This window comes from Macaca thibetana, chromosome 5 (genome assembly GCF_024542745.1).
Source record: "Macaca thibetana thibetana isolate TM-01 chromosome 5, ASM2454274v1, whole genome shotgun sequence".
Lineage (NCBI taxonomy): Eukaryota > Metazoa > Chordata > Mammalia > Primates > Cercopithecidae > Macaca > Macaca thibetana.
In genome coordinates, this window is record NC_065582.1 from 51,306,009 (window position 1) to 51,450,187 (window position 144,179).

The 144,179-nt window shown below is 35.9% G+C and overlaps 1 protein-coding gene across 1 annotated transcript; it reads left to right on the top strand.

The window, feature by feature from the left end:
* The first annotated feature begins 20,069 nt into the window (after positions 1-20,069).
* SLC7A11 (solute carrier family 7 member 11) lies at positions 20,070-100,488 on the top strand. The gene is made up of 12 exons (XM_050790236.1): positions 20,070-21,359; positions 26,296-26,422; positions 30,432-30,547; positions 39,503-39,628; positions 43,676-43,775; positions 48,805-48,849; positions 78,809-78,932; positions 81,071-81,174; positions 81,985-82,081; positions 83,585-83,734; positions 85,322-85,499; positions 92,630-100,488. Exons 1-12 carry the CDS (start codon positions 21,083-21,085, stop codon positions 92,689-92,691), a joined length of 1,506 nt encoding a protein of 501 aa, XP_050646193.1. The 5' UTR covers positions 20,070-21,082; the 3' UTR covers positions 92,692-100,488.
* The last annotated feature ends 43,691 nt before the right edge of the window (positions 100,489-144,179 follow it).

A 144,179-nucleotide genomic window follows, 5' to 3' on the forward strand; every position in this document is an offset into this window, starting at 1 on the left:
AGATAAATATACAACTCCGAGTAGTTGCTATTTGAGGGTGTGAAATGATTGGAGGCGGTGTACAGTGGGTGAAGAGGTGAGGAAAATCAAAGGCATAAGCAAGAAGCAAAGGCAGAGTAGTGATGTAAACTTCAGCAAAAGTAACATTTCAGTGCCAATGGTGGCTGGCAGAAATTTAAGTGCCACCACTTCTCACTCTAAATCTGTAGCAAATATGAGAAGTGAGATTTGACAGCTTTATTTAAAATGTCTTCAATACTGTGGAGTGCTTATTGCATCCAGGAGCTGATTTTTGCATTACAATATAAACTGCATTTAGAAAAGAGTTCAGAGGATATCCCATGATATCAGTTTTAAATTGTGCATTTATGTGTATTGTTAGACAAAGGAGATAAGAAGAAACAGGAGGAGGGAGGTAAAGAAGAGAAGAGGAAGAAAAAAGGAAAAGGAAGACGGGAAAAAGATGTGGCAAAGTTCTCTTCATGTGGACAGCATGAACTTTCTGCTACTGCCCCTCTTTCCTCCTCCCTTCCTTTTTAAACTCTCTTCTTTTCTTCATCTTCTATTTCCCTTCTAAAATGGTTTGGATTTATGTCCTCACCCAAATCTCATGTTGAATTGGAGGAGGGGCCTGGTGAGAGGTGATTGGATCATGGGGATGGATTTTTCCCATGCTGTTCTCACAAGAGTGAGTGACTTCTCATGAGATTCGATGGTTGAAAAGTGTGTGGCACATTCCCCCTTTGCACTCTCTCTCTTCTGTCACCATGTGAAGAAGGTCCTTGCTTCCCCTTTGCCTTCTGTCATGATTATAAGTTTCCTGAGGTCTCCCCGTCATGCTTCCTGTTAAGATTGCAGCACTGTAAGTCAATGAAGCCTCTTTCCTGCATCAATTACCCAGTCTCAGGTAGTTATATATAGCAGTGTGAAAACAGACTAATATACCTTCTTTTATTCCTCCCTTCTTTTCTTCCGTCCTGCTCTCATTGTCTTCCTGGCAATGAAAGAGAACAGATTGCAGTAGAAATGGTATATAACAATTTTGGAGAAAGGCAGCTTTTAATCAGCAACACCTGCATTCTCTTTGGTTTTACTAACATCATGCAGGAAATTAATTGTGAATGAGTGTTCATATGAGTCTCCGAATCTTCAGTGGGATGAAGTATATTTACCTAAATATGGAGGGCAAGTGTAGGCTTCTTAGTGAAGAGCTCGTCAGATGTGGGAGAAAAGTGGGTAAGAATGAGGAAAGGGCTTAATAAAGTTTTTAGAAATACAGCATTGGTTTTCAGAGAAAAGCTGTATGGGGCAACTGAGGCAAAATAATAAGCAATTGGTGGAAACTGGGAGTGTTCTTATCCTTTCTCAAGGACACCAACCCTGCCTTTCAGACCATTTCCCTGTTATTTAGACTCCTATAGATCTTCTTGTTGGCTCTTATTACAATTGAAATCAGTTTATTAGTTGTGTCTTCTCTACTACATTGTAAATTTTATGATGTCAGGGACTGTAAATTGCTTATACAGTGATAGGCACTTACATACTCTTATTAGTATTATTAACCTCTATATATCCCCACCTAGTATAATGCCTGGAGCATGGTAGTCATTAAATGTTTGCCTAAAGAAGGAATAAAATGACAGATGCAGAGGGGAGACACTTAAACTAAAGAGGTCAATGAACTGACCCAGCTTATCCAAAGTGAACATTCTCACCTAAGGGCTAATTGTCAATCAGGTATATGTGACTTTGTATATCATTTATATGCGACTTTGTATATCATTTATATGCCTCCTAAGGATGTTCAAGTGTAAGGAGCATTTGCTTACTAAAATTAAGTCAAATATTTATTAACATAAACAGATTTTTAAAACAATCTGATTTTAGGAAAATTATTTTGCATTTTTTAAAACTTTAGAATTTATTTAGCGTTCTTTGTGACAACTTATGGTGAGTTAGTCATTGTAATAGACATTGTTTTAGTGAATTCTGGCCCTGAATTTCATGTTGAGATTTTCATATAACTCATAATTGAATTTAACTAGATTTGAACTAATTGCTTATTCTTGTTTAATAGATTAAAATGCATGGATTTGTTTATGTTATGGACTAAGATTCTTGCCCCCTCCCCAACTTCAATAACATTTTTGTTTTATTTGAACTATTTCCTGTGGCAAATTCCTTTAATAATCACTTTCCCCACTGCAAAGTGTGAAGTACAAGGCCTCTAACAAATTATTCAAGTGAATGTTGACGTAAATTACACTGTAGATAGGCTGTCATTAGTGATGACGGGTGTGTCCTTTTCAGAGATTATGATTTCCTGCTTCTTAAAAGAACAGGGAGTGGAAACCCAAGTGGAGACTTGCTTGTGGTTACATTTTGATGACTCAGTATCATGACTGAAATCAAGGACCACATTTTTTTGATAGGTTGAATTTTTGAAATGGAAACAGCATCATAATTATGGTATTTCAGATGTTCATATGACCTACATTTATACAAGTATTTACAATTTTATTACTTTGCTTCTATATATTTTCTCTGGTGTTTACACATTTCTTTAAAAGAGACATACTACAAAAATTAAATATTTTAATTGACTTTATTTAAGGTGTTTTGAAATTGCTTATTTGTGAATGATTTTAGTTTGTCTAGGTTTACTATAACCTCAACTATCTGTTAGAAAAGAGCACTTTCAGCATTCTCTGATAACTGATAAAAATTTATATTACAGAAGGCTAAGTACTCTTCCCAAAATCTCTTTCCTTTTTCATGTTGGAATTTAGGCTTTAGCTGAGTGAAATAATTACGGGCAAGACTGGACACATCAGACCATTCCAAGGATTCCGATGATTCTCTTGTGCTGTGGAACTGATGGTGTTCTCTGGCATTTAAGGTAGTTTGAGATGGCATACTATTTTGTTGCATAATTCAATAGAATTTAATTCAATTCAATTTTATTGATGAAATAATTAAAACCTACAGAAAAAAAGAAAATAATGTAACACACGATGCGCGATTTAGGTTTAACAGATGCTATTTTGCCATGTTTCTTGAGTTCACAGCTTATTTTTACTTTAAAGAAATAATACATTAAATATCCCAGCAAAGCTTTATCGCTGGAACCCTCCCTTCTCTTGCCTCATAGGTAAACTACTCGCTATTCAGGAATTGGTAATAACCTAATGTTCTTTTACTAAGTATTGAATGAATTCATAAACAATATGCAAAATTGTATTGTGTACTTTTAAACTTTACTTAAATAGTATCATACCCTGTGTATCTGATTGCAGTTTGCTTTTCTCACTTAACTTGATGGTTTTAAGTTGTTAATACATGCAAATTTAGTACATACAGTTTACCAGTAGGAATATATCACAGTTTGTTCATTTCTCTGTGATGTTTCTGCATTTTTGCTGTGATAAATAATACTGCAATGAAGGATCCTTGTGCTTGTCTCCATTGAGCACTTGTAAAGAAATTTATTTAATGTAGATATATGGAAGTGTAATTCCTAACTCATAAGGCAAGTGCGACTTTAGATATTCTAAATATCTAGATAATAGATAATATTCTAAGTATTCTAGATATTTCTAAATTGCTCCCTAAAGTCATTGTATAAATTTACATTTGAAGGTCAATATTTAGGTTTCCTTTCCCCATATCCTCACCAACATGTGGATGTTAATCATCCTAAATATTTTTGTCAACTGAAGACAGGTGAAACCTTAACTTTTCTTTCCCCGTGTAAAGTAGTTGGTTAAGATTTGTTACGATAAGAACAGAAGATATAATTACTTCTTTTTCTTTTCTGTAAGACCTCTGGCATGAGGAATGACATTCATTACATTCCTAGGTTCATGACACAACATTATTAGTCCAGGCATGGCCACATTTTTACTTATCTGTTTGTTTATAAACAATGCCATGGACACCCATGACCTCTCAAACCCCTCTCCCTTTCCATCGCTCAGTCCTAAAGTTTAGTTTGCCTTTTAGGAATTTGTGTGTGTGTGTGTGTGTGTATGTGTGGGGTTTGCATTTGCTTGTTGCTAAACTTTATAAAGAGAGTATCATATTGAATTGCTTTGGGGGTTTTATTATGTTAAGATTTTCCCACGTTTTTGCATGCAGTTGTAGTTTCTTCTTTTTCATGCTCCATTGTGTGAATAAAACACAATTCATTTAACATTCTCCAGTCAAAGACAATTTGGGATGTTTGTAATTTTTTGCTTTTTGATTATTCTTGTCAACATCTCTTGGTGCGCATGGATAAAGTTTTTGCTTAGTTAAATTGCTATGAGTAGAATTGGTGGGTTTGGGGTATACAAATTTCTACTATACTGGTCTTTGAAATGTTTTGTAAGATCACCTGTAAACTCATCCAGATCTTGTATTAATTCTGTGTAAGATTTTAGCAACACTTCAATTTCTTTGATAGTGCCATTCAGATGTTCTATGTTCTCACAAGTTAGTTTTCTCAGGTTAACATTTAACAGAAATATGTTCATTTCACCTATGTTTTCAATCTAATTTGAACAAAGTTATTGATAATATTTGCTAGTTCTCTTTATAATTTCAGTTGTATCATTAGTACTGTCTCCTTTGTCATTCATAATATTATATTTGCATTTTCTGTCTCTTTTTATTCATCAGTATTACCAGAAGTTTGCTTTTATTTCCCTACTCTTAAAATAGCTAGAATTTGTTGAATTTTTCTATTTTATCTTCACCTATTTTGTTATCTTAATTATCTTCTTTACTTAACTTTCTTTGGGCCTATTGCTTGCTCTTAATCTTTTATGTTGGATAGTTACTCTTTAATTTTTAGTCTTTCTTCTTTTCTAATGGGAGCAGTAAAGGCTGTAAATCCCCCTCTCAATGTGGCCTAAGGTATTCCTCACACATTTAGATATACTATTATTATTGTTATTCACCTCTAAGAATTGTAACATTTCTTACCATTTATTTTACTTTTAGACCAATGAGTTTTAATGGGGATTTTGATTTTCCTGTTTCTAACTTCTAACTTAATTGTGTTGCAGTCAAAGAACATGAATTGTATAATAGGTCTTATCTGAAGTATTTTGAGATTTCTTAAATGTCATAGGATGTAGTCAACTGTGATAACTCTTCCATATGTGTTTGAGAGGAATATGTTTTTTTCCACCAGTGTTTTCTTTGATGAGACTATATTAGCCTGGGAACGTGCAAGGGAACAGATGAGGAGCTATGTTGATATCTAGGTATAATGCCGTATAACTTGTAATTGAATTGTGGATTGTACAGTTTTGAGATTGATGAGGTAAACCTAACTCAGATGAGACACTGGCATATGCCAGATTTGCTTAGATGTAGATTGCTTTCAGATCTAGAAAGAGAATGTCACGGCAACAGAAAGCCTCAGCTTTCTTGTATGTTATGGTCCGCAAGTGGTGAAAGGGAAACACCATCAGTGCTGAAGAATGTAACTAAGATCTCTGTGGTATACCTTGACTACACTTGCTTTCTTCTCTCTGTGCTTTGTGTAAGTAAACACAACTTGATTTCCACAAGCAGTGCCAGTCAATATTTATTATAGACAAATGTCAACAAAGTGGTTGTGTACCTGACACACAATTTTTTTAATGCTGCTTCACCAGCCGGAATTCTCCACGGCCAGTGGCACCTCTGCCCAGGTTTTGTCAGGGCCACTGGGCCCTGGCATCTGGACAAGAGGGAGACAGTGGCACCCCAAAACTCAGAGATGCCAGCAACCGTGGATCCCAAGGGTTGTTACAGCTTTTGCTCAGGGAGTCCTGAGTTCTGAGCCCCAAGGAAGTGTTACGGCTCTCTTTCTTCCTGCTGCCTGCAACTTGGTGAAGGTGGGTATGTCACACATCTCGTTTGGTCCCAACGCCTGGAGCTCAATGAACGGGGGTGTGTGGTGCCCAGTGGTTTTTTTCACTCCTGTAGCTTGATTAGCAGGAGTGTGTGTAAACAGCACCTTTTACACCTGCTCTTCCACGGGTTCTGGGTTCTTGTCTCATGACCAAGAGGAATGAGGTATGGTGGACATCAGAGGGCGAGCAAGGCAGAGAAGAATTTTATTGAGTGACAGAAAAGCTCTCAACAACAAGAGGGGACCCAAAGTGGGTAGCCCTCTGTAATGATGAGTCCACAATTTTTATGGGCTCAGAATGGGGAAGCGCATGCTAATTGGTCCACGGGCAGGCCTGGGAAAAGCAGCATTCAATTGGCTAAAAGTCATGGGGGAAGTTTTCACTCCAGTTGTGGACTCCACCCAGAACTGGCAGCTCAGGTTCTCAGGCTTCAAGCTGTCTTTGGTTTGAAGGTCAGTTTTCATCAGGAAACCTCTCCTGTCTGCCTAGGAATTCATCTGTCTCCTGTTGCTATCATACCTAAGGTCACTTTTTCATGTGTTCCGCCAATTAAATTGTCTCTTCTTTGAATAATCTGATTAAATCCTTTGTCCTTTGTATCTTGAATTGTTTGCTTTTCTTATACATTTCCACACATACACACACACACACACACACACACACACACACACACACACTCTGGACTTTACAACTTCCTCTTAGGTGCAAAACAAATATGGTCTCTTGGATATGGACTATTTCTATATTTATAGTAATTTTAATGTACAGAAAATTTTTAATTTAATGTCATACACTTACAAATACTTTATAGTTTCATTTTCTTTTTTCATTTTCACAATTCTTTAAATATTCTATTCAGAGAATACTACATGCCAGGTACTAGATCTAGGGGTAGAGCAGCAAACACAATAGACAAAGTGCCTATTCCCTTCTCAGCATTGATAATAATTGATATTAAAAAAAGTAAAACAGGGTTATGATATAGTGAATGGTAAGCATTAAGTGTGGAGGTTCATAGTTTATTTCTGATGGCCAAAAACAAGCCCTTTTGATTAGAGCAGAGAACTTGTTAGGTGAGGAAGGGAGCAACCCATGTAGATATTTGTCTTGTTTAAAATTTTTTAACTGCTCTGATGACATAGCGTTTACTCCTATACGTTCTTGTAAAATATTTTAAAAATTAGCTTTTCATATTCAGGTCTTTAATCTGTTTAAAATATTTTTGTGTATATTTTGAGGTAAGAATCTAATCTGAACTTTTTCTATGCAGAAAGCCAACTATTTTAACACCATGGATTACATAGGCCATTCTGTCTCCACTGTTTTGTAATGCTGCCTGTTGTACACCTTTGGCTTCATATGTAATTGAGCCTTTTAAAGTAAGCTTTGTATTCTGTTCTATTGGTCTACTTATTTGTTTCTGTACCGAGATCACTAGTTTAATTACTGTGTTTTTGCAGTAAGTCTTGATTTCCAGTTGACTCTTTCCTCCTCTTACTAGTTTTTATTTTCTAATTTGTACTGATTATTCTTGGCTTTTCATCTTAAAATATATATTTGAGTATGAACTTATCTAGTTTTATAAAAAATTTTAAAAATATTTTATTGTCACATGTCAATTCATTTAATGAGGATTGCTGTCCTCAAGCTATTGAGTTTTGTCTTCCAGGAAAGGGCATATATCTCTATGAATTTAAGTCTGCTTATAAATCCTTCAGTGAAGATTTTAATATTTTATAAAGTTTACATTTATTTCTAGGTAATCTACATTTTTCAACTTTTAATACTTTTTAAAGGATTTTTTTTTTTTTTTTGCTTTTGGAAATATAATTTTTTTGGTATAATGATCTGATATTCAGCAACCTTACAGGGCATCCTCATTATTTTAAATATATTTGTTGGTAGAGTCTCTTTGACTTTCTATTTAGACAATAAACTAAAGTGTGAATAACAAAAAAAAAGTGAATAACAAAAACTCTTTATATACTTTTTTTTACAATACTTAGCCATTTTATTTATTTTCTTTCTTGTCTGTTTTTGTTGGCTAAAATTTCTTTTTTTGTTGTTTTGTTTTGTTTTTTGGGTTTTTTTGAGACAGAGTCTTGCTCTGTCACCCAGGCTGGAGTGCAGTGGCGGGATCTTGGCTCACTGCAACCTCCACCTCCCATGTTCAAGCAGTTCTCCTGGCTCAGCCTCCTGAGTTCCTGGGATTACAAGAGTCTGCCACCATGCCCTGCTAATTTTTGTATTTTTAGTAGAGATGAGATTTTGCCATGTTGGCCAGGCTGGTCTTTAACTCCCGACCTCAGATGATTAGCCCACCTCAGCCTCTCAAACTGCAGAGATTACAGGCGTAAGCCACCACTCCTGGCCAATTTCTAATAAATTTCTAATAAAATGTTTAATAGCATATGTGAATATACATCTTATTATATATGCATATATAAAAATAATATACTATACATAAAATATATTAAATTTATCATTTTACCATCTTTTAGTTACATGATTGCACATTAAAGGATTTCAAAAATTGTAAATTCCATATTAGGTACATTCTAGTATATGAATTGTAAATTCTATACTTATACAAGAAAATTGCATATAAATAATACACAAAGGACTATGCTTATTTTCTATTGTTCAATTATCTTTCTATTCTAAGATATCATATTAGATTATTATGAATTTTTAAATACATTATTAAATATGATTTGCCAATATTTTAAGTATTTTTGTTGACACTTTAGCATCCATTTATATTTTAGGTAAGGCTGGACTTCCTTTTTCCATATTTTTACTGTGTTTTTCTATTATTTGATACCAAAATTATAATAGTGTAATAGAAAAGAATTGGGAGTTTTTCTGCTTTTACTACTTTGGTAATAGTTTGCAAAAGTTAGGAATTATGTGTCCTTTACCTGTTTGTGGATGTCTCCTATAAAATACCTGTCTACTTTTTGTTGGTTATTTTGTTAAATGTAGCTTTTAACTGTTGATTAAGTTCTAACTATTTAAAAATATATTCCAATTTTCTATTTATTTGTGAGTCATTTTGGTAGTATTGGTTTTTCTAGAAAATTGCTCTTTTAATCTGACTTTTAAAATAAATTGTTCTAAATTTGGGCCCTTTATTAAGGTTTTTAAACTTGTATTTTGTTACTAGTTATTTCCTGTATTTTTTTCTTAAGGTTTAGTCATGACTGCCTCTCTTTATCTTGAGCCATCTTGCCAAAAGCATGCTTAAATTTATTAGCTTTTCAGAAAAACAGTTGTCGCATTTGTTATTTCTCATCATTATGTTTAAATCTATTTCTGTTATGTTATCTACCTTTTCTCTACATTCTTGGCACTTGCCTCATTGTTTGTTACATTTTTGTGGTTATTAAAATCGGTATTCATTCACAAAGGTTAAAAACAGTGTTAAAAAGAAGTATAAACTAAAACTATTTGTCCTACTTTTACCCCCATCTGCTCAATTTCTATGCAGAGATTTTACACAGTTATCTTTATGCACACACACACAATTATTGCCCTTCTTTTGTTACTTAATATCAGATATGTTATATTTTAGAAATTTACCTATACCACTACATTGTGAGATTTAAATAAATTTTTAAAGCTGGTTAGTATTTCATTGTATATTTGGATAATTATTTAACTATTCCCTTTTGATGGATATTGATTTTTTTCCAAACTTTTGCTATCATAAACTCTGATGCAATGGTAATAGTTTACTGCATCTGACTTATCTTTACATATATTTTTGCTGAATCATCTGGCAACAAATTACATACACTATGACACCCATATATATTTTACATGCATCTCTGAAAGATAATGATATTCTCCTATGCAATCACAATTTTATTGTCATATCTAAGAAAATTAACAATAATTCCATATATAATTTAAAATACAATTCTTATTCATATTTTTTCAATTTTCCAAAATATATCACATATATGTAAAAACCTGGAGTTCAATCAAGTTTGACAAACTGCATTAGGTTGTTGCATCCCTTTAGTTATTTTGAATCTAGAACACTCTCGCTCCCTTTTTATTTTTTATTACACTGAGTTTTTGAAAATTCCAGACCAGGCCGGGCACAGAGGCTCACGCCTGCAGGCAGATCACCTGAGGTCAGGAGTTCGAGACTAGCCTGACCAACATGGCAAAACTCCATCTCTACTAAAAATACAAAAATTAGTTGGGCAGTGTGCCGGGCTCCTGTGATCCCAGCTACTTGGGAGGCAGAGGTTGAAGTGAGCAGAGATCATGCCAGTCTGGGTGACAGTGAGACTCTGTCTCAAACAGAAAGAAAGAAAGAAAAAAGAAAGAAAGAGAGAGAGAGAGGAAAATTCCAGGCCAACTGTGGCATACATTTTATCATATTCTGGATTTTTTGGATTGTTTTGTTTTCTTATCACTGGATTCAGGGTAAGCATTTTTGGCAAGAATTTTACATGAAGTATATTGTGTTATCAATATTGGTTATGTTAACTGGCATTATTGGTGATGTTAGGTTTGGTCATTTTATTAAGGCGGTGACAACCAGATCTCCCTTTTACAAAGGTACATTTTCCTGTGAAATTATAAGTGATCTTTGGATTAATAATTCAAAAGTATGTGAATATTTTCTATTTTAATAAGATTTCACTCAGTGGTTTCCACATTCATTATGATGCTTGTCTGAATCAATTATTGAATAGAATTGCAAAATCATTGATTTTCTAATTCTTTCATTCCTTTTACATTTATTAGCTGTGATTCTTAAAAGAACATCCCTTTTCTTTTCTCCCTTCTCTCTTCTCTCTTCTAATAAAACTACACTCATCATTTAAAAAAAAATGTATAATAATTCATTGCAATCATTATCTTTCTTAGTGCTCAAATTATTCCAAGTTTGGCCAGAATATGCTGCTTCAAGAAAGCTTCTCCTTTTGACCAACTCTATTTGTTAATGAGAACATTCTTGATTTTTGAAATTGCATTTCAATATGATTAAGATTGAGCATCTTTGCATATGTGTAAAAGCAATATGTATTTTTTTTACTGGGAAGAATTTATTAATATCCTTTGCTCATTTTCAGTTAGGTTGCTCATTGTTTTGTTATCAATTTGTATGAACTTTGTTAAATTTAAAAGGACTAGAACTTTGGCTTTGGTTTTAAATACATCACATTTTTGTGACATTATGATTGTATGTTTTGACTTTATGATTTTTTCTTTTTGCCAGAAAGATTTCAATAATTTATCTTGTTAAAATGATCTCTTTTTTGTTCGTGGCTTCTAGAGTTTGTATCAGTTAGATAAACCTTTTGCAGTCTAGATTCTAAAGGAATTCTACTATGTTTTCTTACAGGACTTTCTACCATGTTTTATTACAGGACTTTTGTGACTTTATTTTTACATTTATACCTTTGATCTATTATGATTTTATTTCTGTTGTATGGTATGAACAATTAATTCAACTTTATGTTTTTCTAACAGTTTAGGGTTTCCCACTTCATTTATTAAAAAATAATTTTAGCTTTTATTTTAGATTCGGGGGCACATGTGCATGTTTGTTACATGGGTAAATTATAGGTATATTATGATGCTGGTGTTTGGGATGATCCTATCACCCAGGTAGTAACCGTCACCGATAGTAGCCAATGGGTAGTTTTTCAGTCCCCACCTCCTCCATCTCTCTCCACTAAAGTAGTCCCCAGTACCTGTCGTTCCCATCTTTATGTCTATATGTACTCAGTGTTTAGCTTCCACTTATAAGTGAGAACATGTGGTATTTACTTTTCTGTTTCTGCATTAATTCGCTTAGGATAATGGCCTCCAGCTGCATCCATGTTTCTGCAAAGAACATGATTTTGTTCTTTTTTATACAGCTGCGTAGTAGTCCATGATGTATAACCAAGTCCCACATCATTTTTAAATAGTTGATATTTTTCCCTCTGGTTTGAGATGATACTTTTATCATTTGGTAAAATTCAAAATTTATTTGGGCCAATTTCTAGTCTTTAGATTCTGTTTTTAATGTACCTACACCACCAGGTTTTAACTACTGAACAATCGTAGTATATTTTGATGACCTTGTGTTTTCTCAATCTTTGTTTTTTAGTCATAAAAAGTTAACATTTTCATATAGTTGTAGAATTACTTTTCCTAGTTAAAAATGTTCCTGGCATTTTTATTTGTATTATGTTCCATTTATAAATTAACTTAAAAAATTGACAACTTATGTTATTAGTATTACTATCTAAAAACATGACATAGCTTTCTATCTGGTCAAGCTGTTTTTAAAAAATATACAATTTACAGGCCAGGCGCGGTGGCTCACACCTGTAATCCCAGCACTTTGGGAGGCCGAGGCAGGCGGATCACGAGGTCAGGAGATCGAGACCATCCTGGCTAACATAGTGAAACCCCATCTTTACTAAATATGCAAAAAATTAGCCGGGCATGGTGGCCGGCTCCTGTAGTCCCAGCTACTCAGGAGGCTGAGGCAGGAGAATGGCATGAACCTGGGAGGTGGAGCTTGCAGTGAGCCGAGATTGCGCCACTGCACTCCAGCCTGGGCGGCAGAGGGAGACTCCGTCTCAAAAAAAAAAAAAAAAAAATGACATATCTTTCTATCTGGTCAAGCTGTTTTTAAAAAATATACAATTTACAAATGTCTTGTTAATTTTATTTTTAGCTTTTAAATTCTTTGTTACTGTTGTAAATGGTATGATGTCTTTCATTATGTCATGTAACTTGTTTGTATATATAAAATGTACTGATTTGGAAACTTATTTATTTGTAACCATTACCTTAAAATAGTTTAATTCATTGTAGGAGAGATTTTTGTTGTTGTTGTTGTTGAATGTTTTATTTTTTTCCAGGTAATTAATCATGAAATAATGAGTTTTTGTGTTCTCTTTTTCGTTCTTCACGCTTTTTCTTGTCTAATTCTAGCAGTAGAAAATGCTAAATGATAGAGGTGACAATATCTTTGTCTTATCTCTAACTTTCAGAAGAGTACTGTAATATTCCCAAATACTAGAGGTTGCACAAAGCAGTTCATCCCTATTCAACCGTACCCTATCCCAGTTCATCCCAGGTGAAAGTCTTAGTAACTGCAATACAGCAGCCTGACAGGAGCTATACATACGCTGCTGGTCACTTGAGTTGGGCTCGTTACTGCCATTTGGCAGGTGAGTGAATACACTACAGATTTTTTTGAGTCTGCACTCTAGACTACGTTCCATATCAACTGTCTTAATTCGAGTTCTCTAGAAAAATACCACAAAATAAGGAAATGCTTCTATGATTACTGTGGAGGGAGTGCAGGAAGCAGAACACGGAAGAGAAAGACAAAGAAAGGTAAAATTTCGGGTAAAGTCCTGGCCTGATCCTGCAGATTGAGAAAACAACTCTAGAGGGCAAAATACACTTTAGAGATTGTCGCAACTCAAAGCAAGTGTGTTGGACTGTCATTTTCTCAAATCAAGGAGTGACTGGTTAACATCCCTTAACATTCCACAAGGGATGTAAACTCCCAGGCATCTCTCTGTCCCATGGGAAAAATAGCTCCGTCAATCTAAGTGCCATCCTCTCAGGAGAGTCGCAGGTACGACTTTTTAAGCAACAACAGAAGCTAAGGAACAAATGCCCAGAAATAAGATAAGTGTTATGAGAAAATCTCCATAGAACATCAACTATCACCTACAATTGATATTTTTTCCTATTGATTTAATATTGAGAGAAGTGTGTTGAATTTTCCAACATTTGCTTATCAAATTTTCTTTGTTATTTTATTGTATCTGCTTCACATATTTTGTGCTGTGTTCTTAGATGCAAAAAGATGTTTTATCTGTACAGTGACTCTCTCCATACATAATAGTTTTTGCCTTACAATGTTTTTGTTTTAACTCCTATCTTGTAGGAATAGCAAGCACTGAATATGCAAGGAGAGTTGCTAGTAAGAGAGAACATCAAAGTGGAAATAGTCAATTCCTGTATGTTCTCTTAAGCCAGAGTTAGCGAACTTTTTCTGTAAAGAGGCAAATTATAAAAATTTCTTATTTGGCCATTCAGTATCTTTTGCAGTTACTCAACTCTACTGTTGTAGTATGAAAGCAGCCATAGACAATATACAAATGAGTGGGCATGGCTATGTTCTAATAAAACTTTATTTATAAAACTTCCTGTCAGTGCCCATTGCACTGACTTTGTAATACCTTATTTGCAGTTAAGATAGTGCTAAACAAAGAGTTGGCAAACTACACAGGAGCTAAGAAAAAAATTTATGTTTTTAAAGGGCTGTAACATACACAGACACACACACACACACATACACACACACAGATACACAGAACATGGACAGAGACAATGTGTAGCCTTAAAGCCTAAAATATTTACTGCTTGGCCTTTTACAGGAAGTTGGCCAATGTCTACACTAAACTCACAAAAATGAGTTCTGCAGTTTTTCCTCCTTTTTTCACTTTCTGAAATAATTTCTCTAAGGAGGAGATTATTTATTTCATAAAAATTTGGTATACCTTACCTGTAAAACAAGTAGAATCCAGTTTTGTTTGGTTTTGTTTTTTGAGCCAGGAATATCCTTGATTAGCACCATAAGTAGTTGCCCTTCCATTCACTTTTTCTGTTTTTTCTAGTGACATAACAGAATCGATTCATTTTCCAGAAATATATCCATTTTATTCTGAGTGTCAAATTATTTTCCATGTAGTAGATCACTATACTCTTTTTATTATTTAAAAATTCTCTTTAGCTCTCTATTTTCTCTTTTTTTAAACTCACATTTAATGTATTTCCTAATTTTTTATTACTTACATTTGCCAAACCTGTATCTAAATTATTATTCTTTCTAAATAATTAGATTTTCCAATTGGGAATGTTTTCTATTCCCCTTTTGTTCTTAATTTTTTGATTTCCGTAATTATCTTTTTTTCTTATTTGACTATATTCTTTTTACTTAAATTTTTCTGTTGAATATTGAGCTCATTTTCTCTTTTATTTTCTGATGAATGTATCTTGAAGTTTTAAGTTTTCCTTTAAGTTTTCTTTAATCTACTCTAACGAATTTGAACTCAAGGTTTTCATTGTTATTCAGTTGTAAGTATTTTGTGAATTTTTTCTCAGGGCCATTTTCTAATTTAAAGATAAGTTGGTAGTATGATTTATTTTATTTTATTTTATTTTATTTTATTTTTGAGACAGAGTCTCCCTGTGTCACAATTTCAGCTCACTATAACCTCTGCCTTCCAGGCTCAAGCGATTCTCCTGCTTCAGCCTCATACTGGGATTATAGGCATGAGCCACTGCACCCAGCTGGTAGTATGATTTTTAATTTCCAGACATATAAGATTTATTTTATTAGTTTTATAACTATTAATTTCTAATTTTGTTGCATATTTATGTAGCAGGATGGGCGGCAGACAAAACTCCTCAGACACTGAGCTAAAGAAGGAAGGGGTTTATTCGGCCAGGGGCATCGGCAAGACTCCTGTCTCAAGAGCCGAGCTCCGGCCGGGCGCGGTGGCTCAAGCCTGTAATCCCAGCACTTTGGGAGGCCGAGACGGGCGGATCACGAGGTCAGGAGATCGAGACCATCCTGGCTAACACAGTGAAACCCCGTCTCTGCTAAAAAATACAAAAAACTAGCCGGGCGAGGTGGTGGGCGCCTGTAGTCCCAGCTACTCGGGAGGCTGAGGCAGGAGAATGGCGTTTGCAGTGAGCTGAGATCCGGCCACTGCACTCCAGCCTGGGCGACAGAGTAAGACTCCGTCTCCAAAAAAAAAAAAAAAAAAAAAAAAAAAAAAAAAAAGAGCCGAGCTCCCCGCAATTCCTGTCCCTTTTAAGGGCTCACAACTCTAAGGGGATGCATGTGAGAGGGTCATGATTGATTGAGCAAGCAGGGGGTACGTGACTGGGGGCTGCATGCACCAGTAGTTAGATTAGAACAAAACAAGATAGGGATTTTCACAATGCATTTCTATACAATGCCTGTAATCTATAGATAACAGAACCGATTAGCTCAGGGGTGGATCTTTAACTACCAGGCCCAGGGTGCGGCGCCGGGCTGTCTGCCTGTGGATTTCATTTCTGCCTTTTAGTTTTTACTTCTTCTTTCTTTGGAGGCACAAATTGGGCATAAGATGATATGAAGGGTGGTCTCCTTCCTTACTTATAGTAAGAGTGTGTAGTTTACATAATGTTGATTCTTTGGAATTTGCTGGGGTTTCATTTTTGTCTTTGATACGAATAGTTTTTGTTTCATATATACTTGAAAATAATTTTTATTTTGTATTTGGTGGATGGGAAATTCTCTATAAAGTAACTGTATTGAGTTGATCAATTATGCTCCCCAAATTTTCTACAGTTTTGCTTATTTGTCTGCTTGAGCAATCTGTTTCTGAAAGAACATCACAGATTTTCAACTATTGTGCTTTTTTTTTTTATAACTGAGTTATGACATAAATACAGAGAGGTATAACAATATAAATGTAGGCCAGGCGCAGTGGCTCATGCCTGTAATCCTAGCACTTTGGGAGGCCGTGGCCGGTGGATCAGTTGATGTCGGGAGTTCAAAACCAGCCTGGCCAACATGACAAAATCTCGTCTCTACTAAAAATACAAAAATTAGCTGGGCATGGTGGCCATGCCTGTAATCCCAGCTACCCGGGAGTCTGAGGAAGGAGAATCGCTTGAACCTGGCAGGCAGAGGTTGCAGTGAGCCGAGATTATATCACTGTACTCCAGCCTGGGCAACACAGTGAGTGAGACTCCGTTTCAAAAAAAAAATAATAAAATAAAGTAAAATAAAATAAAATAAATGTAAAGCTCAGTGAATTGTCAGAAAGTTAAAATATTCAGGTAATTACTACCCAGGTGATAAAATAGTACAATACCAAGACTCTAGAACTGTTTTGGTTCCCCCTCGCAATCACTAGAAATCTTATCTCCAAAGATAACCAGAGAGTTCTCAGAGTGTAGAATCATTTCACCTGTTTTTAAACTTTATATAAATTGAACCATGCAGTATATGCTTTTTTCTTCTGTCTTCTAACATTATGTGAGAATCACCCATATTGTTTTTTATATCACCATTGGTCGTCCTTTTTTTATAGCATTTCAGTATTTCACTGAATAAATACAATGATATATATATCTGTTATACTGTTAATGGACATTTGGTGATTTTGAAATGAATAAAGGTACTAGGAATGTTCTCATCCATGCTTTTTGACATATAGATGCCCTGCATTTTTATTGGGCATATTCCCAGGAGTGTTTTTTTTTGTTCAAAGGGTATGTGTCTGTTTAACTTTAAAAGATACCATCGAATAGCTTTCTATAATGGATGCACCAATTTGTGTCCTGCCAGCAGCAGTGTAAGAATTCTGGTTGCTCCACGCTGTCAGTACTCCTGGTATTGCTAGTCTGTGTCATGTGAGCCACTCTCAGTGGGAATTGATGGCTTATTGTGGTTTTGGTTTTAATTGCCCCAATAACTAACGCTGTTGAGCAGATTTTCACAAATGAATTGACTATTTTATTGAACATCTGTTCAAATTTCTTGGCCATTTTTTATTGGGTTGTCTGTCATTTTCCTATTGATTTATACAAACTTATTATTTATTCTGGATATGAGGGCTTTGCAAATTGGAAATATTTTGTCCCATTTTAAGATTCACTTTTATAATCAAATAGTATATTTTGATAAACTCAAATTCTTAATTTTAATATATTACACTATATTTTTCTCTTTTTTATATTAGGGTTTGTGAGTCCCTTTTAAGAAATCCCTGCTTACACAAAGTTTAGAAATATATTCTGCATTTTACTCTAGATCAGCACTGTCCATTAGAATTATAAAGTAAGCCACAACTTTGAACCACAGATATGATTTTAATTTTTAGTAGCCATAATAAAAAATAAAAAAGGCAAAACTAATATAAATAATACAAATTATTAATAACTTTTTTGTTATTTTTCTTTAAGACTTCAAATTCTAGTCAGATTTCAAGAGCTGATAACCACATGTGACTAATTACTATTATATCGGGCGACCCATTTCTAGAAACGTTCATGATGCGCCGTTCAAATTTAGCTCCATGATCCATGTGCAATTGACTTTTGATGTGTTATTAGGTAGCATACCTGGCAAGGAAACTAGGTAGCTTACAGAAGCAAATGAAGATCTTCAGGATCCCGAGCCAATCTGTGTCCTTTAGGAACTAAGATAGAGCATGATAGTACTCGGACTTTCTGAATATCTCTAATTTCTGCATATTCAATCTTATTCCATGAGGATATTTGCAACACGTCAAGGAACATGGCCACCGGGTTGTTCTCAGGTCACCTCTTTACAATCTCCAACAACAGATGAAAAAAGCTAATTCTAATTCTGTTTAGAAATAGCCAAGCTCAGGTAATATTCCAGTACTCTGCAGCCAGAACAATGGATTATTTTTGGCCAGGCCTAGATTATATACCTATATTTATAACCATGGGACAGAAATTATTACTAGAAAATGGTAGCTACCACTATACATTATGTCTATTTCTATTATGAGATGCTGTGAGGAAGCTAGGACTATTTCTTGTACACAGTAAGCAGTAAATAAGTTTTTGCGAATTGCACTAGGATAGTCCCATAATTTGACAGCTATGCTTAAAATAAGGCCTAATACAGGACGAAGAATATGTATTCATTTGCTTTGAACACATTTTTATGTTACACAAGTATTTGAGGACCATCCAAACTCTTAGTTTACAAGCTTAGAAATGGCGATTTTAAGAGTTCAAGAAAATTCAACATTTTCTTTATAAACTGCATTTTCTACAGATTTTGGGGTGCTTAGAAGAGGTACACTGCTGCCCTTAGTGGCAATGTGCAGCTTTGCAAACATTGTGAGTGGTGGCCTCTATCTTACATGAAAGTATAATCCTTTTGGTTTTTAGTCTAACATCAGCCATTTTTCTTCATAATTTTAAAAAAATACTGTGAGGAGGAAAATGTTATTTAATATTGAAAGAATAATCATCCTTTAGAATTCATTCAGCTTCCTATCTGAGTGGGGTCTTTGGCTCAACTTATTAGTTCAATTATTTATAACAAAATTCAAAATTAAAGTGTGACACTGTGTTAATTAGAGAAAGAAAGTTGCTGTTCCCTGTGATTCTTAGCGTCCTACTTTTACCTCATATGTCTTCAGAGCTAATATGTTTCTCTTATTGGGAAACAAAAGCCACTCCCCCTTAGGTACATTAATCAGGAAAATTGTGTGAGTTGAAAGGAGATGTAGGAGGAGGAAGAGAATTGGAAGGAAAAGAATCTCTATTTAGCTTCCTTCTTTAGGAGTTTTAGCAAGATTGCATGAGGAAAATGACCCATTTTTGTTTTTTGAAAGACATAACAAGTGAAAGAAAGTATTAAATAAAAACTTTAACTTGGTGTAGCCAAAGCCAATTATATAGAATTTAGATAGATAATTTAAAAAGGAGAAAATGTTGCCTCAATTATTTGGATGGCAAAGCATTGAGGTGGTGTCATTTTCTCAGGTGCCAACACAACAGAAAATGGTCTGACCTTTTCGATGCTACTTTCCTAATGGCAATTTCTTATTTCCTTCTTTGATCATCCTGACCATACTTGACTCCCTTCTTTCCCTGCCAACCTCTTGCACACAGGCTTTTTGTTTGTGGTTTTTGTTCAAAGGTTCAGAAGCATATTTAATGGTGCATATAAAGCTAGCTTCAGGGTAATGATAACATTCAATTCTTCCCACTGCATTCAAAACCACATGTAACTATAGCCAAAAATGATATCTAGGATTTCTTTTCTTTTCGTATTTATTTTTTCTTGACACTTGGTTGAGAAAGTTAGAAGGGTTTAAAAATGTTTTGCCTTTTTGACAATTACAAAGTAAATATTTTAATCTTAGCTTACATGTTTAATGCATTTTAAATTTATAATCATAATATAACAATAGTTTATATAATGTGGAAAAAGTCATACATAATATCATTACTTTCTGTAACTACTATTCTGTGTTTTCCTTTACAGTCTTTTGCTATATGCATATTTTTATGTAATTGTAATTGTGTAATTTTAAACTTAGAAAATTTTTTTGGTAATTCAAAGGAACAATATGTATCTTTTACATTAGTTAAAAAAAATCACCTTGTGCTAATGAGAATCAGAAAATGACTATTTTCTGGAGTCATGGTGAATTTTATATTTGTCACACTCAGATGTGATTTAAAATGTTGGTTTATTATGAGTAGTAAGAAATAATTTTATCTTTTAATGTTGAGGAAGGCTTACAGTTGTATGTATGTGACACAGTATAAAGTGTAGAATCTTTTTAATTTTGTAAATGTTAGATTTGACTGTATTGCCTTATAAGAAACTCAAAATAAAAAATAAAAATAAGCATTACACAAATTATGAAACTCAAACTGTGTTGTTATAAAAAATGCAGCTTTAGGATACATTCTACTCACAAAACAGTCATGTGTAAAATGTTTTTATACATGCATTAAAGAAAAAGAAACTCCTTAAAATGAAGTAACTATTTCCTGTTTCATTTTGTTTGAACAGCTTTTGTTGCTCACTACGAGTTGCTTTAAATCTCTGGGAAGGTCTGTTCCGAATTTACTACTTCTGGATTGGCCAAAGTCTCTTTAAAGTGTGTGCTTTGTTCTCTAAAAAGCTTAGGTCAGTTGAGCAACAAGCTCCTCCTGTTTTTTTTTTTTTTTTTTTGAAAAAAAAAAAGAGCTGAGTAATGCTGGAGCCTTCTCATGTGGCTGATGCAAACCTGGAGAATTTGCATCATCATTTAGCTGTAGTAAGTTGGTGTGACAGGCAGGCGCTTAAATACAAGCCCATGAGGAAGCTGAGCTGGTTTGTAATGATAGGGCGGCAGCAGCAGCAGCAGCGGTAGAACGAGGAGGTGGAGGACTGGGAGCACGATGCATACACAGGTGTTTCTGATTAGTAATTAGCCGCTGTGAAGGATAAAGCACACCTTTGGGTTTTTACCTGTGAACACTATAGGGCTGAGAAAGACAGTCTGAAAGCAAAGAAAGCAAAGAGGAAGACCTCGATCAGTAACACCAAGAGACACCAAAGTTGAAAGTTTTGTTTTCTTTCCCTCTGTTTTATTTTTCCCCCGTGTGCCCCTACTATGGTCAGAAAGCCTGTTGTGTCCACCATCTCCAAAGGAGGTTACCTGCAGGGAAATGTTAACAGGAGGCTGCCTTCCCTGGGCAACAAGGAGCCACCTGGGCAGGAGAAAGTGCAGCTGAAGAGGAAAGTCACTTTACTGAGGGGAATCTCCATTATCATTGGCACCATCATTGGAGCAGGAATCTTCATCTCTCCTAAGGGCGTGCTCCAGAACACAGGCAGCGTGGGCATGTCTCTGACCATCTGGACGGTGTGTGGGGTCCTGTCACTATTTGGTGAGTGCAACTTTTTCTCTGGGGGGGAGGGGGCGTGGCTGTGGGACTGGAAAGCTTGCTTTCTGGGAAAGCAAATGGTCATTTTTGAGGAGTGAATGGATGGCAAAGGCCACACCAAATTTTTAAAATTTTTGTTCAGGTACGTGAACTACCCAGACGCAGAATCCACTGTTGGTGTGATCTGGAACGCCCTCAAATTGTTTCCTACAGGCTGTACTTTCTTTTCCTGACTAAGACAGGCTATTTTCTGACTTTTCCCTGTGGGATGAGAGCAAAGACTAACTTTCATGACCCAGTAAAAAACATGCACACTTTCTGTGCCGGGCAGTTGTGCTTAGCTTGGGCACTCTGGCAGCTGGCATGTTGAATGAAACGCCTGTGAAGTGGAACCTGGCATGGCCTATTTAGACATAGAACGGAGTGTTCAGCAGAAGCCTTACTGACTTTTTATTAGCCTAACAAATGGGTGGCAGTCTTTTTAAAAATATTTTTTAAGTTCATATGCTTGTCACCTCTTAATATCCTTTCAAAAGTCCTTGGCATGAGAGAGAAATGTATGATGGCGCATAACTCAATCCCTATCATAACGGGGCATATTGCAATGGCCTGAGCAAATTTCAAATTACTTTTCAACCTTTCATCTCTTCTCAATACCCATACACTTTTGCAATATAAGTTTTAAAACTTCAGTTGGGTGTTAGTTTTCTGTGCTTGCCCAGATCTGTTTTTATCATTTATATTTCACTTGTTCTCCAGGGACACAGATAATTTGTCCACCTGTTCACTGAATTAATCCGAAGGGAACTGGTAGAAGTATAATTATGAATTTTTCTTCAAAATTTATGTCTCTTCTGTTGATTTGAGAATTAATAATAAAGAGATAAATAAATGCCCCTTATGAAATAGGCAAATTACTAGAGAGCTACCTGAGTTTGTTGTAAAGATGATAGAAACTGGTGAACTGTCAAACATTAAATTTGATTTATGCTATGAAGATTTGTTTACTCTTCTTGGGAAAGATTCTATACTTTAAAGTTGCTCTTTGTCTTAACTCTAGGACTAACACTAACAAGTACTAACACTAACTCTAGGACTAACTAACAAGTACTAACTCTTGTTCCCATGTGTACCAATCCATTCATTCTTTCCACTCAGGCCTTGTGATGTTTTAAATCATTGGTTTGACGCTCATCTAGATAACTCAAATTCCTTTTTTTTTTTTTTTTTTTTTTTTTTTTTGAGATGGAGCCTCGCTCTGTTGCTGAGGCTGGAGTGCAGTGGTGTGATCTCGGCTCACTGCAGCCTCCGTCTCCCAGGTTCAAGCAATTCTCCTGCCTCAGCCTCCTGAGTAGCTGGTACTAGAGGTGTGCGCCACCACGTTTGGCAAATTTTTTGTATTTTTGTAGAGATGGGGTTTCATTGTGTTAGCCAGGTTGGTCTCAATCTCCTGACCTCATGATCCATCTGCCTCAGTCTCCCAAAGTGCTGGAATTACAGGCATGAGCAGTGACACTGCTCCTGGTCCTCAAATTCCATTTTTAGGAAGAAGTTATTTATTTATTTTAAATAAAACTTGTTAAAACAAGGTCATAGTATAGAAAGATTTATAGAGGAATTATTTGGGGTTTTTAGAAAGAGTTTGTGGTATTATTTATATGACTAACTTGTGCTTTATTAAATAGTCAGTAACAATTGTGTATCATTATTTCCCAGTATTACTTCCCATCTTTATAAAATAATCTGGAGTAATACCATTACAAGAAACTCTAATAGTACCCTTAGCCCTATTAACTTTAAAATAGCTCTGGTGTATGCACTTGTAGATGAAGAGAAACCTAATTGTTGATCATCTTAAATGACTTTGTGCACCTCAGTCTTTAAATCTTCCTACAGCACTTTATATATTCAGAATAAATCAATATCTAACCAGAAAAACCACAACCAGTTTACTGGACTTTGCATACTTATGTGCATGCAGCTTCCACTATGGGATTCAATTTTTGCACATAATAAAAGATTATTCAGATGTAATAAAATAGATCAGTATGAGTATTGAACTAGTTAAAGTGATGTTGACTTGCACTATGAGAATATGCTTATGCATAAGTATTACATATCATCTTAAGCAGAAGCTCAAGAACAATAAAAAGAGAGAAACAGCTAAGGAGACTAGCTAACATTACACTTGAGCTGGTGTTCTTTGATTAATAATTGAAGGGAGTGTGCTTTTGTATTAATCTACTTATCTTTATTTGCATTGCATTTGTCACTTAAGTTACCAGAAGCTTCTGGACAGGAGTGCCTCTCTAACAGTAAGCAAAGCAAAATGTAAAGAAAAAATAATCCTTCTTTTTAAAAAGACTCTAGAACTCTGGGATCAACTGTAAAGAATCTGTACATTTGGTTTAATACATACATATAGTTTTTTTTTTTAAGTGAAGGGTCAATACATGGATTTTTACATCTTGTTTTGAACTTTTTTCATCTGGGCAAAATGGTTATGAAGCTTTAGACCTTTAAATGAAAATCATTCCCCCAGAACTCAGTGTAAACCTAGGGCAACCATCCTGGAGTTTCAGCAAAGCATACAGAGGTCTAGGTATTGATTCTCTGACAATAAATTCTGAGGTACTTAAGACTCTTTCCAATAACATTTTATATTGGATCCTTTTCTGGACAGCCTACCAACATGGCGAATGTTCCCCCATGGAGAGTGAGTTGCAACTCGTTATAATTAGTTATAGGTAGATGAAATATATAAGTGTTCCCCACATATCAGTCTGCAGACTAGTTACTACGGAATTATTTGTGCAAATTTTAAAATGATAGAGATTCTTGAATTTCTCTTGTGGACAATCTACACTCTCTTGATGAGAGTCTGTTTTTCATTTGAGTGTTTTCGAATTAAAAATTATTCCCAGACCAAGCATGGTGGCTCATGCCTATGATCTCAGCACTTTGGGAGGCTGAGGCAGACAGAACCCTTGAGCCCAGGAGTTCCAGACCAGCCTGGGCAACATGGCGAAACCCTGTCTCTACAAAAAATACACAAAAATTTAGCTGGGCATGGTGGTGCGAGATTGTGCCACTGCACTCTAGCCTAGGTGACAGAGCAATACCCTCTCTCAAAAAAAAAAAAAACCCAATTATTCCTAGGTGACTTTGATGTCATGACAAGTTTAGAAATCAGATATAAAATATGTAACACTAAGATTTCACTGAATATCCAAATTATATTTATGTTGGACAGTTCTGTCTAAATTATTATTAATCAGTAATACTTCTCTACACTTTTATTCTCAGATGTAGCTTGGAAAAAAGTCGTGTTCTTACATTTGAGCACTTGGCAGTACAGATAGAACTTTTCACATAATGACAGGATATATTTTTTATTTTCTTGTTAATTACTCAAATTAATAAGTATAGCTATATTTCATGTGATGCTTGCCATGTGTCAGGCCGTGTACTCTCCTAGGTACTCACTGCCACATCTATACACATAATTCCCTTATGAGGTAGAAACTGAGATCTCCATTTCACAGAGAGTGAAACTGAGGTTTTGTGGAATTGCATATTTGTCCAATTTTATGCGAATTGTATCGTTAAATATTAAAAATTTAGCTTATAGTTAATTCGATCTGAAGTACACAAATATAAATTATAGCACCTCATTTTAAAAAGTATATTCTGGGCTGGGTGCAGTGGCTCACGCCTGTAATACCAGCACTTTGGGAGGCCGAGGCGAGCAGATCACCTGAGGTCGGGAGTTTGAGACCAGCCCGGCCAACATGGAGAAACCTGGTCTCTACTAAAAATACAAAAAATTAGCCGGGTGTGCTGGCAGGCGCCTGTAATCCCAACTACTCGGGAGGCTGAGGCAGGAGAATAGCTTGAACCCTGGAGGCAGAGGTTGCAGTGAGCAGAGATCGTGCCACTGCACTCCAGTCTGGGGGAGAGAGTGAGACTCTGTCTCAAAAAAAAAAAAAAAAAAAAGTATATTCTCACTGGGCACAAGGGCTCAGCCTGTAATCCCAACATTTTGGGAGGCCGAGGTGGATGGATCTTCTGAGGTCAGGAGTTCAAGACCAGCCTGGCCAACGTGGTGAAACCCCATCTTTACTAAAAATTCAAAAATTAGCTGGGCGTGGTGGTGGCCACCTGTAATCCCAGCTACTCGGGACCTTGAAGCAGGAGAACTGCTTGAACCTGGGAGGCGGAGGTTGCAGTGAGCTGAGAGCGCCATTGCACTCTAGCCTGGGTGACGAGAAACTCTATCTCAAAAAAAAAAAAAGAACAAAAAACCCAGAGTGTACACTTCAAAAAACATTCAATATAGCCTTTTATAGAAACAGAAGGAGTCAGAATTCATTTTGTTGACAAAATATATCCTACAAATTAAATGAAGGATATGCAAGGCATAGAGTCCATAGTTTTCTAAAGAGTGGATACAGCTTATTTATTTCGATTTTCCACGGAAACATAATTTATTAAAAGGGTTCTCAAAAAATAATTCAAAAAAAAGTTAAAAGCTAACTCAAACATTTGGACTAACGCCTTGTCTCGGTGTGAGGTTGTGTTCTTCTAAAAATAGGTCAATATTATTGACATCTCTCTTTTCTTTTTCCCCTATTTCCAGGTTTTCATCTCAAAATTCTGGAACACATGATATTGTTGTAGACACGTGTCTTTGTCATTTCAAGTAAAATTATAGTGTTCAAATAGAGTGAACTAAATCTCAGCTGTGAGGATGTTAGAAGAGGAACTTGGCGGGTCTTAGCAATTAGATGACGGTTATTTGTCTTGAATAAGGATGCCATTCAGACCAAAGGAGATAGTTACATCTCAGGCAGCATATAAACATTATTGTATCCATTTTAATGCTAGGTGTCTTGAAAATGTGTTAAATTGGTACCATTTTGTGACAAATATTTCACAGGAGCCTTGTCTTATGCTGAATTGGGAACAAGTATAAAGAAATCCGGAGGTCATTACACGTATATTTTGGAAGTCTTTGGTCCATTACCAGCTTTTGTACGAGTCTGGGTGGAACTCCTCATAATACGGTAAGAACATAGTAGAAAGAATTAAGAAAAAATAAACCAATTCATTCTTATGAATCACCTTGATTATTTTTAACTGGTTAAACATATGCATGTCATGTGACTACGTGTAAACATGTCTACCTCAGGATATAAAGCTTGTGATAAAATACCTTTCTGGATTAAGATATTTTTAATGCAATTTTGTCACTGACAAGCAGTTCACCAGCAATGCCAAACTATTAAAAGTATCTACCTTTCTTTAACCCTCAGCTATCCTCTTTGACACTTCTAGGAGAAAGATGCTTACCTGAAAGCATATGAACATGAAAATTCACCTGGATACCTTTTGACCAACTAGACAAATTAAATATTATACTAGGAATTGGAATTTTCTCTTATTGTAGATTATATCACTAAGGCATTTAACTTTACTTAGTCATTGTGATGAAGACCCTTCTGTGCCTGACAACTTAATTGGTCACCAAGGCTTATACTTTATAAAAAACAGAGTTTGCATGACAGAGTCAAATGACTCATTTCCTTATGTTAAACAAATCAGGAACTACAGTTCCAAACGCCTTTTTTGATTTTATTGTTGTAACAATGTGTTTACATTCCTGCTTGTCTCAGTTTAAAATCAAACTGAATAGTGCCAAGTCACTCTGAATAGCAAATTTCCTTCAACTTTGTGGGAAGCTTATGATGTCATATGAGCATTTCAGAGTATCACAGTTTCTTAAGGCTAATTACTTCTATAAAATGTGATGTGGACATTCTGATTACAGAATTTAATGGATATTACTAGGGAAACTTGCTCTTATCAAACTTACCAAACATACATGATTGAGAGCTCATGTGAGCTTTTATGGCTAAGTGCCAATAAGTGCTAGTTAGTACTGACTTAACACTAATCATGAGTTTTACAGTGTTAGAAGTCTTTTTTTTTAACAGAAAAAATATCTTCAAAGTAGTATATACTTCATGAAGTCTTTTTCATTTTAAACAACTCTGCATTATTTAAAATTGTTATAATGATATAATAATAAGTATTTTTTCCCTTTTCTAAAATTCCTGTATCAGGAATGTACTTTCTGTTCCTTTTTGGTTATCTGAATCTTATCTGCTCTTCAAAGGTCATCTTAAATCCTATCTTTCTCATAATTAATTTCCAGTTTATTCTAATTTGTTATTTCTTTCATCTCTAAATTCTTCTGAAAATGCTATCTCTGCTTCACATTTGACATTGAACATGATACCTTCTATTCTTCCTTAATATTTTAGATGTCTATATTTTGTTTCCCTTTTAAAACTGCCAACCTTTCAAGCATATAAAGATACGATCTTTTTGTAACCTGTATAGCACTTAGGTCAGTGCCCTTTTTTCGGCATATATTAAATTATTTTTGAATAAGTAATTGAAAGTTTAAAGTTACAATATATTGTGTATAACATACTCAGCATTCAAATACATGTACTCCTTATTTAGACTGCTGACCTGTCAGGCTGGTGGGCTTTGGGGCTTAATACAGTTGGACTTGACTCCATCTTCAGCCATGTATTAGTGTGTAACTTTGGCTCATTGCTTGGCATTATGATGAACACGATCATTCCATATAAATGTAGCTTATATCTTATGGTAGCACAGATAAAATATACATCTATTAATTTATTTATTCCACAATCTGCCACTGAATGGTAAATGACAATAGAAAGAGATCTAAAGTGAAATCAGTCATGATTTCTGCTCCCAGGTAGCTGATAATCACTTATTACTTTAATTAAAAAGAAAAAAAAACTACTTTTCTCTGTGTGTGTGTGTGTGTGTGTGTGTGTGTGTGTGTGTGTGTGTGTCTGTGGACAGAGGAAAGTACCTTTGTATTCTAGAAGATTTAAAATATGCTTATGTATCTCTTTGTCATAACATACTGATTTTGCTGAGTTGGCCTTTTAAATATGTAGAATAACAAATATCATGAGGAGGGACAAGATATCTAAGTATTTAAACATTTCTCTTCTTTTACTAATACCCATAGTTCCTAAGTACTTCACATTAAAATTATACCTTTAGATTAAGTTTGTATTGCCAGAAATAATCTGTAAAACACAGATTTCAAGGAGAGAAATCTTACCTATCATTACACAGCAGGGGTCATTAAACCGAATTTGCGTGTTCACTCTATATTTAATATATATTGGGTTTCTACTATATGTTAGACACTGCGCTAAACACTGGAGATAAAATTGTGGTTAAGATAGATACGATTTTGTACCCTTAGAGCTCCGAGTCAAGTGGGAGGAAATCATTATCAGCTGAGAAATCACATAGGTAAATATAAAATTGCTACTGTGATAAGCACTGTGGAAGACAGGCCAAGGACTTCAGTATGAATATACTCCAAGAGATCTGGCCCAGTCAGAGGCTGGAGAAGCTTTCCCTGGCAAAGGAAAATTGAACCAAGATCTGAAGTTTATAGCATAGTCAATGAGTTGCAGAGGCTGCAGGCAGAGAAGATTCATATCCTTCTAGTAGGAGGAAGCTAACTGAAGAAATAAGGAGAGCTTAGACCAGATGGAGCCTTGAATGCAATGTGAAGGAGTTTTGCATTTCCTGAACATATTTTGAAAGCACTAAAATGACATGATCAGATCTTAAATTATACATCAAAAATTGTATAAATGATGGAGAATAGGATAAACAGTTTTGTTTGGGGAAGATGGGAGGGTGTCTAGGAAAAGAAGAAAATCAAAAACCTTATGCTGCTCTCCAGTATCAGCCAGCCAAAGTTGAGAACATGTAATGGTGGTTGGTTTTCTGATAATCTATGGATCAGGCATGAATGTTGGGTAACTACGAGAAGAAAGAGAAGCTAAAAAGGAAGTTTGACATAAGAAATTAGATAATTGCCGGGGGGCGCGGTGACTCATGGCTGTAATACCAGCACTTTGGGAGGCTGAGGCAGGTGGATCACCAGGTCAGGAGTTCAAGACCAGCCTGACCAATATGGTGAGACCCCGTCTGTACTAAAAATACAAAAAATTAGCCAGGCATGGTGGCTTGTGCCTGTAATCCCAGCTACTCAGGAGGCTGAGGCAGGAGAATTGCTTGAACATGGGAGGCGGAGGTTACAGTGAGCTGAGATCGTGCCACTACACTCCAGTCTAGGCAACAGAGTGAGACTCCATTTCAGAAAAAAAAAAAAAAAAGAAATTAGATAATTGCACAGACTTGCATGTTTATGGAAAAAATATGCATTCATATATACATACATCTAAAATGAAAAGGTCTGTGCAATTTTCTCATAAAAATATTTGAAGAATTAAAATAGAAGGATGTATTACCTATATTTCTATATACTTGAATTTATTTCATATTCTTGTCCCATTTATATTTACTTAATTGTATAAGATTATAATAAATATATTATTTTTAAATTTATACTTTATATCTGATTGTTACTATAGGAGTAAGAATAATCACTTGACTTTGAGTTTTTGTCTGTACAGAAAAAATAAGAGTAAAACAACATCAAGTATTTAGGCATGTATTTCCAGAGAATACGTAATACTAATTTTTTAGGTTGAGTATTGTGTTCATTCTTTAGACTATGCCTTGACACATTAGATCTGTACGGCATTAACTAATTCATAATATGGCTGAAGTTTATTTACTGACTTTTTGAGAAAGAAGATGGCTTCCTGTAAGCCTAGCTCTGTCGAGATCTTATGTAATAAGCCGGATTTTGAAGGAAAAGTCAAATATGGGAGAGCAGGGGAAAAGTTGGTAGTACTTACCCTTGTTCCCAAGAATATGTGAAGTTTAAAAACTAGCCACCAATGTTATAGGAAATATTTCATTTGGAATGTCTATGACAACCTAATCAAGTATGGAATTCTGAAAACTATACACTTTCATATTTAACATGTTGCATATGCTAAATACACTCAAGGTAGAACAATCTAATGAAATTAAATTTAATAAAAATGCTATTTTTCCCCCTGTGGTTAATCTAAATATATACATTTTTTTTAGCCCTGCAGCTACAGCTGTGATATCCCTGGCATTTGGACGCTACATTCTGGAGCCATTTTTTATTCAATGTGAAATCCCTGAACTTGCGATCAAGCTCATTACAGCTGTGGGCTTAAGTGAGTATTATAGCTATATATGTAAAAAAGGAAAAAAACAACACAAAAATGATTGAATACAAAGTGTCTTTAGACTTTTTGCATTGTAGGGTTGCCTCTCACGTCATGTTCTTCTTGCTTACAGTTCCAAATTTCTGCTGGAAGGATTTGGAGTGACATCCAGTATTGTATTCCACGCCAGTTTTGTATTTGGCCAATAGATATGATGGCTAATCTTTTTAAATAGTAAAAATCACCTTACTAGTAAAATATTAAGTCGGTTATACATGAACAAGACTTTTAAAGAGGAAACCCCAATTATTTTAGAGATTATTTAATTGGAAATTAGCTATATATTGAATTATATCTTATGTGTATTCGTGGAGTTACCTTTATGTAGTGGGTGTGTAAGTTGTGTTTATACATTTTGTAGTGTTAGCAGCTGTCACTCCCAGTGTTATAATGTTAGCTGCCTGTTGTTGGTCATGAAAAGAGTTTTCTTTCAAGATTGATTATTAATAGTGTTTTCCAACTAGATTTCTTTATGGTCTCCAAATTGAGAAGTTGTTCATCTTTTATCAATGGGCACAAATATTCATTGATTTAAAAAAGAAACAAAAAGAACATGAACAAAATTACATGAGTGATATGAAGCCATATATGACTCTAATTCCCCAAAAGATGCCAGGTACTAAATCCTTAAATATGGGAAAGGATAACTTAATTCTGGGTGCCATTTGAATCACTGTCTTAATCAATATGATCACATTTAACCAAGTTTTAGCTACTTATAAAGAGAAAGCTACACTAACTGAATTGCATAATCATGGAAGAATTTTTAGTTTGTATGGCTAAGATGTTTCAGTGGGATAATGCCTGAGATATTGCCTGTAATTTACTTATTGCCTGTAATTCATTTATTTTTTTAATTAAAATTTAAAAAATAGATTTAGTGGGTACAATGCAGTTGTGTTACATGGATATATTGTGTAGTGGTGGAGTCTGGGCTTTTAGTGTAACCATCACCCAAATAGTGTACATTGTAGAAATTAGGTAATTTTCATCCCTCATCCTCCTCCTACCCTCTCATCTCTCTGAGTCTCCAATGTCTATTATTTCACACTCTATGTCTATGTGTATACATTATTTAGCTCCCACTTATAAGTGAGAACATATGGTATTTGACTTTCTTTTTCTCTAATTCCACTTAAAATAGTGACTTCCAGTTCCATCCATGTTACTTGCAGCAAAGGCATTATTTTATTTAATTTATTAAGAACACAATAAAAATGGTAGCTATTTATACTTTTAGTAAAACATCATTTGAAGTTCCATGAGACTAGAGACCTATTCATTGCTGCATTTCCAGCCCCTCATTTAGCTCCTAGCATGTTGTTGGTGCTCAATAAGTATTTGTTGACTTGATTTTCTAAGAAGTCTAAGAATTTTTTTCTCCAGCAGAAAAGTCTATCGTCTGTTTACTTGTTAAACTTGGAGGATTAGACATCTTCGATATATTTCCAGGCAGTGGGAAAATGATAAAAATGCAATAGACTTTGCTTCGTATTATGTTCAGATCTAGCAGTCTAAGTTTTTGTGGGTTGAACCATTTTAGCATAGTGGTTGCAGTTTAGGCTTTGGAAGCAAACAACCTGGAACTGAAACTTGGTGTTACAATTCTTAGTGTTGTGAGCTTGTGCTAAGTTTTAAACCTGTTTAAGCCCCAATTTTATTTCACAGGAAAATGCCTGTGAAAAAATAATCTATTAATATCTTGAATGGGTGAAGGAAGATGAAACTAAGCCAGATTTTTTTGTTTAGGTCAGATTCTTTTTCATTATATTTTCTTTTTTCTTTCTTTAGCTTTTATTTTGAGTTCAGGGGTGCATGCGCAGTTTGTGACATAGGTAAACTCGTGTCATGGGGGTTTGTGGTACAGATTGTCTCGTCACCCAGGTTCTAAACCTAGCACCCAAGTTATTTTTTTCTGATTCTCTCCCTCCTTCCAAACACCCTCAAGTAGGCCCAGTGACTGTTGTTACCCTTTGTGTTCATGACTTGTCATCATTTAGCTCCATTTTGTACATGAAAACATGCAGCATTTGGTTTCTGTTCCTGTGTTAGTTTGCTAAGGATAATGACCTCTAGCTCCATCCATCTTCCTGCAAAAGACATGATCAAAGTCAGATTTTTAAGACCATTAACGGAGTGCCTTGTCTATAGAATGTTCTTGATAAGTCCACTGTTCCACTAAGGGATTGGACTAACAGCCATTGTTATATTCACCATTTTCTTGTTCCTCGAATGACTGAGGCAGAATCATATCACAAATATTATTTTTAAAAAAGAGAAAAGCAGGGGTGGCATTTTTGAGAGCTCTGTAAATTAATAATAATAGTTATCAATTAAAAGCCATAACCAGAAGACTAAGTAGATTGCATGTAAACATTTATAAATTCACAAACTTTACTCACTTTGGAGTTAAAATTACATTAATAATAATGCTACATTTATGTTTTTATAAGTCTAGATAACTCTCTTCTTGTTTATCCCAATTTAATTAAACATTTTAAAGGGAAAATTAGTATTTCAGCGAATTAAATGAAAACTGCTCAAACTAAACTTTAAAACAGTTCTAGGAAAGGATAACTATGTTGGGATTTACAAAACCTCTGTAGTAGACATTGGTGATGAAATAGTTAACAAGGAGCCTGAATAAATCTTAGATGAACCCAGACGTTTCCTTTATTTTTGCCATGAGTTATTACATTCATTTTTAAATTTTGATGTTCCTTTTGCAAGCTTGAAATTCTGAGAAAGAAATGCGTTTCCATAATCAGCAACAATTAAAAAGAAAACTGGATATCCTTATGACTCAGTGGTGGGTAATGTAAATCGATGCCCTAATTGGGAAAGTCAAACTGTCTTTAAGAAAAATTTAGCTTTAATGGAGCAACAGGGGGTGGAGATGGAGATAGAGAAGGAGGAATTTATCTAGGGGCAAATCTCTCACATCCTGCTTTCTTCAAAGTGAGTCTAGGTGATTTTCTACCTGTTAGGGGTGGAAGGTTACCAAGATGTAGAAAATAGAGTTTAATTGCATGAATTGCTCCCCTGTGAACCTTGGGGAAGGAAACAATTTGTGGTCATTTGAAATCTCTAGTTAAGCATAGAAAAAGGGCAAACCTGAAGGGTCTTGCTACATCATAGAAAAAAAGAATTTCAAATTTTGTGAAATGTTAGCCAACCATTTGAGAGATGATAATGGGATAAGGGTAGGGGGTTAAGTAAATACTAATTCACCCCCAATTTTTTAAGTACTGTATTTCATTTCTGTCAAATTTAATGAAGATAAAAAAGCTTTTGCTTATACAAATTTTATCCATTCCAGTAAACATGTCAAGTGCATAGAAGTTTAGATGGAAAATCTTATAGATTCACATTTGACTGCTCTCTTGTAGCCCAATATTGTAATTACTTTCTTTCTTTCTTTTTTTTTTTTCTCTCTTTTTTTTTTTTTTTTTTGAGACAGAATCTCCCTTTGTCGCCCAGGTTGGAGTGTAGTGGCATGATCTTGGCCCACTGCAAGCTCCTCCTCCCGGGTTCACACCATTCTCCTGCCTCAGCCTCTTGAGTAGCTGGGACCACAGGCGCCCGCCACCACGCCCGGCTAATTTTTTTGCATTTTTAGTAGAGACGGAGTTTCACCATGTTAGCCAGAATGGTCTCGATCTCCCGACCTCATGATCCGCCCGCCTTGGCCTCGCAAAATGCTAGGATTACAGGCGTGAGCCACCGCACCCGACCTGTAATTACTTTCTTCACCTTCTGTAGAAGTTCATGAATTTTCACTGCTTTTATAGATTCAATAAGCATTGAAGTGTGCTCAATATTTAAAGTATTTATCTGTTCTGTTTTCCTGAAATTGAACCCTTTATAATGATACACTTGAATGCCAGAATATTATGATAAAAATATTCTCTTTAAGATATGAGATCTAGTCCCAGATCCATCCCTAACACCATCAATTGTTGAATGCCAATTTCCTTGCTAGTTTATTTTATCTATACAAAATAAAGATGAGCTAAGAGCCCCATCCTAATTCTCAAACTTTTGAAAGTAATTGGGAGGAACAAACAAAATAACATTTGTGATTGTATTGTGAAAAAAGTTAGCCAGTTCTACAAATGTATTACTTTATATTCTTCTTGAAATCTATATTTTCCTGGCACCATTAAATTACATAAAAGAAAATCTAGGACTATTTCTGTGTTAACACTTCAAATATAGCATATGAAGTGGCTCTGTTTACATCTTTGAAGTCTGGCTATACCTACTTCTTTTCTACCATAAGTAAATTACCAGCACCACCAATTCTTAGGTAAATATACATAGTATTAAAATATACAAGTACTGCAGAACAACCATCATATACTTTCGGAGGATGACAAGTAAAATGTGGAAACAAAGGGTCCTGAAATCCCAGCTAACATAAAGATGAAATTTTGCAGAGAGAAAGAGCCATCGTGAGTTTAAAAGAACTAGGTACACTAATGGAATCATGTATGTCTTTTGAACTACTTCCTCATTGTTACCTGGGAACTAATTAAAAGTGTGGGCTCCAGAGTTAGATTACCTGGGCTCCAGACTCACCTTCACTGTTACTACCTATGCAAACATAAGCAAGTTAAATAATATCTTGAGTCTCAGCTGCTCATCTGAAAAATAAGGTCGATAAAATGACTATGTCATAGAGATATGAGGATTAAATAACATTATTCATGTAAAGTGTTTGTAGAATGTCTGCCATGAAATAATAGTTTATATTTATATATTGCTTAACATTTTTATTCCCAATAGTGAGATCCTAGATATAAACTGTCACTCTGCTTTTTAAAGTGTTTGTTGCTACATATCTTCTCTAAAATTAATGCATCCAGGAGACGAATGCTGATAAAAAGATAAAAGGAATCCAGGCAGCCATTACAAAACAGCAGTGAAACAACCCGCTTTATCTCAACATGTAACATACTTACACAGTATCCATATATTTTATCAGTTTAGCACAAAGTACTCAGAATTCAGAAGCCAAGAAGAACCTGAACCTGGGAGAAAACCCAATATATCTAGACTCTGTAATCTCACTCTTCAAAACCCAAAGATAGACTTGAATTACACAGTGCAGAGAGAACTACTTGCCAGTCCTTAAATCACAGCTTTAGTCCTTAACATTCCCCTAAACATCCTCTTCAAATATAGCTTCCTTCAAATATGTATTTCTTATCTCCAGGATTTATAGATATAGCTTCCATTGCCACATTTCAGTTCTTAGGAAACTGCATCATAAATAAGTAAATAAAAACTATATGTCCCTGTATTTTTATTCTGGTAAAATTTAAGGCGAGCACACAAAGAATGCCCAAACTGATATAATTATTTCCTCATGTGTGAAATTAGCAAATTGTTATTCAAAGGAAGTAAAACTAGGACCAGAGAACTGGCTCAGATTTCTTTCATTATGGCAGTTTGGGCAGGTAGTATTTTTTAAAACTACATATTATTTGTTTCAGAAACTCAGAAAGCTCTTGCGTTTAGTGAATCCCAAATCCCTTTCGATATTGTTGGATAAGCAACATATATAGACATAAATTTCACTGTAAAGACACATGATGAAACAGCAGTTATAGCCACTGGAGAAGCTTCATTGTGCCTCTCACTGGCTGCCTTGTTACTTGTTAAGCTGTGCCTTCAGGGCAGTACAGGTGCATCTCAGCTGGAATTTGGTGTACCAAATAATGAGGACAATGTCTGGATGCTCAGATAAAGCAGGGCTTTGAGAACTCTTTGAAAAAAATTCATCGTTTTTTTTTTCTTAAAAAATTTATTGAGGTATAATTGACATACAATAAGCCATACATGCTTTAAATGTACAGTTTGATAAAGTGTGATGTATGTATTCCCTTGTGAAACTATCACCACAATCAAGTACCCAGGAATGGGATTGCTGGATCATATGACAGATTTATTTTTAGTTATTTAAGGCACTTCCATACTGTTTTCTATAGTGGCTATAGTAATTTACATTCCCACCAGCAGTATACTAGCATCTTAATGAGAATTTTTGTTAAGCTATCTGAGAGGAAAGCAGGATGAGATGATCAATTCATAGTATCTGTTGAATTATGTCTTCCATTTGCCTGAGAAAACTTTACAAAGTGTTTTATAAAATCCCAAATACCCAGGGTTTTTTTTTTTTTTTTAAATATTTCAATAGGCATTAGGTACTTATACTCTTTATGAAAGTAACAAAACCTCTTTCTTATTTTCAAACATATAGATGGCTAGTTGTTCCAAAAATAAGAATGCCTCACTCTCTCTCCTTCCTTCCTCCTTGCCTGACTCTTTTTCTTTTTATCTTTCTCCTTTCCTCTCCTTTCTTTTTCTCTCTTTCTCTCTATATAACAGTTCTTTTCTACTGCGGAAAGAACTTTCATAAATACAGACTGCTTTGGGTTTTAGGAGCCCTATTTGAAAGAAAACACTGCCCTTTTGTTGCTGGTGGCCACATGAGACAGTTTTTTCACTTTTACACCAACGTTGAATCTCCTTAATTAAAACAATAGTCATTATTGTATAATGACTCATCGTACAGTCATTTGCATAGAAAAGGAAAGGAACCACTGGATGATGGAGTGGGGAGCAGAGTTACACTAACATTTTCCATATATAAGTGCCTTATGTTGGGGAGACATAAATAATTTTATTTTTGTGATTCCTCTGATAAAATAATGCACTTTGTGATTGACGACAGACCTGTCTATCCCTTCATGTTTTCAACTTCCAGCACAGATGAAATATGCCCCCTTAGATGCCCCTGTAGCTTATTCAGGGGTTTGGCCTTTTTGGTCATTCTCATAATTACTCCTTTGAAATATTTCTTCATTAGTAACCCCCTATTTCACTTGGTATGGGATCTTCTGGTCCCTTATTTTTCCCATCTTGGAGTTTTTTCCAAAAACAAAATGTATTTTATTGCTTCATTTACTTTTTAAAATTTTCAGCTTTATTGAGGTACATATGACAAATAAAATTGTAATTTTAAGGTGTACAATGTAATGATTTTATTTATATATATATTGTGAAATGATTATCACAATCAAGTTGAGTTAACACATCTATCATATCATTTAGTTACCCCTCTTTTTTTGTTTTGTTTTGTGGTGAGAACATTTAAGTATATTTCAAATATACAATTCAGCATTTGAAACTATAGTCACCAAAAAGGTATATATTCATTATAAAATGTATTAAACTATTCCTAAAAATAAATTTAAAAAACTGAAAATTATTTAGTATTCCTATAAACACCTGCTGTTGATGTTTTGGTAAATATGTTTCCAGATCTTTCTATTACTCCTTCCTTCCTTCCTCCCTCCCTCCTTCCTTCCTTCCTTCCTTCCTTCCTTCCTTCCTTCCTTCCTTCCTTCCTACCTCCCTCCCTCCCTCTCTTCCTCCCTTCCTTCCTTTCCTCCTTCCTCCCTCTTTCCATCCATCTCTCTAACTTGCTGTATTGATCAGTAATATGTCATGAATATCCTTTCTTATAATAAATATTTAACTGCCTCATAATTTTAAGTGGCTACATATAAACTATTAAAATGATATACCTTAATTAGCCTTCCTTTAGGAGGTTTAGGCTATTTCCATTTTTTTGCCTTTAAAGATTATGTGTTGCTAACATTTGCATTGATTGTTAAATTCTGAAGTGAGCTAGTAACTATATTAGGCAATGAAAACTGTGAGGCAGACTCATTACTATACATAAGAAAACTTCCAATTGCAATTTGAATAATAAGAATTCTGTAGGAGTTTTGTTTCTTTGAGAAATATCTTTACATTTTTAATATCTGTTTAGGGAGAATATACCTTTATAAAGGTTATAGTTAATAACTGTAAATGTCAGGAATAAAGTAATGTTTTGGGTTGTTAAAACTGAGCATAAGGTTGTGGAAAGAGTATAAAGTTGAAATCCACTGTCTAGAATAACCTCAGTCATCCCAGCAGAGTAGGGGAGAAAGGTCTTAGAGCATCACCATTCCCCCTGTGCCTTAGATTTTCTGACTGAGGACCCAGTTCATTCATTCAACAAAAATGTATTAAGCTACCCAGGCCAGGCATGGAGCTGGATACTAGCAATACAGCGATGAATAACCCTTGCGCTATCCTTGAGGTTTTCATGCTCCACAAGGTGTCGAAGGTGAATAGTTATTGCTGCTTGGGAAATTGTGGATAGCGTCAGTAAGAATGAAAAATTCTGCTGGCTTGAACCTAATGTGCATCCTAGACTGGTTAGTCTTTTGCACTCATCACTTAGAATATTGTGCTCAAGCCCTAAAATATATCTTGAAAAACGATTCTTGTACAGTAGGTTGAAAGTCGCCCCTTGACATGCTAATTAGAAAGAAGAAAACCAAAAGAAAAGTGCTGCCTGAGGCTAGTCCTGAGAATGAAAAATAAGATCTGAACCAACTTCTACATGTCTTGCCCTTTCTTGAGTGTGATCCACGGTGGCAGGCATACCGTCATGGAGACAGAAAAGAGTTGCCACATCAAGCTAGAGAGTCAAATTCAGCCATCTGATTGGATGAGGGTTTGGTTAGAAGACATTTTTATAGGATTGTCAGAGTACTACAATATATGCCCACTCTTACATACAGAGAACAAGAGAAGAATTCCTATTGTCCAGAGGTTTTATCCACATTTCTCAAACTTTAATGTGTATAGAAACCAGCTGGAGAACCTGTTGAAATGTAGATTTGTATTCATTAGGTCTGGGGAAGGGCCTGGGATTCTGCATTCCTAAAACAGCAATGTCAACACTGCTGCCTCATAGATTGCCCTTTGAGTAACAAGGACCTAAAATGTCTTTGTGCCGTTGAGGATTCACCTTTTGTAACTTCATCTATTTGTTTGCAGCTGTAGTGATGGTCCTAAATAGCATGAGTGTCAGCTGGAGCGCCCGGATCCAGATTTTCTTAACCTTTTGCAAGCTCACAGCAATTCTCATAATTATAGTCCCTGGAGTTATGCAACTAATTAAAGGTATGGACTGAAGTAAATGCTTTTTAAAATACTTATCTGCTTTTGGTCTTTTTTAACACTAACTTTTGCTTGTACTAGCAGAATCCTTAATTAGTCTCTGCTTGTGGAACTTAAAGTCTATATTGTCATCTAATTGATTTGAACGGCTGCTACATTGTGAGTGAGTTGGTTTTTACAGTTGAATGGCAGAAAGAGGATTAAGACTGGGCCAAGCAACAAAATAAGACATCAGTGAATTTTCTAGGTGTAATGGTTTGAAGTGAAAACTCAAAGTGGAAAAAAAAAAAAACTGCCATTTAGTTTTAATTACAGATAAATATGTCTTTTTTTTTTTACTTTAAAATTGTCTAATAATAGTAATAAAAATCAAAGAGAAAAAGGTATCTGGAAAATAATAAAAGATGATCAATAATTCTTTGACTTTCTGGTTATTATTCCTTTTAAATTGAGAATGGTATCCTCAAAAGAGGAGTCAATATCGGAACAGCATTCCTAAACACCAAAATTATATCACGCTAAAATAGTTGTAAAAACTTAATTTTTATTGTTACATTATTTTTAATATAAAATTTGCATTTCTGTGATTCCTCGCTTTATAGAGTTTAACATTTAATTTAAAAAAAGAAGTTGAGAGGTGATACTTAGAGTTTTAGTTGTTTTAGGAAAGAAGGCACGTGCAGTTGCTTAAATTCAGTGGAAATTGTTGGAGGACAGAGATTCACATGTGTTATTTAATTAGCAACAGGAATATAGCAGGAAATAAGAAAGTGAGAAGAGATTGTAAAGGAATGACATAACTTGGGCATGTTAAGTATTTAATGTTTACATTGATATTGTCTGTTCCAAGAAAGGGAATTTATAGAGAAATTTAATGATGTTGCAGAAGAATTGCACCAGGCAAAAGGAAATGCCAACTTTTGGTAAAATCATCACTGTTGGTAGAAGCATTAAACAATGACAAACACTGAAAGATCAGCTACTCTGCAGCTGGGAAAGGGAGCTGTTGTTGCCCATTTAATAAGCCTAACGGGAGATTTTAGAGCTCTGCTGGCGGAAATGCTTTTATGAAATCCGGCAACCGCAGCCAATGCAGAATAAACACAATGTAGATTTTGACCGTTAGAGCTTGCTCTGAAGAGAAGACAGGAGCTTGCTCTTCTAATACACCTTGGCCTCCACAGAGCTAGCCTGCTCACTTCTATCTTATTCATTAGGAATGTAGGCACAATAATCTGTTTTGTTAGTGCTTTATTTTTCTGAGCTAACTCTTCAGTCTTCTGTAAGGAGTTTCTTCAGTATTTGAAAAGTGCAGAATCTCTGGGTCATTGGCTGTTCTTTAATACTAGTTTAGATTCCAAAAGATTATATGCTATCCCTTGAAACTAAGATATATTTTCTTTCTTTTTCTTTTTGGTGTAATGTAAGACACTGTAGGTAGCATTATAGACTATATTCCTTTTTTACTGGGTATTTATATATGTATATGAGGAAGGGTTTGGTTGCTCAAATGTTACTGTATTACAAACTCCTTGAGAGCAGAGGTCATGATATATCTTGAGGTTTTTTTGGTGGCTACCATACAGAGATATTTTAATCAATAATTATGATATCAATGCTTAATGTGACAGGCTTATTCAGAGATCTCACTCAACAGAGAAGTTCCCTGAGAATATTACCACATTTAATGTAAATGTTAACATTTAGAGACCATTGTTAGCAGGTATATTTGCTTGATTACTATAAAATTGTGATTTTCTTTCTCTCTCACATGATCGCACATTTTTCACATTAATCTGAAACTCTAGTAAGAGACTTTGTTAATACAGATTGTGCTTTTATTTCTATTCTAATCATATCCTGAAAGTAGTTGTATGTAATGTATTCACTTATGAGGGTTTGTTGAACTTTCCTTTGAATATTGACTTTAATCTTCATGAGACCTCTGTTATATAGCCAAAATATTCCTGTATTCTAGAAACAAAATACCTCTCTTTTGTAATATTCTCAAAATGGCACTTTTGAAGATCTGTGCTTGTGACCCAGTCTTTATAGAATTTGGCTTTTCTTATTGATTATTTGGTGCTGTACTCTTAGAAATATTGTGCCTTTATGCCAAAGAGACCACAGATTATGATAAAAGAATATTCAACAGATGCTTTTCTCTTAATTCCACTACTTATATTTTTCTTCTGGAAGGACACAACGATGTCTTAGTAAAATGGGCATTTCTGAATTTATCGTATCATTTAAAAAGTGAGCTATGTTTGGGAATCATTTACTTTGACGGAAAAAATGTTTAGTATGTAACTCAACATTCTCCACTTTTGGTCTTCATACTCACACATATTATATTTATATATATGTTGTGGCTGGGCAATGAATGCAGGAAAAACTGAGATTTGACTTGGAAGAGAGAGTGCCTCATACACATCATCCATCTCCTGTCCCCCTTATGTTTATTTACATGAAGTTTTATTTTAAAACAAAGTCTCACTTTCTATTTGGATAATCTCATTTGATATTTTCTTTGGGTAGTAGAAACATTTTTTCCACTTAAGCTTGAATATTGACTGACTAAAGTGAATCTGAATTTCTGACTTTTAAAACTATTCAAAAGATATAAAAGAAAAAGTTCCATTGTGATTCACAAAATAGAGAAAAAAGTGATGAATAAAAGTGTTCAATTCACATGTTGCTGCAAAATTTATTGAAACCTATTTATTTTAGAATTCTTTATAATATTTTTTCAATATTTGTAGGAAAAAAACATGTCATTCTCTAGGACAGGGTCATAGGGTGAGTGCACTTTCTCTGTAAAGGAAAAGATAGTAAATATTTTCAATTTTTCAAGCTGTATGGTCTCAACTCTGCTATTATAGGCTGAAATCAGCCATAGGCAATACTTCATGAATGGGCAGTACTTCATGAATAGGCATTTTTAACTTATAGATAAAGAAAGCTTTATCTACAAGAAAGGCTTGTGGCTGGACGCGGTGACTCACGCCTGTAAACCTAGCACTTTGGGAGGCTGAGGCAGGCAGATCCGTAGGTCAGGAGTTCTAGACAAGCCTGACCAACATGGTGAAACCCCATCTCTACTAAAAATACAAAAATTAGTTGGGCATGGTGGCGCACGCCCATAATCCCAGCTACTCAGGAGGCTGAGGCTGGAGAATCGTTTGAACCCGAGAGGTGGAGGTTGCAGTGAGCCAAGATCGTGCCACTGCATTCCAGCCTGGGCCACAGAGTGAGACTCCATCCCCCCTCAAAAAAAAAAAAAAAAAAAAAAAAGGCGGGGGGAAGGGGGGAAGGATGGCATTGGGAGTTATACCTGATGTAAATGACGAGTTGATGGGTGCTGACGAGTTGATGGGTGCAGCACACCAACATGGCACATGTATACATATGTAACAAACCTGCACATTGTGAACATGTACCCTAGAACTTAAAGTATAATTAAAAAAGAAAAAGAAAAAAAGAAAAAAAAAAGGCTTGCAGTTTGGGTTGGCAGACATGGTCCAGGGTTTTCCAACTTCTGTTCTAGATGGTAGGCCTCTAATGGACAACGTGGGATAAACAGAAAGCAGAAAGGTAAATTGTGTAGGAAAGGAGTCCTGGGATTTATTTCCACCTCCTTATTAAGGGTAGAACCTTGGATACTTCTGTACATTTTTTTGCCAAGCAAAACATTATCTTCATTTTTAAGAATTCTATTGTATTCATAAAGATTATAATTTACAGAAAACCCTTTAGTCTTCTTTTATGGTCACAACAGAGGCATCCTCAAACAGAGGATTGTTTTTCAATGATATTTTCATCCTTGTTATACATTTATTAAAAGAGAAATGTGAAATAGTGTTAATGATCAATATACTTTTGGAACCCCTTCTGTAGAATGGGTACAGTATTGATAAAGATGGTAATCAACAGAGTGTAAGAAATCTAGACTTAAAACAGTATGGTTCTCCACACCCCCATGTTTCTGGTTAAGAATGAATAAGAACCAATTCTTTGAAAAATCCTAAAATCAGTCTATTCTAATTACAGGTCAAACACAGAACTTTAAAGACGCCTTTTCAGGAAGAGATTCAAGTATTACGCGGTTGCCACTGGCTTTTTATTATGGGATGTACGCATATGCTGGCTGGTAAGTCGATAGCTCCAGATCTGGTGGTTTATGTAGTTCATTAATCCCATTATGCACTCATATTAAGTGCCAACCAAGGTGCCAGGCAAATGTGAATAGGCATAATCCACATAATAGTAATAAGGTATTGTCCCCTCCACCAGGCCAATTACTTTGCACATGACAACTACAAACATAACAGGTTTCCAGTCAAGACTGCTAGATTTAGCCTGATGTCATAAAAAACAAACAAATGCTGGGTCTTAAGATCCAATAAAAATTACTTATAAGTATGTACCAGTAAGGACATAATAGTTCCATAAGGTACTAGAGAATAATACTTCGCTTGTCAAAAGGCCTTTCAGCTAAAGCTCCAAGGGTATTTACAAATAGTGATTAATTGATTTTTTTTTTCCAGCTTCTCATGAGAGAAGTAACTCAGATGTAGAAATAAGTATGACATTCCCAGAAGGTAATGGTCATCTAAAGGCAGAGAAAGAGAAACCAAGATAATGCAGTCAACTCTGCTAGACAGTCTACATTTAAAAGGACCTTACATGTCCCTTAAAATTTCCCCAACATCTGAAAATTTAAAAAATAAAGATGATTAAAATCATGATGCCACAGATATATTTCCTTTGATGTATGTCCACCTGTGATACCTACCTTTCTAGTTAAGGCATTAAAACTTTGTACTTGTACCTTGTTTGTTCAGATACTTGAAAACCAGTAATCATGGATAAGAGTGGGACTTTTTCTTCAGTAAATTTTATTGACCTTGTAAGATTTAGTTTAGATGATGGTTGCAAGAAAACCTACACGGTATTATTTAATTATCAAAATCATTATAGTACGATTAAATTTCATTGTTTTGGAGTAAATCATGGCAATATTTATTTTTAAATTGTCTATAAATCTCATTGTTATACAGCTTTAGCTGTGAGAATGATGTAATATTAGGAAACTACACTAGTTCAAAAATTATATGAATGCATTTCCAACACAAATATAATTTCTTTTGTGTCTTTAGTTTTTAAGATCTTACCTTCTAGCCAATGCGCGGAACATAGATATATTTCAACATGAATGGAGTGTTTACCCTATTAATCTCATTGAATTATGAAAATATAGTATTAGAGGATAATTAGGGAGTATGGGAACTTAAAATCTTAACATGGCCTGTGAGGCAAAATACGTTTGAAGATTGTTAGAAGATTATAGCTCTAAGGAGATCAGTGTAAAATATTTGTATATTCCCAGAATATTTTTATACCCATTATATGTAAGCATTAGTTTAGAATCACTCAATATTTTTGAAGTCTTTTTGCTTTTGTCCCAAGCACAATGTGGTGCTAGACATCAAAAGAACTGAGCGTGATCACAGGGTTAAAGCAGAATCAACTGTTCTATGGCTATTCAGCCTGGATCAGAGCTCTGTGCCCTGGGGCTGAAGCCAAGCTACTGGGAGGGTCACTGGGAGACACCAGAGCAAAGCAGGGAGGTAGAGAAAGCTTTCAGCTACAGCCAAGTGTTGGGAGCCGGGCAAGATGCAATCACGAGTGTGGAATGTGAAGATAGTCACAAGGGAGATTTGATTAATTCTGTTGAATGAAATTTCTTTTGCCTGCGAGTACCATAGATCTGTTCCCATGCAATCTTAAAATATTCTTTTGCCCTCCTTACTTTTCTAATAGCCAGAACTAAAAATTCAGGTCACTTGCTTTATGTAGAGCAAAATTTCTCCGCTTATGTAGGCTTTTGAGTGCCGATGAATTTCTCCATGGATGAAGACCCTTTTCATTTTGAATTATCGTATTAATATTTAACTTTATTGATGCTGACCCCAAAATGTTACTCTGATTACAAGGTAAAAGGGGTTTACATGAACCTTTTTTAATACTTTTACCCATATAATCCTCATGTCTACTCCCTATATGAAAGACCAAGAAACCATTGATTTCTTTATTTTCTTGAGGGTTCAATCACAGTATTGGAAAATAAGTCCAGGATTTAAAATGGAATGTTATCTGATACAAGTGGCTTATGTAGGGGACAGATAAGTAACTGTGTTTCTATGACAGGTTGTTGTGCTACCTGAATGCTGCTTTGTGAAGACGCAGAAGTAATCTGGCTGTTAATCTATGGTCATCAGTCTTAGAAAAAGGAAGCTGTGTTTAGAAAAAATATAGTCTGTTGGTGTGGAGTTCTAGAGGAAAAGTTATTATCTGGATGTAAATGAAACAAAATGGAGCCTAAAATAATTCCAAAGAGAGGGGCATTTATTCACTTGCCAGATGTGATCCCTGCCTTTCTGACCTTTCTCTTGTTTTCAAGATATAATTACAAGACTGGGTTGTAGAATTATCAGTAGGGAACTGTAAATGATTCTCCACTCCCTATGCTGCTGCTGTGACAATGTTTGACGCCCCCCCTAAAAAAGGTGAGGGCATTGAAAATGAATAAGTCAGAAGCAAAACAGCTATTGTCATCAGAGCTTACCGCCCAGCCTGTTAGCCTGTAAGTAAAAGCAGCAAGAGCATTGTTGTCCTGGAGACCTTGCTCTGCTAGCACGGAAAAAGATACCACCAATAGAGGAGGCTTTTGTCTCTGAGGAATGCAGAAGCTTTCTAGGATGATAAAGCTACTTCACAGAAACTTGAGTAGGGGAAAAGAAATCATTAACTCAGGTCACACAGTTGGGTCAGAACAATGTTAATAACATTGCCAAGGTCTGCATTCAGAGAAATACATCTGCCAGTCCCCCATGTGGCCCTGGGGAACTCAGTCCCATATCCTGATCCAAAGCTAAACATTGCTTGGTAGGGTTTTCTTTTTTTTCAATTGTGTGATAGAAAATCGTTTTCAGTGTCTTTTTCTCTTCCTTTTAAATCCTATCCTCAATGGATTTAGTCTTTCTAGAGCACTTACTAGGATTATTTTGTACTATTGTGTCAAATCTAATCTAAAGAAGCAGCTTCTTTTAAAAATAATTCACATAGTTGGGTATTGGAATGCTTTGCTAGCATTGCAGTATCTTTTATGCACAATCATGGAAAAGATGGAACAGATCTTATGAGCATTCTCTAGAGGCCTTGAAGTGTTGTAAACCAAAGAGAATATCATGGACTCATTCCTGGAGACTAGAACGTAAAGGTGGATTTCCCACAGGATGTGTGAATGTTTGGACTAAAACAAGAAGCTTTCTCTTTCCTGCCCACCACCCTGCTCCAAGTCCTTTCCTTTTCTCTACTCCCTGGAGGTATGGCAAACATTTGAAATTTTGTTCTATTTTTCATAAATATTTTCTTTCTTGCTTTAACATTGTTGGAAAAGACTACTTTCTAAAACAACTATTAGGAAGGAACTGGCTATTTTTGACATGAGAAGCCTAGAAATATTTCTTGGTGTTGTGATTTTTCATTGGTGGTAGTGTTTGTTTTTTGTTGTGCTTGTGTTTTTTTTCTTTTCTCTTCCGCTACTTCCCATTGCCTCAGGCTTATAGCAAACACATCAAACCCCTCTTAGAGTGCATATTCCAGATCTAAGTGCTGATTGTCACTTGCTTTCATGGTGTAACTATAATCTCTATTTATAGAAACTTATTTTCTAGTCATTAAAAAAATCTTTGGCTGCTGACTTTTTAGATCACCGTTATTGTTACAGTTCTGTCAGCTCCTCAATTGTTTCTACTTAAAACAGTCCTTAAAATTGTAGACACTTTAACCTTGAACATCAACTGACTACTTGTGAATTTAGATGGTTTTATAAAGATGGAGCAAGACAGGTGTCATGCACCTCTGTGTGAAGAGACCACCAAACAGGCTTTGTGTGAGCAATGAAGCTTTCAATCACCTGGGTACAGGCGGGCTGAGTCCGAAAAGAGAGTCAGCGAAGGGAGATGGGGTGGGGCCGTTTTATAGGATTTGGGTAGGTAAAGGAAAATTACAGTCAAAGGGGGATTGTTCTCTGGCGGGCAGGAGCGGGGGTCACAAGGTGCTCAGTGTGGGAGCTTTTTGAGCCAGGATGAGCCAGGAAAAGGACTTTCACAAGGTAATGTCATCACTTAAGGCAAGGACCGGCCATTTTCACTTCTTTTGTGGTGGAATGTCATCAGTTAAGGCAGGGCAGGGCATTTGCACTTCTTTTGTGATTCTTCAGTTACTTCAAGCCATCTGGGCGTATATGGGCAAGTCACAGGGGATATGATGGCTTGGCTTGGGCTCAGAGGCCTGACTACAGGTTTCTTCATCTTTGTTTTAGCTGGAGAGATACTTAAAGTATGTTAAGAGCTGATGGACTAATATTCCAGCCACTTGATTTTAGATTTTAGAGAATTTGTACCTATGAATCTGTGCTCCTGCATACCTATGTAAAAGGTTACTTTTAATAGTAATGAGATAACAGAAGATTATATTGAATATGTGATTTTTTTTTATTTTGCAAAAATTTTCTAAGCATATACAACAAAAAGGTAGAAAAGTCTTTGCCTTCATATGTTTGGCTCTTTCTATAGTAATCCCTCTGTCACACTCGTACTGCAGAATACTAAACAGGTGCTCATTTTCCTGTGCCTAACCCCTCTGCCACACTTTTGTGCTTGTGTGCTATTCTCAGTCTGGAATGGCCTCACACCACCTAACCAGGGTAAGATAAAGCAATTCTTAAAGGTTCAAGTTGGGTGATGCCTCCTCTAGAAAACCTCCTTTGACCTACCAGGTTGGGCTAGACCTGCCCTCTGGCTCCCACATGCTTGCTCCAGTATTGGATCTGCACTGTATCACACTATTCTGTGGGAGATTCTATGAACTATGAGCTCCTTGAGACTATGGCCTTACCATTTGCCTATTTCTGACACGTGATAAAAACTCCACAAATATGGCTAAATAGAGAAATGTTTTATGGGAGTATTTAGTTGTTAGATAGTTTCATCTTACTATAAGTATTGTTATAGTTTTCATAATTCTGGGTTCAATGTTAAATATTTAAAATTTGAGACTTTGGAAAATGGTAAAATACATTAATAGTTTATAATTTATTTATCTATTTTTAGGTTTTACCTCAACTTTGTTACTGAAGAAGTGGAAAACCCTGAAAAGTAAGTAGCCAGATGTACCCTGAAATTTTTATGAAGAATAAAATTTAAGATTACATAGTTTGAAAAGCAGACTTGAAGAAGGAATTCAGTGTGGGCTAGTGAATCTTATCATCATCATCATCACTATAATTCTTAGATAAGATTTATTTGACTTTATCATAAATTATATACATAATTATATATTATAATTATATACAAATAGCTTAATTATATAGTCTACTTTCAATACTAAGTTGTCTTTTAACCTGAACATAGGAAAGAATAAAGTTATATTTTAAGTAGCCTATCCCATATAAACACATACATGTAACTTAATGTGGACTCTCAATTACCCACAGGATAGCTTGAACTCAAAAAGTTAATTATTTCTAACAATTCATGTAATCTTTTTTCATAACTATAGAATTAAAGTGAGTAATGTAATTACTGGATGATTACTTACAAAAACCTAGAAATACCTGCAGAATGTTATAGGAACTTACAAATTTGGGGAGCTGGATAAGTTTTACTCTTTCTTTCCAGGTAACAACTTGATAAGTGGATGATTTGATGGTGATTTATGTAATATTTTCAAAATGAACTAACTTAGAGAAAAATGAATTATTCTTATAATATGTTCATAAACATTGGATGTTCTACAGGGAAAAATAATTCATGGGCAAAAGAGGGAAAATTTAGGAACTATAGTATAGGATAAAATGTAGACTAAATTATAAAGTTATTTAATTAATTTTACTTTATTGAACATCTGCTATGTTCCAGTCACTATGCTGGGAACAGCTTTCATGATGCATAAGACTTGTCTTGAAGTATTTTGTTGACTAGTCAATGAGTCAAATGTGCAAACAAATAAATGTAACAGTGTGATTGGTACCAAAATAGATTATTTATCTAATTTGGAATAAAGGAAAGAAGAAAATACTTAAGTGTATCTAGAGAGATGTTGTTTATAATAGTGTCTCAAATGGTGAGTAGGTGTTCCTTATATTAATATAAGTGAGAGAGAAGAGGGGTATGGGGCGGGCAGTGGGGAGAGAGAGAAAGAGAGAGACAGAGAGGAGAAACACACACAAACACAAACACACACTGATTTCTAGGAAAAAGAACAAGTACAAAGGTGCATCAGTATGAAATAGCCTGGACATCAAAGAATATGCCTAAGGATTGACAATTCACACTAAGATAGACTAAGAAATTCTGGAACCTGGAGTCTTGGGAAATGGTAAACTGATTAGATCTGGCCAAGTACCAGGAATGTCAGAGTTTAGAACACACAAGCCAGCAATTGGTATCTGATTCAACCGCTATGCAAATCAATATGTAATTTAAACACGTGAAAGTCTATTTTATTAAGAAATACGACCAATTTATGCCAGTATTGTCATATTTATAACTGGAATTGTAGGTCGAGAACACATATTTCCCAAGAGCTAGTTCTTTCTAAGCATTACTTGGAAATGGCAAACTACCTTATGACTGTAAACCCATTGATTACAGAGATAAATAGGTTGGCCTGTCTTTTTAGTTTTTGAGAATAGCTTGTATATAAGCAGCAGCATGGAGAAAAGACAGTTCTTACTGGATATAATATAAAATATTTATTGAATTTCTTTTATGGGAATAAATTATTATGGTTTGTAACAATGTCTGTTAAGTCTAAAGACATTTTAAAGACATCAATTACTAGAATTTAACATAAGAATATTTTTTATAAGCAAATGGCAAATTGTAGAGTTGCAGACAAGACCTATAACATAATATTTATTGTATGATACCTCAGTGGTGTAGATATAATTCATATTATCTTTAATATTATTTAACAGTTTAAGCATGATTTTTGTTTGACACATGTACAGTAATACTATTGTGAATATTAAGCATATCTTTAAGCTACTTATGCCATTATTACCTCAACCCAAATTTCTGGTGTATTCCAGTAGACTAGTGTTCCAATTAAGGATTGTCTCCTTCTCTTCTTTAAATGAAGGGCCTTAGTTGCACACCACTGATAAGGTCCATGATTTAGTGCACACAGATACTAAGGAACAGTGATGGTGATGTATTGATTCAGTGTTTTTTTTTTGTTTTTTTTTTTTTTTTTTTTCTGTTGCAAAGAAATTCTCTTATCTCAAAAATGGAAATAATAATAGCACACACTTCACTGGGTTGTATTGATGATTAATATGCATAAAGTGCTTAGATTAGTAACTGTCATTTTTAAATTTCTATATAATTGTTTGGTTGTCATTACTACTGTTATTGTTATATACTTTATTAGAACAAGGTAACTGTTATTATAGTGTTTTCTAGAATAGTGTTTTCTAGAATTCAATATTCCAAGCAATTATTTTTCTTCAGAGCTTTTGAAAGAAATGTGAAAAATTACACCATTTTGAAGCTTGCTCTAAACTTTTAGTGCCAAACCTCATATGCATTTTTTATCTCTATTATGCATTCTTGATCCATAAAATATCTTTATGGGATATCTATGCTATCTTGATGCATGCATACGATGTGTAATGATCACATCAGGATAATTGAAATACTCATCACTTCAAACATGTATCTTGTTTTGTATTGAGAATATTCCAAATTTTCTCTTTTAGCTAATTTAAAATATACTATGTTTTTGATAACTATGGACACTTTCCTATGCCACTGAATATTAGAACGTATTTTATCTAACTGTATTTTTGTTTTCGATAACCAACTTATCTTCATTACTTTCTCCTTATACTTTCTAACATAGGTAACCATCATTTTGCTCTCTACCTCCATAGGGTCAATTTTCTTTAGCTCACACATGAGTGAAAACATATAATATTTGTCTTTCTGTGCATGGCTTACTTTGTTTAATATAATGTCCTCCAGGTTAATAAATAATAAATCTGATGATTTCATTCTTTTATTGGATGAATAGTATTCTAGTGTGTATATATATGTGTGTATATATGGTATATATAATATATATAAATGTGGTGTATGTACATACCATATATTACATATAAATGTGGTATATATATACCATATATACCATATATACACCATATATATGAATGTGGTATATATACAATATATAGTATATGTATAGCATACATAGTATTGTATATATAGTATATATAGTATATATAGTATTATATATGGTATATATTATATATATATAGTATATGTATAGTATATATAGTATTATATATGGCATATATAGAGTGTATATACCACATTTTTTTATATATATACTATTATATATGTATATATACCACATTTATATATGGTATATATACTATTATATTATTATGTATACTATTATATATGCTATATATAAATGTGGTATATATACATATATACTATATATACACACATATATAAATGTGGTATTTATATATAGTATATATATTTATGTATTTATATTATGTATTTATATTGCAGCACTATTTTGAATAGTGCTGCAATAAACATGAGAGTGCAGATATCTCTTCAGTATACTGATTTCCCTTCTTCTGGATATATACCCAGCAGTGGGATTGCTGGATCATATGGAAGTTCTATTTTTAGTGGTTTGAGAGCCTCCATATTGTTCTTCATATTGTCTGTACTAATTTACATTCCCACCAACAGTGAATTTTAGATTCAGGGGGTACATGTGAAGCCCCTGAATTTAAAATTAAAGTCTTTTTTTATTTGTTACATGGATATATTGCATGATGCTGAGGTTTGGGGTATGAATTATCCTGCTACTATTGGGTAGGGGGCATAGTACCCAGTAGGTAGTTTTTCAGCTTTTGCCCCCGTCTTGCCCTCCCTACTCTAGTAGTCCCCAGTATTTATTGCTCCTGTCTATGTGTTCATGAGTGCCCAATTTTTAGCTCCCAATTATGAGTGAGAACATGCAGTATTTGGTTTTCTGTTTCTCTGTTAATTTGCATAGGATAATGGCCACCAGCTGCATCCATGTTGCTGTAAAGGACACGATATCATTCTTTTTTATGGCTGCATAGTACATGTATATGTACCACATTTTCTTTATCCAACCCACTTTTGATGGGCACTTAAGTTGATTCCATGTCTTTGCTATTGTAAATAGTACTGCAATAAACGTATGAGCGCATGCGTCTTTTCCATAGAATTACTTATTTTCCTTTGGATAGATACCCAGTAATGGAATCGCTGGGTCAAATAGTAGTTCTGTTATAAGTTCTTTGGAAAATCACCCAACTTCTTTCCACAGAGGCTGAACTAATTTACATTCCCACCAACAGTGTATAAGCATTCCCTTTCCTCCACAGCCTTGCCAGCATCTGTTATTTTTTGACTTTCTAATAATAGCCCTTCTGACTGATGTGAGATGCTATCTCATTGTGGTTTTGATTTGCATTTTTCTGATGATTAGTGATGTTGAACATTTTTTCATATGTTTGTTGGCCACTTGTATGTCTTCCTTTGAGAAGTGTCTCTTCATGTCCTTCATCCACTTTTTAATAGGATTACTTGGTTTTTGCCTGTTGAATTGTTTAAGTTCTTTATAGATTTTAGATATTAAACTTTTGTCAGATGCATAGTTTGTGAGTAATTTATTTAATTCTGTAGGTTGTCTGTTTACTCTGTTGATAGTTTCTTTTCCTGTGCAGAAGCTTTTTAGTTTAATTAGGTCCCATTTGTCAATTTTTGTTTTTGTTGCAATTGCTTCTGAGAACTTAGTCATAAATTCTTTCCCAAGGCCAATGTCCACAGTCGTACTTCCTAGGTTTTCTTCTTGGGTTTTTAGAGTTTGAGGTCTTACATTGAAATATTTAATTCATCTCGAGTTAAGTTTTGTATATGATAAAAGATAGGGGTCCAGTTTCATCCTTCTGCATAAGGCTGGCTGGTTATCCAAGCATACCATTTATTGAATAGGGAGTCCTTTCACTGTTGCTTATTGTTGTTGACTTTGTTGAAGATCAGATGGTTGTAGGTGTGTGACTTTATTTCTGGGTTCTTTAACCTGTTCCATTAGTCTATTTGTCCTTTTTTGTACCTGTATCATTCTGTTTGGGTTACTGTAACCCTATAGTATGGTCTGAAGTCAAGTCATGTGATGCCTCTGAGTTTGTTCTTTTTGTTTGGGGTTGCTTTGCCTGTTTAGGCTCTTTTTTGGTTTCATATGACTTTTAGAATAGTTTTATCTAACTATGTGAACAATGATGTTGGTAGTTTGATAGGAATAGCATTGAACTTGTGTATTGCTTTGGGCAGTACTGCCATTTTAATGAGATTGAGTCTTTTAATCCACAAGCATGAAATATTTTTTCATTTGTTTGTATCATCTACATTTTCTTTCAACAATGTTTTGTAGTTCTCCTTGCAGAGATCTTTCACCTCCTTGGTTAGATGTAGTTCTAGGTATTTTTTGTTGTTGCTTGTGTGGCTGTTGTAAATGGGATTGCATTCTTGATTTGGCCCTCAGCTTGAATATTATCAGCGTATAGATATGCTATTGATTTTCTTTTTTTTTTTTTTTTTTTTTTTGAGACGGAGTCTCGCTGTGTCTCCCAGGCTGGAGTGCAGTGGCGTGATCTCGGCTCACTGCAAGCTCCGCCTCCCGGGTTCACGCCATTCTCCCGCCTCAGCCTCCCAAGTAGCTGAGACTACAGGCGCCCGCCACCACGCCCGGCTAGTTTTTTGTATTTTTAGTAGAGACGGGGTTTCACCATGTTAGCCAGGATAGTCTCGATCTCCTGACCTTGTGATCCACCCGCCTCGGCCTCCCAAAGTGCTGGGATTACAGGCTTGAGCCACCGCGCCCGGCCGCTATTGATTTTCATACATTGATTTTTGTATCTTGAAACTTTACTGAAGTTGTTTTAAACACAGAGAATGCTTCCAGAAATATTTATAGGTGAATATCAAGTGCAGATGGTAAAATTATGTGGACCTAGCCCAGATGTGTAATTTGCATTATTTTTTAGGTAGATACAGCTCCAAAATACCTTTAGTTACAAGGGAGAATAATTATGATTCCATCTCCTTTGTGATGTGCCAAGATAATTGTGTTTCCTAATCAGTCATGGATGGATGTGTCCAGGTGTGCTGCAACATGCAACTTTCTGGCAGCTGGTGAAATGAATCATCCGCTGAAGATACAACACCTTTTACGGTCTTCCTCCACCTAGACAATAAAATCTTCCTAAATCTGTGACCTAATAGAAAGATGATAATTAATTTAGATTAGTGAAAATACCAATGTGTATTAAAATATATCGAATGCAGAGTAAGTTTCCATGATCTCAATTGACTACACTTTAGGTGTAATTTCCTTTTGAGAAATCTTTCAAATTATCTACCATTACTCTATGAAATAGCTTCTGAGCTGCTATCATAAGTAGGTGGTATAGGACAGTTCCTTAAGTGTTGTATCTAATGAGAGACAAAGGTGGGCGAAATTCTTGTTTGTGTGATTACATTTATAATGTTAAGAAATTTTCCCATGATCTTTCTTACAATGTTTTCTTCTCCAAGAATAGCTTTGAATTTATGGAAGTAGCAATCTTTCAAACACAACAATTGCTATTGAACTTTTATAATAACATAAGAATATTGCCTTTACCAATTATCTATAACATGACAGCTGATTCCACAAATTAATATATTAGAGTAAGGATTGTATTTTGAGGGACATGAATGTCCAAAGTTTGGACCATGAAGATGATAGAATCCCAAGGAATAACTGAATTTTAAAAGGCTTCTCCCCTGCCCAAAATGGCATATATAGTAATAATAATTGCTACTGTGTACATTTGTTTTAAAAAACCACAGTGCTTGTGCAAGTGTAATGAATTTTGCCTTATGACGTGACTTTTGTGGTGACTATGCAATCTGTCATTGTTCAAAAAGTTACACAGTGAAAAGAACATATCATTGAAATGTATAATGTTGGTAATCCTGCTCTTAGATTGATAAATCATGTCTTGTGTTGATGAAAGCCAAGGAATGAATTGCTTTTCTTTGACCTTGGGGGCCTGAGATTAGCCAGTTTGTCTATTAGCCTTGTTCCAGTGTTCTTCTCACTTCATTTATCCCTTCTGTTTTGAAGAGATGGAAATAGTAGACTTAGAGGAAGTCAGTAAACCTTGATATCATCAGTCATTTTTGAAAAACAGGCTATCAACACACTCTGAATTATCAACTTTAATAGAAGCTTTAAATAATCAGAGTGTCATGTTTAATTAATACTTTGCCTACTTCCAATTTATATTAATTGATGCCTCAAAGTCAGCACACCTTGTACCAATGATAACTTCGAAGAAGTGAAACTTAGTTTGGGAAAAATGCCCAAAGACCTTTAATGCAGTGTGATCAACCAGAATGGTCTACAAATGGTCCACAATCATGTTATTTGCATTCAGTTCGGATGTTGCAGTCTTAAATTCTTAGTGTGTCTATATTAATTCCTTATTGACTGTGTAATTCTTTACGATACTGTTTTATAAGGCCTATTGCTTGTAGGACAGTTTTATAACTGTTACCTGCGTAAAAAACATAAGAAAACAAAATAGACAAAATATCTTGCCCAAATGTGTTGTAGCAGAGTTACATGACTAAAGACTAAAGGTTAATTGAAGTCTTTTATCTTGCATTTTGACAACTTAAGAATGCAACTTGCTTTCTTTCTCTTTTTGTTTTTTGAGACGGAGTCTCACTTACTCTGCTGCCCAGGCTGGAGTGCAGTGGTGTGATCTTGGCTCACTGCAACCTCCACTTCTCAGGTTCAAGCGATTCTCAAGCTTCAGCCTCCCAAGTAGCAGGAAATACAGGCATGCGCCACTATGCCCAGCTAATTTTTGTATTTTTAGTAGAAACGGGGTTTCACCATGTTGGCCAGGCTGTTCTTGAAATTCTGACCTCAAGTGATCCACCTGCCTCAGCCTTCCAAAGTGCTGAGATTACAGGCATGAGCCACCACACCCAGCCAAGAATGCATCTTTACATGCATTATAGTTTTCTAACTTAATAGTTGCTAGAAAATAACATATAATATCTTAACTATATATGTGCAGATTACAGCAATATTGTACTTTGTAATCTTTTTATTACAAGGAAATGTTATCTACATTTTTAGACAACATTGAATGTTATTTTAAAGAATATTTCCAAAGTTTCTGTTACAAATACTCACATTGTATGTTTTTAAGATATGTATTAATTTATTTACAAGTTTATAAAGATCTTCCCTGGGGCAAAATGAGGCATCTCTGTACTAATGACAATATGACATCATTAGAATTATCTTAAAATATGACACTGCTTTTCTTCAATTGTTGAAATAATTGATACTTAAATTAGAATCCTTCTGGGGTTTTTTTTGCTTTTCTTTAGAAAATATACATAAAGCTTGGTGAATCCATTTTTAAATATGTTTCACAGTAGAAATAGAATTGTGCTAGTTGAGCCACTGAGGCAGACAAAAGATCGGTATTTGGCCAGATGTCACAGAGAAGAGACGATTCTATGTTCAAAGAACAAGGTCACCAAATTGCTCTTCCTTGCTTTTGTTCACTCGAAAAATTTCTCACATTAATAGAACATGTGGTTGATGTACCTTGGGATCAAAATTCTTGCATTTCTCAGCATCACATATGCATAAAAAATACATTTTGCTCAAAGACAGTTTGTTCATATAAGGCTGAAGTGTCAAATAAGTGGTGCAGAAATTATAGGATTATATTATAATATTTTATCATGGGGTAATCAAAGAAGACAGATATTAATCCTTCAAGTGCTTTGTGGAAGCCATTTAGCTTTTCTTTCTTTCTTTTTCTTTAATTGTAAGGATTCTTTTTTTAATTCCACTATGAGGCAAAATTTGAAGGGCAATGCTTTACTTTCATAGTAGTTGTTTCAAAGTTCTAATTTTAATCTCATTGAGTTTTATATTTTGAGGCTAGAATAATAAACTCTTGTCTTAGGAGCAACAACGGTGGCTGGTTTAATTTTATGCTATGTTTCTGTTCTCTTTAACTAGCTGAGAAAGAGGGTGGGGGGAGAGACAGAGAAAGCGAAAGAGAGAGAGAGAGAGAGAGAATACAAGTGGCATGATGAGTAGAGTGATAGAATCACAGAATTTCAAAATTTGAGGGTACCTTGAAGTCCATCTAATCCTTTTTAACCAGATGCAGAGATCTTCTCTATAATACCTTTACACAACAATAATTCATGTATGATAAATTGAGAAACTATTAATATAACTTCCTTGAACTGGGCTATCAGCCTTTTTTATTTCCTTATGCTGGGTAGCAACCTGCTAATTGCTATGACTATTTCAAGCCTAGATAAATTTTTGGTTAGCTGGCATAAACGATGGGTCAAATAGTTTGACTGCAATAGATACAACCAAAATGAGAGTTAAATAAAATACGCCAGAGATTCCAGAGTTAGAATCTTGTTATCTGAAAAGAAATACCTTCCATAATCAGAAGCAGTAAGTCAGCTATTAGATTGTCTCCAGCTTTTGAGTCCACACATATATCGACCCCCTCATCCATATTCTTATTTATGCATGTAAGCTACCCTTGTTCTTTTCTTTATGTCTGGATTTGAAAGTTAGGTAGGTGTTTGTGCCCAAAATGAGGTTCACAAGTAAAGCTTACATTCTGTGTCATACTTGGTGAAAAACTTCTTGGACAACTAAAATCTAGTCCAAGGTCTGCTGCTGTCTGGGCATTCATGCAGATGCAATATTGTTTAAGATTCTCACTGGAATAGGATAATGTCACATGTAGTTCACTAAGGGTAGAGACAAAATGCGTTCAGATTATTATATTTACGCATACCATGCACTGAAATTATTTTGGTAACTTTATTCTAGTCACATTCCAACACTGACTTAGATTATTGATCTGCTCAGGAAAATGAGCAACTTTTGAATTTGGATAGGCACAAGCTAAAACTGTATTACTAATGTAAACATCTAAAATGAACCAAATGAAGTTGAGACTTTCCGGTGAAAAAAATATTTTCTTCTATGAATTATAAAAACATCTACTTGCTGAGTCTTTGAAAATAGCACTGGTTCAGGAAATCAAAATTCTAATCCTGTCTCTTTTTAACTAGCTGTTTGACCTTGGACAGACCTCTAAATTGCTTCTGAATCTTTGTTTACCAGTTTTAAATGGAAGATGATAATCCCTATATTATAGTTCTCATGGGGTTGTGAGGATAAAATATGTGAAATTCAAAAATGTTAATGAGCTCTACAAGTAATATACAAACACCATCTGCAACCAAAACCTATATTCTTCAAAGATTAGAATATTTTATAATCTTTGAAAAAATTAGAGGATTAACATAATTGTTTTATGAACGAGGAGTGCCTTTTCACATACATGACCTATTAATCAGCTTGAAAAGTTGTTCTGCATCATCAGCAAAGTGCCCAATTACTAGTAGTTAAAAGGTTCAGAAGATGATGAGAATCGCTATTTATTTTATAGTCTACTAACCTCCCTCAGGTGACAATATGCTCACACATCGTAATCAGAATGACTTCCTGGCGGAATTTTTTTTTTCCTTCTTAACCAAATATTTGTATGCTCACACTCCTATTGTCATTGTCACTGTTGGCTGGTTGTGCTGATACAATGGATGGACTGTTTGTGTTTCTACTGAAGTCACCTATTTTTAGGTTTACTATCTTACCAAGAAACTCCTTTATGAAATCTGACAAATAAGATCTTGATCTGAGTGGCTGACATCATGTATTTTAATATTTATTTTTACTTTTTCTAGAAAAGGAGCTATTCTGTTGATACAAAACAGAAGAATACAAATACAAGGTCACTCCCAGATAATTTTTATGAATTTTTGTTTAATTTAAAAATATAAGCCCATCATTAAAAATACAAACAGTGTCTGCTTTCTAACAAGTAGATTGATTGCAGCATAAAAGTAGCACCTCAGATTACTTTTAATAACATATTGTATATTATCTTCATTCTGCAGTGGAGAAAGCTGAAGTTCAGAGTAGTGAAGTAACTTCTCATGTCCATGTAGTTAGCCAATGAGAAGACCAGAATTGCAATCCACGTTTGCCTGGTTCTAGATCTCATACTCTTTCTAACATGACAGCTGGTCTTTTGGAAATAAAAAAAAAGCTGATCCATGAGGGTACAAGGTGTCTAAATGGCTAAGGAAGTAATTTTGCTATGGAAGAGAAAGTTGGAGGAAGAATAGAACCTAGAAGAGTAGAACAGAGAAGTGAAGATGTCTCAGGCAGTGGGTGAGCATAGATACAGCCATAGAAGAATTCTTAGTTTTAGGGAATAGTATGTAGACTGTTTTGACTAAAGGAAAGGATTGTGAAGAGGAGTCAAAATCAAGATAGTGGTAGGATGTGGATAAGGGGATACAGCAACTCTTAGTCTCTACTATCAGAATTTTGGATCTTATTCAGTAGCCAATGGTGGGATGGAGGGAGGGAAAACTGTTGAAAGTTTTGAATGTATGGGAGGCAGTGCTTGGAGACAATTAACTTTATGACAATTTTAATGGATTTTCATCTTGTGACACATATGCAGTTTTTAAAAAGTTATACTCTATGAAGATATGTTTTAGTTTTATTTTGCATGTTTATTTTTAATAAAAGCAAGTAACTCTGTTAATTGTCTCATACACCTGCATCATTGCTAAAGTCAAACAATATGATAAATCATATGGCAGAAATTATGGCAAACAGCATCATAATCTCCACACTGTCCAAGCCCAAAGATATGGATTAAACTGCTTAGAGAAGAAGGATGCATCAGCATAGTGTTTACATACTATGCAAAAATATAGAGCTATCTTACTATCATTTATTTTCCCTGACAATGGAAGAACAAATGGGATTTAATTAAATGAGAACATAGTTCATTTTAAAATTAAATTTATATTTCAAAAGCATTGAAATGAGAATTTGGTTAAGCACTGGAATTCTCAAAATAGAGATAAATAGGATTATTGTTTAGCCACAATTTAGAGGATATTCAGGTTGAAAAAATGACAGACTATTGCCTAAATGTGCTTCTAGTTCTCAAATATTATAGTTATCTTTTTAGATTGCTGAATATATGGGAACCAATGTAGGGAAGCACACCTTACTCTACAGGCCTATTTTCTTGGGATGGGGAGGGAAGAAGGTGTCACGTACTTGTAAGGTAAAGGAAATCTTTAGTTAGATTTTCCTTATTCTTGTAAGTATGGTAAGGTCAAATAGAAATCTTAGGTCAGAGTTTCTAAATATTTTAAATAAGATGTATTAAAGATTTGATTTTACTCATTTCGTATTCTAAGTGAGGGGCAGGTATAAGGAAGAGAGTAAAATAGCAATGCCAGTGCACGATATGAGTCAGCCAGGGGACAACTGGCACTTCCAGGCACAGGGAGCATCACACTGGTCTTATGAAGGTAGCTCTGGACTTGGAGTCAGGTGGCCACAGTTTTAGCTCTTGTTTTGTAAATATTTGATTTTATGTCCTTAGCTACATCTTTTGTCCTCTCTGAGCCTCTGGGTTATCAGCTGCAAAAAAGAAATGGTAGAGTAGCAAATTCTGAGTCTCCCTTCAACTCTAGCATGTTCTATGATTCTTGTCAATGACACACGAGTACCTAGTTTGACAAGGAGAGTACATCACTATGGGAGCATGGCCGAAGGGTGGAAATGTAAACAGAATATCTGTCTTAGGGACACTTAAGAAAAACTGTCAAGAACATGAATCAAGAGAAAGGGATGCTATGGCCATTTTCCAGATCCCATGATGGTTAGGAGATTAGGCAGGACCAAAGTTTCCTCAGCTGTCTCAGAAAATGTTAAGAAATTTGAATGGGTAAATGGAGGAAATGGGTCCAAATTGGCATCCCTTCAAAGTGGAAACCTAGTTATTAGATCTGAAGATCTAGGATCATATCCAACCTATAGAATTGAATTCTACTTAAGGGATTACCTTAAGTAGAGTGTCTTGTAGACATATGGAGTGTACCAGGAAAAATACAGATTTTAAAAATGCTTGTTAAGAGTGCCATTAATGTGGCATAATGACGAATCCCTAATCCTATTTACTACTTTTACTATATATGCCCACAGAAGATATAAAATGATCTGTAGCCTCTGTGGTCCAGAAGGTTATATTAGTCTTTTATTATGTGATTCGTTATTTTTCTCAATAGCATAGACACATGGGATTGCCCATAAGTATCCATAGATGCAATTATATAAGAGGAATCTTTTCTGATGGGTCTGCAACATTTCAGTATTAGACATTCCCCATAATTTAGTTAGGATTGCATTTCTATATGTCTAATATGTTGTGTACATAAAGAAAGAGAGGGAGCAATCCTTGTCATGACTTTCAAAAGTCTCCATTCATTCATTCATTCCTTTTCCCAACTAAGTGGGTATTCTAATGCTTACCTTAAGAGCTTTGTAAGAATTAGATATAATTTATGGCTGTGTCTGACAATGCTTCGCTCACAGTAGATACTTATTTAATGGTAGATGGTTTGCTTTTGATTGATATTAAACATCATGTCATTAGTTCATTTGTCACCTATAGGGACTATCAGATCAGGATTTGTGGACATGGGGAAGCCGTTTCTTTTCTTCTGTACTGCTTGAGTGTTGGCTTTGACAAAACCCATGCTCACAAGGGAAAAGACACCCTTACTTGAAACACCCCGCCATGGGAAACGACAGTTATCTCAGTCTCAGAGTTGGAGCATTTCTAATCTCCAATGCTGGAGGTTGTTTTTCAAGAACATATAATATTTTATAATTGGTTTTCTAAGGAGACAGGCTCATGTTTTTTAAGTCACATGGTTTTCCTTGCTATTTAGTGCTGTACCATATTATCTTTCTTTCCCTTTCTTATGTGCTTTGTCTTAAAATTATAGAAGTGGAAAAAATACATCTTTCTGTGACAAAAGTTTAAACAATAACCCATACCGATACATATTATTGAGAATGCAGTGATCAAATACAAAGGTCACTGTTTTATATATCAAGCTGTACAATACTATATGAAAAATAGTTTATGATATCAAGTTCATGGCATAGCACTAAAATATGCCATAATATGTAAAAACTAGAGCTTATAATACATAGCCATATAGCACAAAATGAGATATTAAAGAATAGAATGTCTGATTTTATGAGTAAAGTCACTTCTAGGTCCTGGGAGACTGCCCCTAACACAATGCTTTTCTTGGTATCCCAAGTCCCACCTCCTCCAAAGAATCTCTTCTATTGGCTTTTCATGATGCTATTTCTTCTTCCTCCCTGATATTCTATGGTTATGGCCGTTCTCTAAGAGATAGATAGCAAAAGATTTATTATAGTAATGTCTCTAAATTTCAAAATGGTTTCAATTATCATATTACCTGTGTGTACAAATAGTTCTCTACTTGGTTACCTTCTTCTATTCACACATAGACTTGGCTTAGTGTGTTGGACTCATTGTCATAATTAAAACCACAATTAATTTGACCTTGAGAAAATAAATTATCAAAGCCTGTGATGTTAAAGTTAGAAGGGGAGGAACCATTAAAATTCACAACCCTTTTATTGTGAAGCTAATGAAATAGAAGCCACAGAGATGGATTAATTTGTCTATATTTATAAGTTAAAATCTTGATCCTTTTCTAGTACTCTTTCCAAATGCTTAGTGTTGTTGAATAGAAATCTAAGAAAGATGGCTATGGCAAGATTTTAGCCTTGAAATTAGCTGGGGGAAATGTAATCATTAGACGTGACCTCTATGTCATTTGAGAATAGAACAAAACTGCTTTTAAAAATGTGTAAGAGCATTAAAATTTGCCTGCGTTCGACTTTCTAAAGCTGTTAGTCAAATAGATAATGAAAGAGGGTGCTAGGCTAGTTGAAGTAAGTAATACATTTCAGGTCGTTTACTGAAGGTCATTTGGTTAGAAGATTAAAATAGAAAGTTTACGATTAGGAAGTGCTGAAATGTTAGAATATTATAAGGAAATAGCTGCTTTTTATTGTCTTTAACATCTTTACAGATACACTGTCCCTTAAAATAGGTTAAATATCATTTGTGGAGGCAATATGTAATTTTTCTGTTATTGATATTTTCAAACAAAGTCTCACTTTCTATATTCTGGCCTGAGGCAAGTAAAAGAGAAATTTAAATAGAAAACAAGATTAACTTTGTTTTCAGCCAGAAAATGACAAAAAGAAATGAGTGAGATAGCAAGTGGAAGTCATGATTTTAAGATACTATTCTGTAGCTGCTCTGGGTCTTATGGAAAAAGGTTAAATGTGTTTTAAATATATGTAAGTGTTTAGCTATTTAATCCTCATAGTGCAGTGTCCTCTTGCCAAGGAGAAGTGATCAAGTGGCAAATGTTGGGGGAAAGCCACTAGAAATTGAACTCAGTGATGTCTTTCTCTGAGCTACGGAATTGTTTGTCGTTATGCCAAGTCACAACGTGGACTCTGAACTGCAGCAAGGGAGAAAGCTTCAGTTGGAATACATAGGTGCTTTTCAAACCATTGGGTTTATGATGCAAGCCTGTGGCTAGGCGGAGCAGGTATTTCCTGTTCTCTAAAAGATAGTGCTAGTTCTATTCTATTGTTGCCATTTCTATAGCGATACCTGGGTGGAAGTCCCTCCCTGCTTAACCCTGCCTCCTCCACTCCCTGCCTCTGATCTATGGGCACTTAGAAATACAGGATATCCTGATTATCCTGTTTCAGTATTTCTCATAATGGACACATATTTGTTTATTCTATTTTTAAATGACGGGGACACAAATCTCTACCCAGTAGTTGTGGTCGATGATCCATTTAGTTAAATGAAGAAAGGAAAATTTATATGTATTCTGTACCTTGTCGGAAATCAAAGTAAAACTTTATGATTGTGGTAAGTATTTTCAGTAACAATATGTAGCATTTCCTCCTTTCTTTTAATAATAATAATAATAGACATATTTAAAATGTCAAAAAATTATGATGAAATTAAAAATCACCTGTAATATCTTAATCACATCAAATAAAAGTCCTCATTGTTATTATTTTGATATTTTGTTTTCCCCCATCATTTGTGTATGCATGTGCATGTATGTGTTGCATTATATTGCTTGAGATAAATGTTAATGTGCATTTTTCTTCCTAACTTTGGTGTTATATAATGTATTTACTTGTTCGTGTATTGTCTGATTCCCAAGGCCAGAGCCTTGTCTGTGCCATTACAGCTGTATCTCTGACGACTGGAAGGTTCCTCCAAGTGTGCCCTGCCCTTTAGATTTGCTGCATCTCAAGCTCAATTCCAGTGCTTTCTGTTTATGTGGTATAGATCTGTCTCACCATCTTCATTTCATGTCATTTTATTACATTTTCCTATATCACCTAGATCTTAGTAAAGAACATTTTTAATGCTAGTGTAATATTTCTTTGGGGGGATGTGCCAATATTCTTGTGGTAATTTTCTTGTTGGACATTGAAAACATTCCTAATGTTTCTTAATGTATTAGGCTGGTGCAAAAATAATAATAATTCTGGGTTATGCATTTCATATATACATATTGGGTATGTAAGGATTTACATCCTTACATAGAATAGATCTAGAATAGATTGCTAGAAGAGAATTGCTGTGTCAAAGGCAACAAACTTTAAAACAGTTTGTCTATTACCAAGTTGCTTTCCAAAGTGGGTATATTAATTTCCTCTCTCAACAGCAATAGCTAAGAATACTTACAGTGTTGGGTGTCATTATTTAAAAAAATCCTGGTTAATTGAAAGGCAAAAATTGCACCTCATGGTTTGAAATTGCATTCATTTGATCACCAGTGAGGCTTAACACTTCCAGCAATTTTAGTAGCTACATGTGGTTACCATTTTAGAGCATGAATATTGTGATTCATCAGAATTCTTTGTATATTATGGATATTGATTCTTTATTATATTATTTGTAAAAAGTTTATCCCAGTTTTTCATATCACTCAATTTTCTTTATGATCCCAGCTTACAAAACTTGTGGTTTTGTTTCTATAATTTGAAATCAGATATAATAACCATTTTTTAATTTCTGTATTGCTATTATGATCCTCAAATTTTATACATCCCTAGATCATTTTCATCTCACCCATATTTTCTGTTTGTTTGTTTTCCTGGTTTCTTTTTTACAGCCCACTCTTTACCTTATCTGGGATGGATTTTTTTTAAACCTGATATAATATAGGCTCTTGACTTTCCCCCAAATTTCTCAATATCCCAGTATTAGCAAATAGTCATATTACTCCTTAGTTTATGATACTTATATTATAAATATTGATACTTATCATTATATTAATATATTTTAATATTGTATAATAAGTCATATTTCAAGGTAATCTATTCCACTTGCCTTTTTATAGATATATCAACCAATTAGTATATAATTTTATTAAAAGTTTGTAATACTCTTTTTTAATCTGAAGGGAAAGGCAGCCTCAATTTTTATTATTTTTCTCTGAATAAGTTGACGTTGAGTATAACTTACATTTGCATGGAGGTAGTTTTTACTCTTGGCTGTTCATGTGGATGAAGAAAACCTGTATAGTGCTTTTAAATTTAAAGCTCATGGTGTTTCAAATTATCTTGGTAGTGTTATCTCTCATAATTAAATCTGTTCTATATAAAGATATAGTCCATGTGTATGGCTGAGTCTTTTATAGTCCAAAAATTTATTTTTCTGTGTACTATGGTTTATTAACTTGACTTATTTTTCTTCTTTCAGATTTGAAAAATGTTAACTAATTAAAGTAACTTCCCAAATACCTACCAGTGACATTAATCTTCTTCTTTTTGTCTTTTGTTCATTTTACCCCCTAAATCCTATTAATAGAGCGACTTTTTAATATGATTTTCTACTTTTCAGAATACTTCTTAACAACATAGCAAATGGCAAAATATTAATGGAAGTATTAATGGAAACATGCAAAAAATATTTCTTTATGATTCTCATAATTATTGAAATTGCCTTAGATTAAACATGAATAAATTTGATTATTATATATGTATTCAAATTGTTGGATATATAATCCTGAGAAACAATCCTTCACTACATATATTATAAAAATGGTAATGTACACATTACCTAAGAAGTGTACACTAAAAATAATAAGATACCTTTTCCTTCTTGACATCTTTCTTCTTTTTGAACCAATTATCTATAGAAAAATATTTCAATCAAATTTTAATGAAATTATTATTAGAGGTTTGCTACTTTTCTTACAAAATGGCAATATCACCAGGCACAGTGGCTCATGCCTGTAATCCTAGCACTTCGGGAGGCCAAGGTGGGAGGATCACCAGAGGTCAGGAGTTTGAGACCAGCCTGTCCGACATGGTGAAACCCTGTCTCTACTAAAAATACAAAAATTAACTGAGTGTGGTGCCGGTTGCTTGTAATCCCAGCTACTCAGGAGGCTGAGGCAGAAGAATCACTTGAATCTGGGAGGTGAAAGTTGCAATGAGCTGAGATTGTGCCATTGCACTCCTGCCTGGGTGACAAGAGCAAGGCTCTGTCTAAAAAAAAAAAAAAAAAAAAAAGGCATTATCAATGTAAGCCTATTTCATAACAAGTCTTTTTTCCCCCATGGTGTTTCATCCTCACTTGGTATATTCTAAATATGCATTCACAAAACACAACTGTGTTGCTCTTTCAACTTCACTAGTCACAGAGGGAGCTCAGTATTTTGACAACAAATGTAAACTGGCCGTTCGTTGTACATTTAGAAGTGAGTCTTCCTTGTGCTCCTTTCCCTTCCAAGTGTTGACATTATTTCAGTCTGTGACTATTTTTCATTGGCTGGTTTCTCTAGATTAGGGAAGGCTGATCCTTTCCATGTCACTCACACCCTGTTTGTTTGTACCCAACTCCCCACTGGTGACTGCCGGCTGATCACACCATGCTGTTTTTGTATTTTATAGAGAAATGTTCATGTGTGGCTGCTGTGTTTGATATTAAATCTGAGATGAACTTCAGGAGGTTTCCTGCTTTTTATTGTACATAATTTTGGCTAGGGACAGTGTTATTCTGTTCATAAATCAGGTATTCTCAGAGATTTAATAATTTAGAATTCACATGAAGATTTGGTGGAATAAACATTTCCTTTCTCTGTTAAGCTGCCTTTTAACTTTCTTCCTTTTTCCCCTTTCTCTTCACTGCTTCCATTTTTTTCAAGTCTTCTTTAAGTCTTTGCCAAAAATAAAAATAATAATAAAAAATAAAACAGCAACAAAAGAGGCCAAAGAAACCAGAAACCCTTTCTGCATGTGGTTACAAGCCACATAAAAAACAGAGTTATCCTTGAGGATGACAAACAGTCCTGACAACCCTTCTCAAAAATGTTTGCACTAGAGATATAGAAGAAACGCTTCAAGGGCCCTTAATAATGCTCATTGAATAATCTTAATATTTTTATGGAATTGGTGAGTATGAATACATAATGAATATATAAGTAAAGATATTTGAAGAGACTATAAGGAGTCAGAAGATGTTTTAGTTTATCTTCATATTAAAAACAGTAGGTAATGGAGAGCCCCAGGGTGGGAGACCTACTTAGGAGGAGGTAAGGTTTCTCTGAGGAGGGAGACTTTGATCTGAGAAAAATGGGGCAATCATGTGAAGATCGAGGGGGAGCAGCATGCCAGAGAGAGGGTCTTCCATGTCTTGTCCTGTTTGAATTTTAGATTCCATGAGAGGATGAATTTTTGTGTGTAGCTGATGTCTTTATCCCTTTGCTTATTAAAACGTCTAGCATATAGAAGATATTTAACAAATATTGATTAAATGAATGAACTCGATATAAAGAATGTTAGTAAATGCAATGAGAAATCTCCTCCTGAAATTCAGATGATTTTAAAAACATTTCTTGCAATAAGGTTTTGATAAAAACTAAAGTTATAAGATATAGTGACTTATGAAAACATTACATAAGATAATACGGTCAATGTATGTGACCTTCCAGAGGTCTGACCTGATCCCACAGACAGCCTTTTTAGAATGCAGAAGAGTGAACAGATCACTTATCCTTTAAATGATCTTCTGTAATGATCATTATTTTTCAGCCAGGCTGACACTTTGAAGTTATAATGATGGAAGGTACTTTGATGTGCTGTACTGCTGCTTGAGGACAGAATCACATCTTCAGAAGACAGGAGAAGAGATTGTAAAGTTGGCATCCTATTCTCTCCTGTGAATAGACAGAGCAAAGCAAATGCAGAAACTTCCTTAGGATGCCTGTTACATGAGCAAGTGGGCTTAACTGAGTTTTCAAAGAATTCTGTTAAACAATCTTTAGGGATTGGCTTTATGTGCTAAAATTATTAAATAATGAACTTTCAAGCAAACGAACTTTAGATTTCACCAATTCAACACCCTTGTCAACTCATGGGGAAATGTAAGTCCAGAGAGAGTTAGTGATCTGTGTTTCTGCTAGTGATGGGGACACAACTTGACCCAGACTTTTCGATAATTCTGTGAAATCAAGTGAGTACAAATACCAGAGAGAGAACTTCAGAGAAAAGATGTCACCAAAAGACAATTTACATTTGGGATGGTATATATAGACATTTTTCTTGGTTGTAGGAATTTAGAGTATAAAGCTGAGGGAAACGATGGAAGAAAAGGGAAATTAAGAGATGGACAACTGTATGAACCACTTTTGTTTCCCTTGGGCAGAGAGTCCCTGAGCCATAAGATAGTGTCACTTGACTTGAGAAGAATGTTCCTCGAGAGAGGGACATGAATCTATGTAGTCTAAGAAAAGGCATTAGTAAATATAAAATGAATGCACAAAAACTTATTTTTCACAAGTTTTAACTTTTGAGCTGAAAGATAAAAGATCACAACATTTCCATTTCTGTGGGGAATACGAATATAAATTGACAGCTGAGGCGAGGAGAGGCAGGGCTTACTGGAGGTTCTGCCATTCTGAGAGCCTTTGTGACCTTTTCAGGAAGCTGTCAACTGTTCCAACCAGGAGTCTTCATCATCACTTTCTCGACAGTGACGTATTATCTCTCTGAACTGGCAGGGTGCTTAGCCTATCAACTCTGTTTTTTTCTCTTTCCCACCTTTCCCTCTGCTCCATTCAGCTGCTATGTCATGTCCTCTGTGGCCTTAGCATGTGTATTTACTACTTTTACTAAAGCCAGGCCATTGCTATTGGCTTTGCTATCAACTTTATACTTTTCCTACTAACATTAGCTTCATTTGCTAAAGTTATTTTTCCCTTAATTATCCTAAGAGTACAAATAGAGATTTGTTGCAGTGAAAAATTATTTTCAACTTTAGGGTCAAATGTGTACATACATACCTATGTAATCATTTATATATAGGCATTTTATAAAAACAAATTTTTATATATTTTATTTATTTATTTATTTGACATGGAGTCTTTGCTCTTGTTGCCCAGGCTGGAGTGCAGTGGTACAGTATTGGCTCACTGCAACCTCTACCTCCTGGGTTCAAGTGATTCTCCTGTCTCAGCCTCCTGAGTAGCTGGAATTACAGGTGCCCACCATCACACCAGGCTAATTTTTCTATTTTTAGTAAAGATGGGGTTTCACCATGTTGGCCAGGCGGGCCTCGATCACCTGCCTCAGCTTCCCAAAGTGCTGGGATTGCAGGTGCGAGCCACCATGCTTGGCCCAATTCATATATATTTTAAACTATACTTTAGGAAGCCAGCATTGGGTCCACAAAGCAATGTAAAAACATGACTTGGAGTATCTAGAACGGTGATTTTAAACCTACTTCAACTACTGGAGCACATCTTTCTTTGACAGAATGTCAATACATGAAGCTAGTAAAAGAGGACTTACCTGGTTGAAATGAGTGAGAACAGGGTACTCTATAATCTCACTGCTCATCTTATATTCTAATTCCCAGAGCACCCTACTTGAAAGCCAGTTGTTTAGTTGACCACAAGATGTCACAGTGAAATGATCAACATTTGTTGCACTTGCCTTTATTGGTCAGAAATGTTGGAGGCAATTTTGGGTGGTAGAAGCAGTGTCATTTGGCACGATTGAATGTCTCCATGTTTACTTGTTTCATTTCTTATTGTGCAGCAGAAATGTGATGGGACCTGGTTTGTGTGTGTATTGTATAAGTTTTCTCAGTTCCTTCTAAGACCTGTGTTTACTGTCTAAGGGAATTTTGACTCTCATTTCCATTTACCATGCCAAAGTGTGTATATTTATTTTATGTTGCCTTGTTTTTAGCATACAAGTATATTAACTTAATGTTGCTTGTCTTATTATGTGTCCTTGAGCAAAACAACAGGCAGTGGCACTTTGTTCTTTGTTGGATGGGTAGCAATTTTCAAAAGTGCAAGATATTTTAAAATTTCACAATAGTGAACAATGGGGTCTATCTCTGTTCTGTTTTGGGGAAGTGTGAGTAATAATAATGCTTATCTCTCCTAGCTTTTAAAGATGAAATCAGTTTTTATTTGATATTATAATTTAGAACATCATTTTAATAATTTTATGTCATATATTTGTCTCTTATAAAACAAGTAATATATTGTAAAATAAAATTTAATGAGGAACCATTTTGAGTCTTGTATGGACTAACTAAAAGCTACAGAAAAGTCTTGATATAATGAGGTCCTTCATTTTCTTATTAGTTAGAATAATGCTAATTGCTACAACAGACAACCCACAAAATTTCAATGTCTTTACACAATCAAAAGTTAATTTTTAAAAATTATGTAACAGTCCATTGTTGGTGTCCCTGGCTACTGGCAGGCTGTCTTTCACATATTTATTCTGTGACCCATATTCCTTCCATCATGTGGCTTTGTCATGCTATAGGTCCTTTTCAACTCAGGAAAAGGATGTCACAAGGTGACCCACTTAACCACCTTGGTCTTCAATGAACACATCTACTCACTTTCTGTTTGCAAGAATGAGTCACTTTCCCCTCCTAGACACAAGAGAGGCTGGGAAATGTGTTGTCTGCTTTGTTAGCTGCTTCTCATAAATAACTTACACTTTCGAAAGGGAACACAAACTTTTGGTGAGTAGTTGTCTGAGCTGTAAATCTGAATCTCAGAAACACTATTATAAAAATGGTTCACCGAAATGTTGCATTATCTTAGTGTTCTGTAGACCAAATCCTGAAGAAAATAATAAATTTTTAAAAATTAATAACAACCTAACAGATAGAAGAATTGAACATCAGTGTAAAATTTAATTTTTTACTATTAAAATGTGTTGTCTTCTTAGTTGTTTAATTGCTAGTATTTTATTTAAAACCAATTTTGTTTTTGTACACTAGAACTTCCCTACAAATATGTTTGTGTTTATCCATGATAAATGTGGATAACTGTAATATATCTGTAAGACACACTCTAAATCTTTAGAAAATGAGAAAAAATGAGATGCAGACAATGCAAATTTTTTGTGTGTATGAAATGCAAGCAAATGAAAATTTACTCTCAAGCTACATTTTGCTGAATAATTTTATTTAGTCATGAATTTATTCTAATACTAGAATAAAAATAATGAATAGATAAAACTGCTTATATGTATGTTTCTGATTGCTTATTATTCCGTAGTTCTGAGTTGTAAGTTTTCATTTTAGTTCATTTTTCTATGTGGTGGTGGCTAAGAATGACCCTTCTGGCCATTTTTCTATGTGGCTTTGCTGCACTTTTCTCCTTCCTTTATGCATCTCTGCACATTTTTCCATGAGCTTCCTTTAGCCCTGCCGTCTTTTAATCTTTGTCTGTTCATTTCTTACATCTCCCTACAGGTCTCTCTGTCTTCTCTTCTTTTATGGAGTTCTTCATCTGTGGACAATGGAGAATGGTGAGATTTAGATTAGACATCAGTGGTATTGAAATTTAAAATGTCTCAGTGAAAACACCCATAGCCTTGCCATGGTTCAGTAAGAAGCAGAGGGCAGGTGTTTGATGCTGGAAATCAGTGAGATCACTGTGTACATTTATGTAACAATATGCTTGGCCCATCACTTTGTTCAGCCTTGGCCCAGAATCATCATTAAGCATGAACATGAACCATAGACCTTTAAAAAATGTTCATAAATAGGCTTATTGAATGTTTTCTTCCTCTTGCTATATATTTTTTCAGTGACCACCTATGCCTTACCTGCAACTATGTGCTATATATCTTCAAATACATTTCATTTATAATGTTTTTAATAGCCCAATTCCCACTCAGTAGAAAACTAGAGTTACCACCACAGCACTAAATGACAATGAGGCAGAATCACTGAAAACACACAAAGAAATGTGTGTTCTTCTACAGATGTTCTCAGTCATCTGTAGTCTAAGTTTTCTCATGTCTGGAAAACTATTTGTTTTCTTGAATGCTTTCTTATAATTCAATCCCTGCTAGACATGTCAGAAATCAGAGAGGCAGATAGGACAGTTCCATGTCAAGGGGTCTCTGGAGAGTTTAGTGTGAGCAAGAGTCAGGAAAAGTATGTCAAAATGTATGGAAGAAAACTTATGTGAATGAAAAATACAGATAGCTTTTCTTTGAAATGTACTTATTTACTTTTTTTGTCTGTAACACATGACTGAAGTTTGAAGGTAGAATAAAATTAACAGCTGTGATAATAAGATAAATAGAGTACTTCTGCAAAAAAGTAAATTGGTGGGTCGAAAAAGAGAAGTGAGAGATGTTTGCGTCATTTCTGGGTCAGACCTACAGAAAAGCTTTCAAGGTCTTTACCTTTACAGGGTCACTGTTAAGAAAATATGAAACAAGTATGATTCAAAAATAAATGCTTTGAATCAAAAGGTACTTAATATGATTATAAGTACTTTATGTTGAGATAAATTACAGTTCCATTTCAATTGTATGTAAAGAAATAGTCCCCAGTTTCCCTTTGTGTTTTGCATCTTACATATTAAGGTATTTGCCATTTTTTGTTCTTCTTAATTTTTTCTCTTTCCCTTCTTTCTTTTTTTCTGAATGCCAAGTATATTTGTTAAAATGTTTAGAATTTTTAAATAGAAATGTGAAGCCTCAACCATTTCTCTCCAGAACACACAACTGTAGGTTTTGACAGAACTGCCTATCATCATGCCCAGCCCCACAGCATAAAGACAAGTTTAGGTGCCCCAGGATCCATGAGTTCTGTAGTCGCCATTCTATGTGTCCAACAGAGGAGAGTGTATATGATCTATTTGGACTTGCACAAATCTCAGAAGACTGTATTCATGTTATAAAATAATCTTGAAATATCCTAAATCCAGGTGATTAGAGAATCACTCATGTAATTCAGACCACTCATGTGGGTTGTATGTCAGAAATCCTTCTAACCTTCAGGTCTCCTTGACTTCTCGGGAGAATCAGACTAGGTTTACTCATTTCATTTTCATAGCAAGGGTTACTTTTTGTGAAAATGATGCACTGGAAACAATAGTCATTTCTGGTGCTTCATGATAGAGTTGCAAAGCATACTTTAAAAAACGCACCTTATTGTGCATTATTTACAAGTTTATTTGTGGTATGAATGTTTTTTCTACTATTAGTACTATTAGGTGTGAAGAAAAATATACTTGGCTTAAAATGTGTCACACCATGACAATTGGTCTTCTAATATTTGCCTCATTTATATAAAAATAGTACATGTTTGTCAGCATATAAAGGTCCTGGGGGCATTGTACCTAAAGTTAAAGCAGGCACAAAGCAGCCATGACATTGTGACGAGATATACCGTGTGTGGAACTCAGGGCCAGAAGATGTGGGTCCTGGTTCCAGACCTCCCACTTACTACTTTTGTGACCTTGGTTATGTCTCTCAACCTCTCTGAGCGTTGGTTTTCTTGTTTAAAAATTGCTGATATTACTTCCTATTTCCATTGGTTGTTGTAAATTTTGTTTGCTCATGCTGCTTCTCATTCCACAAATGATTTAAAATGACATGCATATATTTAAAGGTAAAATAAGATGTATTTGGCAGTGCTTTGTAGATTATACAAACATAAGTTGCCTGCCGTCAGTATAGGGCCATTTTCATTTCTGGGGAAGCCTATCACTCAGAATAAAAATGCTTCTAAGCACATGTTTTGGAGACTTCCATTTAACAATTTCAAATAAAGCAAATATGTGTGACATAGACTGGTTTTAAGTGCCAATTTAAAATAAGCCTGTAGGAAAGAAGGCTATCCAAGACCTTTTTGATTGAAGACCATTTGCAACTAATAAAAATAGCAGACTCTCACATACTTAATGCCTGTTAATTGAAAAGAGCATTTATGACAAAAAGCTCTTAGGATTAAGTAAGTCTTGTAAATGGTATTTTGTTAGTCATAACAAACATGTACTAACATTTGAGAAAGAATAGAACTTAATTTTATTAAGAGTGAGTCATTTTTACTCAGCTTAAAAATAATACTTTTGTTGCAATTAGGATTGGTGGATGCCTCATAAGAACACAGAGGATTTGAAATATCCATGGCCTACTGGTTCCTTCCTCTAATTCCCTTCATTATCAAGTGCCGTTTGCCTTAATCTTGGGTTACTAGCAATGCTATCTGCTTTCTGCATCTAAAGCCTCCAGGAAATTGCTCTGGCATGGCCTAATAGCTTTTATCTGCTCACCCAGTGGCTCTTACACTTTGATACTTGAAACCTAGAGTTAACTGTGTAGGGCCAAGCCCTTCTGAAGCAGTCAACTGCTCTTCATTGTCAATAATGGCTGCTTATGCCAAGACAGCCAAGAGAGCCTCCCCACCCACTTCCCTCTGTCAAAGTGAAATGGAACATAAGAATGGAAGCTAGTGGCTATTTTACCATACCCCATCCAACTTGCCATTGCTTAATTGCATCTAATTATCAGCTGGGAGTGGTGGCTCATGCCTGTAATCCCAGCACTTTGGGAGGCCAAGGCAGGAGGATCACTTGATGTCAGGAGTTTGAGACCAGCCTGGCCAACATGGTGAAACCCTGTCTCTAATAAAGATAAAAAAATTAGCTGGGTATAGTGATGGGTGCCTGTAATCCCAGCTACTGGGAGGCTGAGGCAGGAGAGTTGCTTGAACTCGGGAGGCAGCGGTTGCAGTGAGCTGAGATTGTGCCCCTGCACTCATGTCTGGGCGACAGAGTGAGACTCTGTCTTAAAAAAAAAAAAAAAAAAAAAAAAGACTTTTTTTTTTAAAAAGAATAATTATAGAGAATTTACTGGATATGCTGTGCATTGCAGCAAGATTCAACTCTCTTGTTTATATTTTAAGCTGTTATTTTTCTCACTAATATCTGGATAGTATATTTGGCTGATAGGAAAATTGTTAGTCTGTTTCTGCTTATCTGAGGCATGCTTACCTTCCCTCTTTTTCTATAAACAAAGTTTTTTAGGGAAATTTATTGTAAGCTTCTGTTTTCTTTTAAATAATATATAATTTTAAAATTGTCTTTCCTAAGCAGTGAAACTATTTGAAAACATTCACTTGACATTACAGTTCATGTTACACAGAAGAGTGATAAAAGTCATGAAATAAGTTTGTCCCCTTCTTTATAATAGATAACACTGTAGTGTCAAGGAATACATGAGAAATACTAGCTTGATAAAAGTTCCAATAAACTTTATTTTAAACAACTATGATTTTCCTTAAAAGTAATAGAGTTGAGGGACCCACATGCTTGAAAGTGAACACACTTTGGTGGTCCAAATGCCCGAATTTCAATGTAGAATGTGTATGCATCTGAATTCCGGGGCTTCCCCTTACCAATTTTGTATCCTTAAATAGTTATTTAAGCTCTTGAAGACTTAATTTTCTCATATATAAAATGTGCTGATGTTCCTAACTCACAGAATTTTCTAAGGACAAAAGGAGACACACATGTAAAGTGCCTAATGAAATGTTGGGCACATAGCAGCCCAATGGTAGCAGCTGCTCCTGTTGTTTTTGTTATTAACAAACAGAATGAAGGGAAACCAACCTAGAAGGTTAGATTTTCTGGGATCCCTTCTGCTTAGATCAATTTAGGAAACGGCCCTCAGAGAGACTGTAATGTCTAGGCAGGAAACAGGCAGGCGGCTGACTTGGAGGAGCTGGACTAGGAAGATAAATTCTATGCTGGGAGAGTCACAATCCCAAATTTCAGACTTATTTCTTTCTGCTATTTTGCAGCGTCATGTGATGTGACAGTACTCTCTGTTTTGGACAGGTTACTTCACTGCAATTAATAATGTCACTTCATTTTTTATTAATGGAACCTTTATATACCTTAATCATATGCTTGCAAGGAACAGGGAGTCTTTTTCTCTTCTTCTTTTCCTCTCTTCCCCTCTCCTCCACAGAAAGAATTTACTCCCCATATGGGGATGTTATAAAAGCTGAAAGGATTCAAGGTCAAAATAATACACTGAGTGATTGAAAAGCTGTGTATACACCTTCATGTTCTCCTTCTTACCCTTTTGCATTTACAATAGCCCTTCTTACGAAGAAACAGGATTCATCTTTAATTTGCTTTATGCCATTCATCCTTTTATATTTGATTGGCTCAGTGATATTCTTTACTTAAATTTAGCATTTATCAATCACAACTAGCAGTGCATGTTATAGTGTTAACAGAAAATTCCACAGGACCCTCTTCACACTGGGGAAGGGGACCATCTGCTACTTTCATATTAGGATGTCAGCATTTAGAGGTCAATGTGTTTCCCCATCAACGCTGAAGGCTTTGGGAATCGGGGGAAGTGTCAGGCTCCAAGCAGCATAATGAATGACAGTTGCTGACTGGCTAGGCTCGCATGTTTTCAACAGGGGATATCGCTGTTCAGTATAATGTGCTGGGACTTAGTGTGGTAAACACACCCAGCTTGGGTAGTGAGACAGGCTGTGCCTCTCCCCCCCGATTCTGAACTACATTTTCATCTTTGAAGAAATTATATTGAGGTCTTCATTAGTGGCACCCAGCAGGGTGAAGGCTCCATGAGGGCTGATAAGCACTATGGCTGAAAAATGATCAGCCTTCGTGCAGGCAGTTGAAGGTTTAAGCTGCCTGAACTGGAGAGAGTCTGAAGAGGCGATTATGTTAAGCAAGTAAAGTGTATTGGTAACATGGAATCAAATTATTAGGGTCAGTAACTTCCTGGCTTTCCCAGTGCATTAAATGAAGACATATAATATTCATTTGTGTCGGGTACTTCTTGATGCCACATAGTGTCAGCACTGTCCGGTCGTCTGTACTTCACAGCATGTCACCTCTAATTTCATGGGATTATCTGTGCTGTTGCATTATTAGATACTCACGATCTTGAGCTTCCTTTGAACTCACAGCAGGGCAGTACAAAGTCATTATTGTGAATACTTCTGTGCTTTCTTGTGTTTTATACAAAATTATGGCCACATTTAGAAAGGTAGATATATCTCGCTATCATACTTCCAAAAGTGCGCGTTTATTTGTTGGTAAGGAAAGCTACTGATGGAAAAAATATTGAACGTGAAAAATATTTTTAAGGACTAGTGTTAGAAAGGTGTCAAGGCAGTGAATTAGTATTAGAAATGTTTATAGGACAGTGGTTCTCAAAGTGTAGTCTGATCAGCAGCCTCAGAATCACCTAGGAACATATGAGGAAATGCAAATCCTACTGAATTAGAAACTGTGGGGTGGAGCTCAGCAGTCTGTGTTTTAACAAGCCCTGCATGTGATTCTGATGCATCTCAAGTGTGAGAAACACTGCTGTAGCATTTACGGAGTACATGAATGACATAAATCCATATGTTCTGGGGTATAGCAATAGACAAGACAGACGAAGTATCTGCCCCCATGGACCTTATTAAGTTACAAAGGAATATGTGGTTCTTTGCCCTGATGAAATGTGTATACATACCCAACAGAGCCTATAATTATTGTAGATACCATTATATTCTTCATTTGAATTAGCTTGTTGTTTTCTTCGGTATCAGAGAATGACTAACAAACGATAATGAATAAGTGATTCCTTTGTGCATTTCAGAACCATTCCCCTTGCAATATGTATATCTATGGCCATTGTCACCATTGGCTATGTGCTGACAAATGTGGCCTACTTTACGACCATTAATGCTGAGGAGCTGTTGCTTTCAAATGCAGTAGCAGTGGTAAGTCCAAGTTGGGAAAATGCCAATTGGAATTTAGGTTAATGAGTTGATGCAATTTTATAGTAGTTCCCTCTAGCAGAAAGTGTTTTGAAATTCTGTAATCTTTTCTTGACCTGAATAATAATGAATATTTAAAAAAATTTAGAGCATACCTTAGCGTGTTCCATTTAACTGATACATCTAAATTCCTATATGATTTCGCATTATTTCTAATTTCTTATAAAACAATTTCACACATAACATGCTTGAAAATCTGTCAAGGCTTATTCTCCCAGCATGTCTTTAAAGATAGGTGGACAGTTATTGAATCTAAATAAATGCATTTTTTGTATGCAAATTACAATTTGTTCTGTACATTTTTCTATTTATAAACTTTTCAAATGCGAACTCAAAATCCTTTCCCCAAGTGTCACTTAAGAATTTTGATGTGGACCATGTAAATTTGGTTTTCCTAGTATATCCTTTTGAATACTAGTCCTGGGATACTAATAAATTTAGGAAATACTGGGTTATTCAAAGTTAAACAGATATTGTTGTTATAATACTTCTCAGAATATTAAAGATACCAACATGAATTTTAACTCCCTAAGAAGTGGATACACATAATTTTATAGCATTTTCCAAAATTTATTTGACACCAGGACCATCTTTGTCCCCAACGATCATGTTATAAGACTGTTATTCTGGCCAGGCACGATGGCTCACACCTGTAATCCCAGCACTTTAGGAGGCTGAGACGGGTGGATCACGAGGTCAGGAGATCAAGACCATCCTGGCTAACGTGGTGAAATCCCGTCTCCACTAAAAATACAAAAAAAAAAAAAAAAAAAAATTAGCCAGGTGTGGTGGCAGGAGCCTGTAGTCCCAGCTACTTGGGAGGCTGAGACAGGAGAATGGCGTGAACCCGGGAGGCGGAGCTTGCAGTGAGCAGAGATCACACCACTGCACTCCAGCCTGGGTGACAGAGAGAGACTCCATCTCAAAAAAAAAAAAAAAAAAAGACTTGGTGACTCATACTTTTATTTTGCATAACACAGCTAGTAAGAGACCATTCACTCTTGACTTCATAACAATGAATGGTGAAAAATTAAGTTCCCGTTACCTGATGTCAGTTCCTTTTAAAATAGTTGGTATAACCTCATATCAGCAACATCTACAAGGAATAAATTATCTCATTTCATTTGAACCTGTTTGAGTTCACTGTATTGAAAAAGACTGACTACTGCTCTAGGTCCCACCAGACAATCAAATATACAAAGCTTATTGAAGTCAGGTCAGTCATCTCATCTTTCGAGACAAAGGGCAGCACTTACTCTTTGGGCATAATGTGCCCCACTAATTACATAGCACCAGCTGCATCAAGGACAACTAATGAATCCAACACATTTTCTTTTTTGGAAAATATATCCTTCATGGAAATTTGCAATATTGCACATATCATGGCATAAAATAATGTTTTAGGAGTTGTGTTTATCTTTTAAGTTTCTGTGGCTTGTTGGACTTTTATTTGTGTTCTAACCTTTTTATAGGAAACCACAAAAGAAATTGACAGATACATGAGGGGGGCGGAGTGACCTTATAAACAGAGGTTTAGCTAGTGTGATTTTCTGGGAAAAAGATTTTCAGAGCTACTCATGTATATGCTATAAATTATTAAGTCATCAGTTATTTTATTTACCTCCTAACAATGGGATTGGCATATGAAACACACATTTGTAATACTTCTCAGTGTATTTCAATATAAAATATGGTTTTCCAGGCTAAAGAGAAGGTATTATACAGAAAGATTTCTATCTCCAGAAGTAGAATTCTGATTTGAGCTTTTATCACTTGTCAGAGTCAGAGACAATACACATCATAGTTGATAAAGATTCGATAAATGGATCATTGCTTTTTGAAAGTAGAGAGAAGGTGCCTGTTTAGACCTTTGACTACAGTTTTGCAACAAGCAATGCCGTGGTCCTTGCTTTTGATTATTGTCTATGGAGTTAGTCTGACCCTAACCAAAGAGAGAAATTATAAAACATACAAGTATCACCAGGCTAGTAGAAAGTCATAGAGCAAGTTTGGCCTAAATTGTTTCATTTTATTCCACTTTCTGGCAAGGCATTAATTTGCTTCATTCTTTCTTTCACTAGACCTTTTCTGAGCGGCTACTGGGAAATTTCTCATTAGCAGTTCCGATCTTTGTTGCCCTCTCCTGCTTTGGCTCCATGAATGGTGGTGTGTTTGCTGTCTCCAGGTGAGTGAGTTCATGTATTTCCAGAAACACATTTCTGTTTTTGAGATTGGATGTGATAAGGATAACTTTAAAAAGAAAAGAAATAGTGCCTCCAAACCTGTTGTTTTTAAAGGGACATGCAAGATTGAAATGGTCCAAGTATCAACAACATGTTTTATTCTGTCCATTAGAGGGCACTGCTTGCCTATTAATAGCTTATTTGGAAGCCTGACATGTGGCTTTTTTTAAAATAGTATTTCCACAGAGTCTAACAATGGCATTTTATTTCTGGTGATATAATTTTCTGTTTCTCTGAAGATGCCAAGAAAAAAAGTAAAGTAAGAGACATCAGAAATCACCACCCCTACCATCTGTATTTCCTTTGTTTAGTTTGATGCAAAAGTCTTTTTCTTTTAATATAAGATTAAAACCCGATCAGATTAATGTGAATGCTACATACATGTGTGTGTACCTGTGGATGTGCATGTGCGTGTGTTTGTTGAATTGGATGGACAACACACATATAAATACCAGGAATTTAGAACTAGATCTCCCATCAGCTATTCATATGTAGAGAGCGCTATGCCGAATCAGATATTGCTATTCTTTCTCTTCAAAGAATAATATAATGTTGGCAGATTTTGTAAAATTCAGATTTAGATTTCCTATGATGTTTCTTCACCTTATTTGAAAAGTGAACTTAGGCAATCACCTGAGAAATGCCTGACCATTTGGTATGAAAAAGATGCAAGTTTTCTCTGGGATTTCTGGATTTTCCCTTTGAAATGATCAATCATACAGTCAACTCCACCCACATTTCTCTCCCATCAGGTTATTCTATGTTGCGTCTCGAGAGGGTCACCTTCCAGAAATCCTCTCCATGATTCATGTCCGCAAGCACACTCCTCTGCCAGCTGTTATTGTTTTGGTAATGCATATTAACAAGTGTATCTAGATATAACCTTGAATAATAGATTAGCAAAAAGGAATTCCAACCAGACATTAGATAGTACTTTACTTTCTCATTCATTGCTAATGTATGTCATGGTGGAGTTTGGGAGGCAGGATATCCTCCATCTCTTCCCTTTACTCCATGTTTCTGATGCCCATTTGATGCTTTGGGGCAAAAATCACATCACCTCTCTTTCGTCTTTGCAAAAATGTGTACAGTCTAAGGAAAATGATTAGCTTGGTTCCTCTCATCGACATAGCACCTCACAGAAAAGAATGTAGAATATTAAGTCCCAACTACTTAAGGAAAGTAGAGCAAAAAGCTACAGCCCAAAAAGTACCCAGATGTACCATCTAGGCACCTTATCATGAAATGCACACAAAATTATTGAAAGAATTGATAAAATCCTAGACAGTGCCGTTATTCATTTGAGACATTTGAGAGCAAATAATGTCTTTTATCCTACAGGATAAAATAAAAGCACCATGAGGTAAATTTGAGTTGTAAAATTCTTTATGCAGAGCAAAGTGTTGTGAAATGTGAGCTACAAAAGACTGTATAAGGTGTAAAAGTCCTCAAATACCCATTGGCAATGTTATATTCATTTTTACTGGTGATTTTGTAACATTTCTCTCAACTGGAATCTGTTGTCAGGAGCACCATAGAATGCACTGAACATTTTTTTTGCATGCATTTAATTTGTTTCAGAACATTTCCTTGAAATTTCTTTTAAAAGTATGCGTACCCTCTGTGCAGAATCTGGACTTTAACGTCACTTGTGGGAACAGAATGTATTATTCCGTGAAGAGGGCTTTCATTTTAAGCCTCTGCTATCAGTCGTGCTGTCCTTGGCATGTGCAGCTGCAGAGACTTGCTAAGCTGATCGCTGTGCTTCATTCTTCTCCGTGGTCTTGAGGGTCACACACAACAAGCACACCAGGAGAGTAAATGTGGAGGAAAAAAGTTCAATGTTTTGCAATCAAGAGCCGACAGAATCACCCATGAGTGTCTGTATTTCCTGTGTGTGGATAGCCAAGAGCTCATCAGAGCATTTGCAGAGCTTTCTGTAAATCTTCCAGTTGGGTCTTTTTTACTGTTTATTATTGGTTATTTACTAATCATCTCAATCTTTGAGTCTTTCAATTTTGAGTCATTGAGTACCCTTTCTTTTACTCTTTGAAAACATATTATCTTCTCTCAAATGCAAAAGGAACTAAAAACAAAACACAACATTCATACAGAATTCCACTTGAATAAAATATAATGGCCATATCACTCTCATACCGTTACTGGTGTGTAAATGGATTATGACAGCAGATTATAGAAAAAAGATTAGTCAAATCCAGGTTTTAACTATGATGATAATTTATTGGTATAAATAATTATTTGAAAACGGTCATAATGCCTAGTGAGGTTTTTGTTGTTAATCATCTGTGCTTTCACTGAATTCACCAAGCTTGCTTCCCTTTCCCCCCTCAGCACCCTTTGACAATGATAATGCTCTTCTCTGGAGACCTCGACAGTCTTTTGAATTTCCTCAGTTTTGCCAGGTGGCTTTTTATTGGGCTGGCAGTTGCTGGGCTGATTTATCTTCGATACAAATGCCCAGATATGCATCGTCCTTTCAAGGTAACCTCAGCAATCTTGATGGGTTTACATAAATCTTTCTCCTAATACCTAGTCCTCCCTTTGTCATAACTTACTGATGGGGAGGTTGGGCTGGGGGCAGCATCTGTGGAATAAAAATGTTTAACTCTTGCAGGCAGTGCTTTCCTGTTGGATTCATTTTAAGTTGGAAAAAAATAGTTCATCCAATTTTTTATGTGACGTGCTGAACTTTGTATGTCACATTTTTGAAAAATGACAGTATGAATGAATGTTTGGTATGTTGATTTTTCATGAATGTGTTCAATGACCTGATATACTCAAAGTATGGGCTACTTCTGTCTGTCTTTATGCTGGAGTTGTGGACAGCCGTGGTGAGAAAGAGTAAGGGAGATACTTCGTTAATGCCAATTCCAAAAAGGAATTTGCCCTTACAAAATAGGCATTTTAAGTACTTAAATGTTGTGATTTGTTACACTGCTCTTTCTCTATATTATACACTCTAAAAGGAATAGAAATGTAAAGTATACAGGGAAAGAGAAGATCTATGACGTTACCACTTAATACCTATTTCCCATAAGTAAGCATTTCCGTTTTGGAGGACTGGAGAAGAAGCTTGCCATCTTCTTCAGACTTGACTCACAGATTGATTTGACCTCATCATTTATTTGTTTTTAAGAAATGGCATAGATAATGTTGTCAGTCATGTTGTCAGGATTTGTTTCTAATAATATTCATTGCCTAATGCTGGCGGCATCTTTATTAGCGGTTGAATAGGAGTTGGCTTGTTTTATTCCTGTCAGTTCTTATTGTGAATCTCAACAGAAAATCAATATGCACTGGAAGACTTTAACATGTAACAAGCAGCCGGTGGTCTTGACTCCACATTAAAGTGGGTTCTAATCATAATTATCAAAGAGCCAGTCTTTTAAAAATCAAAACCATAATCATCATGGCATTTAACTAGTAAAATAATTCCAACAGAACATCTCTAATAAAATATCCTTTTTTTGTCCTTAGATTTTGTTCTATCCAAAGAATTAAAAACAATTTAAACTAAGTTGAATTACATTTAAGACATTTAAGGGAGTACATTTAATGTGTGTTTTTTTTTTTTTTTTCTAAGACGGAGTCTGGCTCTGTCACCCAAGCTGGAGTGCAGTGGCGTGATCTCCACTCACTGCAAGCTCCACCTCCCAGGTTCATGCCATTCTCCTGCCTCAGCCTCTCAAGTAGCTGGGACTACAGGCCCCTGCCACCACGCCCGGCTAATTTTTTTTTTTTTAATTATTTTTAGTAGAGACGGGGTTTTACCGTGTTAGCCAGGATGGTCTCGATCTCCTGACCTCGTGATCCACCCGTCTCGGCCTCCCAAAGTGCTGGGATTACAGGCGTGAGCCACTGCACCCGGCCGGGAGTACATTTAATACATTATCTGTGCACCATGAAAGAGACTTTGCTACTAAGGTAAGGCACGTTGGTGCCTATCACCTGGTCGCATGACTACAGCATATCACTAAAGTATATGTCATGACTGACATGCTCATCTCAAACCCAACTTCTGTTGCTTGAACATGTTTGAAGTGACTTTTTTTGTGTTCTGTGTTCCAGGTTCCACTGTTCATCCCAGCTTTGTTTTCCTTCACATGCCTCTTCATGGTTGCCCTTTCCCTCTATTCAGACCCATTTAGTACAGGGATTGGCTTTATCATCACTCTGACTGGAGTGCCTGCATATTATCTCTTTATTATATGGGACAAGAAACCCAAGTGGTTTAGAATAATGTCAGGTAAGAATTTTAAATACTTTCAGGACATTGTGCAACACCATGTAGAAAACCCATAAAGGTGTACATACATAATATACTTAACATTTAAAAATGTAAGTGGCATAATTGATGATTTGAGAACATTATGGCGTTTTAATTGGAACTACTTTTTGGCAGGAAGGACATTTAGGGTACAGCCATTGAATCCTTTCAGGATATTAGTTTGGGCTTCCTTAATCACTTCTTAGGAGAAACAGCTTTGTTTTAGATGAAATTTTATCAGTAGTTCTCTAAACGACCTAATCTCTCTTTGAATCCCTTACTAACCTAATTATTTTCCTTCTGGGTTGAATGTAGTTTGGTGATTGTATATCATAACATGTAACTTGATGAGTGACATGAGATTTGTTGGGGAGTTAGGCAGTGGCCTGCAAATGCCTTAAACATTATGACTGTGCGGTACCTTAAAAGGAAGGGTGCCTCATGAAGGATTATAATAACAAGAACAATGAAGAGAACAATAGCAGCTTCCACATGTGCGTGCACGTGTATGACTTCATTTAATTTTTTTTTTAATTTTACTTTAAGTTATGGAATAAATGTGCAGAATGTGCAGGTTTGTTACATAGGTATACATGTGCTATGGTGGGAGTGTAAATTAGTTCAACCATTGTGGAAAACAGTGTGGCAATTCTTCAAGGATCTAGAACCAGAAATATCATTTGACCCAGTAATCCCATTACTGGGTATATACCTAAAGGATTATAAATTATTCTACTATAAAGGCACATGTGCACATATGTTTATTGCAGCACTATTTACAATAGCAAAAACTTGGAACCAACCCAAATGCCCATCAGTGATAGACTGGATAAGGAAAATGTGGCACATGTATACTGTAGAATACTATGCAGCCATAAAAAAGAATGAGTTAATATCCTTTGCAGGGACATAGATGAAGCTGGAAGCCATTATTCTCAGCAAACTAACACAGGAACAGAAAACCAAACACCACATGTTCTCACTCATAAGTGGGAGTTGAACAGTGAGAACACATGGACACAGGGAGGGGAACAAGACTTTATTTAATTCTTATAATATCCTACTGAGGTAGGAAAAATTATTATCCCCATTCAATAGGCTTTGAATTATAGCATGAGAGAATTCAGGTCCCTTGTTCCAAGTCATACAGATATAAAGTAGAGTAGCTGAAAGTCAAACTCAGGCAGTTTTATATTTTAGGAGAGTCACCCTGGGGGTTGTGAGGATGGATTAAGATAGGTTGGGGCTGAAGACAGAATATCGACTTTGGTGGTTACTGCAGCAATCCTGTTGAGAATTGAGGGGGATTCTGAAGACAGGCAGTATCAGCAGGGTCTGAGAGAAAATGAAATATACTAAAAGGAAAAACCAGCAAGACTTGGTGACCAGTTAAATTGGAGGAGGAGAAATCATAGTAGATCATTAGGTAAGAAGGGTGCTTATGAATAGCCTGTGTTGCAAGCTTGTCTCTCTGTCAGAGGCACTCCTGAGTCCTTTCCCCTACATGATCATCTCAAGCAATCCTCAACAAGGTTAGGTGATGTTATTCCCAAGTCCAGATGAGAAAACCAGGGCTCAGAAAAATGGATAATTTATTTTTGAGTGTACATATTTTAAACCATAGAACTAGGAATTGAACCCACATCTGCTGGACTTCTAAGTTCATGCTCTTTCTAGACTGGATCCCTTGTGGAAGGGAGGGGGACAGATAGGTCACAAATATAGCCAGAAGGGCAGATCTATGCTCGCTGGTGAATTTGGTGAGTTTAGAACATAGCTTTCATACCTTTTCTTTGTTTTAATTTACTTACTTTACCATAATTAATTTTTTAAATTCCAGTTAAAAGGTTAGGGAGATTTCTGGTTAAATTATTAATAAATAATGGCAGTGTTACTAGAAAACAAACAACCAAAAACCTTGATATGCATATTGAATCTCTAGTGTGCTGTGCAGACTCATTGAGAAGTCAGTCCTTTAAAGCAGTTTTGTTAATACCTTTTATTAGCATTCAATTGGAATTTTGCATCTTTAGATCTTATACTACTATTTATATCTGGATTTCGTTTCCCCAAAGAAATGTTACTATACAAATGAGGTGCTTTATGGCTGACACAGGCGCACTGATTGCCTTAACTGAGTATTTAATCTCTATTTCTTCTCAGATCACACTAGTTTTCTGTGGAATGTTTTTAAGTTCTCTTTGTTCTAAACACTAAAGATAGAGCCTATTCGGAAGGAAAAGGGATCTTACTAAATACCATTTACCATTAGGATTGCTTTATTCATTGCTAACATTTAGGGCAGATTAGCACTCATTGCTGTGAGATCTATGTCTGTCTCCCATACTAACTGAGACAGTTAAAACCCCTGAGCAGCACAGAAAATTAACAGAATTGAGGAAGAAATTGCTGGTGGTCCTAGAGTTAGACTAGAACGAGAGGGAGTATGATTAAAGAGGAAAGCCATTGTTCCATCCCACTTTAGCAGGCATTTTGTTCCTCCTGTTTGGAGTCAGCCAAATCTAACAGTCCTTTCCTCTTGCTAACAAACACGTTTGTACTTTGTATTATTTCTTTGTCAGTTCATCCCAACAAGCAGTTTTCATGCTTGATCCCTCATTGATGTCTTTTGGTGTTCATGTAATTTTAAAGTTTTTTCCTATTTTTCTGTCTCTAATGATGTTTTGAACATTTCCAAGGCCTCCAAATTTAGTGTTAGCCATTTGTGAAACTAGCAGCAATGGAGTAGTCCCATAATGGTTATTTGGTTCTCAAAAATGCCATTAAGGCTTACCGGGGAGCATGGCAATTCTGCTTTTAAACTGCGATCATTGTAACTCTTTATCTTTATAGCTGCCTTGAAAGTGAGTAGCAAAAAGCAACAGTCCTCCGTAATTTTGTTTGATTTTTCTCTGAGGCAGCATTCTTGTAGTAAAATAAAGAAAATTCATAATATTTATTGCTGCAATAGGAAGTATTTTCTTAGCCTTTGGCCAAAACAAAACACTCACACATAGACACACAAACAACAGAATCCTGAGGCCGCGCCCTGACCCTTCTCCCAACTACTCTATGATCTTTTTGTTAGAGAGAAACTCAGCGTGAACTTAGAGACCAAGAGCCTGTGCTTGGAGCAGTTTTTCAATGATTTAATATCATGTCCTTTCATTTGGTAAAATTCCATAACCTTTATATTATCATTTATTTTTACCCTGATAATGCATGAATAGATTAGCTCTGTGAAAATGATAGTCTATCAAAATACATTTTACCTAGGTTGTTTCCGTGAAAAATGAGAGGTAACCAAATAGCACTCAGAAAATGGTGAAAGGCTGTTGAGAACTGACAGCCGAGAAATGTTCAGAATCCGAGGAGCTGAGATTTTCAGAGATTTGATAAATCTCTCCAGCCACAGGATGCCAGTATTGAACCACTTTTTGTTTGATAGCATTTCTAGGGAGAAAAGAAAACATGCTCTTAAGGGAATGGTGAGATACACAGAAAGCTTTTTTCTGCCATCTGTGACAGAGTGGTTTATTCTTCTGGTGGGTTAGTTATATTATTTATTTACTTACAGAAACACAAGCTTCTCACGCGAGGAAAAAGGGGCAGATACCCCAATGACATATGCAAATACACAAAGATAGCAAGACCTAGCAAACCTGGGCCAGGGCTCACAGCAGCCGTTTTACTTGGCTGTCTCTATTTATCAGCCACACCTTGTCACGGGGTTGAGTAGGGTGACTGGAAGTGGGTCCCTCTGGCTCAGGGAGAGAGATAGAGGACAGTCTTATTTAAACAAAATCTTTAATTATAAAAAATCAGATTGGGAAACACCAGCAGAATGACTGTAATGCATCTTTGTGGACAGCGAGTTTGCAACTCGAGAGTCCTAAAAGCATATGCTGCATACAGTCAGTCAAGATAACTTCATTTATGTTAAGTCACTGAAAGCTGAATAATGCATTTAACAGACTGTTCACAAATACTGTGGTGTGATATGCAAATTAATTAAGCTTGCCTGCATTTCTTAGGGGTCCAAACTATCTTCATTGTAAGGATAAAATGAGATCGTGCTTGTGAAAATATTTGTAGCCTTAAAAAAATACTATTATTCTTATGAACACTTCCAGAAAAAAAAATAGACTTGTGCTACATCAAAAATGTAGGCAATTTTTGCTGTAGTTCCCATGCTGGTACCAGGTATGGTTGGGTAAATCAAATTTTGCAGGGCCAGTTGTTGTTTCAAATTATTTCAAGAATAACACTGAACATGAAAGGTAAAGCTAAAAATACTACAACTGTTATTTGGTCCTGTACCTTACAGTTACTGAAAACACCAAATGCAGACTCATTAACACACCTTTATTTAAAGAAAGAGTACCATGGGTTGATTATCCTTAAAGCCGACACTGTTTTTGAACATGGATGTAGACATGGCACTTGAATGCCACATGCTCTGCAGCTTTCCCAGGCATGCAGGAAGCTTCCTTAAAGACATACTTGACTCTCTTGAGCACCGCTGTCTGGTCCACTGCTGTAAGATAAATCTAGAAGGAGGAAAAGTTGGTGTCACTCCAACAGGTACTCATGGTTAAAATCAATTACTCTGTAGAAGCCTTCATTAACGATGAAAGTCATTCAAATCCTGAGATTCCAAGAGAGATCACATAAGCAAGATACATTGGATATTGTCAACGGGGCTGATTGAACACAAAGGAAGAGGAAAGATAGCAGAAAGTGTGCAAAACCGGAATAGAGATTCTATGACCCTGTGCTACTGAATAAGGGACCCAAACCAAGCTTTTAGGAAGGAGAATGACACATTAGGGAAGCAGCAGGATCTAAGTTGCTCCTCATTTGTCTGAATGGAGGCAGTGTTATGACATGCGGAAGCAAGATGTCTAAGATAGCAGACATCTGGGGATCCCTGAATATAGAGAGACACTTTTGGGAAAGGCTTTCGTGTTGGGTGTGGAGGGCAGTCATGGAGAGTAGTTCAGGAGGCTATGGGCAGGATCTCTTTAGGGAGGCAGGGCTGGAGATGATGTCTCTTTAACATCATTGCTTTTCATATGGCCATTGCAGATGCCTGAGATCTCTTGTTTTTCTGTTCGTTTGTTTTAAACTACTGTCACATATCCCTAGCCCCTTCTCTGTTTAAGCTACATTTTCTTTACAATTTATTAATATTTCCTTTTCCCAAAAATGCCTATTTTTATAGAATAATTTTGTCATTTCCCTTTTCTGAAAATATGGGCTTTAATTGCTCTTGAGTGTTCCCTTATGCTGCTCTTACATCTCAATGTAAAGAGTGGGCTGTGTAAAATACAGTTTATTTAGGAAACATTCACATAGAGTTTATAATTTACCGAGACTGTGCTGGGCCCTTTACAATTAATGTAGACTGTAAAACTAATGCGCTAAGGACAACATCTTTGACAAACACAGAAAGAAAAGGATGAAAACAATACCTTTTTTTTTTTTTTGAGATGGAGTTTCTTTCTTGTTGCCCAGGCTGGAGAGTAATGGCGCAAACTTGGCTCACCGTAACCGCTGCCTCCTGGGTTCAAGTGATTCTCCTGCCTCACCCTCCTGAGTAGCTGGGACAGGCATGCACCATCACACCCAGTTAATTTTGTATTTTTAGTAGAGACGGGGTTCCTCCATGTTACTGGGGTTGGTCTCGAACTCCCAACCTCAGGTGATTCACCCGCCTCGGCCTCCCAAAGTGCTGGGATTACAGGCATGAGCCACTGTGCCTTGCCTGAAAAAAATACCTTTTTAAATGTCATTAAATATGGCTTGAAAGGAGCTATTACAGATAACAAGCCATGAATGAGGAGAAATATTCTACGTCCAGATGAAAGACTATCTGGGTATGAAACCTTCAAGAGGTCAGGCTCTAAACGGCTTCAGGACTAGCAGGACATTGAAAAGATTCTGTAGGAATTCATTACAAAGATAAGAGGCAAACTGGCTGGGCACAGTGATTCACACCTGTAATCCCAGCACTTTGGGAGGTCGAAGCAGGTAAATCACTTGAGGTCAGGAGTTCAAGACCAGCCAGATCAACATAGTGAAACCCTGTCTCTACTAAAAATACAAAATTAGCCTGGTGTGGTGGTACATGCCTGTAATCCCAGCTACTTGGAAGGCTGAGGCAGGAGAATCACTTGAATCCAGGAGGTGGAGGTTTCAGTGAGCTGAGATCACACCATTGCACTGTAACCTGGGCAACAAGAGTGAAACTCCATCTCAAAAAAAAAAAAAAAAAAAAAAAAAAAAAGAGGCAAACAATAATTAATGTCCCCAGAAACCAAGGTCATAGAGTTCTACAACTGCTGAGATAAAATGACCTTGGAAATTATCTAGCTCAATGTTTCTGAAGGAAAAAAGGTAGGCCTCCTTCTGAATACTGGAGTCAGACTCTCTTGAGATGTCCTCAGTTCCTACATTTTTGTGTCTATCAGAATTACAGACTACTAGGCCCCATCTTCAGTTTCTAATTTAGTAGGTCTAGGATTGAGCTTGCAAAGATGCGTTTCTAATATGGTAGGTGATGCTAATTTTGTTGGTACAGGGATCACACTTTGAGAATCACTGATTTAGTCTCTCATTCTACTGATTAGGCATATTAGGCCCTAGGAGATAAGACAATATTCTCAATAATATGTTACAAGTTAGAGAATGAAAATTATATTCTGATTCTCCTTCTGATTCTTCTGAGGAACTGACTGTAATCTCATAGGTGCAAAAAGAATAAACCAATTTTAAGCTGAATATGAAGTGTATTTTTAAACATTTATTTATATGTTGGTCCTACTGTCCCAAAATATTTTCACCCTTTGGGTCCATGAATAAAAATCCTTATTAGAATGCAAAATATTAATGTATTCTTGCTGAGAAGCCATCATGGGAAGTTACAGAAGTGACAAATAAATTAATTGAGCATGGTAGGATTCTAATGAAGTAAAAAATTCTTGAAAGTGCTCTATGAAGTAGACAGTTGTGTGTTTTTGGTATTCAACCCAAAATAATTCCTATTTTGTTGTTTTTATGCATTTCTGATTTCCATGCATTTTTAATTTATTTTTCTTTCTTTGTAGAGAGAATAACCAGAACATTACAAATAATACTGGAAGTTGTACCAGAAGAAGATAAGTTATGAACTAATGGACTTGAGATCTTGGCAATCTGCCCAAGGGGAGACACATAATAGGGATTTTTACTTCATTTTCTGAAAATCCAGAGAATTACAACTTCAGTGATAAACAAAAGGAGTCAGTTATTTCTATTCATATATTTTAGCATATTCAAACTAATTCCTAAGAAATTTAGTTATAACTCTATGTAGTTATAGAAAGAGAATATGCAGTTGTTCTATGAGTCACAATTCTTGAGTCTCTGATAACTACCTATTGGGGTTAGGAGAAAAGACTAGACAATTACTATGTGGTCATTCTTTACAACATATATTAGCATGGCAAAGAACCTTCAAATTGAAGACCGAGATTTTTCTGTATATATGGGTTCTGTAAACATGGTTTTACACACTACAGATGACTATACTGTGAAAAGTGTTTTCAATTCTGAAAAAAAGCATACATCATGATTATGACCAAGAGGAGAGAAAGAAATTTATTTTACATTGACATTGCATTGCTTCCCCTTAGATACCAATTTAGATAACACTCATGCTTTAATGGATTATACCCAGAGCATTTTGAACAAAGGTCAGAGGGGATTATTGAATACATTAAAGAAGAGTTTCTAGGGGCTACTGTTTATGAGACACATCCAGGAATTATGTTTGAGTAAAAAATCCTTGAGAATTTATTATGTCAGATGTTTTGTCATTCATTATCAGGAAGTTTTAGTTATCTGTCATTTTTTTCACATCAGTTTGATCAGGAAAGTGTATAACACATCTTAGAGCAAGAGTAAGTTTGGTATTAAATCCTCTTAAGAACAACCACCTATTTCACTAATAACTTACCCCTGATGAGTATATCTAAACATATGCATTTTTAAACCTTCAAATTACATTGTCAATATGAGAGAAATCACCAACAAAGAAAATGTTCAAAATAATAGTCCCACATCTGTAATGATATCTACATGCAATGTTAGTAATTCTGAACAGTTTTTTAAATTTATGGCTATTTTTACATCATGATGAATTTTGACAGTTTGTGCATTTTCTTTATACATTTTATATTCTGTTAAAATATCTCTTCAGGCGAAACTGTCCAGATTAATTAGGAAAAGACATATATTAACATAAAAATTGAGAAAGATATGTCACCGCTAAATAAGATGTACAACTGATGTTTCTAGAAAATTTCCACTTCTATATCTAGTCTTTGTCAGTAATTTCCACACCTTAATTATCATTCAACTTGCAGAAGAGGTAACTGATAAGAAGAAAATTGAAAGAATCAGAATCTGTGGATGAGTGTTTGTGTTCAGAAGATGTTGTTATGCCAGTATTAGAAAATATTGTGGGCCAGGCATGGTGGCTTACACCTGTAATCCCAGCACTTTGGGAGGCCGAGGCAGGCGGATCACCTGAGGTCAGAAGTTCTAGACCAGCCTGACCAACATGGAGAAACCTTGTCTCTACTAAAAATGCAAAATTAGCTGGGCATGGTGGCGCATGCTGGTAATCTCAGCTATTCAGGAGGCTGAGGCAGGAGAATTGTTTGAACCCAGGAGGCAGAGGTTGCAGGGAGCCGAGATTGTACCACTGCACTCCAGCCTGGGTGAGAGACTCCATCTCCAAAAAGTATATATGTGTGTGTGTGTGTGTGTGTGTGTGTGTGTATGGTGGAACTTACAAATGAGAGCAATATAATGATGAAATTTTGAACTGTTATTTATAAACATGTAAGGTAGAATGGTTAGTCATGGCCAGAGTATGTTTCATCCCTTAATTTTTGTCCATTTGAAAATAAGGATTTTTGAAAGAATTATACCAATTAAAATTATTAAAGGCAAACATAGAGTTCATAGAAAATTGTCCAAAGTATAAATGTTGACCTATAATTTGGAGCATTTCCAATTCAGTAATTTCAATTTTGCTCTTGAAAATATTTAATATATATCGAAGACTGACATTTCTTTAGCCGAACCTAACGTTTGGGTCTCTAAGTGAATTTATAATAACTCCTTCCTTCCTTAGCATAGGGTTTTCAAAATTTGATCTATAATTCCTATTTCTAGTAAATATTGTTCATTTGTCCACATCTCTCCCTATCATGTGTTGCCGGAGGTAAGAATTTCTTTTATATTCCTATTTTTTTTCCCCATAGACTAGGCTCATAGAATTTAAACAAGCAAACTTTTCCTGAGCTTTTTCTTGCCAAATGAAAGAAGACTGGTAAATTCTCATAGAGAGGTTTGTGCAGTTCTTGGCTATTCCTGGGGTTAATGTGCTTATATTCACAGCGGCAAATTGGTCTCAGAATTTAATTTATTTATTTTTGATTTGAATTTCTCTTTAAAAGTATTGATTTAAAAGGTAACTAGAATTATTCTTTCTCATTTTCAAAAGTGATTTTTACATTATGAAATTTCCCTGCCATTGTAATGCCATTTCAAGCAGAAAAAAAGTCAGCCAGTAATTAAGAAAAAAAGTGATGGAAATTAAGTAGTATTTTGGCTTATTTTTAGGACTCATCATGAGAAGACACAGAGTTCCTTTAATCAGGAAATTAATATTCATAATTTTCATTCAAAATGGTAGTATGTAAAGCAGATTCTCATTCAAAAACTCTCTTGCATACTTATTTATATATATGTATGTTTTTATATAAGTAAATTTTTTCTCATATTTTTATACAATATGCACACACACACATGCACATACTACTACATGCGCTGTACTTGTACTTTGTACCATGCATATTCAAATGTTTATATACATAAGTTTATTATAACATAAAAAGTAAAAGTAATGAATACTGTTTAAAATAACTAATATAGTATTTTTAAATTTTTGTGGGGATGGATTCTCAAATACTTAATTGTGATTTTAAGAGATCCAGTAAAGACTTCTAAAGCTAAAACACAATTTGATTTTAAAAAGAATGATTCTCCTTACACAATTATAAATATTTGCAGTAAATATTTTCCTCATAGTACTATTTTGACCCCATTTAAAAAGTATTAGATTATATGAAATGAAATTATATCAAATGAAAACTGAACCATTATAGATGGTTAGCTGAAAGTAGACCCTATTCTTGTCCTTCTTTAGAAGAGTAAAGATTTGTCCTAGGGAAGATGGCTGACTTCAGTTCAAAATATGCATATGCATTTAGACTGTAGCTCCTCAGCCCTGTGGACACAAAATTTGGACAGTTTAATAAGTCACATTATCAATGCATGGTGGTTTCTCCAACACTAAGATATTCACGTTGAAGCAGATTTCCTGTTCATCTTATGTGTCTGGTAAAAATTTTTTCCCCAGTTACAATCTGACTTATCGATAGAGGGTTAACAAGAGTATAATTACATAACAGAATTCCTCATCAACTGTGATCAGTCTACAGGAAAATCATTACTTTATCTCGATCTGCAGCTGAATATACTGCTAAGAAAGGGAGCAACTCTGACCTTTGTTAAAGTTGACCTTTTGTAATTGAGGTATAAGTTATGAAAAGATAAAAAACTGAAGGCCAGAGAATCAGGAAATGAAAGATAGTATGTGACTGAAGGTAACAATATTTTAATGTTATGCAATATAGTCAGAGAAATATTAAAAATTAGTTGTTTGCTGTGCATAGGTGGATCTCCCAAGAAGTTAATGAAACCTAAGCTTCAGTGCCTCTCACTTAGACATGTTCCGTTCGAGGTCCTGAACCTAACTTTGCATTAGGAATTCTGTATTAATTTTGTTGAAGAAGACCAGCAAAGTTGTGTATACTTCTACCCCCACAAAATCTACATTGTCTGTGTGAGTAAAGTAAAATAATTCCTATTTTTTTTTCTATTAGAAATAAGTATGGAGAATATATTTTTTAAAATGTAAGTTATGAGTTAATTGAATGTCCATATATAACAAGTGACTTTCTCATAATATATATGATGTGATATATAGGGAGATAGTCTCACTTTCATCATATTTTATATGTTGATTCTGAACTATAGAAAAATAATAAATGGGATTTCAATTATAGCTCTTTTCCTTAGTTTGGAAAGAAATACAGAGAGATGTGGGATTTGAATGCCCATGAAAGACATTTAATTTTACTTGAATATATTCTTGCTTCACTTTACCCTCCATAACATGTTGTACATTAGTGCTGATCAAGTTTACAGAGTTATATTTTGCTTTCCTAACCATTCAAAGTCAGGAATTAAAATATGGCATTGTATAACTGGGAAGAAGTTCATAGTGTATATAAATTAGAGTAGATAATGGGTCACCTTGATAGTTTCTGTTTACATTACTTGTATATAGGCAAAATAATGATTACCTATACATGTATTTAAGCTTAATTTTCCCATAAACAGTATTTTTAATCTATGTTAAAATAGATAATACCTAAAAGTGTGATCTTTAGGTAGTCCTTAGTTTATTAGTACTGTACTTTAAAAACATTTTTAAATAAGCCTGGCACAGTGTCTCATGCCTGTAATCCCAGCACTTTGGGAGGCCAAGGTGGGTTAATCACCTGAGGTCAGGAGTTCGAGATCAGCCTGGCCAACATGGTGAAACCCTATCTCTACTAAAAATAATACAAAAATTAGCCAGGCATGGTGGCAGGCGCCTGTAATCCCAGCTACTCGGGAGGCTGAGGTAGGAGAATCACTTGAGCCCAGGGGGCGGAGGTTGCAGTGAGTTGAGATTGCATCATTGCACTCCTGCCTGGGGGACAAGAGTGAGACTTCATCTCAAAAAAAAAAAAAAAAAAAAAAAAAAAAATTTAAATAATAGCTAAAAGTATGATTTCTAGGTAGTCCTTAGTTTATTAGTACTGTACTTAAAAATGATTTTTAATAGTCAATTTTGGGATGTAATTATTTCTTTCCTTGTATTTTCAAATTAGTTGGTGTCTAAAAATAAATGTTTTGTCTAATTTTAGATCAGGTATACATTCACAAAAGCATAAATCATGGTCTCACAGGAAATTCACCAATTTTCCATATGTTATGAGATAATTGTTCTTTCTACAACCTCATAACAATGAATTTATATAATTACCTAGATTTTCTTAGGGTGAATCTACCAATTAGTTTTATTTTCTTGGTAGTTATTTTTCTCCCTCCTCTCTGTTACTATTGGCCTTAAAACACACAGAGGATGGTTACAGTCTCCTAATAGCTATCTGTTACATGTGTGTGTTTCAGTGTACTTGAATCAAGCGTACATTTATAGTACCAATAACCACCTTTACAGCTTTACAGCTAACAATTCTGTCACAAAACTGTAGAGCATTAGGTATCTGAGAGCCATACAGAGGGCCACACTTGTTCCAAAGTGAACATACTTTTTTTTCCTCAACATATACACTACTGATTTTTTTTTAAAAGTATGACTTTCAAGTGAATTAGTGTATTGGTTAGGAGAACTGCTTGCTAAGTCCTTATTACCTCTTGTTGAAGCCTTAAAAAGCCATGCTGAAAGCCAGAGGGGAAAAAAAGAGTAATGCACAGGTATCTCTTTTGCAATGGTGACTGTATTTTGAGTACCTTGTGTGACAGGGTATTTCATACAGCATCTTGTGGGAAAACCTATTAGGCCTTTGCATGTTAAAGCTGTATAATTTGTTGGGTTGTGAGTGGTCTGACTGAAGTGTGTATTATAAAATTTAGACATCAAATGTTCCTTCTAATGAACTTTGTTAGATGCATAGTTAGAAGCACAGTCATATCACACTGGGAGGCAATGCAATGCGGTTCCCTGGTCCTAGGTTTGAACTGTCTTATTTCAAAGGATTTCTGAATTAATTTTTCCCTAGAATTTCTCCTTCATTCCAAAGTAGAAACATACTTTGAAGAAGGAAACAGATTGTTCCCATGAATGTATGCTTACACTTGAAACGATCTATGTTAAATGACTGTGCATGTGAATTATTTCAAGTACTACCCCAAAGAACTTTCTTATTGCTCTGAAAAGAAGAAAAGCAATGTAAATCACTATGATTATTGCACAAACCACCAGAATTCTCCAACAATTTTAAGTAATCTGATCCTCTTCTTGGAGAAAATTGTTACCTAATAGTTTTTCCTCATGAATGTTATTACTACTGGTATAAACCAAATTTCTATAAATTTCCTACTTAAGTCTTGAGAACTGGGTTCTTCCTTTGATGTTATTCATGTTCAGAAAGGAAATAACACTTTACTCTTTTAGGACAGTTCCTAGAATCTATAGTAGTATCAGGATATATTTTGCTTTAAAATATATTCTGGTTATTTTGAATACAGACATTGGCTCCAAATTTTCATCTTTGCACAATAGTAATGAGTTTTCACTAGAACTTCTCAACATTTGGGAACTTTGCAAATATAAGCATCATATGTGTTAAGACTGTATCATTTAATGCTATGAGATACATTGTTTTCTCCCTATGCCAAACAGGTGAACAAACGTAGTTGTTTTTTACTGATACTAAATGTTGGCTACCTGTGATTTTATAGTATGCACATGTCCGAAAAAGGCAAGACAAATGGCCTCTTGTACTGAATACTTGGGCAAACTTATTGGGTCTTAATTTTCTGACAGGATTTGACTCAATATTTGTAGAGCTTGCGTAGAATGGATTACATGGTAGTGATGCACTGGTAGAAATGGTTTTTAGTTATTGACTGAGAATTCATCTCAGGATGAATCTTTTATGTCTTTTTATTGTAAGCATATCTGGATTTACTTTATGAAGATGGTTTTAGAAAGCTTTGTCTAAAAGTTTGACTTAGGAATGGTAACTTCATTTTCAGTTGCCAAGGGGTAGAATAATAATATGTGTGTTGTTATGTTTATATTAACATATTATTAGGTACTATCTATGAATGTATTTCAATATCTTTCATATTCTGTGACAAGCATTTATAATTAGCAACAGTGGAGTCCATTTAGCCCAGTGGGAAAGTCTTGGAACTCAGGTTACCCTTGAGGGTTATGCTGGCAGCCATCTCTTTGATCTGTGCTTAAACTGTAATTTATAGACAAGCTAAATCCCTAACTTGGATCTGGAATGCATTAGCTATGACCTTGTACCATTCCCAGAATTTCAGGGGCATCGTGGGTTTGGTCTAATGATTGAAAACAGAAGAACAGAGAGATCCAGCTGAGAAAGAGTGATGCTCAATATCCTGACTGGTCCTCAACTCAGGCAGAGTTTCTTCACTCTGGCATTGCGATCATGAAACTTAGTAAAGGGGATTGTGTGTATTTTATACAAAGTTAATACAATGTCCTACATTGATTGATAAATTCTTAAAGAGCGAAACTGCACTTTATTTCTGCATCTACATTCCAATCATATTAGTAGAACTAAGATATTTATCTATGAAGATATAAACAGTGCAGAGAGACTTTCATCTGTGGATTGCGTTGTTTCTCACGGTTCCTTGGCACTGATGCCTGCGCAAGCATGTGATATGTGAATAAAATGGATTCTTCTATAGCTAAATGATTCCCCTCTGGGGAGAGTTCTGGTACCGCAATTACAATGCCAGATGGTGTTTATGGGCTATTTGTGTAAGTGGTAAGATACTATGAAATAAGTGTGTTTTCATCTTACAGAAACTCTTGATGCATGTACTTTTGTATGGAATAAATTTTGGTGCAATATGATGTCATTCAACTTTGCATTGAATTGAATTTTGGTTGTATTTATATGTATTATACCTGTCATGCTTCTAGTTGCTTCAATCTTTTTATAACCATTTTTGTACATATTTTTACTTGAAAATATTTTAAATGGAAATTTAAATAAACATTTGTTAGTTTACATAATAAATATCATGTTTTGCTTTCTTTTTAAGTAGTGTATATTCATTTAAATTGAAGGCCTTAGTTTTAGTGACCGAATTTATCTATCACTGATTCCATGAATTTGTTGGAGCATCCTACTTCACACCAGTTTCCTGTACTAAAAACTGAAAGTGTTGGCAGACCCAGTCTCCCGGAAACACTCTTCTTTCTCATGGTCTACATCCGTCTGTCCTCTGGTCTGAAATATCTAGCTCCTGTTCTATTTCCACCTGTACAAGTTCAAAATCTTTTCATTTCATGCCTTTAACAAGAATTTTGTCTTTTGTCTCTTTACACTCTCACATGTTTCCCCAGAATGTTCTTCCTGAAACTCAAATGAGGTCAAAATTTTCAATGGTTTCACATTTATCTATTTATTTTTTGTGGATGGATAAAATTCAAACTCCTCCATATAACACATAGGGCTTTCCATCACCTGTCCCCCTTTCTTTTTCCAGCTTTCCACATTCTCGGCAGCCATACTAAATGTGTTCACAGTAGTTCAACAGCAACAAAATATGATGCCATTATTTCTCTTTACACAGTGAAGACTCTTATAGGAATTATATTTTCCTCCCCAACTCCCATTTCCTTATTCCACACACAGACAACTTCTACCCAACATTTAAAATTAAGTTCAAAAGTAATCTATTCCAGAAGCCTTCCCCAAGTTGCTTTAAGACCTGACACCTGAACTCATTCATCATCTGGAGGCCATCTGTTTTGTAGAACTCATTGTATACTGCTGTAATTGATTTGCTGGACTCACTTTTCTGCCTGAATTTGCTGATTTTTGTCTTTTGCCAACTGAAACGTAGTAGGTGCTCAATGTTTATTAAATGTATAAATTCAGTAAGTGCATGCATGAATAAATGACATTCATTAGGTTGCAGGATAAGCTTTTTTATGATTAGCATAGAAACAGGTTTTGTTACTCCTAAATTTAAGCAATCCATTGGATTCTATGGAAATAGATTTTCTATAAAACCTACCAGCAGAACAAAAGCAAGCTGACTGGGAAATTTGAGTCAGTCTCTCTTTTTCTCTACCACCCCAGGTAGGCAGGTCCTGATGAGGGAAATACTCAGACAAATAGCCTATTATGAATCATTTAGGTCCCTACATTCTTGATACAGTATCTTTTTCATATATCTTGAAAAAAAAATGGTCTGATATGTAGAACAGAAAAAACCCTAAATTTTTGATGACCAAATTTTACTTGGAAACAGACATGGGAGATTAAATAGCACTTTCCCTGGGTAAAATGTTTTGGGAGAACAATGAAAAAAGAAACCAACAATTCTGGCACCTATTAAATGTTTACAGTTTTGAAAATAAATGCAAGCCATGAGATATGTAGATATATTTATTTAAAAATCAATAAATATGGCATGTATTGAATGAAAATATATAATGTCTAGTAATTTGTTTTTAAATTGTCATTAGGCTTTTAAACATGCTGGTTCAGGTTCAGATAGACTTTTGTAATTGGAATACATCTAAACATTTTTTCTTAAACTTTTAGGCAATGTCTAATTTATAAGGATTTGAGATGATTATGCATGCCGGGACAAGCAGGCTTTGGGTGGGTAAGTGTACTGTTGCTTTTGTCTCCACATGCCCTAACAATTAATTACATTTGCAGACTCCCTAGAGATCTGACTTTGAAAGTCAGGCCTGTTTTTTTTTTTTTTTTTTTTTTTTTTTCAGTGTTCTTAGGCTTAAGAACACCTGGTCATCAGTGGGCAGTGTCTAAAACTGTGATCTAAAAAACATGTGATGTTTGAAAGAATTCAGAAATAAAAATATAATTAGGATTCAATTCCTTACGAATTTTAGCTTCTAACATTTATTCATCTCTGAAAGGCATAAAACAGGATTTTGGAGGTGTTAATGCAGGCTAAACACTACAAACATTGAAATAACTCTCCAGCTATGATAAAATAACTTAGTAAGTGTAAATGAAGATAACCCTAAGAGAAGTATGGGAAAGTTATTTTCCACTAGTTTTCATTTTTATTGAAAATAAGATAAACTAATTTTACTTTATGTAATTAACATTGTAACTATAGAACATGTCATTATGGTCATATATTTTGTTTCCTAAAATCTAAGGACACCATAAAAATTTATTTCATGTTCTGAATGTTCTCTTTTTAATTCTCACATTGCCATGTTCCTTTCATAATTTGTTACTCAATGATCTACAGTCAAAGTTTAGTTCTTCGTTCATTAATTCAGCAAAAATTCACTCAGCACTTCCCGTATGCCAAACGAATATTGTAAGTGCAATGACTAACAGTTTAAGTAGTGCCTCTGCCTCATGAACCTACCATCTAGTTGCGGGGAGAGGTGCTTTTTCTTAATCAGTCAAATGTGTAGTCACAAATGAGGATTAGTCTCAGGTGCTGTAAGACGGTACAGCCAGGTGGATATGATCTGGCCTGAGAAGTTGTCAAAGACTTTCCTGAAGATGTAGTATGAGTTGCTATCGAAGGATGAGTGCATTAACCAGATAATAGGAGGCAGGGTGAGGAGTGTTACAGGCAAAGTGAATGATGTGACAATAGCCCTAAGCCAGAATAATCCAGGCTTGTTTAAGGAAATAAATGAAAGACCAGCACAACTAGAGTATAGGGGCAAAGTACAGAGTTCACTCTAGGAGGAGAAGCATAGAGTACTTATTAGGCAATAGTCTAGATTTCAGTATTTACCAATATAATGGAGATAGCATAGGCAAATGAAATATACATTTAATATAAACTGAACTTTATCAAAATTTCAAATATTTCCTTCTCACATGTACATAGAATTTTTTTAAATAGTAAAAAAAAAAAAAAAGATTTAAGTTTTATTTATTTTTAAAAACTCTTATATTTTACCTTTGTAAACTGCAACAGGCTTAAGACATATATTTGGGAAGAGAAAATAATTGAAGGAATTATATAATTAAGAAATGTGGGAAATCTTATTTCTAGGAATTTTACCATCATTTCTCCTTAGCGTGTTTCCCTCCTCTCTTCCAAGTTAGATTATATCTGATCTACATTGTTAAACACTCACTGATTATTACCTCTAATATTTGTGATTTTTAAAAAATAAATACTCTTCTAGTATTTTGATTTTTTAATCTAATTTTAACTTCTAAAATGTATTTCTTTATTTATTTATTGAGACATAGTCTCACTCTATTGGCCAGGCTGGAGTTCAGTGTTACAATCTCAGATCACTGCAACCTCTACCTCCCAGGTTCAAGGGATTCTCATGCTTCAGCTTTCTAAGTAGCTGGGATTACACGTGTGCACCACCATGCCTGGCTAATTTTTGTATTTTTAGTAGAGACGGGATTTCACCATGTTGGTCAAGCTGGTCTGGAACTTCTGATCCCAAGTGATCCACCTGCCTCGGCCTCCCAGAGTGCTGGGATTGCAGGCACAAGTCACCATGCCCGGCCTAAAATTTATATTTTGCACACATGAAAACACTAAACAAAATCTAATTAATATGATGTGCTGTTAACAAAGTTATTGTCTCTCAAGGCATTTATTTGATTTTAATGGTTTACTATGAAAATCTTCAATATAATAAAATTATTTAAAGCTTTTTCTGATTCTTTAGAGACCCAGAGAATGATTTTTTTCATTTTTTTTCTGCTCTTCATAATTCACAATAACAGTGGCTCCTGTAGCAAAAGAAGAATAATTTTGCTTAAGGGCTTAAAAAATAGAGAAAATATTATTTTAAATTATTTAAAGAAAGTTTCCATGGAAAACAGGGAATGCTATGATATAGTTATCTCATATCCAAATTTCTCTTACCTGAAATGTTATTGCCAGATGTTTTTCTATGCATTTTTAGTGATATATTGATTTCCTTAAAAGAATAATTTGATATCATCCAGTTGTGCCTAATGATAAGAAAAAGCTAATGTAGAAAGTCTACAATTATTAGTAAAACACTTTTTCAAATTAAAGCTTTCAGATTTCAGTGAAAGAATATTGAATCAAAGAACTGAAAGGGCAGAAGAAATTGAACAATGGTTCAATTTTGTAATAGATGTTATTTATCATTTTTATTAAACATTGTATTAGCTATGTGCCTTGTATTGACTAGGATACTCCTCACCTGTGACTATGAATAAGACAGATGACAAGCCCTACTTCCATTTTTGGATTAAGAAAATGAGTCCAAAGTAAGTAAAATGGCTTGCCTAAAGCAAAAGAGAAAATCAGAGGTCAGAGCAGATTTTGATTATCAAATGACTCAAATTTCAAAGTGTTGAATCAAGCCATCTCTTAGGTGAAGGCAATTACTTAGTTTTATTTATAAGGCAATCAATTATTAAATATTATTTTTTATCTACTATATGATTAACAATGAATTTTATGATGTAGGAAATGTACCATGATTCTTCAGCCCTAGGAACTCACAGTAATTCAGCTTGGATAAAGATGAATCTATAAAACCACAGGAATACACAAATAATTTAATATAGTGTATGATTAACTGGAAACTGTAGGTTATAATTGTAAATAAGTTAATGGATAAGAGATGCTGGGCTTTGCTTTAGTCCTTAAATATTTGGAAGTGATTGGCAGGGTGGTAGAAGTTGATTTCGGATGATGATATATGTGTGGTTTACAATTTCAGTAAAGACATATAGTAAAAGTGGACCACGCGTTTGGTTTATAAAAGAGTTAAGTCCAAGTAGACCAGAGAATAACAAATACGAAGAAGCTGGTTGTATTATATTCACTTATGACAGAGCCTTTAAAACAAGAAAAATAATTTGATCTGAAGACGGAAGTCACTGAAGGTATTTTCGGCAGGAATAATGTGGTCAAAGTGGCAACTAAGCAAGGTTATGTTGTCAGCTCTGCCAGAGAGATTATAAGGAAAAAATCTAGAATCAGCAAAATATAGCTGATGAGCTTTTGCAATGAGCAGGCATGAAGAAGTCTAGCTTGGGATTAGTGATGAAAGCAGATAAATGAAACATTTGTGAAGAAAAAACCAACAGGACTTTATGCCTAACTTACTAGAATAAGAAGAGGATGAGTCATTGGGACTCTGAGGTTTCAGCTGAATGAGTTGATGATTAGAGAAGTGTGTGACTGAAACAGGCATGCTTGGTGATAAACTTCTGATTTTCCTTTATGGAATGATTGGAGAGTGGCACACATTTCCATTTGTGAAGTGCTGAATTTGGGGTGGTGAAAATTCCATCGGGGGCTGGGCGCTGTGGTCCATGCCTGTAATCCCAGCACTTTGGGAGGCCAAGACAGGTGGATCACTTGAGGTTAGGAATTCAAGACCAAGCTGAACAATATGGTGAAACTGCGTCTCTACTAAAAATACAAAAAATTAGCTGGGTGTGGTGGCTGGCGCCTGTAATCCCAGCTACTCAGGAGGCTGAGGCAGGAGAATTGCTTGAACCTAGAAGGCAAAGGTTGCAGTGAGCCGAGATCTTGCCATTGCACTCCAGCCTGGGTAACAAAGACAGACTCCATCTTAAAAAAAAAAAAAAAAGTTCCACCTGGATATTTGCCTTGATTATTAGATTACAGGGCAAAAGCTCAGGTTTTCCACTGGGTAGGCAGATAGAAGAACAAAATATCACCATCACGCAGATATAGCTAACACAGGAGAATATGACTCATAGTTATGGACAAGTGGACTTTCTAGTATTGAACTCTAGGGTTAAAAAAATTTGCCCGTCTAACTATAGGCAGCCTTGTACCATTCAAGCTTTTTCCCACGGATCCTTGACCCTGTAAAACTTATAGTGTGAATTAATGCCCAGCAGAATCGATGTCCTCTGTGGACAGGCTGCTTCCCAAGAAGAAAATACATATCATTAGTTGTTGTTTTTTTCTACCAAACTCATCTATAAGATTAAGACACTACTGTTCTAAAAAGAGGCCAAGAGTATTTCCTTAACGTAGCTCTTAATGAAAATAAATAACAGGCATGTTATTTGCGAAAGAACCGTCTCCTCTTCCCCACCTTATCACACCTAGGCATACTCTGAGAGAGATACTTTGGGTTTAGAAACCATGCCTATTGCACTTTGTAGCCACAACCTAACTCAATAGGCTGTCTGGAAAATATTAGTCTCAACATATACTTTTTGATTAAATGAAATTTCCAGTTGATGATGATGTGAATTGATGGTTTTCCATCAGTGAGAAGCGTATAGCCCCATGGAATAAGCTTGCATGAGTTGGGTAGGAAATGAAATGAGGCAGAAGAACTAAAAGGGAAAAGAGCAGTGGGCATCTACTAAGAATCTTTGGATCTAAGATGAATGTCTATTTTAGATGATGAAACAATTTATTGTAGTTTCAGAATACCTTCATTGATGTCATCTTTTATTTCTCAAATTTGTTCAAGTTGGATGGATGGCAGACATCCTGAGCTTTGTGTTTCAGATATGTGGTGAGTGAAAAGATGTCAAACAATGATCGCTGTATTATCTTTGGATCCCAGAAGCAGTCAAGGACACAATTTTCAGCCTTACCAAGCTTGTTATGGTCTATTAGATTGTATTATTTGATACTCTTTTAGATGCAAATAATAGAAACCAATTCAAGTAATTGAAGCAAAAGAGGAGTTATGATAAGAATATAGTAATGTATTGAAAAACCCTTTGTCAGGAATGCCATCTGGCCTCAGAAGGGCTGAAAATCTGGAAATGGAAAGCAATATGAAACCAGGCATTATTCTCTCTCCATTTCTTATCTCTATGTCCCTGGGTGACTGTATTATACCTCTATTCTTCCTCGTACTGACTTTCTCTCTGCAATGCCTTAGGCTATACATCTTCCCCAATCAAGAGAACAACTCAAAGATTCAAATCTTTAGTCACAATAACAGATACTAAGTTCTAACCCCAAATAGAGTCTAAAAATTGTTCTAAGGTCCTTGCACAAGTAGATGGGTGAATGATTTTGAAGAAGTAAAATTCCCAGAGAATATAATGCCTATAAAAGGTTTCCTCTATATACACACACACCACATACACAGTTACACAAAGCATGAATAAATCAAGAAAGTGGAAAGAATATGAAAAGTGAAATGCAGCCAATAATATCCAATGACTATCAAATGCACATTATATGACTTTAGTACATTCTAAGTATGAACAGTATGCTAATTTGTTCAATCCTCATGCCACTTTATGAGGTCTACACTGCTATGAAGCAAGATGCAGTTAAGTAGTTTGTCCAAAGGCACACAGTGAGTGTCTGGCACATTTTAGACACCTTTACATAAAAGCCTCTTAAAATTATTCCTGTTTTTTGTCCACCAATTGTTTTATTGTTCATCTATTCATAAATATTGAAATTTTTTTGCTTATTGGACAAAAGCAGAAGAAACTGCCGTCATGGGAGAATTGATGATGAATATTACTTGGTTCTTCAGGCTATCCATTGACCACAGAGCATACTGGCATTTGCCTCGCCTAGCTGTAGATGAATGTTAGGGGTGAATTACAATTTGGGAGGTTTTCTCACCAAGGGAAAATCCAGCAAATAGTAAAACAATTCAAGACAAATAATAGGCCTCATTTCAACAATCCTGCCATGAGGTCATAGCTAGTAAAAATGATTACTAGCTACTATTTACTTCTAATTAACAATTCCCCTTTCCCCTTGGTTTCAGAAGTTTCTGTTTTGTCAGGAGTGGCATGAGCAGTGGGCAGAACAGTAGGCAGATGGGGATGCATTTCCAATTTCAGTTAGCGATTTTAACACTCCCTCAAAAATGGTTTCGATCAAACTGACAAAACATGTAAGTACAGAATGTTTTTAACATGTACAGACATAATTAAAATTAAGCTTACTAATATACATATTTATATATATTTACCTCATATATTAGTATATATATTTAATACCTAATAAGCAAATATAGTTTTTGAATAACCACGGGCCATTCACAAAAACTGAATTTCTCTTGGGACTCAGTGAAAACTAATTAAATTCCAAGAATTCAATATCTGAGAGACTGTGGCAATACTATAGTAAAATTATAAATCAACAACAAAAGGATAGTTTAAAATCCTACATATCTGCCATCTTAAAAATACATTGTTGGCTGGGTGCGGTGGCTCACGCTTATAATCCCAGCACTTTGACAGACAGAAGCTGGCAGATCACCTGAGGTCAGGAGTTTGAGACCAGCCTGGCCAACATGGCCAAACCTCATCTCTATTAAAAATACAAAAATTTTTGTAATTGGGAGGCCGAGGCAGGTGGATAACGAGGTCAGGAGTTCAAGACCAGTGTGGCCAAGATGTTGACACCCCATCTCTACTAAAAATATGAAAGAATTAGCCAGGCATGGTGGCTGGTGCCTGTAATCCCAGCTACTCGGGAGGCTGAGGGCAGAGAATTGCTTGAACCTGGGAGGTGGCGGTTACAGTGAGCCGAGATCACGCCACTGCACTCCAGCTTGGGCAACAGAGCAAGACTCTGTCTCAAAAAAAAAAAAAAAAAAAAAAAAAAAAATTGCCGGGTGTTACATGCCCGGCTAGGTAGCATATGCCTATAATCCCAGCTACTAGGGAGACTGAGCCAAGAGAACCGCTTGAACCCAGGGGGCAGAGGTTGCAGTGAGCCGAGATCGCACCACTGCACTCCAGCCTGGGTAACAGAGCAAGACACCATAAAAACAAAAAACAAAAAACAAAAAACAAAAAACGTAAAACTTTAGGGTAGGAAAAAAGAGTTTCAAAATACTTAGAAGAGGATGATAATGAAAAACCAGCAAGTCAACATTTTTAGGTTCTAGCTAAAGCAGTTCTTAGAGGGACATTTAGAAGGTAGGGGGAATGGAGCTGTGGCCACGGGAAGGAAAATAACGATGACAAACAATAAAGCAGCAACAAAACCAGGCAAGGGGCTGCACAGGTTCAGCAAGAGGAAGGATCATGAACTGAGGAAATGCTTAATAGTATTAAAAAATAATAATTTTGAACAAGTTAAATGCAATAATGTATTCCATTAAAGTCAGTTTTTAGAAAGGGGAGTTATTAAACAGCAAATTACAATGATAGTAAAAGACTGTGATAGAAATGCATGTACCAGTGAAAAATCGTCACGGCATGTTTTAAAATAGCACAACTTCTTCAGTTATTTATACATCTGAGGTTTAAATGAGAGAGAGGAAAAAATGAAGAAAAAGAAGAACGATGGTTAGTATTCCACGTTAGGAAGAAAAGTCTGTCTCGTCCATAGAGTACTGCAATTCCCTGCTTCACTGTCCAGAGAATTTACTACTATTTTTTAGGTTTGAGAATAAACAAGTATAGGACAGATTCTCTCACTTCCTGCTTTTCTAGCAGAATCTATAACCTAATAATCTGCAGTGTCCAGGCAGTGTAATTTTCAAATAAGATACTCTCCACAATTTACCTTTAACTCTTTTTTTTTTTTTTTTTTTGAGACAGAGTCTCACTCTGTTGCCCAGACTGGAGTGGAGTGGTGTGATCTCGGCTCACTGCAACCTCCGCCTCCCAGGTTCAAACGATTTCCCTGCCCCAGCCTCCTGGGTAGATGGGAATACAGGCATGTGCCACCACGCCCAGCTAATTTTTGTATTTTTAGGAGAGACGGGGTTTCACCATGTTGGTCAGGCTGATCTTGTTCTCTTGACCTGGTGATCTGCCCGCCTCGGCTTCCCAGAGTGCTGGGATTAGAGGCGTGAGCCACCACGCCCAGCCACCTTTAACTCTTTAGTAAATAAAGCTACAACAAGAAGCCTTGAGATGAGCCTATTAGCTTTTTAGCTACATAATAAAATGAATGTGGCAATGAAAGATCCTTCCAGAGATGTTCATTGAATCTCAACATGAATATAGATTTTAAATCATTGGTTTATCCTATAAAATTGTTTTCCCTCATTTAACAACCTGATTCTTATCTGCATTATACAAACCCAATGATAATTTGTATTTTTAAACTGGAAATGTACCGTTGAAACCCTGATTTGCTCTATGTAACATTTCCTGTTATAAATGGATTTTCCAGATTATCAATAACTAAATAAGTTGTGATGTTTTATAACATGCATTAACTTTTCTTTTACTGATGATATGTTTTTCTCACTGTTTCTTAACATTATTATAATTTACTGGTAAAGAATTTCCTTATTTTTCCTAGAAACCAAACTTTTTAATAGATGTACCATATTATATACTTTAATTCAATAATTTAACTCGTTCAACTAACAAAAAACTACTGTGTCCCAGATTGAGTATTGTGCATTCAAACATGAAGCAGTTTTTCTCAAGTAATTAACAGTCTGATGAAAGAGAGACCCATAAACAGATAGAAGACAGTGCTTTAAGGGCCTGATAGTGGCATGAATGGGGCATCGTATAGTAATACCTCATCCTACCTAGGGAGCATAGAGATGAGATTCTAGAGGTATGATTTATACACAAGGCATTAAAAACTAACCAGGCAAAGGGGTATGGGAGGGTTAGGATTGTGAAAAGCATTCCAGCTGTTGTACGTGCTGGGCACAACACGTGAAAAGTTAGAATGAAAATATCGTACAAAGTACGCAGGGATCTTAAGCAGTGTTTGAGGCAGAGGAGAGAGACATAGTCTGCAGATGCAGGCGAAGACCAGGTCAGATGGCGCCATATAGGACTTGGTGAGGAAGCTGTATATGATTTCTTTGGGTGACAAGCAAGGAAAATCTCTACAAAAACCCTGAGTATTTGAACAGAGTAGATCATAGAGGATCAACACAGAAGAAGGGCGACAACAAAGAGGTGTGTGGCCAGTGTTCTAGGCAAGACATTGAAACCAGCATGGCAAAATTATAACTGCAACAGTGAAAGAGAGCGGACCTAACCGACTCCATCTTGCTTCTCACATACAAATTGTTCTTGTTCATTTCTGGGTGTAGGTTGAACTAACTTTGGGAGGAACTTAGTTTATACTTTAAAACAAAGAAAATAACGGGCCTTTCCCCAAACCTCCTTCTTGCCTGCAGACTAGACTGCCTTTGTAGGACTAACAAATTAACCACAAGATTAGAAATTATAGTTTAGAAGTCATTCAGCTAGAGGCTACAAGACTCTGACCCTCCCTAAACTGCTCCTAAAATCAGCGTTTGAGATATTTTGCAGACTCTGCACTTGATGGATAAGGTGGCACCACCCAGACTGATAAACTGGCTCATCTGATATGTGGCCCCCGCTCAGGAACTGACTCAGTGCAAGAGGACAGCTTCAACTCCCTATGATTTCATCTCCTACCCAACCAATCAGCACCCTCGACTCACTGGCCTTCCTTTACCTACCAAATTATTCTTAAAAACTCTGATCCCCTAATGCTCAGAGAAACTAATTTGAGTAATGATAATAAAACTCCAGTCTCCTGTACAGCCAGCTCTGAGTGAAGTACTCTTTCTCTATTGCAATCGCACTGTCTTGATAAATCGGTTCTCCATAGGTAGTGGGCAAGGTGAATCCATTGGGTGGTTACAACATGATAAGCACCAAACCCAGTCTGTGGACATAGAGACTGTAATGAGGGGACGTATTGGTTGCCTATAGCTACTAAAATAAGTTACCACACACTTAGTGGCTTAAAATAGCATAAACTTATATCTTACAGTTCTGGAAGTCAGAAGTCTGAAATGGATCTATGGGGCTAAAATCAAGGTATCAGCAGAGCTGTGTTTCTTCTTATTACTCTGGGAAAGGGAATTATTTCTTTGCCTTTTCCAGTTTTCCTGCATTCCTTAAGGCCTCTTTCCTGAGTCCCTCTGGCTTCTTTCTCTGTTGTCACATCTCCTTCTCTGACTGTGATCCTTCTACTTTCCTTTTACAAAGATCCTTGTGATTATATTGGGTTTGGCTCATTGAGATAATCCAGAATAATCTCCTTGTCCCAAGAACTTCAATTTAATCACATCTGCAAAGTGTTTTCTTGTCACCTAAGAGGACACTTTCACAGGCTTGAGGGACTAGGATGTCGACATCTTTGGTGGGCCATTATTGTGTCTATCATAGGGAGTACATGCAAAAAGTATTTGGGAGAATTTATTAATTTATGAAGATGGTGTGGAATGAATTAGGGAGACAGTAAAGTATTCCCAGATATTTAATTTACTTAATTTTAAGAAAAGAGGTGTTTCATAGACACAGGGAGGGGAACATCACACACTGGGGCCTGTCAGGGGTTAGGGGACAAGGGAAGGGAGAGCATTAGGACAAATACCTAATGCATGCAGGGCGTAAAACCTAGACGACAGATTGACAGGTGCAGCAAACCACCATGGCACATGTATACCTATGTAACAAACCTGCATGTTCAGCTCGTGTATCCCAGAACTTAAAGTAAAATAAAATAAAAATAAAATTAAAAAGTAAACAAACAAGAAAAAAAATGACAGTGTTCATCTACTGAGACAAAGCATATTAGAAAGAAACTCATTCAGGTGTGAAGACTATAATGTTGAGTCATGTAGACAACTATATGTGACAACTACAACATTTAAAATTACATATCTGGCTTGCATTTCATGGTTCACATTAGATTTTTACTAGCCAGCACTAGTCTAAAAAGTCCTATTCCAAATACCTTTGGCCTATGAAAGTTCAAAGCCGCTTCATGATCTCTTTGAATTCCCAGATAGTCTATTTTCATGGGACTTCGTCCAAATATTTGCCCTACACACATTGTCTGTGTTTTGCTTTACATTAGTACCAATATAAAATTTAGAAGCTTTATCAGTTATTCAAAGAAAAAAATTCGTATGTGTAGAAACATTATTGACAATATATGAATCACAGAGTCCATCATAAGCTCTGCCTTCTCTTTCGCTACCCATTTTCTCCCTTAATTCTTTATTCATTCTTCTTTTTCTTCTTTCTTCTGAGAAACAAAAGAAACTATCTTTCTCCTGCTAAGTAGTTCAGTAAGCGTCTTATTTTGCTTGAGCATGCTTTTGAGACTTGTCTCTCTTCCTGAAATCAGGCAGTTTTCTCCTTAAGATCAGGTCTAGTGAATAAAGTTTTCTTCATCTGTTTACACTTGCAATACAAAGATGAAAGTCACCGGAAAGATTTTTTTGTGTATTCACAGTCTAGAGGGGGATACAGGGAAGGTAAATAAAAATGAAGATAGATATGAAAAGCACCACCATATAGCACTGTATAGAGGCTATGGGAACACAGAGAACAAAAATTATGTGAATTGATGAACATAATTAGTAGCTGAATCTTTTTTTTTTTGGAGACAGAGTCTCACTCTGTCACCCAGGCTGGAGTGCAGGGGCTCAGTCTCAGCTCACTGCAACCTCCGCCTCCTTGGTTCAAGCGATTCTCCTGCCTCAGCCTCCTGAATAGCTGGGATTACAGGTGCGTGCCATCACACCCAGCTAATATTTATATTTTTGGTAGAGATGGGGTTTTACCATGTTGGCCAGGCTGGTCCCAAACTCCTGACCTCAAGCAATCTGCTCACCTCAGCCTCCCAAAGTGCTGAGATTACAGGCATGAGCCATCTTGCCCAGCCTAGTAGCTGCATCTTTTTGGCTACATTTACAGTATGCTCCAGTCAAGTGACCAGGTGACATTCATCATTCACTCTACATCATATTTTCTACTCAAAATTTAAATGTAATTTTATCATAAACTGCTTATTTAAACAAAATTCTATGGACAAGTGAAAACTGATCAATAAAAGCGCCCTTACTCTGATTTTGGTGAGAGATGTGGAGCCACATCTATTCAACTATTCATTCCTCTCTGCTGTTACAAAATGTAGTAATCCCCAGGGGGACTTCGGGGAGCACAGTGTAAAAATCATTGTTCTGTTTTCCTGGCCCCAAGACACTCTACTCTCCCAATTTTTCATTTCTGATAAGTCCCCTTCAGTGAATGTAGAAGGCTTCTCAACTTCCAAATATCTCTAAAATGCAGGTTTCCTGTTGCTCTCATCACTCTCAGTCTTCCTTGTGTTTTTATCCAACATGGTCTCAACTCTGCTCCCTAAAGGCTACGTTCATCCAAATTTAAAATGCCAACAGCATTCTCATGCAGGCTTCAGGTTTAAATAGCAGCATACCTACTAGATATCTCCTGTTGGCTTGAACTTCCACAGGCACCTCAACTTCTACATGTCACATTTAAAAAGTAAAAATAGGTCGGGCACGGTGGCTCACACCTGTAATCCCAGAACTTTGGGAGGCTGAGGCAGAGGTCAGGAGTTCGAGAGCTCCTGGCCAACATGGTGAAACTCCATCTCTACTAAAAATAAAAAAAAAAAAAAAAAAAAAAAAAAGGAGCCAAGCATGGTGGTGGAATGCCTATAATCCCAGCTACTGGAGAGGGTGAGGCTGGAGAATCGCTTGAACCCAGGAGGCGGAGGTTGCAGTGAGTGGAGATCACGCCATTGCACTCCAGCCTGGGTGACAAGAGTGAAACTCGGTCTCAAAAAAAAAAAAAAAAAAAAAAAAAAAACTGAAAATAAATAGGTAAAATTATTTTTAATAGCATATTTTATCTAACACAATATATCCAAAGTATTGTTTTCTTAGTAATCAATATAGAAATTGTTAACAAAATATTTTATACTTCTTTTGTTGTACTGGTGTGCATTTTATACTTACAGCACATCTCAATTTGGATTAGCCACATTTCAGGTGCCTTAATAGATACATGTGGCTACTGGCTACCATACTGGACACCTGTGAAGCAGGTTCACTGTGCACTGGCATCAATCTTAGGGGAGGGCTCTAAACACGTTGTTAATAACATCCACTGGTATCAATCCACATGATTCCAGTAAAACACTCACACAAGTGAAGCAATTTTATTACTCAGAGATGGGCAGCAAGGGACAATAGAGGCCTAAAATCCATGGTGAGCCGGTCTCCTAAGGCTGAGGAACACTGTCCAGGGTGGATGGAGCCTCATATGCATGGGCTATATGTCACAGCACAGCGGAGGTACCCTGAAAGGCACTCTACCCTGGGTTTTATACCCAGGGGTAACTTGACTAGCTAAGCTAAAGCATTGCAAACATCCATCCTGTTCTAGGAGGGTGAGAACAGAGTCCAAGCTATTCTAGTCAATTCCTCCTTAGTCCAAGATATTATATTCCCAGCAGCACATTCTATAGTTATTCTAAAGTGAGAGAAAGAGGAAAAGCTGGGTTGCAAGGCCACCAGAGGCCTTGTTCTGCAACATCAAAAATCTAGATGCGCATAGTGCAGGTAACCTGCATTCAATATTAGTATTTTATTTTTAGTGCTTCTCTGGAATTGATGAACTTAGCACAAACATGGAGTTGCATTTTGGATGACACTTAATCAGGAATACATTCTTACCACAGTTGCCTAACTATTAGATGTATAACTTAGCATAAATAAAGACACACTTTCTTTTTTTTTTTTTTTTTTTGCTTATTATTTCCTCCACATTCTTTTTTTTTTTTTTTTAATTATAAGTTCTAGGGTACACGTACACAACGTGCAGGTTTGTTACATATGTATACATGTTCCCTGCTGGTGTGCTGCACCCATTAACTCCTCATTTACATTAGGTGTATCTCCTAATGCTATCCCTACCCCATTCCCCCACCCCACAACAGGCCCCAGTGTGTAATGTTCACCTTCCTGTGTCCAAGTGTTGTCATTGTTCAATTCCCACCTATGAGTGAGAACATGTGGTGTTTGGTTTTCTGTCCTTGCGATAGTTTGCTCAGAATGATGGTTTCCAGCTTCATCCATGTCCCTACAAAGGACATGAACTCATCCTTTTTTATAGTTGCATAGCATTCCATGGTGTATATGTGCCACATTTTCTTAATCCAGTCTGTCACTGATAGACATCTGGGTTGGTTCCAAGTGTTTGCTATTGTGAATAGTGCCACAATAAACATACATGTGCATGTGTCTTTATAGCAGCATGATTTAGAATCCTTTGGGTATATACCCAGTAATGGGAGGGGTGGGTCAAATGGTATTTCTAGTTCTAGATCCTTGAGGAATCACCACACTGCCTTCCACAATGGTTGAACTAGTTTACAGTCCCACCAACAGTGTAAAAGTGTTCCTATTTCTCCACATCCTCTCCAGCACCTGTTGTTTCCTGATTTTTTAATGATCGCCATTCTAACAACACACACTTTCTTGAGTAGGAAAAAGAATGGTTAAGCAGCAGTATAATCTATTTTCTTATTTGCCTGGAAAATGTCCCCAGAAAAGAACAAAAGTGGCCGAGTTGAGTCTTCTTATACACATTCAAATTACACATCTATTGAGAAACATACTAACTGTATTTAGTAATGGGAAAGTCCTTATCTATGGAAAGCTTTGAGCAGATGCACCTAGTCTGTCAATTATTGCTTATGGCAAACTGTCAATTGTTAGGAATGAAATCTATAGATGTGTAGCCAAGACTTTCTAGGGAATTTTATGAAAAGTATTTTGGTATAAAATGGAGATATTGCATGATAAAAGATATGTCTTCTGTGTAAGTAGTGTTGTTGCATATGTTATTAGAGATTACTTAAGTTAATCAGGGCCAGAAAGTATTCTGATCTGGTGAGAAGACACCAGGACAGCTAAACTAGGGGATCTGGACTTCTCTTTGCTTTGCCTGTGCCATGGATTACCTTAAACTCAGAATTATTAGGAAAGCATGATAGTGGGTAAAATCTCTGATTCATGTGAGTTTGGTTTGATAATTCAGTTCTTTGAGGTTTTTGTTAAAAGATTGAAATATTTAATATGAAGAAAATGAGGTCTATGAAGATATGCTTGGTGACATGGTTGCAAATAAGCTCTGATTATTAAGCAAGTACTTGAAGGTCTAGTAGAAATTTCTTTGTATGAAGTAGTGCTGTCCTTCCCAAATGGTAACCACCAGCCACATGTAACTATTTAAATTTAAATTAGATTAAATTTTAGAAAGTTAAAAAGTCAGTCCTCAGTTACACTAGCCACATTTCAAATGTTCAATAGCCACAAATGGTTAGTGGCTAGTCTATGGACAATAGGAATATAGAATACTTTTATTATTACAGAAAATTCTGTTGAACAATCCTTTTCTAGAGATTGGAGATATTATTGGGTGCCATGAACTAGAAAGAGGACTTAGTTTTGAGTTAGAACATTCCAATGAAATATTACAGAGATGTCTAAAAGTAAGAAATAATTTGGTATAAAAGTAGGAAAAAATTTGTTTTGGTTTTGAGACATGAGATTGGAAAAGAAGAGAGAGGTATAAGCAGAGACCTGGAGAAATGGGAGAAGGCTATGCATTTTGCCATTTAAATCTATATTTGTGAGTACTACATTTTTAATGGCATTACTGAACTTGAGAATATGCAGGAGTATATGTGTGTGTGTGTGTGTGTGTGTGTGTGTGTGTTTTACTATTAAAGGAACTAAACTTTCTTTATAAATAGGTCTGGAAGTAGATGGCACCAAGGAAAAGTAAGGCTATACAAGAAGGCTTTGGCTTTTCTATTTTAGAATTTATGATTCAAGCCATATACCTAGGTCCCTAAGACAGAGAGGGAAGGAAGATGCACTTAATATTTGGATTATAGTAGTACATGACATGGTGTCTGACATGAAATAGATCCTCAATAAAATGGTTAAATGAATGGATTAATGAAATACCAATTGGCTTTCTTGAAGCAACTTTTGTTCATAGACAACTATCAGTGTGTGGAAGATTAACACAGCACAATCTTTGACTTGTTGTAATTTTGCAATGACAATGAAATTTTGGTCAATTGCAGTTCAGATATAAGTACCTTTGGAAGCTAAAAGGTAGACTAGCTTGAACTGGAGGCCTCTTAACCTTTGGAGGTTCATAGTTTTTTTTTTAAGATTTATTGCTATGCTCAATACTCTGCAGTGACTAAGTAGTCACTAATCTATAGCACATCTTCAACTACAGAGTAAACCTTATAACTCTAAAGAGATTTTGCAGGCACCACCACGTTGAAAAAATGCAAAAATTAGATGACATGAACACATTAACTTTTTTAACTCACTTTAAGATAATTCCAGAAGTGCATCTCAGTTTCAATTCTGGCAAACCAGTCCTGGGGTCTGACTTAAGTGTGGAAATTTTCTTGTCTGGTTTAGATTCAGTGTTGCTGAACTGTGTAAAAAAGACTTCATTAAGTTGGCTTTCATTCTATTTATGCCTTTGTCATTTCCTTCAGTGTTTAAGTGAAAATAACACATAAGAAATCATTGCTGACAGGCCTAGAATTTGTCTTCTATTATTTATTGTGATACTCCTCTCTCCACCCACCATTACACTCTAACAAGTCAAATATCAAGATGTTTAAGACCCTATAATTCACAGCGTGGTATCTGTTTTGACTATATTTAATAGCCAGCACTTACTCCAAATGAGTTAAAGCATGTTATTGTGTAAGCATTTATTTTCACTACTTTACTGCCTTGATAAACATTTTCCTACCTCTCCACTGCTTTTCTGTTCTTTTGTAAGTTTATGTCACAGAATAAAACTAGCTAATGAGTAGGATTAGATACTGCACCAACCAGGGTGTTAAGTGTAGCAAGTTACCATCACATTAGCAAATGGAGAAACAGGTATTAAACACTCTAAATACTCTGGCCTCACATTGTTTTCACATGTCCAGGTCTACAAGAGGCTTTCCTCTTGACTCAATACCTAACTTGGTTTTCTCTGTCTGAGGGATTGGCATTGCCATTTTACTTATGGCTCAAGTCAGAGATTTGGTTATCAGTTTCAACTCCCTCCACAATATCCTGTATCTATTATATTCGATAGATTTTCTAATTGTATTGCATACAAGATACTTTGAGTGAAGCTGAGTTCTCTCTCTTCACTTCCTTTCAGAATTATCTAGATTGTGTATCATCTATGGATGACTAATTAGAAAGACTTTAGTTTTTCTTTTATTCCCAGTAATGTCCTATTTCATAACTAAATCAGTTACAATTTTGATTTTACAAAATCCTTTGTATTTAATAGCTTTTACTTCATCAATAAGGAAGAAAATAGGAATCTGGATATATTAAAATATAGACTTTTGCCCGTTTCCTTAAGTTGTCTTCTAAACTCTGATGAGAGCCCAGCCATCTATATCAAATGTACCATAAAACTCAGTTCACATGCTAGAATTAGCCCTCCTGTAAATACAAAGTAATGCTGATGCAATTAGATCACCTGTCCAGAAGTCATTCCACAATTCTTTCGGTTTTCTTTATAAGAGTTAAAGTTTGTTCACAGCACACTTTGGTTTGTTGACTAGTTATAATTATTATGTATTAGCTTTGTGCAATTTACTGGAGTAAATATCAAGGGATATTAAGGGGAAATAATAAACATGATATGTGCATAAAAGGAGCTATATAGTAATGCAAGGGAGAATACAAAAAAGATTTTAAAAACATGAATAGCCAACTAAGGTTGTAAAATTTTGTACTCAAAATTTGAATATTAGAATGAAGATAATTTTTACAGTTTCATTGACAATGACAAATAGGAGACTAACTGCCAGTGATATGATAAGTAAATAAATGGGATAGCATATAGATATTAAAAATCGTATTTTCCAAAAATGTTTAAAACATGAAAAATGCTCACAGTATTATGTTAAGTAAAAATAAAGAATGCATAAATCAAAATCATACACATAGTGGAAAAAAATCTGAATTTATGCAGCCTTAAGAAGATTACCTTTCACCCTTTCATAAAAACAAATCTCTTTTGTGGCTCAGTCCTTATAGCTGTAGTATGCTCTGCCACTACTTGTTGGTGTCATCTGTTATGTCCTCCACCAATTTGTGAAAGCTTTGGCATCTGGCTTATATCCGTCAGAATAGGCTATGTCACGCTACAACAATGACTCAAAAATTCTATTGATTTATAATGATAACTATTTATTTCTCTCTCATGTTAATGCCCTCACTTGTTAGCTCTGGCTCTACTCCTTGTTTCTTTCCCTGTAGAACTCAGGGTGATGGAGCCTTCTCTCTCTGGAGTGGTGTCACTGAAGACAGAAAAGAGACGTGAAAGACCACACATAGGCTCCCAAAACGTTTGTCTCTCATCAACTCACATCACTTCATGAACATTTCATGGGTCCGAACAAGTGGTATACCTACTCCCAAGTTCTACCGTGTGAGGGTGTGCAAACATCACTCTCACCATTACAAGATGGGAAATAATAATATTTGACCTTACAGTAAATAACAACACTCATCTCTCATTCCCTCAGCTAATTTCCACCACTACTCCATTTGAACCACCTATACTCATGTCACATCTTATATATTATGGTGTTAGCCCCTTAAGAGAGTTGAAATGCTGTCTCCTCACACAACCTCTTGAATCCTTACTCAAGAAATGATGGAAATATTTCACTTAAATGAAACTGTAGGAGATGTATATTGTTCAAAGGCAAACACGTATCGTCATCCACTTGTAAATGGGCAGGGCTTTCTCTGTGCTGAGCTAGGGTGGTCTGGTACTCTTGGTGGCCTGGATCGTGCTCTTTCTAAGAGATGCTGGGGCCATTTATATTTACTTTCGCTCTCCCTTTTGGATTCCTTCCCACATAGCCAGGTAGGATGGGTGAGTGAAATGAGGATAGGACCAGTTATCGCCTAAAAATTTTGGAGATAACTATTCTGTTAAATCTCTTGAATCTTTTTTCTGCTCCTTTTGGAAAAGGTGGCCTTATCTTGGTTTGAATAGACAGAACATGTGACTATTATTTGGCCTTTGATCTAGAAGTAGAAAGAGATTTCCTATTTAACTATTTAGTTCCAGAACTTTTGGACTTGAATATACAGTAGGTTATTTCTTTTTTCGTTTTTTTGAGACGCAGTCTCGCTCTGTCGTCCAGGCTGGAGTGCAGTGGTGCAATCTGCACTCACTGCAAGCTCTGCCTCCCTGCCGGGTTCACGCCATTCTCCTGCCTCAGCCTCCTGAGTAGCTGGGAAGTACAGGCGCCCGCCACCACACCCAGCTGATTTTTTGTATTTTTAGTAGAGACAGGGTTTCACCGTGTTAACCAGGATGGTCTTGATCTTCTGACCTCGTGATCCGCCCTCCTCGGTCTCCCAAAGTGCTGGGATGACAGGTGTGAGCCACTGTGCCTGGCCCAGTAGGTTCTTTCTAAAACATAAATAATGATTGTTTTTGGCTTATGATATTATATATGAGTTTTTAAATTTTATTTTTGTAGTTTTTCAGATCTTCCAAATATTTATTTCAAAATAAGGACATTATTACTTTTAGAGTCATAACAATATAATAAAATTATTTTAGAAAACAACATAAGAAAAAGTAAAGAGAAAAACTATGGGAGAATGACATCAGGGAAGACAAGGATAATTCCAAGTCATTTGAGTGTCTATATAATACCTTGTTTACTTATATATTTAGCATAGTTCTCATGTTGAAAGATGTTAGTTTGACCTTATGGTGGTATGGTCCTAGTGATCCACAAATATCCAAAGTCTACACCAGACAAATCAGCTATTTTTGTAGTTCTTGGTAAAAACAAACAGAAAAGGTAACACAAGGGAAAAGACACTACAGGAATTTCTAGGTCTTTAGGAATACTCCAATGCAGAACTCTTTTGAGTTTTCCTGAAACATAAAGATGGAGAACACTTTAGAATGGAGTCCAGACATCTGGACTCAGCACATCTAAGAAACTGGAAGCAAAGAAGTCTGTCTGTGTATCTTATGTTGCTATTCCCTTACTGAAGTATGAATATGTTTGAGGATTTCTAATTGAGAGTACACCAACCAGTTAGGAAAGGAGAAGGCAAAACAAGACACCTTTTCTCCAAGCCCTGGCTGCTTATTTTGAACATTTTCTTAGGCATAGAGAAGAGAAGATATCTGCTTTAGGGTCTGTTTATCTAATGGAAGGAAAGTGAAGAGAGATTGAGTCAACAGAGTCAAGGACTTCAAGAGGGAGATACAAGATAAAGAGAGAGAGAGAGAGAAAGAGAAAGAGAGAGACAGAGAGAGAGATTGTATGATCTTAGGAAGGAAAGGTCCAGAAAAAGTACGCACTCACTAGCAAAATGTTAATAAGATATCCTAGGATCAAAACGTTTTATTGGAACACTCTCCTTGTTGGAGAAAAGTGAAACTTGTTCTGAGCCAGCACTGGAGGGAAGTGCAGAAGCTGGTCACTGCACATTGAAATGAAGAGACGGATGTTAGGATAAAGGAGTCTTCTAATAGTTCAAGTGGATTGGAAGGTAGATTAGGGCTTTTGTTTCTTAGAGAAATATAATCTTCAGCCTTTATTCATCACTGTGTTAAGTTTTTAAACCAATCCAGTGGAAGATTTATCAGCAAAATTTATGCATAAATTTTATGAGAAATTTTAATAAATTCTAACATGTGACAGATCTCCTAAGTATCATGTATCTAAATTATCAAATTAACAGTCACAAAATGGACAAAGCAAACATTTCAAACAGGCAATTCTCTGTCACATTGACAGATTTACTAACTATTATTTGCGTTATTTTACAAACAGCTTTTAGAGATGTTATGGTTTATTGGAGCTGTATTATAACGGCGTTTCTGGCTATTAACAAACTGTTCTTTTGAAAACACTTCAGAAGACATTTCTGACTTAAAAAAGAAGATAAAATTACAAAAATTTAAAACACTTCTAAAGTCATACCTGTAAGTCAAACCATGTAAGAAGCAAATACAATTCGGTATAAGAATAAAAGTTAAAGCAATCTCCAAGAGTTTAAAAAAAAAGCATTTTTGTATTAAAAAAGAATTCTTTACCGCCTTAATCCATTATTAAAGGTGACCATTCATCCTTAGTAATCAGATCAATTTGTGCTGAAAATTTAGTTCTATATGCGTGAATTGGAAGTGATATTATTAGTGTTCTACTACATCAAGTTTGATAAAATCCCCAATCCATTTCAGTTAAGTTTCTATTGATCCACTTAGAGATCAATTTGGACTTGTTCGATTCCTTTGTCAAGGGATTTCATCTGGCTTGAGTTTAACATTATGAAATAAATATGATTTAGAAATGTAAGATGGAATAAAAAAGAGTCCAGATGAGTGCTGACAATTATTTGAACTCTAGATTTTGCATCTGAGCATTTGATAGGGCATTGCTATTTAGAAATGGGCTAAAAAAACCAGTAGGACACAGGGGTCAAAGAGTGCCTTTCAAAGTAGTTAACAGTCAGATCGTCCCTCACAGTTACCAGTGATTATGTCTTCTGTGTCATTCAACAATTTGAAATATATTTTCAATCAAAAATCAAAATATAGATTTAGTTTTTTCTTTTCTTTTCTTTTCTTTTTTTTTTTTTTGAGACGGAGTCTCGCTCTGTGGCCCAGGCTGGAGTGCAGTGGCCGGATCTCAGCTCACTGCAAGCTCCGCCTCCCGGGTTTATGCCATTCTCCTGCCTCAGCCTCCCGAGTAGCTGGGACTACAGGCGCCCGCCACCGCGCCCGGCTAGTTTTTTGTATTTTTTAGTAGAGAGGGGGTTTCACCGGGTTAGCCAGGATGGTCTCGATCTGCTGACCTTAGATTTAGTTTTATTCTTAAATGTGTTTTACATATATTTGTACTGATTTTCAGTAGCAAAATATTCCCTTCATGCCTACTTTTTAGTTTTTTTTATCATTATTTTCTGCATTTTATCTTAATTTTTCTTAGAAAAGAAAGGATCAGTGTAAAAATGTACAGAGATCTCAAGGACAGTTGCTGGAGTTGCACCTCATAGCCCTTTTTCTCTGCCTCTTTCCTCTCCTTAGGGACAGTTTTGGAATTGTTCTTAGAATGAGATCAGCCCAGAAACATTTCTATTTCTCCCTTAATTCTGTTTTAGCAGGAAGCAGTTGTCAAGACTCTGTGTCCTGCCTGATAAAGAATAGGTATATGGATCTGCAGTCATCCTGCATTTATTCTGCATTTATTCAGTATATCAAGGAAGTTCAAAGCCAAATAGCAATAAAGAGATTGAAGTTAGAGACTAAAGATAATGTAAAAAAGTTAAAGACTGTAATTGCTGGTTAACATGTTACCTACTGCCATCGTATCCTGCAGTTGTCATCAAGGAGAACAGAGCCATGGAGTAAGGGATTTTTCAGAATTTGTGAAAGAAATTACACTACAGATACATGTGGGAGCTTACTGGGGAAATCAAGCTCTGGAAGGGAGATGTTGGAAGATTAGAAGAAATCATCACTAAGAAATCATGAAAGCACTGGTGCAGGCAAACACATTGGATCTTGTGAAGAAATCCAAGAAGCCAAGCACACTTGTCAGCCGAAGTGGGACCACACACAGGCGTGTGCGTACACACATGTTCCCACAGTACACGAAGCAGAGAAAAAAGAATAATGAAGAAAGACAAGGCCCTCGGCAAGGAGTCAAATATGATGACCCATTTTTGCCATGATTTTATTTCAATTATTATTATTAAATAATTATTAAAGGTTAATTTTAAAGACTTCTGTTAATATTTCTCATGTATGTTGGTTTACAAAATTAAAGGCAATAGACTAGTAAAAAGGAAATTCACCTTGACATACATAGAAGATTTCTAGGTTCAATTTGCTTTACTTTACAGATGAGTAAATTGAGATCTAGCAAGTTTAAGAGATTTATCCAGTGTACAAACAACTATGTGACATTGTTTGACATAAGACAGAATTCTGTTAGTCAATTCCCACTCTAGTGTTTTTTCTGCTATGCTTTGTTCCCCTTTGAAGAGACAATTTCACTTAAACTGCTGGCCAGGTCTCATACTCTGAAACACTGATCCTGTAACTGGCCTTATTGACATTTACCTTAGCAAATCTACTTTTCGAGCCTTAATTCTGAAAGGCTGGATGGCCTCTTGCTTCCCTAGAGACTATGTTGTAAGAAGTGGGTGACAAATATAATTTACTGTTTCTGTATAACACAAGAATATTCATCTTTATCCAATTTTACCAAGAAATTTTGAGAACCTGTTATATTCCATGTACTGAATTAGGTAATATGAAGAAGTTTAAAAAAGATCAGAACTGACCTCTCTGCTTTAGAATGACATAAATTTTAGGTAATTCTACTGATTCATACTGTTTTTCCATATCACATTCAGCTACCTTCACATCAGCTTTTTGATGATTGAAAATGCTTGGTAAAGTGGGTAGATTAAATATTCAGCTCAAATTTATTCTAGTAGACAGAAAAATAAAGGGTGTGAAAAGTGGTGAAATTAAGTGTGTTTTTTTTTCAAAGTTATAATAAAAGATAGAAAAAAATTACAGCAATTGCAGGCAGGTTTCCACATAAGAAAATTCTGTCTTTTAAAACTGGAACACACAATGAACCAAACTCTATCCTAAAATGTTACAATCTGAAATTAAACTCTGCTGGTACAGGAACAATTAAAATGGGAATACCTAGACTTCTGTACTGTCTAATACCTGCTTTGTTTTCCATTTTCATGAGATTTCTAAGATTACCTGAACAAATTATAACCATATGTAGTTGTGCCTGTTGATCCTTCACTATTACTCTGTTTATGACACGTAAAGTAGAGTAGTAAGTTGCTGATGCTATTGGTTAATAATCACAGCAACACTTGGGAGCTTAATCAATCTTCAAAACAATTTATTGTCTGTGCAGCTTATAGTCAACGCTGCAATGGATATTTTTTCTTTTTATACATTTAAAATCACAGGAAAATTGCCTCTCTTTATTCTTCTGGGTGGTGGACTGTTTCTTCTGTCACTTTCTGGAAGAGATCAATAAGCATAAATTACTTTCAGCCTTTCAATAAGCTACTGAAGATGGAATCTACTTTTCCTGGGGATAGTAGTCATTCTACAATCATGTTTCTCATGCCAAGAGAGGGTTGAGAACAATTAGACAAACAAAAATATAACTAATGAAAGTGATAGTGTCAATTTCTAGGGTGTGGTTATTGAAGAATGAGTTAGCTGAGAGGGAGAGGGTGATGAATGCTTGCTGAACATACAGAGGCAGTTCTCTTCCAGATTGACACATTTGTGTTCTGCTTGATTCTTTCTGCTTCCTGTTGCTGAAAGTTCTCCATAAACACCCATGCTTCCTTGCCTGTTCTGCACCTTCACTTCTGCATATGCTTGTTTTCACATGACAACTAAATTAGCTTCCTCTCTTCTACCTGAAGGGATGACATTGACAAGTGCATGAATGTAACTTGAATACAGGCGATGCCAAAGGTTTGGCCGCATTGTAGAACATGAAAACACAAGGGACAAATAGTGGGAGAGATACCCAGTATTCAGAGTTCCTGCTTTTTCCTCTATGATGGTGTTCCCTCAGCAATCTGAAGAAACAGGGCCTACTCTTCAAGTCATTTTAGGTGGTTTTGTGAGGTCTGCTTTTGTTGACTTGTCTCATTTCTTTTTTTTTTTTTTTTTTTTTGAGACAGAATCTCGCTCTGTCACCCAGGATGGAGTGCAGTGGCAAGATCTCAGCTGACTGCAACCTCCGCCTCCCAGGTTCAAGCAATTCTTCCACCTCAACCTCCCAAGTAGCTGGGACTACAGGCACACACCACCATGCCTGGCTAATTTTTGTATTTTTAGTAGACATGTGGTTTCACCATATTGGCCAGGCTGGTCTCGAACTCCTGACCTGCTGATCTGCCTGCCTCGGCCTCCCAAAGTGCTGGGATTACAGGCATGAGACACCGCGCCCTGCTAGAATTTTTTTTTTTTAATGTTATATCATGGAGGAAAAGAGAAACCAACTTTGAATTGCTCCAGGTCTGATACCTTTGTTGTTTTGCTTTGGAGAGCACCATTTCACTGAATTTAGAGAACTTACAAATGGTCAAGGAAGGGACTAAAATATGACAAAATGATAGAGACATGTGAAAATATGTTTATAGAAATTGAGTCTTTTGTCACAAAGAAATGAAAGAAGAGCAGGGATGATGGATTCATGGCAACAAAAATTCTAACCAACCCACTAGCAATGCATGGAATGGAAACATATATCAACTGAAAGTGCATGGGATGGAAGGATAAACTCTGACCTTATTATTGTACCTTTAGTTGGTGAGGCAAAGGCAGTGATTGCTAGATCTCACCTGTCAAATTCACATTACATTTTGCAATCACAATTTTTTAAAATTATATTTTAATTGACAAATGGCAATTATGTATATTTGAAAAATACAATGTGATATTTTGATGTATATAAACATTTCAGGAAAATTAAGTCAACTTAATTAACATATCCATCAGTTCACCAACTATTTTTTTGTTTGTGGTGAAAAGATGAAAAATCTACTCTTCTAGCAATTTTGAAATATACAACACATTTTTATTAACTGTGGTCACCATAGAGTGCAATAGATCACTAAAACTTATTCCTCCAGTCTAACTGAAATTTTGTACTTGTTGATTAACATCTCCCCTATACCCATCCGTTCCCAACATATGGTAACCACCTTTTTACCTTATTTCTCAAAGGCTGACTTTCTTACACTCCAGTGTAAGTGAGATGGTATAACATCTGTCATTATGTACCTGGTTTATTTTACTTCGCAGAATGCTCTCCAATTTCATCTGTGTTGTTGTAAATGACAGAATTTCCTTTTATTTTGTATATGTATATATATCACATTTTCTTTATCCATTAATCTGTTGATGGACTCCTGGGTTGCTTCTATACCTTGGCTATTATGAATAATGAACGTGCGAGTGCAGGTATCTCTTTGGCATACTAATGTCTATTCCTTTACGTATATACTAAGAAGGGGGTATAACCACAATTTTTAAGGCTCCCCTTCAATGTCACTTCTTTTAGAAAGTATTACTTGTTTTTCTTGCTATTTAACCCTTCTGTCCCAAGCCTCCTTAGACACGTTTATCTTTTCTATTGCACATATAACATGCCACCAGTTACAGTAGTTTTTATGTGTTTTGATTTAATGGTGATTTTCCCAAGGATCCTGAACTCCTTGAAAACATGAATTACAGTCTCTTAATATTTATTTATTTAAAAAACCTATCACAATGCTTCATAGATAATTGGTACTCAATGAGTATTTTAAAAAATTAATCTGAAAGAAAGTTATTGGAGTAGTTTGATTTTGAAACAAAGACTGGCAGAAAAGGTCGAATGTACATAGATCTCTGTGGAACATTAGAAAATGGGCAACCCAGGTGGTCAAATCTCGTCACATCAGCTGTGAGATTTGAGTCAGCTTCTTGCCTTTTTCCACCATATTCTCAGCTCCTATAATTCTCATCCATTCTAAGCAGATACAGATACTTAATATTCAGCAATCAAAAAGCACTCAAACTAAATAATAGAAAAGAAAATGAGGGCATCAAGTGGTCCACTGTCATTCACCAACATAATTCATTGACTTTTCAATAGAATCTAGGGCACCATATGGGTATACTGAATGAGCTTATTTCCTGAATAACAAAACCAAAGTATAACTCTGTGCAACTATGGGAACAAAACAGTACCAAGAATATGTATACTGCTGGAAATTGGCCCACAAGGATAGGAAGAGTCCATTTGTTCAATACTCATTTAATTGTTATGACCAATCATAATTTCTATAAGTAGCAATCACTAATCTAAATCTTCAGAAATTGCTTTTTAAATAGTACCATAAGTATATGTAGTATTTTATTACCTTCCACAAAAAGAGAATCAGAAACAAAATGTTGACCGCTTGAAATTTGCTTTAGACACTGTCAGTGCCTCTTTATGTCTGATATTCTTTACTTGCGGCCCTCACTTTTGTGTGTGTGTGTGTGAGCATGGCCACCATGCTTAATATGGCACCTCTTCTGCATAAAAAATTTACTTATTAAGTCTAATTGAGCAGAGAAATGTCACGTACCTTTAAAAAGGATTTTGAAAAAAAAATAAAAGAAAAGAAAGCAGGATTCAATAAACATATGAAGAAGGAAACAATTTATTGAGTGGGAGTGAGGAGCCTACGTAACAGTGCTGAATCTGGAGTCTGTAGATGTATATGTAGTCTAGTCATGGCATTCACTAACGACAGCAAGCAAGATTTTGAAATATTTGCTTAAGTTTAATGGCTGATATAGTATCTTGAATAATTGATTTCTTAAATAAGTTTTTAACCTGAGTCTTATTGTGTCCTGACTACGTGAAGAAATATGAGTCTCACAGTGGATAAATAGGCCTTGTATGTTCTAAATGAGTAGAATATTGACCTCTACTCTTTCCAGCAGTGTGGTAGAGCAGAGTGGTAGAGATGACTTATGAGGCGAGTCTACCACATTAATTTAGGTGACATACTCTTTCCTTCACAAATAGCTTCAACGTTTTCTGCCCACACAGCAAGTGCCTTTGCCTTCTTTTGAATCAGCAATAACATTTGCTCACTTCCACGTATTTAAATAACCAGTTCATAAAAAGCATCATAAAGAGTTTGTTCACACATATTATACAAAAGAAAATAAAGTTTGTATTTGTAAAACTTCATATTTAGTGCAAGCCTTTCAACACTTGTTTTTAGTTAAAATATTAATTTTTGGAACATTCTCATTGGAAATGACAATATATAAATAAAATATACAAATAAAAACAAATATATAATTATATATAATATACATAAATAACTGCTAAGAGTATTAAAGCTACGGAACCAGAAAAGAAATATTATGATAAAATTTCATTACATTGACATTGATTTTGCTGTTCATCAGCTTCAAATTCTAAGTTCATTTTATTTTAGTAGAATAACTATATATTTTTAAAGTATAGTCCTTGAGGAGAGTCTTTTGAGTGCTGAATGATCAACAATGTGTCATATTTATGGTTTATTTTCTTGATGCATTCCTGTAGCCTTGGAGAGCAAAGTTCTTAATGAATATGGCCACTCTGAATTTTTTACAATCTTCCGGCTCTGTAAATATTAGAAGGTATTTTGAAAGCCAAGATTTCTCACCTTTATACTTTATGATAGAATTATAAAAGTGAGGCAGATGGACAGGTAAAAGTTTTATTTGCTTTACCATTTAGAGTAGAAAGTAAGAGATAAAAATGAACAAAAGGCAGGAGACGTCAGCAAGATGGAGAGTCTTGGGCTTCAATCCCCCATCACAGAAAGTTCAGCAAACAACTATTCACAGATTAGAACATCCTTTTGAAAACCCCAACACTTAGAAACAAGCCTTTGACACCTATGTGGTCCATAGAACTGAATGAAATCTGAATTAGAAGGGTAAGAAGAATGGTCTCACTCTGACTGTGCTGTCCTTTTTCCTCCCCAAGTTAGCTCGATGCCAGAGGGAGAGGATTTCCCTGGGCTCACAGTTTTTACAGGGGGAAAAGAGAACTAGAGGTAGTCATCCAGCTTTCCCAGCATTCTGAGTTGTTTCCTACAAGTCCACTCTAGTCTCACAGGGAACACGAGGGAAAATGGCATGGACAGAATGCCTAGGGTCAGGTAGAAATAAAGAAAGGAGGCAGAAGTCATAGTAACCAGCACATGGATATTGGTAATGTCTCTATGCTGTTGTCAGCTATGGAGCCAGATCAGAGACATCAGTCAACCTTATAGTCCATCCACAAAGCTGAGCTGGTTGTCTTATGATGCATGGTGGGAAGTTCAAGCTAGTTTGAGTTTCTAGACTGTTATTCTCCTTGCCTGCCTCAGAGCCTACTCCAATGGTCCCACCTAATCAGGGAGATGCTTGCCTCCTCCCATTTTAGAGAAGCAAAGGGACTAGACTGTCTTGATCCAGAATATCAAGCAGCAGCTCCATCTAGCCATAAAAACCACCCAGAGACCCTGCCTGCATAGACAAAAAGACTTCAGCCTCAGTGGATTTCAGAGACGTGAAGGAACTAGACTGGCTTGACCTTGGAAGTCAAGCATCAACTCCACTCTGCTTCAATTTCACTCAATGATCTTACCCAGGCAGGGAGACTCCCATTTTCATATATTTTAATGAAACACAGAGACTAGTTCTACTTGACCTAAGAAGTTAAGCAGAGTTCCATTCAACCAAAAAAAAAAAAAATCTACACAATGACCTTTCCCAAGCAGGGAGATTCTCACCTCCATGGTTTAAGAAAAGCAAAGGAGCTAAATGGGCTTGACCTGGGAGTGGTCAGCTACTCAGCTCATAGAAAAGCCCACCCCATGGCTCCACCCAGACAGGGAGGCAATCCTTAGTCACACATTTGTAAGGGGCATAGCCTCTGGTCCAACCTGTCCTGAGTAGCACTGACACCTAACCCTGAAGCCCATCCTGCAGACCCACTCAAATATAGATCCCGAATAACTGAATTGCCTCTCCAGGGAATATATCTTGTAACTTGCCTGACCAAAAGCCACTGTAGTACCCAGTCAGTAGCTTTGCCTCATTGCAGAGCCCTGGGAGTGGTCTCACCGGATAGCAGCTGTCCCATCCAACATTAGAGTGAAGGCAGCATCCCAGTCAGCTAAAGAACTCAAAACAAGCTCTACCTGCCTGGGATTGTTACAGCTGGCCCTTCCAGAATCAGAGACTAGACTAAATCATGAAAGTCTATGCTTGCCAAAGAACACCTGAAAGGGCCAGAAGGGGAAGCTGTCTCTTCAAATGCACAGACAACAGCACAAGAATGCAAGAGTTACCAAGAATCATGTAATCATGACACTTTCAAAAGAAACTAATAGAGCTTCAATAATAGCTGGGTACGGTGGCTCATGCCTGTAATCCCAGCACTTGGGAGGCTGAGGCAGGTGGATCACTTGAGGTTGGGAGATTGAGACCAGCATGACCAGCATGGTGAAACCCTGTCTCTACTAAAAATACAAAAATTAGCCAGGTGTGGTGGTGGGAGCCTGTAGTCCTAGCTACTTGGGAGACTGAGGCAGGAGAATTGCTTGAATCTGAGAGGCAGAGGTTGCAGTGAGTCGAGATTGCACCACTGCACTCTTGCCTGGGCGACAGAGCAAGACTCTACCTCTTAATAAATAAATAAATAATGGACTGCAACAAAATGGAGATCTATGAAATGATTGGCAAAGAATTCAGAACAATACTTATAAAGAAGTTCAGTGAACTATAAGAATACATGAAGAGAAAATTTAACGAAATTTAGAAAACAATTAATGAAAACAGCAACAAGATTGACAAAGAAATAGAGACAATAAAAAAGAACCAGATAGAAATTCTAGAGATGAAGAATTCAATGACTGAACAAAAAAAATCAACAGAAAACTTCAATAGCAGATTCAAACAAGCAGAAGAAAAAAAATCAGTGAGCTGAAAGACAGAACATCTGAAATTATTCATTTAGAAGAGCAAACAGACAAAAGAATGAAAAATAATGGAGAAAGCCTACAGGAATTATGGGACAATCAAGAGACCAAACCTTTGCATAAGGAGAAGAAAGAGAACAAAGGCCAGAAACCATATTTAAATAAATAATGACTTTCCTAATATGGGAATGTGTGCCAACACCCAGGTACAGGAAGCAGAGAGCTCCAATTAAATTCATCTCAAATTGAGTACATTAAAACACATAATAATCAAACTATCAAAAATTAAACACATATAAAAATTGTGGGAGCAGCAAGATGTAAGAGATACATCAAATATAAAAGTGCCAATATGACTATCAGTGCATCAGTGGATTTCTCTGCAGAAATCCTGAAGGTCAGGAGAGAATGGAATGATATAGTCAAAGTGTTGAAGGGGTGGGGGAAACTGCTAACCAAAAATACTTTATCCAGTAAAACTATTTTTCCATATTGAGACAATAATAAAAATTTTCTTATACAAACACCCAAGCTTAGAGAGTTCATCATCACTATACTTGCCTTATAGGAATTGCTAAAGGGAGTTCTTTAAACTGAAGCAAAAGGCTGCTAATTAATAACATGAAGTATAATAAATCACAAAACTCTATAGTATATGTAGAGCAGAGCCATATTCAAAATACTATAGTTCTGTAATGATGGTGTGTAAAACTATTAATAAAAATTGTAGCTAAGATAGATTGCCAAGATATATACATTATAAAATGATGTAAATTTTGACATCAAAAACAAAATATGTATGTGGAGGGTGGAGAGTGTAGTGTGCTTATAACTTTCTGTTGCCTTAACACCCATTTTTGAATGTGAGTTTAACTTTTTATTACCAGAAATAGGGCCCAGTCACCCTTGGCACAGTTTCCTATATTATACTCACCTAAATGGTTTCAGCCAGTGACCAGAGATAAAAACTTACAGGCATCTCTCCCATGTAATAGGCTGGGCTCCCAGCTTTTCTGTCACTTATTTTAAATAGACCCCTCAGACATTTCCCTGTGAATTCTGAGTGCCTACCTCTCAGTCACTACATGACCTCCTGGAAATAATGACTGCTTGCTTTAAAACCACCAGTTACAGCTCCCCACACGAAAACTGTTTGGATGATGGCCTGGACCCAATAAAGGCATTGACACATGGGTCCCTTTTCTTTCTCTCTGCCAGAGTCCCCTGACCTCTATGTGGGTAAGGCTTCCTGACATGCCATATACCCTCCAGGGTCTGTGAGTACTAAAATCTCTTAAACTATTATATGGTGGTTGTGTCACTGAAGCCTCATCTGCAATCTGACCCCTGACTGTGAAGCCACCCAAAGGAGACTCATGCAGGTGAATCCCTGGGTGATGTTCTTCTGTCTGGATATCTGGTAGCTGCTGAAAACAATAGCTATCAACTAAGCTGATAGAGAAACTCAAAGAGTTTTATCCAAAACAATTGATGTAGAAGGTATGATTATAGTCAAAGCTTGGATACAATTTCATTGTCTGCTCACTGGGAATGGGTGACTTATTTTCCGTATCACATGGTCCAGTTGGTATCTGATGGCACTACTACTTGCCAGTATCCAATCAGGCTATTTCGCACTGCTGCCTACATCTGCTCTCAGGTGTTGCCTTGGGGATTTGCTTGAAATTGTGGTGGCTGTAGACAGCTCTATGATCCATTAAGTTCTTCTGAAGCTGTCAGAGAGCAAGTCCCAGTATAAGCAGGGTGCGTTTCCCTTTGTGACATCATCAGCTTTTCTTGGGATCTCGAAGGACCCTATGCAGCAGGTCCCTATCTGAATGTGTGTTGCTCCCTGTGGCAGGTACACTGTTTCAGTGCCCTGGGATCTCTGTAGTGGTCAGTAATGTATTGACTATAAATGGTGAAGTCCTAGTATCTTGCTAGAGTGAGCTGGCCAGGGTGGTGGAGCTCTACCACCATTTCCCAGGTTATAGACAGGGGCCACAAGGTTCCAGGGAAGCAGCAATGACCCCTCAGTAATAGTTGGAAAGTGTAATATGACACTGGGCTTCACTGTGTTGGTGAAGAAGAGCTGGGGTAAAAGGATAAAATTGCCTAACCGTAACGTAGGTCAGAGGTAACTTCACCTGAATCCTCAGGGTGCCTAGCACTACTGAGTGCTGTGAAGGCAGGTGCCTCCTTTGTTACGCATTCCTTGCTGCTGTCAGTCCTTGTTCCCTAAGCCCCTCAGAGCTTGATTTGGACACCCAGAAAATGGAAGTGGCTGCCTGTGTGACTGGTACACATGGAGGATAACCCCAGTTTTTTCTGGTAAAAACCCATAAAGTCAAAACACAGAAGGCTATTTGATACCACGAGGAGTTTGTCTGGTAAATATTCAAAGCAAGACAAGAAAGAAAGAAAAAAAATTAAGCCACCTAGAGATACAAGGTGTTCTAAAGATCATCTCAGTGTACAGGGTTTTCCCAAGAGATAGGTTACTGCCTAGTGACCATGGCCCCTTTCCTGCTCTCTCTTTTTCTCTTGTCAACCACAGATACTCAGACCCTCAGTTCCAAGTAGTGAAAAACCTTAAAAAAAAAAAAAAAAAAAAAAAAAAAAAAACCAAGAAGGAAAAACAGCAAAAAAGACACTACTGCTTTGGGTGGGCCACAAATCTATCACCACCACCACCACCACCACCAACAGCAACAATAAAAGAACTTTAAACTTTAAGTGCTGAGCAAACCCCAGGTCTAGCAAACAAAATGCTAACTCTAGATTACTTATCAATTTATGGGCAAACCTTTAGTTAAAAGAGGAAAATAAAGGGTAATTAAATTAATTACCTTTATGTGTAGAATTTGAATACATATATGTGCAAACACACAATATTTCAATATAAATATATAATAAATAAATTACATATATATTTTTCATAATTTGATTTCATTGGAAAGTCAAACTTCATATACTAAAGAATTTTTGTTAGTAACAAAAATGATAAAGGGCACTGATTGGCTTTTGTGCCTCTACAAAAGAGATTTTAACTAACTTTTAACATTTGCTAAAATGCACTAATTGATCAAAATGAATGGGTTTAATTAATACCAGAACTCAAATTATAGTTACTTTTGGGGGTCCCACTAAATTTAAATATTCTACTTCTATATTTTGTATAAAATACAAAAATGAGTATTCCTCAATTTAACTATGGCCATGCCTACATTTCCCATAATCATCTACCCCACTGCTATAACATATTCTATGTTGGACTTAGATTATATGATACAGTAAGTAATAAATTTAAATTAAAGTAAGTTTTTGGCACTTACAAATTGGATTGAAAAAATGGGACCCCATGAACCCCCCAGTTAATAGTTAATACGGCCCTACGTAAGTTGAAATGAGTTCCTTAAGGATTAAAACTAATTATATAAAACCTAATTATTAAAGGGTTAATTCTCCCTACTGCTTTTCCATTTAGCGGCCAATCTTTCCCTGTTCCCAAATCTGAAAAAAATATATGTATATGTACACATACAAAAGGTGCCGTACTATAGACTACTACAACCTTAATACTGTGATCCTATTCATTAGGACCTCTATACTCAGTAACTAATATTATTAACATTGTTGATTCAACCCAATCAACCTCTGGTTCATAGTCTGCTCTTACAGATTTGGCTAACCTGTTCCATTCAGTTTCTATTTCTACATCCTTTCACAGCTGCAGTTTGCCTCTGCCTCTGAAGAAACACAATGCGCCTTTCTGGGTTACCCGTGGGATACCTCCCAACAGCTTTGTCATCACATACAATATTTGCAAACAAGATCTTAATGGTACCCACTTTCTCCAGGAACACAGGTATGACATTACATTAATATCTTCCTCCAAGGAGATTCATTGTGTACAACCATTAAGGTCAGTTAAGTCCAATATTTCTTAGTACTTCTGAGTTCTGGTGGCAACATGTTCCTCATTTACAAATTTTACTTCTAGATTAAAATCAATACGCACTCCTGTGAGTGCCCTCAAAAAACTCCTTCACTGTAGAGTCTTTGAAAACCTTTTGGCCTCGTGAAGTGGCTCATGTCTGTAACTCCAGCACTTTGGGAGGCCGAGGTGAGTGGATCATTTGAGACCAACCTGGCCAACATGGTGAAACCCCATCTCTGCTAAATATACAAAAATTAGCCAGGTGTGGTGGCACATACCTATAGTCCTAGCTACTTGGGAAGCTGAGGCAGGAGAATCACTTGAACCTGGGAGACAGAGGCTGCAGTGAGCCAAGATCATGCCACTGCACCCTAGCCTGGGAGACAGAGCAAAAATCCATCTCAAAAAAGAAAAAATGAAAACCTGTTGTAATGCTTCCAGGAGTCTCTGGACAACTGATAACTGCCATTGGTTGCCCCAGGGCTTCTTATGCAAGATATCGCCCCTCTTAGCTTTATGCTATACACTATTAAAACAACAAATGCCTGGCTCCCAACAGGGATCTCTTGAAAATAGAGACTTTCACAAACCCTAAATCTGTGAATCTCCATACCCAACTGCTCATTATGCTTTAAGTAACAGGAATGACACCCTACAAACTTGGCATAGCTACCAAGGTCTCTCTAAGAGGAGCCAAACCTGGGTCTTCTGGTGTATGCTACCGGAAGGAAGGGTGGCTACCCTGGTCCTCAGTCCCTTCAAAGATGCCAGGGTGCAGGAGGAGGTCATCCTTACCCTATACCCCTTCTCTACCTGGGAAGCCCATTGGGAATAACTGAGTAAATGATAATGAGAGTTGGCAAAATATGTGGACAGCACTGCTAACCATCATACATCATGATGGTTAGAGTTGGCAAACTATGTGGACAGCACTGCTAACCATCATACATCATACTTAGTGGAATGTTGCTTCATTCCATCCCTTAGCCACAATGTCCCTGTGTTAGGCCATTTTTTTACATCGCTATAAAGACTGGGTAATTTATAAAGAAAAGAGATTTTATTTTGGCCTATAGTTCTGCAGGCTGTACACGAAGCATGGTGTTAGCACCTGCTTCTGCTGAAGCTCAGGAAGCTTACACTCATGGCAGAAAGCAATAGGGAACAAGCATGTCACATGGAAAGAGAGAGAAGGGGGAGGTCCTAGACTTTTTTAAAGAACCAGATCTTGCATGAACTCACTGAGGGAGTTCATGAACTCACTGAGGGAGAACTCAGTTATCACCAAGGGGATGATGCTAAGCTACTCATGAGGGATCCACCCCCATGATCCAGCCACCTTCCACCAGATCACACCTCCAACATTGGAAACCACATTTCAACATGAGATTTTGAGGGGACATGCATTCAAACCATGTCATTAAGTCCCTGGCCCCCCAAATCTCATGTCCTTCTCACACTGCAAAATACAACCATCCCTTTTCAATAATCTCCCAAGGCCTTACTTATTCCAACATTAACTCAATCAAAAGTCCAAAATCTTATCTAAGACTCAAGGCCAAGCTCTTTCCACCTCTGAGCCGATGAAATCAAAAACAAGTTATTTACTTCCCAAATGCAATGGTGGTACAGGTGTTGGTTATACATATCTATTTTGAAAGGGAAAAATCAGCCAAAAAATAAAAAATGGGTGGCAGCAGGCTCCAAGTAAGTCCAAAACCCAGCAGGGCAGTCATTGAATCTTACAGTTTCAAAATAATCTCCTTGGACTCCATGTCCCACATCCGGGGCACACTGGTACAAAGGGTGGGCTCCCAAGTCCTTGGGCAACTCTGTATTGTAGGGTGCAGCCTCTATGGCTGCTCTCACAGGTTGGAATTAATGACCTATAGTTTTTCAAGGCTCAGGATGTAAGTTGCAAGTGGCTCTATTATTCTGGGGTCTACAGGATGGCAGCCCTCTTCCCACAGCTCCACTAAGCAGTGGCCCGGTGGGGACTCTGCAGGGGCTCCAACCTCACATTTTCCTCTGGGAATTGCCATAGTAGGGGTTCTTTTTGGAGACTCTGCCCTGCAGCATGCTTCTGCCTGGGCACCCAGGCACTCCAAAACATCATCTGAAACCTAGAGGGAAGTTGCCACACCTCCTTCACACTTGCGTTCTGAGCACCTGCAGACTTAACACCATGTGGAAACAGCCAAGGCTTATGGCTTGCACCCTCTGGAGCTTTATTCTGAACTACACTTGGGATCCCTTGAGCCAAGGCTGGAGCTGGAGTGGCCAGGATGAGGTGAGCTGTGTCCTGGGGCTAAGCAGGGCAGCAGTACCCTGGGCCTAACCCCTGAAACCACTATCCTCCTAGGCATCTGAATCTGTGATGGGAGAGGCCATCCTGAAGACTTCTGAAATGCCTTTGAGGCCTTTTTACCATTATCTTGAATATTAGCACTTGGCTCCTTTTTAGTCATGGTAATCTCTCTAACCAGTGGTTGCTCCACAGCCTGCTTGTGTTCTTATGTTACCACAAGACCAGGCTGCAAATTTTTCAAACTTTTACACTCTGTTTCCCTTTTAAAAATGTTTCATCTTTAAGCCATTTCCTTATTACTATATCTGATTGTAGGCTGTTAGAAACAGCTAAGCCACATCGTAAACACTTTGCTGCTTAGACATTTCTTCCACCAGATATGCTAGGTTATCACTCTTAAGTTCAGCCTTCCACAGATCCCTAGGATGTGAACACAATGTAGCCAAGCCCTTTGCTAGGGCATAACATGGGTGGCCTTTACTCCAGTTCCCAATAAATTCCTCATTTCCATCTGAGACCTTGTCAGCCTGGTCTTCACTGTCCATATTTCTATTAGCATTTTGGTCACAATCATTTAACCAATCTCTATGAAGTTCCACATTTTCTTTTGTCTTTCTGTCTTCTTCTGAGCCCTCCAAACTCTTCCAACCTCTGCCTCTTACCCAGTTCCAAAGCCACTTAACACATCTTTTGTTGTCTTTATAGTAACATCCCAATCCTGGTACCAATTTTCTGTGTTAAGTTATTTTTACATTGCTATAAAGGAATACCTGATACTGGGTAATTTATAAAGAAAAGAGGTTTTATTTTAGTTCACTGTTTTGGAGGCTGTACATTAAGCATGATGCTGGCATCTACTTCTGGTGAGGCATCAGAAAACTTACAATAATGGCAGAGGTGATGGGGAGCCAAAATGTCACATGATGAGAGCAGGAGCAAGAGAGACAAGGGGGAGATCCCAAACTCTATTAAACAACCAGATTTCATATGGACTAACTGAGGGGAGAACTCGGTCATTACCAAAGGGATTATGTTAAGCCATTCATGACGGATCTGTTCCCATGATCCAATCATCTTCCACCAGGCCCCACCTCCAACATTGGGAATCACATTTCAATGTGAGATTTTGAGGGGGCAAACATTCAAACCATATCAGTGCCTAATAAATGATGGAGACCAAGAAACAATGCACTTAGCCAAACTTCAGGCCATTGTGTTTGCACTAGATGCCCTGGTCAACAAATGGTTTCATCTTTACATTTGTTATAAGCTATTAGGCCATTGCTTAAAAATTGTCCCCTTTAAGGCAAAAACAAACAAACAAATAAACAAACAAAAATCTCTGGGAATTTCTTGATTTATAGACACCCAAAGAATAAATTAAAATTACAAATCTCCATATGTTCTGAGGCCACAGTCTAAGGCTTTGCTAGGATATTTCTTACTCCCTTCAAAGTTGCAAACATTACTACTACTAAGAAAAGGCATAAATTTCACTTATTAAAATACATCTTGCTAGGTTCTTGAAAGACATTCAATAGAACTTTCACATCCTTGATAGCTCCCAAATAACTGCTTTAATTGAGACAAACAATGATGCCCTCAAAAAACTTCTTTTCTTTTCAAATTCCAAGACAACAAATAAACTAAGGTTCTCCAGTCTATCCCAGGCCTTAACTACCTTTATATACGTTTTTGATCTTGCCCCCATCCCACTAACACTGGAAGCCAGATGGAGGACTCATATTCTCCTAGGATTCATTACAATAGATTGTCCCACAGACCAGGTATCTATTCGTATAACCAGGGACCCATTTAAACTTAAACTTTCACCCTGAACAAAACCTTGTCAGGGGTAGCTGCACATTATTCTATTGATTATTGGTCTTATTACTACTACTGGTTTGGGTACTTTTATTGGTTTACAACCGGACATCCAAATCCTTCAGGAAATGATTGTTTCAACCAATTATGCTAAATACTGTGTCCTACATTAACACAAATGGGTACCCACTTGAAAAGAATACCCACTTCAACATTCCAGATGACATTGACCTGGCCCAAAATCTCTCCACTGAGATGACATTACCTCAGATGACATCGTCTTAACCCAAGGTCTTGATATTGTAGATGACTTCACCCTTTACACTAACCTCCACTAAGGGATGCTCACAGACTGCCTTTCCTAAGGCAGAAAATGGACCCAGCATATTTTTACATATCCTTCTAAATTCACTGTCTGCTTATCCCCTGATCCTGGTATACTTCTTCTCTGGTCAGATATATACCCTCACACTTCTATACCTAAAGGGAATTCTGGTACAGGTTACTAAAATTAATGGAGATTATTGCTTTCCCCAAGAGGCACCAATTCTATGTCATTAAACTCTTTAACTCCCTGGGGAGAGGACTTACCCACCCTCTGATGTCTTTTTCTACCACCTATCTCCAGCTTTCCACCCCAATCTCTTGCTCTGTGTCTCCACACAAAACTACTACAACTACTCTTTTCCCTCACAGTCAATAAATATCCACCACTCAACTCCAATTACCTTACTTTTGAGTTTGAATCTACGACATCATGAGATAAATTGCACTGAATGTTAATAATTTTACATTGCTTCAGTATGTAAGCATACTGAAGCTTCCTTTTAAATATAATATAATATAAATATATATTATATTATATATATATAATATAATATAAATATAATATAAATATATTACATTGCTTCCTTTTAAAATATAAATTTATTAATACTAGAAGCAGGGTTCAGGCCACCTTGACCCAGTTTTCAATACTGTATCCCACTTGAATGGCTCTAGCCAATGACAAGATATAAAAACATAGAGGCATCTCTCCCATCTAGTAGGCCAGGCTCCCCGCTTTTCTCCCACTTCCTTTAAATGGATCATTTAGACATTTGCTAAGGAACTTAAAGTGATTACCTCTCATTCACAATGTGACCTCCTGAAATTAGTGCCTATTTATTTTAAACCTACTGATTAAAGCTCTCCACAGGAAATTTGGATAATTCTGTGGGTCCAATAAAGGGATTGACCCAAAGGTCCTTTCTCTCTCTCTCTCTTCTTGCAGTCCCTGACCTGTGTATGTTTGCATAGAGAGGGCATGCTAGGTACCCCCCAGGATATGTGAGTATGAAAAACCTTTAAGCTATTGCATTCTGATTGTGTCATTAAACTGCACCTGCAATCCAATCCCTAACAGTGAGACCACCTAGAGGAAACTCGTACAGGTTGATCCCCTGCTGGTGCTCTTCTGTATGGGCCCCTGGTGGCTGCTGAAAACAGTAGTTATCAATGAGTTATTAAAGAAATTCAAAGAGTTTAAATGAAAACATGGAGTAAAATGTACTGTTGCTGTATCAAAGTTAGTTAAGCCATCAAAGTTAAGTTGTTATCAGCTTGAAATAGAGTGTCATAAATATGAGATGTTCCATGTAAGCCTCATGATAACTACATAGCAAAAATCTTCAATAGAAGCACAAAACAAAACTAGAAAATATTCAAAGCATACTACTATTGAAAATCATCAAATCACAAAGAAAGAAAGAGAGGAAGAAAGAAACAAATTCTTAATGAAACAACCAGAAAACAAGAAAATGGCAGTAATAAGTTCTTACCTATCAATAATTATCTTAAATGTAAATAAGTTAAATTGTCCAATAAAAAGAAAGAGGGACAGAATGAATAAGAAACAGCACCCACTTATGTGCTGACTACAAGAGACTCACCTAAATTTTAAGGACACACATAGAGTAAAAGTGAAGGGATGGAAAAAGATATTCCATGTAAATAGAAACCACAAGACAGCAAGGGTACCAACCAAATAAAACAGACTTTATGTCAACAACCATCAAAAGAAGGGCATTACATAATGATAAATAAGCCAAATCCTTAAGAGAATATAACAATTGTAAAAATACATTCACTCAACATTAGCACACATAAATATATAAAACAAATAATAAAATATCTGAAGAAAGAGACAGATTGCAATACAGTAACAGAAGGAGACTTCAGTACCTCACTTTCAACAATGAAAAGACCATCTGAACAGAAAAATGATAACTAAATATTAGACTTGAGCAGCACTTTAAATTAAATGGATGTAATAGACCTATATGAAACAGTCCATGCAGTAACAACAGAATAGATATTATTCTCAAGAACAAATAAAACATTTTCCAGAATAGAACACATGTGAGGGCACAAAAATAGCCTCAACAAATTCAAGAAGACTGAAATTATATCAAGTATCATTTTTTTCCCCACAATAGTCTAAAACTAAAAATCAGTAAGAGGAATTTTGGAAAAACTACAAATACACGGAAGTTAAACAAAATACTCCAAAACAATCAATGGGTCAACAAAGAAATTAAAAGAAAAATTTTAAATATCTTGAGATAAACAAAAACGGAAACAAAACAAACCAAATTTATGGGATACAGGAAAAGAAAGTATAAGAGGAAAGTTTATAGCAATAAATATCTAGACAAAAACAAAACAAACTAAAGCAAAACAGACATATCAACCAGCAGACTGGTTGAAGAGAGCCCAGAAATAAACAAATGCATGCATGCACAGTTGATTGATTTTCAACAAAGCTGCCAACAATACACAGTGGAAAAAGGATAGTCTCTTCAATATATGGTGGTGAAAAAACTAAATACCCACATGAAGAACAACACTGGGCCCTCATCTCACACCATAAATAAACTAAAAATGGATTAAAAACTTAAACTGAAGACCAGAAACTGTAAAACTACTAGACAAAACACAGGGGGAAAACTATACATTTGTCTTAGCAATGATTTTTTGGATTTGACACCAAAAGAACATGCAAAAGTGAAATAGACAAATGGAGTTATATTAAACTAAGAAGCTTCTGCATAGCAAAGGAAACAATTAACAATGTAGAGAAACAACATATGGATTGGAATAAAATATTTGCAAGCCATACATCTGATGAAAGGTCAATATTCAAAATACGTAAGGAGATCAAACAACTCAATAGCAAGAAGACAAAAAGCCCAATTTAAAAATGGGCGGGGGACCTAAATAAGCACTTCTTAAAGGAAGACATACAAATGGCCAACAGATATATGGAAAAAA

Bases quoted from the DNA above. Each gene is read 5' to 3' on its own strand.
- SLC7A11 (XM_050790236.1), top strand. From the start codon at position 21,083: ATGGTCAGAAAGCCTGTTGTGTCCACCATCTCCAAAGGAGGTTACCTG. The intron at 26,423-30,431 runs GTAAGAACATAG...CATTTTTTTTAG, and splicing joins GTGGAACTCCTCATAATACG to CCCTGCAGCTACAGCTGTGA. The intron at 43,776-48,804 runs GTAAGTCGATAG...ATCTATTTTTAG, and splicing joins ATGTACGCATATGCTGGCTG to GTTTTACCTCAACTTTGTTA.